This window comes from Spinacia oleracea, chromosome 4 (genome assembly GCF_020520425.1).
Source record: "Spinacia oleracea cultivar Varoflay chromosome 4, BTI_SOV_V1, whole genome shotgun sequence".
Lineage (NCBI taxonomy): Eukaryota > Viridiplantae > Streptophyta > Magnoliopsida > Caryophyllales > Amaranthaceae > Spinacia > Spinacia oleracea.
Genome location: NC_079490.1, coordinates 137,093,886 through 137,220,824, shown reverse-complemented (window position 1 = coordinate 137,220,824; position 126,939 = coordinate 137,093,886). Strand labels below are relative to the sequence as shown.

Below are 126,939 nucleotides of genomic sequence, written 5' to 3'. Positions count from 1 at the left end.
TTTAGGGCGAAAAATCGAAAATTCATTATTCAATTGATTTCCGATTAACATGGATTCAAGTCTAGGTCATAAAAATTTAAAATTTAACATAAATTTACAATTTTTATGGTGGTTTTTAATCATAGGTATCTAATTAAATTATAACTAATTATGAAAATCAAATTAATTCTAAATTATTCCAATTTTCAACAAATTAATCATAATTACAAATTAGATTGCATAATTAACAAGGCTAGGCATTCAAACTTGTTAAACATATACAGTAGGTCAATCAAAAATTCAAGATTTATCAACAAGAATCGCAAATATTTAATTTAACATCTTAAATTTACGAAATTTTGCATTCGAAAAACTAAAACCTTCGAAAAGTCATAGTTAGGCTTCGAATTTGAGAATTCTGGGTTCGGCAGAAAATTACTATTTTTTGTCAAAATTTTATAATGCCTTTTACATGCGGAATTGACACAAAAATCACTCGATTTGGATGAGTAACGAAGAAACTGCCGAAAAACTGCGTACGTATAATTAAATAAACGCAATTTGCAATTAATTAACAATTACGAAAATTAATCACCCCTTTTAATTCTTGCAAATTTGTAATATTTAACCATGTTCATGCAATTTAGATTATGAAAATAATAAGAGGCTCGTGATACCACTGTTAGGTTATGATACATATGACAATTCATAAATCATGCGGAAAAACCATAAAGCCAGGAAAACATATTATTTACACATAATCATTTAGCATACTTTAGATGCATACTCTTTGTTGCGTGCCTTCCCTAGTTGCGCCCGAACCGAACAAGAACAAGTCTTTAGGACTCCAAGTGTCGTCCCTCCGTAGATAGTCCACAGCACGTCCGGATCCGCCTTAAGATTGACCAACTAGAATCGCCCTTAAGGTACTATTATTTTCGGCACTTTTAGGCAATTGTGTGACTGAATTTTTCTCTCAAAAACTCACTTTGAATACTTGAAAACTCGTTGTAAATATGTGACCCTAGGCACCTATTTATAGAGTTATGGAAAAGGATTTGGAATCCTATTAGGATACTAATTTATTTAATTATAACCCTACTAGGACTCTAATTAAATAATCATTATCTAATAGTTTTAGGATTTAATCATATTTCGAATCCCGATTGCTTTAGGATTCCCGCACAAGCATTGCACGAGCACCGTACACCCGCGCAAGCCTTGCGGCCCACGCTAGGCGCACAGCGCTCGGCCCACTGCTGTTGTGCTCTCGCGTGCGCGCCCCAGGCCTTGGCTGGGCCTGGCCTTGCGCTGGGCCTGGTCGAGGCTTGGCATGCGATGGTGCGTGTTGGCTCGCTGGGCGATGGCCTGGCTTCATGCTGGGCCTTCGTCTAGCGGGCCTCGTCCGATGCTAATTCGTACGATACGCTTCCGATTAAATTCCCGATTCCGAAATTCATTTCCGATACGAACAATATTTAATATTTCCGATTCCGGAATTAATTTCCGTTTCGAACAAATATTTAATATTTCCGTTTTCGGAACTATTTTCCGATTCCGATAATATTTCTGATTCTGACAATATTTCCGTTTCCGGCAATATTTCCGATTCCGGCAATATTTCCATTTCCAATAATATTTTCCGATACGTACCATGTTTCCGTTTCCGGCAACATCTACGACTTGGATAATATTTATATTTCCGATACGATCCATATTTCCGTTTCCGGCAATATCATCGTTTCCGGAGTATTCATTTCTTGCCTGTGACGATCTCAGCTCCCACTGAAACCAAGATCCGTCGATTCCGAATATCCATAGATGGAGTATTTAATGCCATTAAATACTTGATCCGTTTACGTACTATTTGTGTGACCCTACGGGTTCAGTCAAGAGTAAGCTGTGGATTAATATCATTAATTCCACTTGAACTGAAGCGGCCTCTAGCTAGGCATTCAGCTCACTTGATCTCAATGAATTATTAACTTGTTAATTAATACTGAACCGCATTTATTAGACTTAACATAGAATGCATACTTGGACTAAGGGCATTATTTCCTTCATTTTGGTCTTTAGAATTGGTTGCACGATAGATTGGGTTCTAAATTTTCGAGTTCTGGTAAATAATTCAAATGCGAGGAAAAGTGAGTGTGCGCTGGAATATTCCAGCGCACGAAAGGGCAGCGATAGAATTTTCCAGCGCAGGCCTGGACAGCGTGGTATTTTGGTGCGATGGCCATTGTGATTACTTTTCTTTTCATCGTCGCGTGCGCTAGAATTTTCTTGCGCTCAGTTTCTGAGTGCTGGAAATTTCTAGCGCAGGTCAGGGTTGCGCTACTTTTTTCTGGCGCTGGGCACCTGACTGCGGAATTTCATTTCTGATTCGTAGCTTTAATATTATTTAATCTTTAGAGTATGTTTTAGGAATTTGATAAGCATTGTTGACCTTAAACTAAGCGTTTGGTTGATTAGTTTCACATAACACATAAAAATTTACATCAAATTAACAACGAGCATGATTTCAGGTATAATGCACACTTAGTTTATGCTAGTCTCTAAGGTTCAAAAAGGCTTGGGTGTTAAAGTGTACCAAACCTATCATCAAATCCCCAACAGGCCCTTGTCAGAGTAGCCAGGTTCATGACGAATTTTATCAAGGCCTCTCCGGTACGTGCTGGAATGGCATATACCGTGAATGGACCTAGGAGATAAGAGATTTAGTTTTGGTGGATGTGTTACATTGCGAATGCATCGAGTGGATAACATCCGAAGCGCGTGCACCCATGGGCTGATAGGTGTCCTTAGTCTGGATTTCCGAGATGTAACATGCCAAGGAAGCCGAGATTCGTTTATGCGGTTCTATCGCGGATCATTCGTCACATTGAATATTTAGTTCGTCCCAACTTAATATGGAAATAATTGTGGCATAGAGTTCGATTTCTTCTATACGGCTTCCTCACCGACGCACTACTTGCACAGATTATTTCAATATTGTCCCCAGTTGAGTCGCCACTGTGAGGGGGTTGAAATAACACAACGGGGCGCCTCTTAGGAAGAGTGTACGGCCCACACGACTTTTCCCCTCTAGATGTGGCAAGCATATTAAGTAAACAGGGACTAACTGTGGGCGTTAGCCTCTTTTTACTAGTCTTTTGGAGTCGCCATTCAGTTTAAGAAAACTAACAAAATCCGGTTGTCGTGATATGCCTGGAGTGCAAACATATGTGATTCACAATGGCCATAGATTCCCTTGTGATCCCTGGTGTGGAGATCCCTCAACGTACATCCAGCGGAGCAGAGATTGAGGATTCAGGGGACGTTTACTAATACGGGGAGCAGCATTAGCCCATGTTGCGCGGTCCTTACTAGTTCAATTGTTACGATGATGGGACATGCGTTATGCTACATTACTAATCTTGATTGATTTTAATGCACATATATTACTAAACAGATGTCAAAATTTTGATTTAGGTTGATTAAAGGAGCTTAATAATACCGATTTGTCCAAAATTTATCTGATTTAGGCGTGAGCAATATAACATATTAAAGTTAGCAAATTTATATGGTGGGGAAAGCAATAAAAATATAGATTCACGTTACAGAAAAGCGTAGGCTTTACTGCGGTTCTCGAGAACACCTACCACTTGACTTTGCTAGATTCCCGTTTGGTTTTAGAACTTTTCGATGACTGAATGACTATGGGACGGGATTCTTCTAGAGTTTTGAGTATTTTAGTCTTAAGGACTGTGTTTAGGTTTCAGCAGCACTTTGACAGTATTCAGTGAGCAGGCGGTCGTGCGGGCAGGGTCTGCTTAACAGTGTGTTAAAACGGAAGACGCACGAATACGAGACAGAGACAAGCTTCGGTCAATACTCAAGCTTAAGGGTTTAGGGTTGGAATTGTGTGTTATTTTCCGGCTTTCAGGGGCCCTATTTATAGTAAAATAGGCCAGAAAAAGATAAATTTTGAAATGGGAATTTTCCAACTGAAATCTGTCGAGCGCTAGAAAATTCCAACGCTTGAATCAGGAGCACTGGTTATTTCTAGCGCTTTTATATTTTGTGCGCCAGAAATTATTCTGGTGACACCTGGATCAATTCTATCTTTTGTGTGATTTTGTAAGACACAAATTATAGCGCTGGAATATAAAAGCGCACAAGGTTTGAGAGCGAGAAAATAGTAGCGCTTGTAATGCCAGTGCTGGAATTTTCCAGCGCTGGTGTTTTTAGTCTACTTTTCCAGTCTTTATCGGTTTTTGCCGAGTCTTATCACGTTTTCTATCCTTTAGGAACACGAGTTGGAATGCAACTCTTAGTCCTTACCTAATGATGAATCGTAAGGCAATTCAAACACTTAGATATTGTATCTTACATGGTTGTTATTCCGGGCAGCGTCCAAGCATAGTAGTTACTATAAATAGCAGTTTCTAAAAATGGAAATATGGCTTACGGGATTATCAGTCAGCCATGGATCGTTCGTCGCGTACTTAGGAAAGCTTAGTCAAGCGGTGTTTGGTTTCATTATCGAACACACCGTGTCGGGCCTAGGGACAAATGTAGGCGTCTACACTAACCTAAATTGTTATAATGTTGGAGTGTTTAGTTTCGAATTGGCACAAAAGTGTGATTCGTGGCTTGCATTAATTTGGCTTGCTTGTTCTTGAATTCCTCTTCAAGTGTTGATTGTAGCGAAAGCTAGATTAGGATTTGTTGAGTTGTGCTTGAAATCAAAAGGTATTCGAAGCCATATATTGGTCATTGCATTTATTCATTTAGTCGTTGCATGTCATGAGCATTTAGGATCTTTGGAACTCCCAATTCGAATTCGATTGCTAATTCTCGAAATCTCTAGAGTTTCTTTACTTGTGCATATTTACTATATTTTGATTTCAATAGCTTTATACATACATACATACATACATACATACATACATACATACATACATACATACATACGTTTTTCGTCTGTGCTAGCTTGTGAATACAATTAGCTTGAAAAGTCAAAAGTGTTCATTCCCTTGGCAAGATCCCTATGTTTGTTGCTATAGTCAATAGTTGTTTCGTTTAGGAGTTTATAAATTTTGTTTGATTTAGTGGTGTTCGTCAACGACGCGAAAATCGCTTGTCATCCACAAATAAAGGAGAGCCTAGCGTAATACCTATTCTGCTCAGAGAGTTAATACCCCAACAATCCAAAGGGAGATTTGGTAGTTGTACCCACAAGGAAACCACTTTTAAAATCTCCTCGTGAAAATTGAACTCTGAGCTCCAAGACTTAACAACAACATATCTTTTGGAGATAGTGTAAGGTCCTGAAGACAAAATTTCATTTTTTCCCCTCCATCTTACTGAATTTCAAAATGAAATACCCATCATTATGAAAAATGAATTTAAGGAGTCTCAAAACTACGATGCTTGTTACAATTACAATTATTAAACAAGTAAAATGCTTTTATGTAATTTATTTCATATAATTTACTACTAAACTCTGAAAAATATTCAGGTTAATTATTATTTTGTTTTATTATTCGTAAATAATTTATCTTTGAAATAGTTGTTTTCCTAAATAATTTATAACTTATTGGAGTACTAAAACCAACCCCAACATAATTATCATTTGTTTTACTATAATAGACATCAGTAATAATACATGTCAGTCTTATGTGTGACCATCCACACCATCAACTTGATGGTGTGGCGTACTCACATTTATAAATAATCCCATCGCATTTAAAGCCCAACGCTTGGTTAACGAAACCTAAAAGTAACACCAACATAGAAAATAAAGTAACACCAATCGATCCAAGGAACTTCTAACATGAAATTGAAGAAACTACAATAAAACAAGAAAAGTAACAATGAAAATAATGTATAAGTAACACCAGCATAGAAAGTCAAGTAACACCAGTCTATACAATGAACCTCTAACATGAAACTGCAATAAAGCAAAAAAAATAACAGGGTGAATACAATGTATAAGTAACACAACATAGAAAGTCAAGTAACACCAGTCAATAAACTTCTCCATAGTAGTTGCACGCGAGGAAGTTGCGCGCGCGTCACACCATCAAGTTTATGGTGTGGCCGATCACACAAGAGACGCTCAGTAACTTTTTTCCCTAAAAGTAACTCTACTTTAATTACTTTAATTTTCTATCTTTTAAAAAAGTTGTTTAACAAAACGATATTATACATATTATGTTATGGCTATAAAAGATACCACATAATCACAATTTGATAAAAAAAAAAATTGTAAAATTTAGTCAAACCGGTATATTAACAATGAAAAATATATTTACTCAATATTTTAGTCAAGTTAGATTATTTAACATTATCTAATATTTTGGTGTTGAACTATTAGAGTGCCACGTAGGATTACTAACGGTTTCGGCCAATGAAAAATAAGATTTCTAATTTATTTTTGAATTAAAAAAATCGAGTGTCACGTAGATAATTAATTAGGTTCCATGTAGATATTCTAATTAATTAATTACTACCTTTCAAAAAAAATTAATTACTAATATATACAACTCCATCCAAAATCAAACACTCTAATAATTAAAAAAATAAATCTAAAATAAAATTCAATCCAAAATCAAACCCTAATCTAAATAAAATTCAATCCAAAATTAAACATTAATCTAAAATAAAATTCAATCTAAAATAAAAAATAATCCAATATTAGAGTACCACGTAGGAAATCTAATGGTTTTGACGAATGAAAAATAAGATTTCAAAATTATTTATGAATTAAAAAAGTCGAGTGCCACGTAGATAAATAATTAGGTGACATGTAGATAATTAATTACGAATACTATGTATATACAACTCCATCCAAAATAAACCACTCTAACAATAAATAAATAAAATCTAAAATGAAATTCAATCCAACATCAAACACTTATCTAATCTAATATTTAAAATATAGTTGTTGATTTATATAACAATTTTATTTTAACTTAACAATTTAATAGAATCCGTGCATCGTACGGACTAAAATCTAGTCTAAAATAAAATTAAATCCAAAATCAAACATTAATTCAATATTAGAGTGCCACGTAAGAAATCTAATGGTTTCGACCAATGAAAAATAAGACTTCGAAATTATTTTTGAATTAAAAAAGTCGAGTGCCATGTAGATAAATAATCTGGTGCCACGTAGATATTTTTATTAAATAATTATTAATATTATGCATAAAAAATTTCATCCAAATCAAATACTCTAATAATTAAAAAATAAATCTAAAATGAAATTCAATCCAAAATAAAAAATAATCTAATCTAATATATAAACTATAGCACTTAGTATATATAAGAGTTTATTTTAATTTAAAAATTTATAGAATTCATGCATCGCACAGGCTAAAATCTAGTTTGATAAAAAAAATGATTTTTTGTAAAATTTAGTCAAACCGGTATATTAACAATGAAAAATATATTTAGTCAATATTTTAGTCAAGTTAGCGTATTTAACATATCTAATATTTTGGTGTAATTAACATACTCGGTCCCTCCATTTTCTTTTATGGTTACCCTAAATTTTTGTGGTCAAATTTAATAAACTTTCACCGTAAACTCTCGCTATATTAATACGTTTTTTTTTTTATTCATAAGAGAAGAAAAGCTTCAAGAAATACACGAAAAGAAAAACTGAAAGGACAAAACAAAATTAACCACTAAACTAGCTACGGAGGGGCAAGACGAGGTAAAGCTACGCCTTGGATGTCCTCTTCTATGATGCGATTAAGTTCTACAGGGGGGTTATCTAGAATGATGAAGTTATTGGCTTGTGAGACACCGGAGTTGGCTAGCCAATCGGCGGCTCGATTTCCTTCTCTATACACATGAATTAACTTGACAGTCCAATCTTCTTTTCCTATCATGGTACGACAATAGTTCAGCTCATGGATGCATTCCCCTTGGCTTGGGTGCTTGCTGCTGATCGCTTGAACACAGGTCAGACTATCAACTTGCACCTCAAGCTGAGTTATCATCAGATCACGAGCTAGTTCTAGGCCTTGTGTGAGTGCTAACACCTCTGCTCTGAATACCGAGCAATGCCCATAGAATGCCACTGCAGCAGACACAAACGTTCCCCCACTATCACGGATGATCATGCCCCCTCCTGCGGGGCCAGGCGCTCCTTTTGCCGCTCCATCACAATTGAGTACATACCATCCCTCACAGGGACCGATCCACTTTATAAACTTCTGAATTTTTTGCAGTTTGCTTCCATGATTCTCCTCCCCTAGTTCTTTGAGAGCACGCCTAGTTTCATTAACTCGAATTTGAATAAAAGCACCTATATCCATCGGGATGTCAGCTCCTCTACCAAACACAAAAGCGTTTATCCAACGCCATATCCACCATAGTGAGGTTCCAAAAAACGAAGCCCATAGCTCTTCATTGCAAGCACCCACACCCGCAAGATTTATTGTAATCCACTGTTTTAGAGTTTCATGAAAAAACCTTTCTTTGTGTGCAGGACCGCCTATTCTTCTCCACACAAGTTTAGCAGCTGGGCAGTCCCGAAGGATGTGGAGCGTGGACTCTTCTTCAGCATTGCAAATGTAGCACTTAGGGGTATCAGTCATGTGACGCCTATACCTGTTCAAATTTCCAAGAAGCCTGTCATGGCAAGAAAGCCACAGAAAGGCTCGAACCCTCTGTTGTATTGGAGCACTCCAAACAACATTCCAACACTCATCATCGGTAGAGTCTGTCTCATTCCGCATTATGCTAAGCGCGGATTTGATGGTAAACTTGCCTTTTGAATTGCCTTGCCAGTATACCAAATCTCCAATATCAGGGTCATCTTTTAACTGAAAACTTTGTATTTGTTTCAGCACGTCGGACGGCAAATATGGGGCAAAAATGTTCCACTTCCAACCATGGTGCTTTTCCCACATTTCCTCGACAGTGGCACCAAGGGTATCTCCAGGGATATTTTGAGTGGCTAATTCACTAAGTGGTTTACTCGTAGCCCACTTATGGTCCCAAAAAAGGGTATTGGTACCATTTCCTACGGCAGTCTTCATCCCTTCTCCCAGGAGTTTAGAGTTCTCGGTTATACCAGACCAAACGTTTGACATCCCTTTTTTTGGTTCGAACATGTCAACATCACAACGACCTCTACAGTACTTTGATCTTAATACTCTAGACCACAATGCGTTGGGTTCAGTGAGTACCCTCCAGCCAAGTTTAGTCAAGAATGCTGCGTTGGCTTGTCTTGCCGATCGAACTCCTAGCCCTCCATTTTCTAACGGTTTTTGCAGTACCTCCCAAGAAAGGAGGTGGACACCTCTTTTTTCATCATTGCCTCCCCATATGAATTTGCGAGTTTTTTTGTCAATGTCATCACAGATCGTACGGGGAATCTAAGCCGATTGCATAGAGTAGAAGGCCATTGAGGTCAAGGTTGATTTTGCTAATGTGATACGCCCTGCTAACGACAAATATTTCGTTTTCCAACCCGACAGCCTACGATCGATTTTCTCACATATATGGCTGAACGTATCCCTCGTAACTCGGCTTGTGAGGGTTGGCATACCCAAATACAAGCCCAAGTCCATCGTGCTTTCCATACCTAGTGCATTGCTTATCTCTACTTGTCTCTCAGTAGGAATGTTTCTTGAGTAATAAACTCTAGATTTTGGTAAACTGATCTTTTGACCCGAGGCTCTACAAAATCTATCCAAGCATTCATGGATAACATTGGCTTGTTTGATAGAAGCTTCGGCAAAGAGAATGATATCGTCCGCAAAAAACAAGTTAGATAACAAAGGTCCATCCCGACTTGCTCGGATCGGTTTCCATTTCTTCGTTACTATGGCCTCTTCTATGGTTTGGTATAGCCTTTCCATACACATGACAAACAGGTAGGGAGAGAGAGGGTCTCCCTGTCTAATCCCCCTAGTCGGTTTAAAGCTCTCAGACGGTTCCCCGTTCCATAAGACCTTGAGTGAGGCCGTTGTCACACATTCCATAATAACATTGATTAAGAGCAGTGGGATGTTCATCTGTAGGAGGGTGTCTCGGATGAACGACCAACGCAGCCTGTCGTACGCCTTTTCAAAGTCAATTTTAATGGCCATAAGGCCCTTCAAACCTTGTTTCCTTCGCATGGTGTGAATAACCTCTTGGACTATGACAATATTATCCGTTATTTGCCGGCCTGGAACAAAACTCGCCTGAGTGTTGGATATCAACTTGGGCAGTAAGGGTTTGATGCGATTAACAATAACCTTAGTGATAATTTTGTAGCCCACATTGCAAAGGCCAATGGGTCGAAACTGGGTAGCCGATTCCGGGTTTTCAACTTTTGGTATTAGTACAATATGTGTGTCGTTGAGGTTATCTGGAATTCCTCTGCCTTCTAGTACTCGAAGAACAAGTTCATATACATTGCTGGAAACTAATTCCCAATTCTTTTGGAAGAATAGAGCTTGGAAACCGTCAGGCCCAGGAGCTTTGAGGGCACCCATTTCCTTGATTACCACATCAATGTCCATTTTTGTGAATGGTAGAGATAGGAAGTTCCAGTCACACTGCAGTAATTCTGGGAATACATCTTGGGGTACAGCAAAGAGGTCTTCATTGCCCTCTTCTGTGAATAGCATAGTAAAGTAGTTGACCATTCTTTGCTTAACTAGCTCTTTATCAAATAACCATTCGCCATCTTCCCCCTTAATGGCAGAAATTTTGTTCCTCCATCGTCGAACTATGGTACTAAGGTGGAAGAATGTGGTGTTACGGTCTCCATTTTTAAGCCATTCAACACGTGATTTCTGGTACCAAAGAGTTTCCTCTCGATCAAGGATAGCATCTAGCTCATGTCTCAGCTTTGACTCAAGTTTGAGGAGGCCACGGTCTGTACGGTTTGATAACACCTTTTGTATCCCTGCTATTCTAGCTAATAACAAGCGTTTTTGTTGAAAGATGTTGCCAAAGACTTCTCTGTTCCAGAGTTGAAGCTCCTTAGATACCTTAGCCAGAGTAGGAACAAGGGGCTCATTCTTATTCCATTTTGCAGTGATGAACTCTTGAAAGTTCTCATGAGAAAGCCATGTAGCCTGGAACCGAAAGGGGCGGTTCACTACATGAATAGGAGCAAAACCGTTGGGTGAGATCAAGAGGGGGCAATGGTCCGAATGTGTAGCCGGGAGATGCTTGACCTTCGCCTGATCAAACCTTAGTCCCCATTCTCCATTACACAGAGCTCTATCCAATCTAGCACTTGAACGAGTTTCCGGGCTTAGCCCACGAGACCAAGTATGAGCAGCACCCATAAATTCGACTTCAATCAAGTCCATATCATCCACCCACTCATTGAACCTGGCTGAGCGTCTAGTAGTCTCTGGTGAGGAGCGGTTACGTTCATGAGAAAATCGTGTTTCATTAAAATCTCCAGCAATCAACCATGGTTGGTTGTGAGAGGCTGCAAAATCTTGTAATTCCTGCCAGAGTTCCTGTCTTTTGGTGGGGTCAGGACTCGCATAAACTGCAGTGAAGTACCACGGAATCGCTCCCACTTTAGTGATGTTCATCGTGATGTGTTGGCTGTGTTGAATAATTGGCTCGACTGAGACAATTTCTGGTCTCCAGTATACCCAAATACCCCCGCTAAAACCAACTGCGTCAACACGAGAGTGCCCTGTGTAACCTAAAGATGAGGCAATTTTTGTGGCCTGACTGCCTCCCATATGAGTTTCTACAAGAGCAATCACATTAGGTTGATGCGTTCGGACCATGTCCTTGAGAGCAGAGACAAAAGTTCGGCTGCCCGCGCCTTGCACATTCCATACCAAGCAAGAGATTGGTAGCGAGTCCGGAGCTAAGATTGGGGTTCTTTCTTCCATAGAAACAGGAGTGGAGGGGAGAGATGTCATATATGCTTGACTTATTAGTCTCAACATTCGTTGAATATCATTGGGGATCATCATGGTCATCACCAACTCCGGAGGCGTCGAGATTGGTGGTAGCCATGAGTCTATCCTTACTTCCATTATGTGGGTCAGGAGGTTCGAATTCACCAGATATGGCATGTCCATTGTGTGTCCCACAAATAAAGTTTTCTCCGGGGGTACTGTCAGTTTGATGACTTTGGATGGTTGGAGAGACATGAGAAATTGATTGTGAATGGCTTGGTTGTGCATCTTTCTGCTTGTCAGTGTCGTTGATGGGCAAATTGGTATCCTGTGTGGCTTGGAAAACAAGCAGTGAATTTTCTTTTCCCAATCCTGCAGCTGCAATACTCGTAACAATGTGTGGTTGACGAGTATTTTGATCGATGTCTGCTAGTACCGTGTTTAGGTCTTTAGTTTGGGATCTTTTTTTGGCTTGATATATTTTGGTAGTGTTTTTGGCAGCTTTTGGGATAGATTGATTTGGTGCTTTGTTTCCTATATTAAAGGATAGATTTTTGGCTGGATTTTCGGAATTTTCTCCTAAGTTAACTGTATTATAGGAGTTTGTCACACATACAATCTCTTGGGGATCATTATCTTTATTTCCTTGACCAATTCCCTCTAAATCCTCTATTTCCTTTTCCCCTTGATTCTCTAAGATTGCGAATCTTGAACCAGTCCCTTCTTTTGCGCCTACAGTTCCGTTAGAATTGGACTTTCCTAGATTGCTATTTCCATGGTTTTTTTCCGGTCCCTTAGCTCCGTTTACCAGTGTTTTTCCGGTGCTAACATTCGATGTCTCAACTCTAGGTGACCTTTTACGGACTGGCTTTTTAACTAACATCCATGAGCCGTAGACCTCCTGTTCTTCAGGTCGTGCTTTGGGGGGTTGTTCAATAATAGAGGTATTTCGTAGCTGATTGTTAATCATCATTAAATCATCCATTGGGTCAATGTTTCCTGTTGGACAGTGCTCACCATTGTGCCCCATTCTCCCACAATTGTAGCAGATCATACGTATCCCCTCATACTGTATCTTCCAAATGCGTCCTTTTAACCAAAACTTTGACAGAAGAGGTTTGGTTAAGTCAATCTCCACACTCAATCGGGTAAATTGGCTTCTGTCTGCTCTGGCTGTACTTCTGTCTACTCGTAGGACTTTTCCGATTTTTGATCCAATTTTATTCAAAAAGTTGGCATCAAAATACTCAACTGATAGGTTTGGTATTCTCACCCAAGCAGTGAGGACTTTAATCGGGGCTTCATCTGGCACAAAGTTAGGTATCCATTTACGGATAGTGAGATAGCAGTCATCAAGTAGCCATGGTCCTTGAGTGAGGACATAGTTGTAGTCTGCTTCATTAGTGAATCTTGCTATGAAGTATTTGCAACCGATATCCGTGAGCGCAAGGTCTCCACGAATACTCCATTTCTTTTTCAATCTGCGCATAAGTCCCATATAGCCTAGGTTGCCATCAAACATCTTGATGATTAGAGTGTTCTTCCATGGCTGTCTCATCCTCTTTTTTTCTTCTTTGGTTAGCAAGATAGCAGGGCATTGATCATTAATGGAATCGTCATCTGGAGCTGTGTCATCATCGGACACATCATCCTCATCCTCCTCACCAAATTGGACTATTTGAGTGTTAATTGGTGGATGGGATCCTCCTTTTAGCATATCACGAAAGGAAGGGGGCTGTACTCCCTGGTTTGGTTGTTCGTCCGCCTCTATTGGTGCAGCCTCATTCATCGTTGTGTCTTCTGGGTTGTTCCGATCAAAGATCAAATGGGTGATCTTTCGTTTTGGTTTTTTCTTTGATCTTGTCAATTGATCGTTCTCCTCAATTGATTTGGGTTTTTCTGTTAGGGTTTCCATAGAGAGAGATTTATAAAATTAATTACTCGTAGTAGGAGAGAGAAAATACAAAAAATTGTTCTTCCAATTGGTAATTGCGCTATATTAATACGTAATTGGATATATTAATGAAATTATTAAACATATGTATTGAAGACTGTGAAAAACAAAGTGTAATAAAAAAAATAGAGGGGTGTTAAACATATAAAATACTTCCTCTGTTCTTTTTAAATGACACAATTATTTAGGCACGTTTGCCAACGCACAATTTCAAACATTAATATCTCTAATTATGGATAAGAAAAAATTATAAAAAATTGATATTAAAAAATATGTATTGAGCCGAATCTGACAAGATCTCACACGACTATGTTTTTTCATAAGTATAAACCACAAAAGTAAGTCAAAATTGCTTGTATGAATAGTGTCCAAAATCCAATTGTGACATGTAAATAAGAACGGAGGAAGTATGTAATACGTAGTAGGACGGATATTGCATATTACTACGTAGATAATTAAATAAGTATGTCCGACGTTTATTAATTATACAATAGTTTTAGAGGAAGAAATATGTTAGTCAATATTTTATAACAAAATGGTCAAATAATAATTTTAGAATATTCATGCGTACACCGGACTTAATTTAATATTATGTGCTTGTCATCATCGTCGTAATGATATTAATTTGTATCTGCACTTATATTTCCTTGCAAATGGAACTAAAAATGAATGGAGACAGGGACAGGGACAGGGGAGGCTCCAACCCCTACAGTTCCTACCTCCTACATAAATATGAGTACTTAAGTCTATACAAAAGTATCCTTCAAAAAAAAAAAAAGTCTATACAAAAGTATTCCTTAAATAAATCTATACAAAAGTATTCCTTAAATAAATCTATACAAACATATACTACTGGGAGTAGAACTAGATTTCTTCTTAAAGAGTTTTTTTTTTTTCAATTCCCCTGTTGCACTTATATTTTGGTCTTATTATTGACTTTACAGAGAACTTAACTAGGAAGAGCTAGTTCCACAGATGATAGACTGTTTTTTTTTTACGCTAGTTCAAGTTTTGTTCTGAACTTGGGCTTGCCTATAGAGAATTCTGTGGAACGCAGCAGTAAACAGCAAGGTAAAACTTTAACTAGTACTCCCTCCGTTTTTTTTTGTTTGTTACGTATTCATTTTAAGGTGTTTCACATATTTGTTACGTGGGAGAATCTTTCTTTTATAAACTTATTATGCTATCATTTTTTGTGCCAACTTTTAATTTTAATTGGTCTAATTTTTTCAACTCATTAAATTTCTTTACAATTTCCCAAGTATGTTAAGTTAGCAATCTTTGTGTTTTTCCATTATTGTTTCATTTTGATAAATAAAATAATTTTATTGGTTGTTGTAGTGATTAGTGGATTGGGATTTTCCTTTGGTTTATTTTTTTAATAAAAAAGAAAAAGATTTTTTGTTATACGTTAATAAACGTACAAAAGTCCAAACGTAACAAACAAAAAGAAGCGGAGGGAGTAATATCTCCAGTTACATAGGGATTAGGGAGTACAAGTAAATTGTCACCTTATTCCTTTTTTTTTTTTTTTGATGCAGTTATTTTTTATAATTTTTTGCGCAAATGAGCCATAAGGGCGGGGATGAGAATCGATCGCAGGATCACATGGAACCGGGATGGGAGGTCTAACCAACTGAGCTATCCATCACTCTCAGATGCAGTTTTTCCTCTTCTATATAAATTTTAAATGTTCTACTTGTGTATGGGGTGAGGACTTAGATGTCCTTCCGTTATTATGCGCAAATTTTTTGTTGTACCACATCCAAAACGACGTCGTTTTGTGTTCTTTAAGATGAACATTGATGTACTGGTATGAAAATGAACATTTACTATTTTGGAAATGAACATTTATTTATTTATTTATTTGGAAATGAACATTTATTTATTTATTTGGAAATGAACATTTATTTATTTATTTGGAAATGAACATTTACTATTTTGGAAATGAACATTTATTTATTTATTTGGAAATGAACATTTATCTAGATTAATGTTTATCTAATTATTTGGAAATCCTCGTATATTCAACCAATTTAGAAATGAACACTTATCTACTGATTGTGACATGAGTATTTACTAATTTTAAAATAAAATAGTTATTGTACTTGAATTACAAGATACTTGTACAAATTATCCTCTTATTTTTCTATATCTTCAATTTTGAATCTTGTTTTCGATTTAGTCTCGAATTCAGGTGCTTTTGAATGTGCCTATGAAGTATGAAGTGTGATTTGAATATAATATTTGACCTTCACGATTTCAATTTCCTCATTGTTGTAGGCTGAAAATGAAAAATAGTAAATAATTTGATATGATGATCACAACTAATTTAAAAATGAACATTTACTGAGTGGAAAATGATGAACATGCAAAATGTTTAAATGATCATATACAAGAATAATAAATGTGAATTTAAAAAAATGTGGTTATAGTCGAACATTCAACCTTTTATAAATGTACATGATGAAAATGAATTTAACATGTTGAACTGTTATCAAATAAATCAAGCACTATTAATATAATATTCATTTTAAAAATTATTACACACAATTTATGTATTATTTTCCAAAGTCAATAGGAAATTTTGTTTTTTAAAATGAAGAGAGAACTTGTAAAAAATGAACTTAAATAGTTATACCTACTACACATTCACATTATGAACATCATACATTTACTTTTTCATAATTTGAACATAAAAATTTATGATAATGAACATTTTATTATCAGAAAATGGACATTTTATTATCAGGAAATGGATATTTGATTATCAGATTATGGACATTTTATTATCAGAAACCAAACATTTTATTATCAGAGAATGAACATTTTTAAGTTCCGCAACTTAATCAAGTTAACAATCATAAGTTTCATCTTTATAATAGGTAGATGTGAATATCATAATCGGGCATAGTGAACATCAAAGATTTCAAAATATACATAACCATAGATTGATATAAACCTTATAATTTAAAGATTTGAACAAAATAAAATTATAGATCTGAATATTTTGAAGAAATGTGGCAAGAAAAAAGAGAGAAAAAAAATTTAGTTTTCAATCATAAACTTTCTAAATCACCTCAAATTGAAAAAAGTATTTTTAAGACGAATGACAATATTATACAGAATAAAAAAGAATATTATATTCTCAGAAAATGAACGTTAATTAGTTTCAGACTTCAATCAACGAGTATGCATGTAATATTCATAATAAATATATATGAACATCATAATCTCACAAAAACAACATCATACTCCCTCCGTCCCAAATTAGTTGTTACACTTTCCTTTTCCGTCCGTCCCAGATTAGTTGTTACACTTCTAAATTAGGAATGACCCCACAATTATTATATTGTCTCTCTCTTCCCACTAACTTTTTTTTGTCCCCACACTCTCTCTCATTCAATTAAAAAAATACTCCAGTAACTCATATCACATCTACTTTTTTAATAAAATAACAATTGATAACCAAACAACCACTTATCACTTAAAACTTTGTGCAAATGTAAGTGTAACAACTAATTTGGGACGGAGGGAGTAGCTTTTTCTAATTAACATAATAATAGATTGACATGAACCTTTAAAAATTCTAGATCTAAACAAAAAAATAAATTAGATTTGACTTTTTTTCAGAAGAAATTTGATAAGAAAAGTGAGAGAAAATGGGCCTTCAACAGAAAACTCTAAATCACTAATGCATTAACAAAATTATTTTCAAGACGAGTGAAAATAATATAAGCACCAGAAATGAACATTTTATTATTTGAAAATGAACATTTTATTCTCAGAAAATGAACATTATTAAGATGCAACTTAGTCAACAAACAAAAATTTAATCTTAATAAATATATATATATATATATATATATATATATATATATATATATATATATATATATATATATATATATATATATATATATATATATAAAAACATTTGAACATCACAAAACAAGATCTGAACAATAAACAACATTATAGATCTTTTTTGGGAAAAAAAAGTTGGCAAGGAAATTGAGATGTCAACCAAATTTTATTTTAAATCACTTACATATTAACAAAATCAATGTTATGAAAAATAAAATATTATACACAACAAATATGAACATTTTATTTTCATAATATGAACATTATAAAGTTCCATAACTTAATAAACAATCATATATTTAATCTTCATAATAAAGTGACATGAACATCAAAATCTCACAAAATGAACATAACCATATATAAATATGAACCATTTTGAAAAATACGGTTCTGAACATACAAAATTTCTAGATCCGATTTTTGAAGAAATTTTGTAAGAAAATGGAGAGAGAAAATAGATAATCAACCAGAAAATTTCTAAATCACATAAAAATTGATGTGCGCACAAACGTAGAACATAAAAGGAAATCTACTGAGTCATCAAGACATTCTTCTAATCAACATATAAATTCAATCAAAAACCACGAAAAATAAGAAAATTAAAAGCAAAAAACTGAGAAAAGAGAAATGAAGTTTACAGCTAGTGGCAACGAATTCATTGCCGTGAAAGATAAGAGCGGCGCAAACGCAAGCGGATTCTCCGATTGACAGTGTTACTCGAGATTAGAAGATAAAAAAATCACATACAAATGAGGAGAGATAAACTTTTGGGGAGAGAGAAAACAAAAATGAGAGATTTCTGATATTTGAAACATTTGTATGCAATTTTTTTGTTAAAAAGAAAGCACGTGATATAGCTTCTTTATTTTTTTAAAATAAATCTCAATTGCGCATTGTTTTCTTGGGTGGAGGGTGGGGGCCGGGGTACAACTACTAATGGTTGTACCCGAGTATAGCAGTTAGGGCCTTATGGGTATGTTATTTATGAACCATCAAAATCCTAGACTTGACCTTGAATTGGGCCGAGCTTTTATTCTAAAAGCGGTGCATTTTAGAGCAAGGGCTGATCGGTCTGAATTGGGCCTTTGGACTACAAAGTACAAAGTGTGATGAACCAAAATAATTCACTGCATTTTCAACCCGGGTCCATCGTAGGTGAGTGTATTAGGTCTCCCGGGTCGGGTTAAAGATGATTGGCTCTTGGTTAAAATGGGCACACCGCACACATTTTATAATTTAAAACTGGGACTGGGTTCATTTGCTTTGATCCAATGAAGTTCGAGCAAAATATCACCGGGCCCTTTTTGCTATTTCCACACACCTTACAAACATCCATAAACTATTTTAAAGAGGTACTCAACGTAGGCCCCTTTTTACGAACGTTTACATTTGCATAGTATTCGAACCTGCAACCTTCAGTTTTAATATTAGAGTACTAGTATTTTATGCGCGCGATGCGTGCGGAATTTTATAAATATTAGGCAATAAAAATCATTCGCAAAGTTCATATTTTGCGATAGTGAGGTCATACGATACTCGTAGCCTTACATGACGAAAAACTTAAAATAGATGGGAGCGATACGTGCGAGATTATATAAAAAGTTTAAATTGTATTATCACCACTAAATATAAAATTAGGTAAAAATATGTTAAAAGTTCATATTAAAAAAAATAAGGTTATTAGATTGGAGGTATTGGAATTGTACTTGTAGGACGTGTTGAGACTGGTGTGTTGAAGCCTGGTATGCTTGCTACCTTCGGTCCTACTAGACTGACTACTTCTTTGTAGCAAGTTTCAGGAACTTTCTGGGTTTCTTCTGCATTAGTTACTTCTTCCTTATGCTGCACAGGCTTGAAGATAGTTCTTGGGGGTGACATGGCAACTTCTTTGTAGAAAATTGCCTTTGAAGCCATTGTTGCAGTAAGAGTTTTCTTCGATTGAACTTGAGTTCTTGATTTCTTGGGTGGAGAAGACTCCTTCAAGCTCATGGTAAGATTTCTTGAGTTCTTCCTTTTGCTGCCGCTGCTTCTATCCATTTGAAGTGATCCTCATTCAAGCTCAATAAAATGCATCATAAAAGAATCCTTGTCTAGTAAATTGGAAATGTTAGAAAGGGTACAGATAGACAAAGTCTTGGAGATGTATTAGGGTAAAATCATCATACATAACAAAGAAAATAAACAATATAGCGTTATGGAAATATACAGGTGATAAATTCGATTGTTTATGTGCAAAATAATATTGAAAGGGGGAGTAATATTCTAATTACACGGATATCGCATCGTGCATTTAAGAACTATGTGAAGTCAGTCTACAGACGCATAAGCAATTATAATGCACAAATCTAATCAGAAAGAGTAAGTTAAGTCATTCGATATAGTTATAACAATAGAATAGATACCTTTGAACGCCTATGTTTCTTATAAGAATCTCCGCCCTTAGGATCATGATCGTGACTAATAAAATCAAGGAGATCTGATAACTGTCAAATGGACCAGGTTTAAATTAGTCACTACCTTAATAACTTGTTTAATTGACAGACACAATGGTTTATAGATTATCATATCAAAGATGAATCTTATTCATCAGTTGCATCAATGTAAATCTATTGTTGGAGAAACAAAGTAGTCTCATCCTAAGTGCAGAGAAAAGTACATCAAATGTGCAAGTTGAAAATGTAAACATGAAAACTCATAATTCTAGTTTACAAACTTTTAATAAACTTCACCCGTATTACATTGGAGTTGTAAGCTCCTACAACAGTTGAAGCAATAGAAACTCATCGGAAGATACCTTAGAACATTCTTCATGATAGCCGTAGGTTGTTGAAGATACCTTAAAACATTCTTCATGATAGCCATAGTACAACCTATGCAACCTGCTCTCTGTTTCATCAGAATAAACAACATATGTTAGTGATTGAAAAGTAAATATTCTGAGTGTGTTATGCTTTTTTGTAAAAAGATTTGGAAATTCTGTTAAATGTAAAGAACTGCATTGCAGAAATAGAGTCTTAACAGCTGCAGTATTCTGGCGAGATCATCTTTCTATGAAGTACGCAGTCTAACATGGTAGCATACAGAAATTTCAGCAATGTGGTATAACACATGTATGATGCAAGAAAAGAATTATAAATTCAAAATCAGTGTTTCATTCATATAGTTATAGTTCTAGAATCTATATCAGATTTCTTGAAGAGTACCTGAGCTAAGACCCATCCAATAAGCCAATCCATCATCCAAAAATCAAATTACTGCAAATCCCAGATCAGATTACTCCATGTTCGACGAAAATAAGAACTCATAGTTATCCATTAAATTCCAAATTTTCATAAAACAACAAATTTGGATCATATTTTTAATCTTGTAAGTTTCCCAAATTCTCAGGCAAATTTGATCAAATTCTATCTCAATTAACAATCATAACACAAAACAAAATTTGACACTCATAAAAATACACATACACAAAAACCAAATTAATTTCTACAAATTGATCATGGTTATATCTGATCAGAACATTAAATCCTATAAAAAAAATTCCAGTTTTCAGCCAAAATATCAACTTCCATCTAAATTACCAACCAAAGCACAACATTTATTTTGCAGAAAAACATTACAAATAATTCAAACGCCAATTAGTTTCGAGATTAGTGTTCCTTACCGATCAATTGGGGTACCCAATTCAGAAGATAGGCGGCGATTTCAGCAGTAGCGCGGTCCATTTGCTCAAGTCGGGCCTTGATAGCTTTAGTCCTCTTAAGAACAGAGACAATGTTAGAATTGATTCTTGGTTCTCGAGTTGTTCTAGACAAAAATTTATCAAATGCATACTAATCGAAAAAGCCAGATGATTATTGTTTTTCTGACTGATGCATGTCACAGACATCATTTCAAAACAAATGGCATTAAGTTTATGCAATATGGCATCCCTTGACATCATCACACCAGAACTCACCTTATTTCCCGACAATACCGACATTCTTGGTTCTCTTGCCCTGTATGCATCAAAAACTCGACAGAACTTTAATGAGCATTATAAATCAATTCGACAAATTAATTCAACAACTAAATTAATTAAAAAATGTAGAGAATTAATTCAACAATTAAATTCATTCAAAAATTCAATACCTACAATACATAAATACAACAAATAGTTTCAATTAAATACAAACTCCATCAAAATCAAAAAAAATACCAAAGAGAAGAAGAACCCACAAAAACACCCATTAAATGAGTAATTCAAATACGACAAATAGTTTTCAGTATCATAATTTTAAAAAATAAAAACATAATAATTCAAATCACAGAGTAGAGAGAACAACCTGGAACTACGCTTTCCGGCAGTAGAAGGCGGAATTTTCCTATCTTTAGCAGTAGACCCTCCTTTTTCTCTTTTCACCTTCTTCATCATCACCACTCCAACACCCTCACTCTCTTTATTCTTCTGCACCCAAGTTGCCCCTGAAGTCATCTTCACCATGGCAACCCCCATTTCCCTCCGTCATCGCATCTTGCGCTGACATCGCCGCTTGACGTCGACGCCATACTAAGTAACCGACGGTGACAGAAACGTGGGTAATAGTGACGAAATGAAGGTAATCGAGGGATATGAAATTGCCGACGACTTTGGTGAATGGTGGGTTCTGATTATTGGAAAATAAAAACCTAAAAAACTAATTCAAACTCATGATTCTTCACCTAAAGACAGAGAGAGAGAGAGGGGGAGGGAAAAAAAGCGCAAAAAACTACCTTAACGCTGCTTTGGGACGCGATTTGTTGAGGGACGACGGCGAGGAAATGTAACCATAGAAACTCGACGATGGGAAGTGCACGACGCTGGGAAGCGATGGAAGGCCGGGTATGGGAAGCAATTGAGGGTGGAGGCGATTGGGACGCCGTCGTTTCTAGGGTTAGGGTTATACTTTTGGTGGGGGAAAAGTGAGGAGAGAGAAAAATGGGAGGGAAGAGAGGCTCAACAAGAAAGTACGGAGTAGCAATGATATACAACGAATGGAGGGTATTTTCGTCTTTTTGCTTATGGACATGAAAAGTGGTGTTACTGAATTTCCCCTCCCCTCTTGGCTTATATAATAGAGATTATCCGACCGAACTAACCCCTTTATATGTTATCTTTGCAAAATTAACATTAATATAATACAGAATAATTATCTTGTGAAAAAAAATTAACATAATTTTATAAAAGAATAAAATCTAATATATACATTTATAATTTAGAGCGCCGCCTAGGATTACTATGGGTTTCAGCCAATGAAAAATAAGATTTCTAATTTATTTTTGAATTAATTAGGTGTTACGTAGATATTTTAATTAATTAATTACTAATATATACAACTCCTTCCAAAATCAAACACTTTAATAATTAAAAAATAAATCTAAAATAAAATGCATCCAAAATCAAACACTAATCTAAATAAAATTCAATCCAAAAGCAAACACTAATCCAATAATAGAGCACCACGTATGAAATCTAATGGTTTCGGCTAATGAAAAATAAGATTTAGAAATTATTTTTGTATTGAAAAAATCGGGTGCCACGTAGATAAATAATTAGGTGCCACGTAAATATTTTAATTAATTAATTACTAATATTACGCATATACAACTTCATCCGAAAACAAACACTCTAATAATTAAAAAATAAATCTAAAATAAAATTCAATTCAAAATAAAAAAAACTAATATAATATAATATATAAAATATAGCAGTTGGTATATATATGAGTTTTATATTAACTAACAATTTAATAGAATTCGTGCATCGCACGGGCTAAAATCTAGTTAATTACTATTCTCATAATAAACCAGAGCATCGCCTGGGCCCAAATACTAGTTTATACTCAAATTAGGATGGGGAGGTGGGGTGGAACTAAAAACACAATACGAATTTCTTCGTCGGGGCCAGCCCAAACAGGCTATTAGAAGGATCTGTCATTGTTTACAAGCCCATATTCTTAACCTTGATCAAATATATCCGAATTCAAAAAATCTAGATCGGATAAGGCGGGTCGGCAGTGGCGGGTTTAGGGGGATACAAGGGGTATCGTTGCCCCCCCCCCCCATCCCCATTCCCTAGATCCGCGGAAAAATATATAATAGTAACAATTATTTTGTATATAGTTGAAATTCCCAATGTATCACATAAATGAGTTTGTCTCAATTGATTGAGTGTTTAGCCTCATTTTGTTGGAGCAAAGAGATGCAGGGTTTGAGTCCTGGTAACCTTTAATTTTCAACACCTTTTTTCCCATTTATTTAGCTTCCTTAAATGTTTTACTTTTTTTTCCCTTTTTTTCATCTCTTTAGTGATTCTAGCTATATCATTTGTGAGTTTCTTTTTCACTCGTTTAATTTCAATTACATAGATATATAATTTTTTGTGAATTTCACTTTTGTACCTAGCTAAAATTAGTTGCATGGGTTCTATAGTTTTTAAAAAATGAAATTTGTAAACACAATGCTAGATGTCATATACATAGTGAAGAATAATATTTTCAATTCTATTGACATTTAATATGATTTCAATTTCATTAATGGTTTTTATATACACAGCTCACTACTCTCTTTATTTTTTTAATTGTTCTATTGTTTATCGAATGTACTGAAATACTAGTAAATCGTTGATAATATAAATGAAGTGAACGGTGGGTTTAGATTTTAATTATTTGGACTAAAATATTACAACGAATGTAATTTTGACCCATTTTTTAATACCGAAAGTAGACCCTTGTTTTGGATTCTTTTTATAGCGAAATTGGACCTAGATATAAGAATTTTTATTTGTACCCCCATTTCTCAAATTCGGATCCGCCACTAGGGATCGGTCGAATTTTTTTAGTCCGAAGCAAGTTTTCTAAAGATGTAGCTCATGCATGCATCCGCATAAACCCAAACACCCAGACAAACATTACCTAAAGTCATTCTTCCCAAATTCCAGTATCCTACTATTCCCACCATTTTCCATCCTTTTTTATACGGAGTACTATTGTTCTTTTTATACCATTATTCTTACAAAATTTCTATATTATGCATTTTAACAATACATAACAGTTATGTAAATTTACTTACACGCAGATTATCATTCCGGAATATCCAGGTGTACTTAATATTTGTTTACACCCGTGCGGACCATACCCAACACATGACCAAAAACAACACAATCTGTTGATTTGTAAGGCATAAAGCCATAAACTATAAAGTAGACCTATCTACAATCCTACATAATCCTCTACGTCATTGTCATTGATGACAAACCCCTTTATATTAAAGCCTAAATTCTAACTGTAAGGGCCATATCGACACATAACGAAGGAATCCCTTCAATTCAGATTTTAGTCTTGATGCATCGAACTTCTTATCTTTATACGAAGTACATTAGATTATCTTATCATATTCTCCCTTCAATTAATTTCTACTCAATCCCATCCTATTTTTTCTCACATGGGAGAAGATCTAGCTACCAATAGAGGCTTGCCATGTAGGATTTGGTCATGTGGGGTTTTTGCCATGTCAGCAGACAGTTCTAGAACAATCATATGGGAAAAGTTAAATTTGGGTGCTGCTTATGCCATCTCAACAACAACCTCACCTTGTGGGCCTTACTTATTTTTTCTTCATTTTGGTCATTTGAATAGTGTTAAAAATAATAAAAAAATTAAAGTTTGGATAAATTCTTTTATAATAACATTGTCTTATCGAAAAGACCACTTTGATTGTTTAATTAATTGATTTCATTGCTTAACTAATTATTTATAGTGAACTAATTAGTTTCAGTGTTTAACTAATTGATCAATTGCTTATCTTATACGACACTAAAGCGGTCTTTTGTATAAAACCGCCTTATATAAAAGTTTATAATTCTTTTGATAGTTCGATTATTATCTAAATATATTACACCTAATTATTCTAGACAAAACATAATGATCATACAAGAAACACCCTACATCCTTCACGAGGGACTTTTTTTAGAAGAAAAAAAAAACACTATCACGAGTTCCGCTTTTATTTTTATTTTTATTTTTTCTACTACGAGTTCCGCTATTTGATTAATGTAATACGATTTTCTTTATTTTTTTACATAAGTTTAAATACAATCTATATCTATATAATATACTAAAAGAGAGGAAATCAATGTGGTGATGACAAATGTCACTCATTGATTGATCTCTCTTATAGATATAAAAGAATATAAAAATAAAATAAAATATTTGATTCTATAATTATTTTGTTAACATTTACCTCAAAAATATATTTGATTCTCTTTTCCTCAAAATAAAAAAAATAGCATTCTATACATAGGGAATGGTTTTTTAAAATTATAAATCTTTTCTATATTTGGTAACAAATATAACCAATATAAGACTATCTTTCTATAAAAAAATTATACATGCATTATACGGATTAGGAGTATAATTTTTATAAAAAATCAAGAGTACGTAGTCTAGTTATTTGTATTTCGTACTTACATAATTCGAACACATATAATTTAGAAAATCAATCAATGATGAATAAGAGTGTATAAAAAAAAATTGCAATAGTACTGTATAATATCATTCTATACATAGGGAACTTTATCATTTACTTATTTGTTTTAATTTGAATCTCCTAATAAAACATATACTTATAGAACATAAAAATTAATACGGAGTACTTGCTCGGTATAAATTTTTTTACCATGGATAATTGGATACGTCATATTTTGGTCAATGAGGATTAATACATTAATCTTATTAAAACTTTTGCTATAAATATGTACTTACGGATTACAGTTTACACTTAGTTTATATATACAGATAATCTTCTTTCTTTATAAAATCAAGCTAAAACAATTGTGCTCATAATTTTAGGTATATATTTATTTTTATTTCTACATACTTTCTTAATTTAACAAGTCATATATGACTCATAAATTTACAAAAACATGTGGATGTAAGTGTAAACTAGCTTAATTAATAGGTAAAGTCTTACGTGGATGCTAACCAAGACCCGAGATTTAAAAAAAATGTAAAGTTTCAAGAGGTAATAAACAAATCACTTAGATATAAACATCATAGTAGAAAATCAATTATATCATAAATCTTTTACCTTAGAAAGAAAAAAGAATCACCTATATTAAAAAAAAGGGCACCTAGCTTATACGGGAAATATGTAAGACTACCCTATATTTTAAGCTAGAAATAGATCATTCATATTATAAGACCTTAAACTAGCTATATGAGTATATGACACAAGACTATTTCATAATATTTTACAAACAAAATATCTAGGTGTTGATTTTATAAATGTAACACAACCATAAAGATATTGATCACCTGGACTATACGGTAAAAAATACTCACAAATAAAAAATTATTTAATTATATCATAAATCTTTCACCTTCGAAAGAAAAAAAATCATCAACATTATGAAAAGATCACCAAGGTTATACGAGAAATATGTAAGACTACACTATTTTTAAGCTAGAAATAGATCATATTATAAGACCTTAAACTAGCTATATGACACAAGACTATTTCATAACACAAACAAAGTATCTTGGTGGTGATTTTATAAATGAACACAACCATAAAGATATTGATCACCTAGACTATACGGTAAAAATAGTCACAAATAAAAAAAATATATGTTTAATTTGAAGGATTGGGACTACATTAAGAATTAATTATAGTTCCAAAGGAAACAAATTCACCTAGATTATACGGGAAATAAGTAGATTACACTACGGCGTACTATTTAAGTTAGAAATAGAACATTCATACTACAAACTGTATGACATAAGACTATTTCATAATAATGATTTGCAAACAATATATCTTGGGGTGGTTTTATAAATATACCGCCACCATAAACATAATGATCACCTAATACTCTAATACGCTAAAAAAACTCACTAATAGAATATTTTAATTTAATTTTAGGGATTTATGGATACACTAATTAATTAATTGAAGTGCCAAAATTTATTCACATAGACGAATAGGGATGGCAATGGGCCTGATTCGGATTGGATGGAGCTTCACACGCATCTACCAGTTTATCAATCTGCTACACCCGCATCCATCAGTCACCCGCTTAACCCATCACATGCGTCCACCCATCCATCATCTGCATATGAAATAGGTGGATCGGATAATAGCGAATGAATGATTTATTTTTTAATAAAAATACATTAACTCTAATATATAGTTGTTTTCATCAATAAAAATTATTTCATATAAAAAATAACAAAAAAATCTTTGAAAAAAATAATTAGCAACAAGAATTAAAAATATTTTCTTGAATACGGTTATTGCTTACATATTGTAATGTTTTTTTATTTACTCAATTACTCTAATCAACCAAACGAATTGCAAAGACTCTAGAATAGAGTTTTAAAATTCAAAAATCTCATATATATATTTTTTTTAAAAAGGAAAAAAAAAAAGAAAAGAAAAAATGAGTCTAGAGGTGGGTTTGAGGCTGGTGAAGATACATGGGAAGGGGGTGATGAAGAGGGGATGCATTCTATTTTGCACTTCTCAAGACAGGGATTAGGAGGGGTGGGTAATGTTCTTATCGTGGATGGAGGGGGTGAAGATGAGAATTGTTGGAGGTTACGGGTGTGCAACCCATGTCCGCCTTAAAGTCATCTCTAACTGACTAAAGTAAATGGTGTAGGTAAGTGTTAAGTGATCGGGTAATGATATTGATGAGGCGATTGTGCGAGTTTTAAGGGGGTATTACTACGAAGTATCAAAATGAAGGGTGGATGAGATAACTTTATGTTTGACACATGTGGTGAATGAGAATGAAAATTAATAATTTTGTTTATGTACCTTATTTGTTTTAATTGTTTTAATAAATAAGACACCGAATGAGCTATAACTAATCTTTCCTCATTAAATTTAAATTGGAGAATATCAATAAGCTCTATTTTGATGATAATTTTCTATCATATTTCATATAAATTTATATTTGGATTAGAAACCTTGCACCGCACGGGTACTATACTAGTTAAGTATGACTAAAACAAACTAAATTACAAGGGTTATTGGTAGGGGTGAGCGAGACCGGGTACCCAGTTGGATTTACAAGATCAGGTCCCGGACCCGGTCAACACCGGTTCCTAAACTTTGGAACCGGTACCGGACCCGCTTAATACCGGGTCCAAGTTTTGTGGAACCGGTTCCGGTTCCGGGTACCCGATCAAGTTATTTTTTTTTTTTACAGTGCTTGAAACAAAAACATAATACAAAGAAACAATAAATAAACCTAATATAATATATAATCACGAATTCATCCATCAACATAATTGAATTAACATATGTAATCTAAAATAATACACCATATGTTCAAATCAAACAAAAACTAGAGAAAGAGAGATATAAAAATGGAGGAAAAAAAATAAAGTTGAAGGCTTAGTTTGAAGCAAATCAAGCAATGATATAGAGTTGCAAATCTGACTGTTATAAATGAAGGAACTTTTAGGCTTGAATGTTGATTTGTATGACAATTTGATGTTTGAATAATGAGAAGACATAATTAAAGAAATTAAAAACACACACAAAGATTTAAGGTGGTTCACTCTTCAATGAGCTACATCCACCATGGGGGAGGGTTTGGAGCTTGTATTACTCTTCAATGGAGAAAGGATTACAAAGAGGAATTCTCAAACGTGAAGAAGAGAGAATTCTATGTTTGCTTAGATCTAGGGTTTCAACCTCACTTGTGTTTCTCTCTCTTAATTCTGAAAATCTCATTACATTTGGTATTTATAGTGTTAGACATAAAACCAATCTAAGGGACAAAAAAAGGCCACGTCGATTGATCCTTGCGGAGAAGAAAACAGTTTACCCGCAGAGTTCGGTCGAACCTTTAAAGGGTTCGGCCGAATCAAGGTCAGGTTCGGCCGAACTTACCCAAAGTTCGGGCGAACCTCCAAAATCAAAGCTACTGTCTTCAGGTTCGGCCGAACCACCTAAGAGTTCGGCCGAACTTCCAGCAGGTTCGGCCGAACTTACCCAAAGTTCGGGCGAACCTCCAAAATCAAAGCTACTGACTTCAGGTTCGGCCGAACCGCCTAAGAGTTCGGCCGAACTTCCCCTGGTGCATGACAGCTTCTCGTAAAACAGTCATAACTCCCTCATTTCTCATCCAAAATGAGCTTATGACCAGGCGTTGGAAAGCTATTGAGCCAAGCTTTCATCTCCAACTTGAATCAACTCAATCTAATGAGTAGATCATGAGCTATGTCCATTTGAAGTCAGACCTTCCACTATAACACCCTAACATCCTTCAAGGAAGATTCGAGGCACACATAACAATTCTCCACCTTGACTTGAATCCTCCACACTTCCTCATAATGTAATACCAAACTATACTCCAAACACACTCCCAACAAGCCCTTACGAGCTTACATCGACCATGGAGAAAGACCAACTAAGTCCACACACAAAGTGAACTTAGTTGTCGGCAAAGGCTTTGTCAACATGTCGGCGGGATTCTCCTCGGTACCAATCTTTTTCAAGAGCAATTCTTTCTTAGCTATCACATCTCGAACAAAGTTGTACTTGATGTCAATGTGCTTGGTTCTCTTGTAGAATGTGTTTTGATTCTTAGCCAAATGTATGGCACTTTGACTATCACAAAACACGGACACCAAGCTTGAACATGGACTAAACTCTTCCACAAGACCCTTGAGCCACTTTGCTTCTTTGAATGCTTCGGTAATGGCCATAAACTCGGCCTCGGTAGTTGAAAGAGCTACAACATCTTGTAGCGTTGATTTCCAACTCACGGCCGTACCACCCAAAGTAAAGACATAGCCGGAAGTAGATTTCCAGTCATCCAAATCACCTCCATAATCCGAATCACAAAAGCCTTCAAGTCCGTTTGCATTTCTACCAAACTCAAGGCAAACGTTTGAGGTACCCTTCAAGTACCTCAACAACCACTTCACGGCTTCCCAATGGACCTTTCCCGATCTTGACATATACCGACTAACCATACTCACCGCATGAGCTATATCCGATCTTGAACACACCATGGCATACATCACACTTCCAACCGCACTAGTGTATGGAATGTGAGTCATTGACTTTTCTTCTTCCTTGGATTGAGGACTAAGCTCCTTTGAGAGCTTAGAGTGAGAACTCAATGGAGTGGAAACGGGTTTTGCATGCACCATGGAGAAGCGCTCAAGCACATTCTCAATGTATCACTTTTGACTAAGATACAAAACACCCGCATTCCTATCACGAATAATCTCCATACCAAGAATCTTCTTGGCTTCACCAAGATCTTTCATATCAAACTCACTTGCCAACAAATTTTTCAAGTTTTCAATCTCAATCATATTCTTGCAAGCCACCAACATATCATCTACATATAAGAGCAAGTAGATGAAGGAACCACTCACAAGTTCTTTGTAATAGACACAACTATCATAAGAGCTCCTTGTGAAATCATGTGCCAACATGAACGAATCAAATCGTTTATACCATTGCCTTGGAGATTGCTTCAAGCCATACAAGGACTTTAAAAGATGACACACACGATTTTCCTTCCCTTTCTCCTCAAAGCCTTCCGGTTGCTTCATGTAGATTCCTCCTCCAAATCCCCATGGAGGAATGCGGTCTTCACATCAAGTTGGTGTAACTCCAAGTCTTCCATAGCTACCAAGGCAAGCAACACCCTTATGGATGAGTGTTTCACAACCGGAGAAAATACCTCATGAAAGTCAACGCCTTCAATTTGTGTGAAACCTCTTGCAACAACTCTTGCCTTGTAGACGGGACCGCCCGATTCCGGTGTACCTTCCTTCTTCTTGTACACCCACTTGCACCCAACAATTCTTTTGCCTTTCGGTGCAATGCATAAGCTCCAAGTATTGTTCTTGTGCAAAGACTCCATTTCTTGCTCCATGGTCATTAACCACTTGCCGGCATCATTTAGAGACATTGCTTCCTTGAATGAACAAGGATCATCATTATCGGTCTCCACTTGACATGCAACGGAGAGAGCATATTGGACATAATCACACTCCTCAATGTATCTACTCGGAGGCTTGATTGGTCTCTTTGCTCTTTCTTCAGCAATAGATTTCTTTTGAGTTTGTGGTGTCGCTTCACGAGGTCTCCTTGATGAGGGACCATCTTCATGTGAATGCTCATCTAGCTCCACCTCCTCCTCGGTATCATGGTGTGAACCTACATCATTGCAAATAGAAAGCACCTTTCCCGGAGTGATCATACAATTTTCATCAAAAACAATATCTCTAGAAGTTATGACTCTTCTAGATTGGTTACACCATACTCTATAACCTTTAACTCCTAAACCATAGCCAACAAAAATACATTTTTTAGCTCTAGGTTCAAGTTTACCATCACTAACATGAATATAAGCCGGACAACCAAATACTCTCAAACTAGAATAATCAACGGGTTTTCCGTAAAATACCTCAACAGGTGACTTGAAGTCAAGAGCCGAGTGAGGAGAGCGATTCACCAAGTAACAAGCCGTTGAAACGGCTTCCGCCGAAAAAGATTTCCCCAAATTTGCTTGTGAAATCATACATCTAGCCCTCTCTAAGAGAGTTCTATTCATTCGCTCCGCAACCCCATTTTGTTGAGGTCTACCCGCACAAGTTCGATGCCGCACAATGCCATGCTTGAGACAATACTTCAAGAACTTCTTCTCTACAAACTCTAGACCATTATCGGTCCTCAAGGTTTTGATCTTTTTCTCGGTCTTCTTTTCAATCATGGTCTTCCAATCATGGAACACATCAAAGACATCATCTTTATGCTTTATAAAGAACACCCAAACCTTCCTAGAGAAGTCATCAATTATAGTGAGCAAATAATTACAACCAACAATCGAAGGAACTCTAGAGGGACCCCACAAATCCGAATGGATGTATTCAAGTATCCCTTTGGTGTTGTGTATGGCGGGTTTGAAGCTAACCCTCTTGTGTTTACCAAACACACAATGCTCACAAAAGTCAAGGCTTCCAAGCTTCAAGCTTCCAAAACAACCTTGCTTGCTAAGCTCCGACATACCATGCTCCCCCATATGGCCAAGTCTCAAATTCCATAACTTGGTTTCACTATCACTCATAGTACCCGTGGAAACATTTTCCGAGCCTACCATGGTGGATCCTTGCAATGAGTATAAGCTACCCACTTTGACACCCTTCATCAACACAAGAGCACCTTTCACAACCTTCATTACTCCACCTTCCGCTATGCACTTACAACCGTTAGTGTCAAGAGTGCCAATAGAGATCAAATTCTTCTTTAGCTCCGGAACATGACGAACTTTAGTTAAGGTTCTCACAATACCATCAAACATTTTGATGGCCACCGTCCCAATTCCAATCACCTTGCACGTTGCATTGTTTCCCATGGTGACATTGCCTCCATTATACTCCTCATAGGAGCTAAAGAGATCCTTGTTGGGGGTCATATGAAACGAGCAACCCGAATCCAAAATCCATTCATCCTTACCCTTGATTCTTCCATGAGTGGCAACCAATGCACCACTATCACTATCGATATCTACATAGCTAGCCTCAGCGGTAGCATGAGGTTCTTTGCCCTTTCCGGACTTACCATCACCTCCCGATTGTTTCTTTTGCCACTTCCAACATTCCGACTTAATGTGGCCTTTACTGTGACAATAATTGTAAGACTTGTTACGGTTAGGATTCGGTTTCTTTGACTTGGACCGACCCCTATTCTTACCCCCATTACCACCACTACTAGTAGAAGTCTTCTCATGATTTCTACTCCTCACAAACAAGCCATCATTAGAGTTATCTGATGATTTAGAAATTAATTGATTATCAATTAAGTCCCTTTGGGTCAAAGCATCTCTAACATCATCAATACTCAAGTCATCTCTACCATACAAGATAGTTTCACGAAAATGTTTATAGGATGGTGGTAATGAACATAACAAGTAAATTGCAAGATCCTCATCATCTAAAACAACATCAATATTTTGAAGGTCCATAAAAATCGAAAAGAACTCATCTAAATGAGACTTAAGAGAATTACCTTCCTCAAGTCGAAGATCATAGAGCCTACTCTTGAGTAGTAGACGACTGGTGACACTTTTAGCCATATAAAGAGCCTCCAACTTCGACCATAGATAATCGGCGGTTTCCTCCTTAACAACTTCCCTCAATACTTCATTCGAGAGGCAAAGTTGTATAGCCGACAAAGCCTTCAAATCAATCTCCTCCCACTTCTCTTCCGACATGGTAGTGGGTTTCTTATCCTTCCCTTCAAGAGCCTTGTGCACACCATTTTGTATCAAAATAGCTTTCATTTTCAATTGCCAAAGGCCAAAGTTAATTGACCTATCAAACTTCTCAATATCCAACTTCATTGTCGACATGAGTATTCAATACTCCCCAAGAAATCAAACAAACAACCCAAACACAACCTTAGCTCTTGATACCAATTGTTATAAATGAAGGACCTTTTAGGCTTGAATGTTGATTTGTATGACAATTTGATGTTTGAATAATGAGAAGACATAATTAAAGAAATTAAAAACACACACAAAGATTTAAGGTGGTTCACTCTTCAATGAGCTACATCCACATGGGGGAGGGTTTGAAGCTTGTATTACTCTTCAATGGAGAAAGGATTACAAAGAGGAATTCCCAAAGGTGAAGAAGAGAGAATTCTATGTTTGCTTAGATCTAGGGTTTCAACCTCACTTGTGTTTCTCTCTCTTAATTCTGAAAATCTCATTACATTTGGTATTTATAGTGTTAGACATCAAACCAATCTAAGGGACAAAAAAAGGCCACGTCGATTGATCCTTGCGGAGAAGAAAACATTTTACCCGCAGAGTTCGGTCGAACCTTTAAAGGGTTCGGCCGAACCAAGGTCAGGTCCGGCCGAACTTACCCAAAGTTCGGGCGAACCTCCAAAATCAAAGCTACTGTCTTCAGGTTCGGCCGAACCACCTAAGAGTTCGGCCGAACTTCCAGCAGGTTCGGCCGAACTTACCCAAAGTTCGGGCGAACCTCCAAAATCAAAGCTACTGACTTCAGGTTCAGCCGAACCACCTAAGAGTTCAGCCGAACTTCCCCTGCTGCATGACAGCTTCTCGTAAAACAGTCATAACTCCCTCATTTCTCATCCAAAATGAGCTTATGACCAGGCGTTGGAAAGCTATTGAGCCAAGCTTTCATCTTTAACTTGAATGAACTTAATATAATGAGTAGATCATTAGATATGTCCATTTGAAGTCAGACCTTCCACTATAACACCCTAACATCCTTCAAGTAAGATTCGAGGCACACATAACACTGACATTTATACATTATTCGATCGATTTTATCATCAAAGTAATCACCAGGGGTTTGTCCCACTTCAATTCAAAGACACAAGGAGAGGAAGGAAAGAGAATAATAACTTGAAAAATTCAACAAACTAGAAATGGTGAAACTTTGAGAGTTGGTGCAATGATGGCTGATGTGAGTGATTGTTAGGGTTATAGTATAAGTGAGTAAGTATGTAAATATGAGTTCCGAGAAAGAAGAGAAGTAGGAGTGAGTTGGTAATAAAGTGGGTAGGAGTTCTAACTATAGGGCCTCCTGAGAGAGTGAGAGTAGTGGGCCGTTTATTTATCGTATACACACAACGAAGCAAGTAATAAAAAGCTAGGCAAATTGTTCTAACCGGGTACCCGTCGGGTACCCGCCGGATACCGTGTCTAGAAATTTAAGAACCGGAACCGGTTACAAACAGTTCCATATTTTTGGATCCAGAATCGGTACCGGTGGGGTTGGTTCCGGTTTTAGACCCGCCAGTTCTTTTGCAGTTCCGAGTCCGGTACCAGGTACCCAGTGAATCTGCTCACCCCTAGTTATTGGAACCACTTACACACCAAACTAGCAACGAATTACAAACACCTTTAGGTTCCACTTTCAACAATTTAATCACTGATATCATTAATCAGTACACACATGTATGAATAAAAAATAATAAAAAATGTGTTAATTGAGAAACAATTAAATAGGATAATTCAACCTGAATAAGCTAATTCAATGGTTTGAATCAAAATCGAAAAAAGTGTCAGTTAACCAAAATTAATATATGCTAAATCCATGAATCATTTTATTAATCAACAACGACTAGAAAATAAAAATCATCTTGTTCAAAGCATAGAAATTTGGGGAAAATCAAACCCTAAATCTTTGAATCTCATCAAACCCTAAATCTTTGAATCGTCTTGAGCATGGATAGAAATCTGGAGCCGGAACGATAAATGGTCGACGGCAACGGCAACGGCGAAGGTGACGATAAAGAAGCTGTGAGGCGGCGAAGAAGGTTGCGAAGGAAGGGGTAGTCGGGTAGACAATCAAGAGTAGTGAGGATTGATGGAGGTTGAGATGAGAGAAAAAAATCAAGTTGGAAGAAGTTTATCAATGGCGGTGGACGGAGAGGGAGGGGAGCAGAGGAGAGAGGAAGAGGAGAGACCTAGAGAGACAACAACTTGCATTTCAAATGACGGCATATGAGAGTGGATTTCAAACGCCAAAGATTGGAATTAATTTTTCTAGGGTTGTATTTGGGCCAAATCCAAATGCAAATCCTTGTAATTCCCAAACAAGGTATTTGAGCCAATTCCATCATTTCAAATGAAATGATAATATCCAAACAGACCATTAAGGATTTGTAATAAGAACTATTCAACATGTTCTATTTATTTGTTATTTTTATAAATTTTATTGTATAAGGTACACAAAAAAATTAATTTTTACTCAGTTTTTTTGTAACTTTACATGTTTTTATTATATTTTATACTATCGGAAAAAAATTAATGGATAAACATTTTAAAGGAAAAAATGATTATCTTTATTTACATTATATCGGGATAACTTTTAAGCATTTTGAGTTAACTTTTACCCCGATATACAATTTTATTGTACACCGCCTTTAACTAAGAATTTGGAAAAATGAACTTATAGTGTTGTGAAAAATAAATAATGGTGTAAATTTGGAAGATTATAAACAATATCTCTATTAATATTATGATATTATTGTTAAATTCCAGATAATAAACTCAACTAGTACTGATCTCGTACTATGCATGACTTTTGTTATGTTTTAAGAGTGAGTTTTAATTTTTCAATTCATAAGAAAAGAGTAAATGTATTTCGTTCCGTTTCCATTTACAAAACAGTGAAGATAGAAATATAAATTGGCATATTGCTTGAAATTAATAGAAAAAAATGAAAGATAAAGGGGTATGAAATTTTTTGGAGGTGAAAGGACATGAAATTTTTTTGGTGGTGAAGAGACATGAAATTGGAGAAGGAAAGAGCATGCAATTTATAAAAAATAAAATGGAAAGATGTTTTCACTGAGAGACACGTGTCACTCTAAATTTCTAAATTTCTTGTAAATTTGCATGTAATAAATATAGTATAGATTGGCGATAGTGGGAACAAGTACTGAAGCTTAAAGTTGGTATTTTCTCTCATTTTTCTCCAACTTAAGACAACTTATCACATGTGAATAACATTGGTTTCCAACAATAACTACATTCCACAAGATGCACTAGCAATTGGTGCACCGTGCACGCTATATAACTATACTAGTTTAGGCCCCACATGCATCACATAGTTATGACTACACTAAGCTAATTATAAATATTTCTATGATTATTATTTTTCTAAATTAAACATTAAGGAAAAAATATCATCAAAAAATGATTTTTTTTTTACAGATGTTTTATCGTCCTCCCTAATTAATAAGTAAATATAAAAAAAAATTAAAAATACAAAAAATAATAATTAATTCATTGATAAAAAGTCATACGACATCTACATAAAGATTCGATTTTTATTTGATTCGTCAACAAATTAATTCATTGATAAAAAGTCATACGACATCTACATAAAGATTTAAATCTAACAAATACATAACAATCGAATCAAATAAAAACTTTCTTTCACCATAGCTACGATCGTAGTATATCAAACATTCTGTATACCCTCTTTTATATCGTTGTGATTTACAGCCTTCATTGACGAGGGGGTCTATAGATCTGTTGTAGCCGTGACAAATATGATTACCACCTGATTCGTCTAATTGTAGTCGAAAGATTGACATCCTCTTCGATCCCGCATAAATCTTTACCGAAGAAACAACTTAAACTAAACTAAAGACACAAATTTAACTAAAAACAAATCCACCATAGGGGTACTTACTACACCGAAACAATTAAACCCACCATAGGGGTACTTACTACACTGAAACTATGTAGTTTTATTGAGATTTAACGCAAAAACACAACAGAATTGAAAGAGAAGGGGCGGAAATAACCAAATTTCCGAAGAAAATTGGCTATTTCCGCCCTAGAAAACCCTGATTTTTGTAAACCCTAAAAAGAGAGAGAAAAGAGGGAGAGAGGGGAGAAGCACGTTGTATAGTTGTATGTATCCCATAATTTCTTCAATTAGCTGAATATCAAAAAAGATAAAAAAACGAAATAGTTACAGAATTTATTTGCTCCGTACATAATATCCATCATTTTGGATTTGTGGTACTCCATAATAAAAATGTGGTTTAGGTCGAAAATTTCATGTTTTCGCCCTATTTTTTCTTTTTTGTGTTAGCATTCAGTTCACCCTTAGGGCTAATCCGGATTCGGGGCGAGTTATGGGTGGTTAGGTTCCAGTCCCCGCCCAATTATTGTTGCAGGGATCAAACACGGGTTCTCCCTATCAAGTTCAGCCTCAATCACCACTGAACCAACAAGCAATTAGTCATGTTTTCGCCCTATACATATACCTTATTTATGAAATTCATCAAGGTTGTTTCGATCATGGATGCTTTGTTCTTTTAATCCTTTTTTTTAAAGGACTGTTCTTTTAATCTTTTGCTCCATGACATTAATATAAATATATAATTCCTCCGTTTTTATTTACATGGCACAATTGGGTTTTAGACAATATTCACACAAGCACCTTTAACTTCCTTTTGTGATTTATACTTCAGAAAAACAAACATAGTCGTATGGGTCTTATTAGATTCGTCTCAATAAATATTTTTTAAATATCAACTGTTATAATTTTTTCTTATCCATAATGAAGATATTAATGTTTGAAATCGTGCATTGGAAAACGTACCTAAATAATTGTGTCATTTAAAAAAATAGAGAAAGTAGTTATATTGCTTATAAAAAAATAAAAAAATATAATAAGCCCAAATCTAACACTACATATAAAAGAGAATAGAAAGTTTGGAGCAAAAACCCAATTGTACAGTGCTGTCTTTTGGAATAATTCCTTCCATGTCCCTCACTTTCCATTCCTCCTTTATTTTAACTTTTTTTCCCCTCTCTTTTGCATAATTACGTATGTGAGTGTAAGTAGTACCCACTCCCTTCTGATTTTTGTTCCTCCTTTTCATACAATTTAGACACGTGTCATCATGTTTACATTGTTTATGGTTTGTTGTCATCTTTAGCTTAGGCTTGCAATTTCCATATAAAGAAAAGCATCAAGTTGCTCGCTATCTTCTGGATTAGGCTTATGTTTATATTTTGATTACTGCAATTTTGGACACTATTTAATGAATGAAATTAAATCGTAAGATTGTTTATGCTTATCATATACTATTAAATTGCTAATTCAGATAATTTTCTCAAATAAAGGTTAGAAAAATATTACACTTCCAAAAAAAAAAAAAGTGTGACCCTACTGGTTAGCAATTGATTTTACTACTAATTAATTTGATAAGTCTAGGTCAGCTTTTGGCTAGCGATTTTCTTAGGTGTCTAATTATTTTTCACTATCTTGCTATTTTTAGAGAGAAATTAGTAGACGGAATTTTACTACTCCATCTCTTATATACTGCGCCGTATGGAGTAGTTTGTCACTTAAGATTGAAAATAAGATATCGTTGTTTAGCACAGTATTATTTTCACTACTAGATTATGTCCTATATGCGCACGATTATTCTAAAACTATTACTAATCATACTTTTTATTAAATATTTTTCCCCTTAAACTCACGTATAATTAACAAATCTCGAACACACTCATTTAATCATCTAATATAAATTTTCTTTCTACTATGCATTACATATTTTACATGTTTAATATGCTAATTTGATCAAAATATTAGAAAATATCTTTTCCATTAATGATATACCAATTTGACTAAAATATTTCCAAAATAATTGTAAACAAATTATTATTATATAGTACGGAGTATCTATTATTGTCATATTCTACAATCCGAATATTTTTTTCTATACATATATAAACCGTTTATAAGAAATGCAAGAAAATAAATAAGATACTTCGTATTTTTTAGGATACATAATCCGTTTATAAGAAATGCATGAAAATAATTAAATAAATAAGAACCGTAATATATTTTAAGAATACGTTTTTGGCAGGAAAAAATTGCACCAGAAAATAACATGTGCAATTTCTGATAATTGTTTTAGTATATACTACGTACTAATAGAAGTTTGAGATTTTTTTTAAAATTTTGCTAATTCGAACTAGGAGTGAGCAAAAAAAAACGAAAAAATGGATATTCATATTTCCGATCCTCTATCCGGTTGAATTATCCGTTTTTTTGGATATCCGATCCGATAAAATTGGATTGGATAACGGATCCAAATTTTTGAGGAAAAAACCGGATTGGATACGGATCACGATTTTTAAGTTTTGGATATCCGGATCCGATCCGAATTTTACAATTTTGTAAAAAGAGAAGTATGGAGACTTAAATAACAAAATAGAAAGTTACTTCGTATTATATAAAAAAATTTAATCTATAATATACAATATACACTAATGAAAATTACCGAATATAGTTACTTTATTACACTAAAATACGTAGTACATGTTATATTATTTGTGATTAATAAATGTTGAAATACTAAAGAGAAAGAAATTCTAGGCAAGATAAACTCACGCATACAAGGTTATTATTTTACAATTATCGTATACATGATTTTTGTATGCTAAAAGTTCAATTACGGAGTAATTTATTACGAATTTATAACGATGATTAGGGAAATGAAGAATAGAAGAGCTTATTAGCAAGGTATTAGTTTTGCATAAATCGGATTCGGATTGTTATACCCTATATAAATAATTAAACTATACCACCAAGAGTATTGTTGAGCCCGTTACTCTGTTTTGACCAATTTCCACCACGACAATTCCATAATGAAAGTTCATCTTAAAAAAACCAGTCTATATTAAAAATTATCCAAAAATTATTTGCTTCATAAAAGAAATATTATCAATGATATGCTGATGTGGAGATCGGACCGTCTCCTTTTGCATTCTTAATTACTTCGTACGTACTAAATATTGTTAATTAAAAATATGAAATTTTAAATTCCCAAATTCTTGACAACAACATGAAATTTTATATGACAACGCATGCCACGTGAAAAACTCATGGTACAAAAAATGAATCAGAGTGCACCATAATAAGATAAATATTATAATCATACGTTATTTTTAGAGTTATCAAATAATATTGCATGTCACCACATGACACCAATATTGAAAACTCTTATTCTACTTTTAAACACGTGTAAGAAAAATATCAAGGCCAATATGAATCTTACACATTCAAATTTTCTGTACTAATTAATCCTTGCTACATCTCTTAAGCTACGCCTATAAATACAAAGATAAAAAGTACGACGCTACCATCCACGTACTATCGAAAGCACAAAATCACAAGAACATTAAATTATTACAACCTTTCTTCATATAGTCTTTCTGTCACAACTAATGACGGAACCACGCCGAGTAATAGAGGTAAATATCAAACTAATACTGCACGATGTTTTGATGCAATTAGGATTACCTCGAGCAGAATTTGAAATTCATGCAATCTCCGATGATGAGATGAAAGCATATATAGATCTACACGGAATTCCAAATACCATTGGATCTGTATGATTTATAGGAACATCAACAACACGACTTGGTCCTTCACAAGAAAATGCTGCAACACAAGCAATTAAGTATCTTCAACAAACATACAACATAGACGTTGGAGATTATAACTACTACCCACTGAAATTAGAAGAACATAACCATCAACAACTATTACAACAAATGTCAAACAAAATTTCAAAACTTAAGCTGTAGAACATCTTTTATATACACTACTACAAAAAAGGGCAAAGAGACCCTTCCAAAATGGCTTAAGAGATCTCCTTTCAAGGGGTCTCTATCTCACAGGTCTCTTTGATAAAGAGACCCCCTCATGAAGAGGGGGTCTGTTTGTTAAAAGTTAGAGACCTCCCACGTAAGAAAGAGGGTCTCTTATGTAAACGTTGGTGAAAATATTTTAGAAGGGAAAGAGACCTCTTATTAGAGATATGAGATCTGTTTGCTAAATGTTCAGACCCCATAACTGAGATAGGAGGTCTCTTTGAATATTTATATTTTTGTTTATTAAAGTAGTTAAGACCTCATATATAAGATAGGGGGTCTCTTTGTTATTTTTATTATTATTATTTTTTTCAAATTAAGATCTCATATCTTAGATATGGGGTCTCTTTGAATTTTTTATTATTATAACTAGAGTGCCTTTATTACACCTGACGGGTCTCTTTGAAACCTTTTTTTGAAAAAAAAAATTCGATAATAGCAGAATACATGTCAGCTGCGCCAATTCAGAATTAATATACATATATTACACCTGCCAGCAGGCATCAAACGCACAAAACCACACCTGCTATAATACATAATTTGTAATAATTAGAGAACAATTCCATAATCCATATATTAACAAAAAAAAAATATTTCCCACAAGTAATGCTCAAAACGCAAGCTTTACATAAATTGTAATTTGCATAAACGTCAAAGCTTTACATCGCAATTTCCAAAAAACGTAAAACAAAAATCAATTCAAAAATATAATCATTCACGCCAATTTACCAACAATTGGAACCGAAACTCATGGAGTTATTTTCATACCATCAACTTGGTTTTCTTCATCCGCTTCTTGCTTGAGCAAATACTCGACCCACATATCTCTAACCTCATCCACATTTCCCGATGAATAAGTTTCTTCAGAAAACTGTAATGAGTAGCATAATTAGTAGTTAAACAAAGGATAATTTAAAAAAACCGACTCATTTACCGATTTACGATAAGAAATATATAAACAGCTGAATGAAACTGTGAATACCAACCATCAATATATTACGGGAAATTTATTTCGTTGCCTAAACTAAAGGACATCAGCATTAAGACACCAAAGAAAACTCCAAAAAAAACAGCAGGTAGCCATCCAACAACACCAACCAACTGAAATTCTAACAGGACTGCAATCCCACTTATCCACAACAAAAAGAAACACCACCAGAGTATTGCAGCAGCAAACCCACATCATAGTATATACGAAATATATAGAATGCTTGTGATCGACAAAGAAATTATAAACAAGTTAATTTAAGGCCGGGATAACCACGAGCAATGCTTGTGATCCATGAATCTGTAAGTTAGACAAACATAGAGGAATTGAAAGAATCCAAAGTCAATAAATCATCAGAATATGAGTTCTGACAAAAAGTTGAAGGTATATTACTCACTTAACCACTAGGTAACTGCCTGTGACTTTTGACTTGTGTATATTGAGATGGATTAATAACTGAAACTTGATCCATAGTTGACTCCTTCATGGACACTTTGATAAACCTACAGGCTACAGCCTGTTTGTACATTTCAGAAAATGCTTGTTATTTCTCATCCAACCTTTTTCTTTGAAAAAATTTCACTGTATTCTTAAAACTTTTCAAATATTCAGATCTACCTAATAATTCTCAGATAACTAAAGTGAGACTAAATACAGTACAATTAGCCAACCAGGTAAGGAAATTAAAGCAATTTCACACAACAAGAAAAATCAACAAGATAATTCATTGGAGGGATAGACATTTTTCAAATAAAATGCAAATTGATAAGGTAATTAATACTCGAATACTTAGAGAAAAGGCTAAACCCATATCATATCAGAAAGGCAAAGTCATACGCCACATAACTCCATAAGCAAGCCCAATCCTACGCCTATAACACCTTAACGAAACTTTTGATACAAGATCAAGGAAGCTCCATCTTTATAACAATGCTTAAGTCCACCAGAAGATATGCTTTAAAAATCATGAATTCGTCATATTAGGTAGATTATCAAAGAGTTATACAGAATACAAACATTAGTTCCTACAGCTTGTTTCACGAAAGCTACAAAAAGAACAGTCAAATGTTATAGCCGTGTTGACTGATTCTCAAATATAAAAGCAGCGTTCCAGTGTAACCAGAAATGAATCATACATTCAGGTTCAGATGAAAGCTATGAAAAAATTCACATAAGGGGATTCAGGTGAAATGAATTAAGCATGAAACCCTTTCTTCTAACCCTCTTCCAAAAAATATGAGGGGGTTCCTGATTATTTACTTGGAGTCACTCAGGTAATTAAGCACTAAGTGATTATTTTTGAATAATCCATTGATTGATTGATATGGAGAAGATGTCCCACCTGCATATCTGGTGTCTGTGAAGTGAGTTTGGAGTTGGATAATCGAAGTATTATGCTATCTTTGTACGATTCTTCTTACTCTCCTTCTAGGGTGTCTAGCTCGGCAACACCATCATATTCCTGAATGAGGAAGTGAAAATCAAACTATGAGGCATAACCTTTTCAAATACATCATATAGTATAATAACATACACTTATGTAATATATAGTTTAGATGTTCCCTTACAGGGAAATAAACATCTAGAATATGATTTCAAACTTCATATACCTACTCAGTGATAATGTAGGCCCTGTCAAGAGTGTTCAAAATCTCATCCAATCCAAGTCTAAAAGGTTTAGTTGGAGCAACATTTGAAAACTTCCTGTAATTCAAACAAAGACATCACTTCCATCATAATTTCACATCACTAAAATATACTAGCACTGCATATATCAGAAATAAACAAGAAAACCCTTAAAAATATAGCTGAGCATTACACCAAAAATATCAGAACGAACATAAAGGAGAATTATGGGTCTTATTTGAGGAATCTCTTTGCCAACTTTTGTTGTAGTGGGGCCAGAACAGTACATAAAATGTGGACAAGGAAAACTTCTACCCAATCAGTTTTCGGTAACATGACTGAGACAAAAAACTAGGAAAGGAAACAATGTCTTACTTAAGTTATAAAGTTATCAGCTGTACTTTTAGCAAGCAGAGAAGTCATTCGACTACGATAAGCAACAGGTGACTTTACCTTGGTTGAATTAATTGGTCCTTTTCAACTTTTGATTACATTGTGTCTTCAACAACTCATAAACAATTCAAGAAAGGAAGGCAATGCAAGCAAAAATCTCTAAGAAGGTTTGTACAAAACTACTGCTAAGTGCTAACACCTCAAGCAAATAGGCCTGAACACTACCACCAGCAAAACCAGTTCCAAACACACAGACAAACACCCAACAAAAAAATTCAACAACATTCAAAATATGTTGGGATAAACATAAGGTAATAAGCTTATTTTACCTAGCTATTTTAACCAAAACTTCTGCTTGGTAATTTACAAGATCTCATTCAGGAACTGCTGCACCCAGGGAAAAAAAGGTTCCAAAGGCACATAAATCAGGAGCTGCAAACAGAGGAGTGCCTCTACCTTTACTAACCTCTTTGAATTCGTTACCTGCAGCTTTGTAGCTTCATCGTTTCCCTGTTCAGCCACACCACTACAAAATATAGGGGAAAAAACCTGTTAAAAAAGACAATTTTGATTCAAGTCATTAAATATGCAAATGATTCAAGTCATGGACTATGCAAATGCCCATTAACAGTGGCAGATTTCAGAAGATAGAAGACTCAAAAAAGTAAATGTTGGTTATACACCAGGATACTTTTAATAGGTCCTGAACTATTAAATGCGCAAGATGGAGCAGTTTCGTTACGTTCTCTATGAGTGGTGGATATCAACAAAATAAGGGAATTACCATGGGCACCTACTGCTAAAAAATTGCAGAAAATAGATACAAAACTTCCCCACCTTCTATAATTATATTCACAATACCTTCCGGGCAGTTAACCAACAACAAGATTAGTCGACGTATAAATGGAGGTCTGGAGTTTGAAACCAAGCAATCAGCAACATAAACCAACAATAATTATCCGAATAACCAAGAATCGCGTCTAATTGAACCAAATTAGCAAAATTGCACCTTTCCTGTTGTTTATTCCATTTCATACACTTATATCACAATTTCATAAATCAAGCCGTTTCAATTTCAATTGAATACACATTAAACCTAAATCTATCACTGACAAATATAACATCAAATACCTGCAATTTTCACAATTTTACTAGAGATGCTGAAAAAGAACAAATTGTTGCCCTAATTGAAAAACCTACACCTTAGGCAAGTATCACCATCCAATTTTAACGATTGAACCTTTAATTACGATAGAACTTCAAAACAAATAGCAAACATTGCAGAGAAAAGGGAAATACCAGTGAAATCCGCTCTCGATCATTTGCTTCTTTTGATAGCAGATCTGCTCCAAAGATCTTCTTCGCCGTCGCCTTCTTTAGGTTTTCACTAAGACTCCTTTTTTTTGTGAAGAGTGAACATTGTCGAAGGTTGTAGAGGAGAGAGAAATTAAAGTTTAACTTTTGTTTGCTCGCTGTAGAGGAAGACAAGAAGAGAGATAAAAAAAGGAGGGGTGTGGAGAAGAGACCCGTGTTTTTGGATATCAGGCTTCTTCATTTTCATCAATTGGGGCCCACGGGAGATAACAGACCCGTGTTTTGTGAAATTGGCTCTTTTCTTTTTCATTTAACAGGGCCACGCGTTATAAGAGATCCGCTTTTTGTTATACGGGGTCTCTTCCACTAAAGAGACCTGCTTTTTACCTAATGGGTCTTATTTAATAGATCTCTTTGCCAATTTTTGTAGTAGTGATATATGTACTATCTTTTTAAATACTATGTGTAAATGTTTGTACTTAAAATAAAATAACCACAACATTGTACATATTTTTTGTATCTATAATTTCTAATATTAGTCCAACTTAGTAATTTATCTATTATCGAAAAAGTAGTTTATCTTAATTGCAGATAAATCGGAAAAGTAGTGTATCTTAATTGCAGGTAAATGAACAGATAACCAGGTTTGACTATTATCATCATTATTTGTGAGTAAACAAATATTAATCATTGTTTTCATTAATTTGAGAGTAAATAAATATTAATCATTATTTTTCATTAAATTAAATGACGATTAAAGGACAAGTTAGTAAACATCTTGATAGACATTTTAACTAAAGTCATCTTTAACATTACCTTTTGATCGGATAACTCATTGAGGTTAGTTTTTTATTGCTATTTTTCTTGAGATATAGAAATATATGGATAGCTAGAGCAATAACAACCATTGATTAGAGAAGCAGCTGCAACCATTGATTAACCAAGTTGGCTGCGCACGCGGAGGCCCAACTAGTCTTAAGAAAAACTAAATAAAACCAAATTAGATTGATTAAATATTTAAAAAAAAAAAAAAAAACAAGACCAATTCAGTGATTTGTGTCTCAAAGTCAAAATAGTCATTTTAGTGAATAAATTTTGTTAGTTTGGGAATTAGAATTTAAATCAAAGTATCCAGGTTGGTAAAAGATCTCACTTTCCATTTTCAACCTTCCACCACCACATAATTTCGGTAGCCATCACTCCAGCGACCACCACTCCAGCAGCTACCACTGTATTTAGAAATCCAGTGACCACCACACCGAGCCAGTATAATTGTTAAAATCAACCTCACAGTTGATATTTAACCTTGATTGTCTATTGACAATCTGCACAATGACAGAAAGAAAAAGAGAGAAAGAGAAAAGTGTTTGATGAAATCATAAACTGATCTTCTTGATTGAATGATAATTACAGAGTGATGAGTTTATATACACTGAATGCTACGTGGTCTAACCAATGAGATGCCAGCAATCCTACACATCAGCATTAATACAACTCTAACTGATTATTACAGTGCTAACAATAAGCTAACAGAATTCCTAGAATTTAGGGGAGTTTGTTGAGCTGATTCCTTCTAGAAGCTTCGTGCAGTAGGGGTGGTTGCTTGCTGGCTTGTATGCTGTTGCTTGCTGGCTTGTATGCTGCATGATGCAGTTGTAGTAGAAGCTGCAGTAGGAGTATATACACCAACACCCCCCCTCAAACTTGGGATGAGAGAAACATTTGTCATTCCAAGTTTGGAGGAGAGAAGTCTGTGTTGAGGACTAGGAAGTATCTTAGTAAAGATGTCAGCCAATTGATGTTGAGTTGGAAGATAACTCAGTTGCAGTAAACCCTCAAGAACTTTATCCCTTGTAAAGTGACAATCCACCTCTATGTGTTTAGTTCTTTCATGGAAAATGGGGTTCTTTGCAATGTGAAGGGCTGATTGATTGTCACAATTGAGTTGAACAGGTTGTAGGTTAGAAACACCAAGCTCCTCCAATAACCTAACAATCCAAGAAACTTCACTAGCAGCTTGAGACATGGCTCTATATTCAGCTTCAGAAGAACTTTTAGAGATGGTGGACTGTTTCTTGGACTTCCAGCTAATAGGAGAATTGCCCAAGAGTAAGATGTAACCAGTGACTGACTTCCTTGTTGTAGGACAAGCAGCCCAATCAGAGTCAGAAAAAGCTTGTAATGTAAGCTTGTCAGTGGCTTTAAGAAGAATACCTTGACCAGCAGTGTGATTGACAAATCTCAGTGTATGAATAAGGGCATCAACATGAGGAACTCTGGGGGAGTGCATGGACTGACTGAGGGATTGAACAGCAAAAGCTAGATCAGGTCTAGTATGTGTTAAGAAATTAAGCTTGCCCACATAGCATCTATACAGTTCAGGATTGGGATAAATGTCACCATCAGGAGTGAGTTTCAGATTCAAAGGGAAAGGTGTAACAGCTGGTTTTGAAATGTTTAAAACACAATCCTGTAACATCTCCTTGGTATATTTCCTCTGAGTAAGAACATATCCCTCTGATGTGTGACAAACTTCAATACCAAGGAAGAAATTTAAGAGACCTAAATCTTTGATGCTGAAAGTGTGATGAAGATGACTTTTGAGAGCACAAATGGTAGCTGGATTGGACCCTGTGATGATAATATCATCCACATATACTGCCACTATAGTGATGTCACCAGTGTCATGTTTAATGAAGAGAGAATAATCATTCTTGGATTGTTTAAAACCTTGAGAGGTGAGTTCATGAAGCAATCTAGCAAACCATTGTCTAGAAGCTTGTTTTAAACCATAAAGTGATTTGGTCAGTTTGCAAACATGACCATGAGGGGCAGTAACACCTTCTGGGACCTTCATGTACACCTCCTCATCAAGATTTCCATGTAAAAAGGCATTATTGATGTCTAGTTGGAACAATTTCCAACCCTTACTGGCAGCCAATGAGATTAAACACCTGACTGTGGACATTTTGACTACAGGAGAGAATGTCTCATGATAATCTATACCAAACTTCTGGGTGAAGCCCTTGGCAACCAACCTAGCCTTATATCTTTCAATTGTTCCATCAGCATTCTTTTTAATTCTGAAAACCCACTTACATCCAATTGCCTTTTTACCCTTGGGAAGAACAACAAAATCCCAAGTATGATTTTTATCCAAAGCTGTGATTTCCTTTTCCATAGCTGCTATCCAGTTGCTGTCTGTTGCTGCTTCTGAATAAGAAGTAGGCTCAATTAATTCCAACTGTGCAGCAATGAGTGCCTTTTGTTTGTCAGGTAGACAATCATAGGCCACAAGATTACACCAATGTCTTTTTGGTGGAGGACAGACAAAATCTTTGAGATGAGAAGGTGGTTGAGTTTGTCTAGTAGACCTTCTGGAAGGTAGAATAGGGAATTCAAGAGAATTAAAATGTGGAATTGTAGCTGTAGGAGGTGAGTTTGGAAGGTTAGAAGAAGGAGTGGTGGAGATAGGAATTGAAGAATGAGAAGAATGTGAAGTAGGAGAATTTGTGTTGTTGGTGTCAGAAGTTAAATTAGAAGGTTGATCAGATGAGTTTTGATCAAAGATGGGATAATGTGAGGAATCTGTAAAATCTGTATGGATGGGAAGAAAAAATTTATTTTTGTAGGTTTGTGTTGGTGCAGAAGAGAAGTGAAAAGGAAAATGTTTCTCATGAAAAACAACATCTCTAGAAGTTGTAATTTTGTGTGTAGCTAGATTAAGGACTTTGTAAGCCTTTTGATCTGATGGATATCCTAGAAAAACACAAGGGTCTGCTCTAGGTTTAAACTTGGACCTGTTAAGTTTTGGAGTTGTGATGTAGCACAGACAACCAAACACTTTCAAATGAGAAAGATCAGGTTTCTTATGAAAGATTTTTTCATATGGTGTACAAAATTGTATGCTCTTTAAAGGCATCCTGTTAATAAGATATGTAGCTGTAAGTATGCACTCACTCCAGTACTTATCAGGTAAGTGAGATTGAAAGAACAAAGCCCTAGCTGTCTCAAGTAAGTGTTTATGCTTCCTTTCTACAACACCATTTTGCTGTGGTGTGTAACTACAACTCTTCTGTTGTAAAATACCTTTGGATAGAAATAGTTCTTTCATTCCTCCTTCAATCAAATCAGGAGCATTGTCTGATCTAATATACTGAACTTTAAAACCAAACTGTGTTTCAACATAAGAGAGGAATTGAGTCATAATCTGCAATGAATCAGTTTTATTTCTCATAAGGTGAGTCCAAGTCATTCTTGTATGATCATCTACAATAGTGAGAAATTGATTGCACCTAGCTGTATCAACGATAGAGTATGGTCCCCATACATCAATATGTAACAACTCAAATGGTCTAGTAGTTTTGATACAACTGGTTGGAAAGGGAGACCTAGACTGTTTAGCTAATGGACATATTTGACAAAATGACTCTGCTAAACATCCTGGTACATCAACTCCATCTAGATTCTTTATTTTTCCAAATGACATATGTCCCAACCTAAGATGCCAAAGTTTGGCTTCCTGTACAGCTGCTGATCCAGTGGTTGAGAGTCCATAGTTATTGTGAGAGAAGTGAGTGTCTGAAATCATCAAATCTTCATTGAATCTGTACAATCCCTTATGTAACCTACCAAGCAGAATATGCTTGCTCTTGGAAAGGTCCTGAAGAACACAGTCATTATTTGTAAAAGAAACAGAACAACCAGCATCACAACACAATTTAGATACTGAGATCAGGTTGAATTGAAACTCTGGAACATGCAGCACATCCTTGAGAATGATATTTGGACCTAAGTGAACAACTCCTTTATGTTTGACTTGTAATTCAGTGCCATCAGGAATAGTGATTGTGTGCTGATCTTTACTCACAGTTTCAAAAGAATCAAATAAAGATAGGTTTGAACACATATGATCACTTGCACCACTATCTAAAATCCAATTTCTCTTAAAATTAGCAGATAGACAGAAAATACCTTTGTGTTGTGAGGTAGCAGCTAAACCAAGTGAGTGAGATCCAGAATTCTCAGGTTGATTAGCAACTTGATTGTTGTTCAGATACTGCATTAACTGGCTGTATTGTTCTTCAGTGAAGGTAGCATGAACTGCTCCTGGTTCTCTTTCAGTTTGTGTTTCCTTGAGAGAGTAATCATCTAGTGAAGCTGCAGCTGCAACTCTCTTTCCTTTGTTCTTGAAGTCTTTAGGATAACCATGTAGTTTCCAGCATCTATCAATAGTATGATTCTTCATTTTGCAATGATCACAAAACAGGTTGTTTCTAGTTGTATTCCTGAATTGATTTGCACTACCTCCATTCTGAAATCCAGCACCAGAATTTGAAACATACTGAGGTTTGTATGGTTTGTCAAACCTTCTAGCATTGAAAGCTGTAGATTCTTGATTAGGCTGATATTTGACATCATGCATCTCTTTCTGTTGCTCTTCTTGAAGCAAAAGGCCATATGCTTTAGAAATTGTAGGCAGAGGATTCATCATTAATATTGTGCTCTTTGGATGCTCATACTTCTGATTCAGTTTCATTAAAAAATGAATTAGTCTTTGATTTTGTTGAGTCTTGAGAAGCTGCTGTGTCAATGTGCAGCTACAACCAGTACACACACATGTAGGCAAAGGTTCCAAACCGTCTAACTGATCCCAAAACAGCTTGATCTTGGTAAAAAAACTAGCAATTCCTTCATCCTCTCCTTGAACCAACTCACTTAACTGTTGTTGTACTGCATACAACTGAGGACCAGACTCTCTGCAATATCTGTCAGCCAATTCCAGCCATATCTCTCTTGCAGTTTTGAGGTATAAGACACTTCTTGCTATCTTAGGCTCTAGAGATGCTAACATCCAAGATATCACCAAGTCATTACATCTGCACCACAACCTGTAATTGGTGGAGTTTGCTGCTGGTTGATTCAAGGATCCATCAATGAAGCACAATTTGTTTCTTGCTGACAACGCAATCATCATAGACCTTTTCCAATCATTAAAGTATTGTCCCTCAAATTCAATGCTCACCAGTTTTGTGGCATTCAGATCACTATTGCTTAGATAATAAGCAGAGTTAGGATTTAGTGATTGATCTGTTTGCTGATCTGCAGGCATTTTGCAATTGAATTTTCTAGAAGAAAACTAAGAAAAGAATGATTGAAAAGCTTCAATTGATTCAACCAATTGAACGAAAAACAGCAGGATCAGTTGATCAACTGCTCTGATACCATGTTAAAATCAACCTCACAGTTGATATTTAACCTTGATTGTCTATTGACAATCTGCACAATGACAGAAAGAAAAAGAGAGAAAGAGAAAAGTGTTTGATGAAATCATAAACTGATCTTCTTGATTGAATGATAATTACAGAGTGATGAGTTTATATACACTGAATGCTACGTGGTCTAACCAATGAGATGCCAGCAATCCTACACATCAGCATTAATACAACTCTAACTGATTATTACAGTGCTAACAATAAGCTAACAGAATTCCTAGAATTTAGGGGAGTTTGTTGAGCTGATTCCTTCTAGAAGCTTCGTGCAGTAGGGGTGGTTGCTTGCTGGCTTGTATGCTGTTGCTTGCTGGCTTGTATGCTGCATGATGCAGTTGTAGTAGAAGCTGCAGTAGGAGTATATACACCAACAATAATATCTTCCACCATAAAAAATGTGTTGTAAAGTATATATGTCGAAGTCATCCCACATAACCTCGATCAACAAGTACTTTTTTACCTATTTGTTTGTTAGGTATAAACAATAACATAGACTTATGCCGGTTGAACTCCTACCATGGATAAGGTGTCTATTGCTTGCATGACCTTTTATCATGGCAGAAGTTCAAATGACAAAAGTCTCGGCCATAGTCGAAACTTACTATATATGAGAAAGGCTTAGCAAAACTCTAGTCTTAATTTATTTGTTGTTGAATTTGAAAAGGTGAAAATTGGATAAGCTTATGTCACTGAGCTCGATATTATCGTGGTATAGGCTTTCAGGTAGGGGTGTCAATTCTCAATCCGACTCAGTGAATCCGATGGGTTTGTCTGACCGTTTAGAATTCGAACCGTTTAAAACCCGTGAGCTAAGATCCGGAATCCGATCTGGTCCGATTATATTCAACCCGAATCCGACTCAATCCGTTAATATAGATCCGATTAAGATCCGAATCCGATAACAGACCGATCCGTGACAATCCGAATCCGTTTAATCCGAACCGAAGCGATCCGAAACCCGTTTATGATCCGATCCATTTGAACCCGAATCCGTTCCAACCCGAGGAAAATTCGTTTAATCCGAACCGTTTCAACCATGACCCGTTTAATCCAAACCAATTTCGATCCGAACCCGTTTAACCCAAATCGTTCGCGACCCATAAGAGAACATTAGTTATGTTGCACTACCAATTAAGCGTATGACTATTAGTTATATGATGTACTTGTACTTCATTCTCCCTTTATATATTCTGCTCAAATGAAACTTGTAATTGATGTAAATTTAAGGCGTAAAGAACTTTCAGGAACAAATGTAGTATTAAACTAAGTTTTATACTATATACTCAATAACTTATATTACTGATCTTAAATTCTTATTACTTTTAAAAGTTAGTTATCGTTTTCGTCTCCTAATTAAGTCAGTGATATTATAGTTATATAATTTGGAACCAAATGGACCCGGCCCGGCTAAATTCGTTTCAATCCGATCCGTGTTAGTTCGTTACCCGATTAATCCGATCCGATATGAGTCCAACCCGTTATAGTCCGGCTAAACCCGTTAACAATCCGTCATGTTCCGATCCGATCCGATCCGACCCAACCCGAATACAATCCGACCTGTTTACAATCCGATCCGATATGAACCCGTGCATAAAAAATCCGACCCGATCCGATCCGTTAAGTTTTCAATCCGATCCGATCCGACCCGTTAGCCAATTTAATCCGTTCCAATCCGATCCGTTACAACCCGAATCCGATGAGTCCGACCCAAATTCGATCCGTTAATCCGATTTGACACCCCTACTTCCAGGTATATAATTATTATTTCGATTGAAATTAGATAGACTTCAGAAATTTGTTATTTAGTATATAATTTATTTAAATATTTTAATGGTCAAATATGTATAATGAAAAACTCATAACATGCAAATGATTAATAATGTTTGAAAAATATGGTCTAGTAGTGCCTCCAAATCTCCAACCATTTCAGCCATTAAACATTGAAAAATATCATCCATTCAAAATAAAGAAAACTGTACGAGTAACATAATAACCTCACAAATTGACAATTCAAGTATACAACAATGAAATAAACAGTAAGCTAATCCTCCTTTATTCTTTGAAATAAACAATGTAACAGAAGAACAGTGACCAGTCATAAAATAAATATGCTAAACAGGAAACACCTCACGAAAGTATAGCAAACTTGATTTGGAAGCCAAATAATAATTGTATTTGTGCGGTGCAAAAATGTTGTGAGGGCCCCACCTATGAGCACACCAAGGATCTTTATCGAGCCCATACTCAAGCCACGAGGTTTCTCTACCTATATGTGGACACCAAGAATTACAGGCAAGCACACCAAATCCGATTGGGACCCATGTCTATTTTCTTCGGTGTTTTCGTGCTAATAATAAATCCGTTTCGCAATAAATGCATCATTTTTATTTTCACGTATCCCAACTAGTTTCTTTGAACATTAATATCTCTAATTGCGTATAAGTAAAAATTATAAAAAATTGATATTTGAAATCCTCACATTGATACGAATTTAACAAGATCTCACTTGACTATATTTGTTTTTACATAATATGAAAGAATAATTGTCAAAGTTAATTAATGAATAGTGTCTAAAAGAGAAACGATGCATCTATTACGGAACGGAGGAAATAAATCGTATGTACAATATTTAAACTAAGTACAGTAAAAATACATATTAAGTATATTTTTTGCCATTAGACTAAAATCTTATTAATCCCTGTCAAAAATTAAGGGATCAGACACGAAATCTGCACTAGATAATAAGCTAGCCAATTTAGATGGGTTGAGTTGGGTGGAGGTAGTAGTCATTAAAAGTCAACTTACATTCACTTCTGCGGAGTAATCGTTTGCACCTTAGATTTTAATTAACACTTAAATGTGCACTTAAATCATGACGAAGGACTAGGGGTGTTCATCGGTCCAAATTCGGATCGGATCGGACCGATCCGGATCGGATCGAAGATCGAAATTCTGATCATTCAAGATCCGAAGACCGGACCGGTTTACTTGGACCGAATCCGGACGGGACCGAAAAATTCGATCCAAAATCCAGACCGGACCGATTTGGACCGGTAATAGACCTATTTCTATGTATTATTTCTTTTTTATAAAAATTATGATAAAAAAGAAAAATATAAAAAAAAACTATTTGTTAGAGGCCTTTCTTGGAAGCTAAAATAAAATATATCACAATATAATAATATTTACAACATATTAAAGGAGAGAATTAAATTTTTAAATAGGTTATATTATATTTTATTAAGGAAAATTCGGTCCGGTCCAAAATCGGGTTTTTGCACACACCTACGAAGGAGAACAATACAATCCCTTAAAAAAAAAACAATACAACGATTGCATAATTTGCATTAGAGCTACGACGTGTTACAAAACACTATCTTAGAATCCTTCGGCGCGCATCGAAATGCTTCCTTCTAGTCCACTTCAAACATTATAAAGCTTACTACTTTATTTAAACTAAAAAAAACTTCATTTGTTCCTCAATGTGGAACAACCACATTAACTTTAAATAATAAGCTTCAAAGTCATCATTTTACATTTCTATCAATGTGGAACAAATCCATTTTCACAAAAAAGTAGAGCTTAAAAACTAACTCTTTACCTTATATCCAACACTAAAAGTTGCAAAAATTATCTACAACTTTGAAAGTGGCTATAATTAGAAGGTGTGGTCCAAGGAATGCTCACTGCTTTGTCAGCTAATTAGAATAGCACTACCCATGTTTTGACATCACGTACGTTTACTTACCAATTTAGCATCATTACTGTTTGTAATTTTCTACTAACTACGGCGTAATGATTTATTATTATGATTATTATTTCCTAACAAGTTGCAAAGTAAATATTTGCATTTTCTTGTTAAAATTTTATTCGTTTAGAGTCAAGATATCTATCTTCGACAATCAACGTATGATTTTATCATATATTTTTACACTAAAATTAAACATAAATATCGTACTAAGCGTTTATGGACAACACCGCGGAATTGGTATGTACATGTTGTCCTTATTTCTCGCGTCACTACTAATAAAAAAAATTATATTTAATCAGCACAACACTTACTTTGTGAGGCTTTTTTAAGTCTTATCTCCAAGCACTTAAACGATACTCCCTCCGTCCCGGAATACTCGACCCGGTTTGACCGGCACAGAGTTTAAAGGACTTGAATTGACTTATTTAATTTAATAGGTAGTAGTTGATAGTGGGGTATTATTTTAATGTAGTTAGTGGGAAATGTGTAAATGGGTGGGGTTGGGGAGAGTAGGGGTTGAATTTTTAATTATTTTTTGTATGGAGTAGGGGTAGGTGGGTTAATAGGGGTGGAGTGAGAAATAATATAATATTTTAGAATATTTCCATTTTTAGAAACAGGTCAAGTATTAAGGGACGACCCGATAAGGAAAACAGGTCAAGTATTCCGGGACGGAGGGAGTAACACAATATCAACAATGTTATCAGGTAATGCCAATTAAGCCGATAAAGACTGTACTCATAATAACACATACTTCTTCCGTTCCACAATAGATGCATCATTTCTCATTTGTGCACTTTTCATCAATCGACTTTGACAACCTTTCTTTCACTGTTGTGTAAGAAAAAACATAGTTAAGTGAGATCTTGTTAAATTCGTATTAATGTAAGGATTCTAAATATCAACTTTTTATACTCCTCCGTCCCAGAATAGTTATTACACTCTCATGGGAATACAGTTTAATGCGATAAGTAGTAGTGTGGTTATCAATTGTTATTTTATTGAAAAAGTAGATGTGATAGGAGTTAGTGGGTATTTTTTTAATTGAATGAGAGAGGGTGTGGGGACAAAAAAAGATTTAGTGGGAAGAGAGAGACAATATAATAATTATGGGGTCATTTCTAATTTAGAAGTGTAACAACTAATTTGGGACGGACGAAAAAGGAAAGTGTAACAACTAATCTGGAACGGAGGGAGTAATTTTACTTATACGCATTTAGAGATATTAATGTTCAAATAAGTACATTGACATACGTGCAATTGCATCTATTGTGAAACGGAGGAAGTACTGTAGATCAACAACGTTACAATATATCCACACAAACTAAGGCTATATATACACGTCGTACACCTCTATAGGCCTATACCCAGATTAAAAAAACTCCACGTGTTGAATGATAAAAATCAAGTGTATCAGACTCCACATAATTTTCCTCCTCCAATTGGTTAAAGTCCTTGAAGATTAGTGATCAACCGCAAATACAACCTACTTGCGCACACAACCTTCTAGCTCAATATATTATATATATATAACTTGTACCCAATAAACCCAATAAACTCTTACCATCTTGAATTATCAACATCAACCCTTAACTTTTATTTTCTCAAAAACCAAAAGAAAAAAAATGAAGAACGAACTTGGTTGCGAGCTATGCAGTGCTCCGGCGACGACGTATTGCGAATCGGATCAAGCACGGTTGTGTTGGCACTGCGATAGCAAGGTTCACAAGGCCAATTTTTTGGTGGGTAAACACAATAGAACCCTTCTTTGTCATCTTTGTCAAGATCCTACCCCTTGGACCGCATCCGGTCCTATACTACCTCCTTCCTTATCCGTCTGCGTCTCTTGTGCGTCCACTACTTCTTCTCAACAAGTTCAGTCTCCGGTGGTTAACTCCCACCATGATGAAAATGATGGCGTCTATGATAGCTACGACGAAGAAGAGGACGAAGACGAAGACGAAGACGAAGACGAAGACGAAGGATATGAGAGTGATTCGGGAAATGATGTGGAAGAGGAAGAAGACGATATTCAAGTAGTACCATTGACATCATCTGTACCACCGTCAAGTATAGCAGATGATGAAAATGAAGACGAAGACGAAGACGAAGACGGAGCCGGAGATAATATAAATTGTAATAATAACGGTGATGGCCGGATTTCATCAATGTTACCATCATCTATGAAACGTAAGCGGCAATTTTATTTGCTCTCTTGATTAAATATTACATCGTAATAATAACAGATCTACTGATTATTAATTAATTAATTAATTTATTTATTGTTGTATTTCTGGATTAGTAATTATTTTTGCCTCTCACACCAACATATATAAGTATTAAGTAGTAAATTTGTTCTTAATTTGTACAATTACTTTCTAGTCTTATATAGATGATGATCTTTGTTTAATTTGTTTTGTTGTATAAAGACAAGTTTATGTAGTTTCATGATAAAATTTTGAACGTAGAACGTAATTATTAGCTCTATATGCCTAAATTAGTATGATTTTTAAAGCAAGGTTATTATTTTGGACTCCAATTTTAAAAAAATCCACTATCATCACTTCTGTTATTTTATCTTTTTTGGGATAAGGAATCAGATATTTTCATATTTTAGAGTACGTGATTAGACAAAATTTGATAAAAAAAAACCTTTATTGTGATTAGACGAGAATTAATCTCAAATTTAAGTTCCATCTGAGACTTAACCTTATGATTTTCACAAATTCTTATTTACAATGGGTGTACAATAAATTTTGTACACCAGAGTAAAAGTTAACTCAAAATGCTTAAAAGTTAAGCTTATATATGTAAAAGTTATCTATTTTTAAGTGATAAATTTTTTCATTTTAATATAACTTATTTCTTCAAAATCACTAATAATGTATAAAATTAATCATTTCACTCTTTAAAATATTTATCCATCAATTTTATTTTATTAAAATAAAAGTTAATCAAAACTAGGTTAAAGTTACAAAAAAGGGTTAAAGTTATCTTGGTGTACAATAAATATATTGTACACCTTGTGCGCGCAAGACCTTTTGTATTTTTTTACAAGGATTTACGTATCAAGGTACGTAGTTTAATTTGAATCACTTTTGTTTGGTGAGACTTGCAATTTCGGATGAAATATTTGTTGCAAGATTTGTACTTGCTGTAAATACGATCTAGAAGTTATGGGATCAAGTTCCGCTGTTAGTTCACATACGGATATATTTTCCTTTCCGGAACCTTTAGAGGTGCCATAGTTCAGGTTGAGAACAATATTCACATTATCTAACAAAAATAAATCAACAATTTATTTTGAAATTTAATTTTAAGCTTAGATGTGCTAATCGTGTTAGGATTAATTTTTAAGGAATATTCTCCGAAATCAAATTAAAAATAATAATTGGTGGTTTAGAATGCAAAAATAAAATGATAAAAAAAATTTAAAGTTATTACTGCCTCGTAAACTCGTGGATGGACGGCACTTGGGCACCCCATCAACCCCAAGTCCCAACCCAACCGACATTTTTGGATTGCAATTTTTGGCAGCCATGCATTGAATTCCAAGGTTTTTTATTTTTCCTTTCACATTACATGCCAAAGGGAGAGACCAAATGAGTTAAGTGCCTTAATTTTCGACCGAATCCATTAATTTTATCCAATGTCAATAAATTTTTTTGATATAACTCAATTTCTGATTTAAAAAAATATCGCCAACATTGTTTTAATCTTTTTCATTTTTCTTAAAGTTCAATTGTATTTTTTTTTTTAATAAGTTTTTAATAAACGGAGTCTTTGTATTTGATCACAATTTAATCTACTGTATTTTTTTTTAAGGAAGAAGTTGAACTCCATCCGTATTTTATTAAAAGGTATATTTATAATTGACCATATTTATTATAATAACTTTTTTCTATTTTTGGAATGTTAGGGTCCCCACTTCAATTATATTAATTTTTCATTCTCTTGTAATTCTCACACTTACTCCGATACTCTTTTTACTACTCCAACCGTCCCTTAATACTCGTCATGTTTTCCTTATAAAGTCGTCCCTTAATACTCGTCACGTTTCTATAAATGACATATTTTACTAACATTTTATCATTTCTCTCACTTACATTGGACCCATATATATTCCTCTTTCCTTAAAAAACATTAAAAAATCTAACCCACTTCCACCCCTTTATTTGTCACATTTTCCACTAACTATATTTAAAAAAAAAAAAAAAAAAAAAAAAAAACATTATCAACTACTCCCTCCGTTCCACAATGATGTTCCAATTGAGGTTTTTGACACTATTCACAATAGAAGAGAATCTTCTATATTATTTAAAATATATAAGAAAAACATATTCATGTGAGATCTTGTTTAATTCGTCTCCGTGAACACTATAAGAATATCAAAAAAAAATATTTTTAATATTGTGTAACTATAGATAAATACGATACAAAATGTGCATTGGCAAACGTGATAAAAGAAATTGGAACATCATTGTGGAACAGAGGGAGTACCACCTAATAAATTAATAAGTCAATTAAATTGCCTAAATCTTTGTGCTGGTCAAACCGGGACGAGTATTAATATGCTCTCTCCATATTTTAAAAAGAGATACAATTTTCTTAAACGATTGTATTTTAAAAATATATACACTTTCGTTTCTTTATATGTTTTGGTCACCACTTTCAATTATATTAATATTTATCTATTTCTTGTGATCCCCACACTTCATACTCACATCATCTTTTTACTCTAATAAATAATTCAACCACTATCCCACTTTCATCTTATTTTAATAAATTCAACTCACTCTTTTAAATTTCGTGCCGGTCAAAGCGTATCTCTTTTTAAAATACGAAGGGAGTAACTCAATACCCACTTTCATCTTATTTTAATAAATTCAACTCAACCTTCTAAAACTATGTCCCGGCCAAACTATATATTTTAATTAAATACGGAAGAGTACTTCATTTGTACTGTATTGTTTTGATAACTTGATGATTTGTATCCCCTTATCCAAAGAATATGCTAAAATCGTAATCTTAATCTAATATCATTTTAGGAAAGATTCCTAAAGTTATTAGTAGCAACCGAAACTATTAATGGAATCCATTATTTCCACTTATTTCATGAAAAATAATCTCAAATAATTTTAGTTATTCACATAAGTTAAGATAATTCAGATAAGATAACTCAGCCGCTATTACGTCTATTTTTGGTAGAAAATTGAAAGTATAAGTATAAGGTGTGCCCTATTTACATGATTAACTTAGACGTTATATATTCGACTTATTTTGACTATTTTATACTTTAAAATATATTCAAATGTTATAATACAAAATAAGTTTTTTAGATAAATTCATATATTATAATAAGTCCAAATAAAATGAGTTCAGATAAAATATAGAGTAATTTTTTTATACAATTTCATCACACAAAGCAAAGCTTATTTCAAAAAAATATAAGTCGATAAATTAAGTTCAGATAATATAAGTGAAGATAAATTTTATAAGTTTCAACAAGATAAAATATGTTAGTAAGATAAGATTAAATTCACGTAAATTCGGATAAGATAAGATATGTTAAGTTTGGTTAAGATTAGATAAAATATATTCAAATAAGATAGGAAAAATTGACAAAGACAGTTCCAACTATGGACGTTCATCTTTAAAAGGGTCCAACTACAAATTATTACTGGCAGGTCCTAACTAAATGGGGTGATAACTTTGCGTGGGCCTTTTAACCGGATACTGGTTAAATAAGTTAAAGTGTTTGATTTTTGATTTTATATTTAATTTACCTTTTTTTCTAAATAATTTGAGGGAAGAAATAGGCTGGCACGTGTTTTTATTCTCCATCATCCATTTAGTCCTCCAACTCTTTCTTCTTCCTATTCCACTCACTCCTCTGTAAGAAAATACCCTCACCACCAGTCCACCACCACTCCCACCAGTATCTCGATCTCCTCCTCCTCCCTCTTCTCCTTTCTGTTTTCTCTCTCCTCCTCCTTCCTCCTTTTAATACCATCCTTCATCGGTCCTCTTCGCTCTTCATCAGCTGCCTTTTTTTCTCTCTTTAATTAGTTGATTTCAGTGGTTTATTGGGGTAAAATTGTGTGTCAATTGGAGCAAAATTGATTACTTTTTGCGGGTTAGTGTTTTCAATTTTTGGGATTTTCAACCCAATTCATAGTTTCGGATAGAGGTGGATGTTTGGGTGACAGGGTGGTTCGGTGATCATTTTGCAAGCCGGAGCAACAAGTTTACCCTGACATCGGTGAACTGTCAGGCTTGTTCTTTCCGGTGAACTCGCTAAGCACGCCGTTTCTATTTTACTATCTCTTAAATAAGGTTTTAGTGTTCTTTTCCGTTGAATTTGGGGGTTTTATGGTAGGAATTAGGGTCTGGGTTGTGAAAATTTGAGAGATGTGGGATTGAATCAAGGTGGTATTTTGTTCTGTTATTGAATAGGTTTGGTAATGATGTATCTAATCTTACAGTTTAATGGAAATGATTTTGTGAAATTCATTGTGTTATTTTATTTTCTTGATCACAATTTTCTTTTGAATTTTGTTTCTTAAATTGCCAATGTTTCTTTTGCAGTAATGAAATGATCAGATTAGTTAATTTACAATAATCCTATGTATGTCTCGACTTACATTGTTTCTGATTATTATTTTTATTTTGTCTCGGCTAATTTTGTTAGAAAATGGTTAGCATTAATCATGGTAAGCACAATCCACTGTTTTTCTTTCTTAATTTTTATATTGTACAATAGAATCAAAAATAAAAATTGTAAATGAAAGTATATCATGATTTTCTGCAAATTATTTTATAAATGAGTGAATAGGTGAAAAAAAATATAAAGACGAAAAAAAGAAGAAGGAATGAACAGAGCATTACCAGCAGCAACAGTTGATTTTGTCGAAGAAGATGAAGAATAAAGAAGTTGGGGGTCTGGGTTTTCATTTAAAGGGGAAGTGGGTATTTTAAACGGGTGGGTTTTTATTAAATGGGTGGGCATTTTTTAAGTGGCACGTTTTTTTTTAAACAACCTGACACGTCATCAAGCTTTACTTACGTAACCGGTCATTTCTGAAAAAGGCCCACGCAAAGTTATCACCCCCTTTAGTTTGGACCTACCAGTAATAATCCGTATTTGGGACCTTTTAAAGAAGAATGTCCATAGTTTGGACTGTCTTTATCAATTTTTCCAATAAGATAAGTTGAGATAAAAAAGTTAAAAATAAATTCAGATAAAATAAGTTTTTCAGACAATTTCACAAACATATTTTATCTTTTTTTTTCACAAACAGAGAATTTTTTTTCCAGATAGTTAAAACAAGTCCAGTGAATATAATTTAGACGAATAAATTCTTTGTTCAACGTATCAAAATCTAGATGAACTTCTTTTGAACACATTAGAACCTTTTTTATGGTTACTAAAAATGTTGAAAATGAAGCTATTTGTACTACTCCGTATTCCATTACACACAATACACGAATACACTATTCAATTTTTATGCTTTGCCCATCCCACACACTGACACACCTACGCCACTATTGTCTACGCTAAGACTAATGGAGCATAACTTTATACACTATTCAATTTAAATGCATAATCATGATGTTAATTTCTAAAGTTGTTCAGTTAGTAACAGACAAAGTAATTTATCATAAAAAATTATACTCCGTACTTAGTAAGGCTAGACAGACAGACATACAAATATCTTCACGTTGTGAAAACTACTACTCCGTAGTATAATTTTTGAGAAAGTTGTACTGTATTGAGCCATTATTTAATGAAGCAACAATTCAAACAACACATCTAACTTATGCTTCTCGGGAAGTCCTACTTGTCATGTTTTCTTAATATTAATAGTCCATTGAACTTAAGTTGAACTTCAACACTAAAAAAAAAGGGGGGTCCGTAAGGCGTAAGCAAGGGGTTATGAATGTTGAACAAATATTAGTTAAATAAGGTGTATTCAGACTGGTCGTATTTGGGAGGGACAGCGGGAAGGATGTAAAGAAATTGTCAAAAGAAGAAGAAGAAAAGAGAAGATAATTTTATAAACATTGATAATATTATTGAGTAATTGAGTACCACCAAACTTGGCACATTTAAGAATTAAGATGCCAATCCATCGTCGGTACGGTAGGGTTAGAATGTTTTCTTAATGAGGTTGTGTGGTTCTCGTGAGTTTCCAATTCTTTAAACCCAAACTTAACACTAAAAACTATTGTCAAGAGAAACAGGTCTTTACTAGGGGCCTTCCATCACAATCACAATCTCCTCATAAATAATCTAACCAAACCCCAGAATATTCCTTATAAATAATCTAACCAAACCCGGATAATCCCACACCTCAAACCACATATACGCACTTGCCTGTGCCAATTACTGCCAACCCAGCCCTGGTCTTATATCTCTGCCTGTGCCTACAATACTAATACTGAAGAAGAATACAGTTTTGTGTACAGATAACACTCTACACTTAATTATTTCTCTACATTTCTATTATGTAGTACCTACATAATGTATCTAAGACTTTCCTCTAATTATCTTTTATTCATCTCACTATTTTCACATACCAACTTCTCATTCAAACTTATTTTTATACCATTGCTGCAAACCCCGTCATTCAAATACCCAACCTATGCTTCATGAAAGATCATTCCTATTACTGCCTTTCCCTACACTACTAGTACCATACCAACACAACAGTTCAAATCTTACTTACACCCAAACATGCACAGCGACCACTAATCATCCTGCTCAACACACATGACCCAAACCATCTCTCTATTTATCCAACCGATTGTTTCTCTATTTGTCCAACCAATCGGTAAGACTTATCCCAACAGTCTAACCCCCTTCTAACGCCCTTGTAATGTAAGACCAGACCAGGGTCCACGGCTATAATGAGGAGAATCATGTGTTATAACGATGCCACTCCTGATGATGATGATGATGATGATGATGATGATGATGATATAAGCACTTCATCCACTCCCAAAAATTTACTGCCTCATCTAACCATCTACCGGTAAAAACAAAAACAAAATGCCCCCATACCCCCCCCCATATGAGTATATAAAAGACAAAAGGTCCTCTACAGAGCCAAACAAACTTCAGATCTCAAATATAACCTATTTTATATCAGCATTAAGGCAGCAGCAAACTGTTTTACAAAGACCAGGAGATATTCTGAAACTAAACCAGAAATTCACAGGCAAAGCTAATTAATTAATACACATAAAAAAAAAAAAAAAACCCAATTCAGACAAACATAAAATCCAGGGGAGTAGCAGAGAATAGCACCAAGACTCCATTTATAAGCCAGCCAAGCTCCAGCTCATGTTGATAGATCTCCCTATACCAGCTAAGCCTTTTCTACATAGCAAAACACCAGAGTAAACAATGAATTCCCTTATTCTTCTACACAACAAACTGTCACATTATTAACGGTAACAGCATGTAAGAAACACAGAGCAACAAGCATATTCTAATAAAATAAACCACATGTTTTCTTCTTCCTCTAGTTGGGATTCGCAGGTATAGCAACATGCAATCATCATTTTAACTCTTTGGAGTCAGAAATGTGTACCTGCTACTCAATAATCACACCCGTATCCCAGGCATCAGATCAGGCTGTCGCTGCACAAATAACAGTAACGTTAGCACACAAGGGAATCTATTACTATATACTAAAAGAGACACCAGGAATGACACGTGTCATTTCCTGGTGCAATTTTTTCTTAAAAAGTGTATCTGTTTTATTTTCTTTTATTTTCATTCTTTTTTATCAACCATTTATGTATGGAAACAAAATTTAGTTTATAAACTATGACAAAAATAGATATGACGTAATCTATTACTATATACTAAAAGAGACACCAGGAATGACACGTGTCATTTCCTGGTGTGATTTTTTCTAAAAAAGTGTATCTGTTTTATTTTCTTTTATTTTCATTCTTTTTTATCAACCATTTATGTATGGAAACAAAATTTAGTTTATAAACTATGACAATAATAGATACGACGTAATAATAATAATTCTAAATTGGTAATATTTTAGTCAAATCGCTATATTAATAATGAAAAATATACTAGCACTCAATATTTTGGTCAAATTACCATATTAGCATTTTAAACGAGTATGCACATTTCCTGGGCAAATTACCATATTAGCATTTTAAATTGGTAATATGCACATTAGATGAATAAATTTAAACGAGTATGTTAAAAATGTTATAACTATGCAGTAGTTTGGAAGATAATCCGTTAAATAATTTGTGAAAGAAATTATCAAAATCCGTGCGTACACGGGATCTAATCTAGTAAATGGTAATTCTATGTCAGTAAATCAGTAATGGCATGAACACTGAAATATAAGGTTGAAATTGTTGCCCAGGAAATGCAAGCAACATGATTTCCCTGATGATTAGGTTGAAGATCAGCTAATAGGTCTTATATAACTCTGCCAAACTAGGCAGGCTGATATGGCTCACAATTTCCCATTACAATTTACAAACCTAGGCAACGTCAGACGACTCTAGCAAAGCTTCAATCAAACTTTTTTTGCAAAGTCAGGATTTTCAAAACCCTAAAACAGGATAACTTAGGAAACCTACCTAGGACTATTAAAATTTAATGTCCCTAAATTTCAACATCATATAAATTTAAAAGCTGTGATACAACGTTACACAATATAAGAATACAATTCTTAAGAACAAACAATTCTATCCTCTTTGCGAAACTTGAAAATCATAAGAGGTGACGCTTCTCAAGAGCCAATCCACGTTTTCTGATAGACAAAGCATTGCAGGCAATTTATAAACACGTATTTGTACAACTTCAAGCTCCTCAAAATATTACACCAAAGCAAAAAAGAACAAAAAACAAAAAAAAAACTAAAGAACTTCTATACCTCCTCGAAGTGATGACCTAGGATTCTGGATAGTCTACTCTATCACATCTCACAACATACTGTAAGAAGCTAATGTGTAAGATTCAACAGTCTAAATCTAAGGGCACAATACAAATTAAAAACCAACAATGAAGCTTCGAACCACACAACTTCATAATCCCAAAGAAATAAATTCCAACCGCAGTCCTTAAATTTGACAAGCCAACCCACGAAAATCCAACCTATGACTCAAATTATGGCATTGAATCGTATTAAAAATGTATGTTATACAAAGTTAGAAAGGTCTACTGTGGGTGCATATCAGCATATCCCACGGTTGGACATGGCTACTTAGGAGTTTCTCATCATCTGTTTCGAGTGTCAAACGACTCAAACCTCAATCCCCGATCTCCATAGGGTTACAGAATTCTAGAGAATATGATCAAGATCCAGGTAACAAACAAATTCATAAGGCAATGACCCTCATTTACCCAATACTTTAAGGGGCTGTTTGGTTCACTGAATTGGAATGGATTGGTACAGAATCTCATACCAGGGGAGTATGGATTCAAAATCTCATACCAATCAAAAGTTGTTTGGTTGAATCGTGGAATGGATTTCAAATCAAATTCACAATGTTTGGTTCACACTTGGAATGGATAATCAAACCTCCAAAGTTAAAAAATTTAAATGATTTGTACAATAAGTCCAAAAATGATAAATTTCAAAAATATCAAGTGAAAAAAATTAAAATCGAGTGCCACTGTATCCACCAGACATGCGAAACAACAACTAAAAACAGAATTAAAAAATAATAAACGGAAAATGGTATCTCAATTCCAGCAATGACTTGCAACAATTCCAAAAAAAAAAAAATCAAAAATCAAGTGCATACTCCATTGACTATCCGGAAGAAACAAAATGGAAAACAACCTCATCTCATCTCCATAATCCACGATCAAATAATTCAACAGTAATCAAAAACCCAAACTCATCAACGATGACGGTGGCCGGCAAAGAGGAAATTTCTGACTGGTGGCCGGCGAAGAGATGACAGTGGCCGGTGAAGAGTAAATGTCTTCAGTTGTTGTTCCTCTCTCATGTAAGTTAAAATTTGTAACAAAGGTGGAATGGATTGTGAATCTTAGGGGGAGAGGTGGGTATAAGATTCCAGGGGATAGGGGTGAGATTAGAACCCCCTTGGTATGAGGTTCCATACCAAAAGCGTCCAACCAAAAATAAAATGGATGGAATGGCCAATCCATTCCACAGCCCTAAATTCTTGAAAAGGCCAATGGCCTTGTGATACCTCCAAAGTTTCAACCAACAAAACAGCAGTATGATTATGACTACTGGAGATGATTGGGCCGGCCCAGTGATACCTAATTCTCTAATCACCCCACGAACCGCGAACCAAATAAACGAATCATAACATGAAAATGGTACAATGTTGGTCTAATTAGCAAATTAGGTAGCGAATTGCGTACCCGTATCCAGTCTCATACTAGCGAATCAGGTAACAGTGGGCCGGCCCAAACACCAATTTAGTACTATAACCGCAAAAGTTAACTAAAATGTTGGTATTTGCAGTTTACCAAATACTCGTTCCTATTAGTAGAACATTAGGTCATATTTCCCTTGAGATTATTGGGGTAAGGTAGTCAACAAGTATACGTCTGTCCCAGTCATCCCACTCACCCACTCCCCACCAAAAAGCCATTCAACTAAAACGAAAGAAAATAGAGGACTCCATAAAAAACACCAAAACAATGATATAGTAAACTATGAGGGTGCACACTTCATCTTGCCATGACTAAATAGTTGAATCAATCTGCAGATAAAATTGATTTATTTCAGTACAGGTGAAAGGCAAATAACATAACAGTTATCAGATGCTTATTGTCCAAATCAGATGTCCTCTTGGGCCTCTTGGCAATACTATAGAACTTTGTTTCCTTCAAGGTCCTTACAGAGAATTGAAGAAGATTATTCATGAAGATATAGTTGGCATGGCTTTGCCATGCATAAGTCGTACGTTATTTGTTTTGTTTAGGAGTAAAGCTTTCCCCTTATTTGCACCCAAACATAAAATAGCTTAGTTTTCTAACACCGGAAGGAGAACACCACCATTTCAATGCATGGTTTTGACTTGAAAAGTTAACCAGGCATTTTGTTCAAGTCACTCTGGCTTTTGAACAAAATAGGCTATGGACTGTACATAAAATTGATAAAACCATCAGCCCCTTGCAATAAATCACGGCAGTTGACATAGTAAATATAAAAAGCGTACAAACTTTTGACTGCACAAACACACAAAAATAGCATAAAATCCAATGCTAAATCCAATTCAACCACAGGGACAATTCGACATTAAATGGATTGGAAATCAAAAGACCACCAAATTATTAAAGTCCATACGATATTTCTTACCTTTGCGTTCATCTGAAGCATCATGGTACTCTTCCTCTTCATCAGCTACCACATTTTCATCTGCCTCGGCCACATCAACCATTGCATCATCTCCATCATTTCCATCCTTCTCATCAGGATAACGGACAACCACTACAGGACAGACACAGTGGCGAACACAATAATCACTGACACTCCCAAGCCTACCATTGCTTCCTCTCTTAGATGCACCAAATCCACGGCTTCCCATAATTACAGCATTAAAACCCAGCCTCTCCACCTCCAAACACAATCTTTCCTTCATGTCATGGTCTTTAACAATATGAATTTTATATGGCACCTAGAACAGTAAAGGATATTAACAACATCAGCCCTAATTTCACTGCTTGATAAAATCTTAAAACTAGAAACGATAATACCAATAATATAAAAGAATTTGATTCAATATCGAACAGAAAACATATTAATCTTATCTCAGATTCCACATAAAAATCTCAAAGTCAATGCAGAAACATAGAATTTTAAGTCAACGGCTTCCTAACTTGGAATTGATCTTTTCCCCTCTTAGATGCCCAGAGTAATTGCTTATGACATGGGGCATAAACTATTACCAGACAGAAACGGACAACAATTCAAACATTGCCTAGGTGCATACCGTAGCTGTTTCTACGAATAAAACAAATGCAAGACACAAATAAACCTGCAAGAATAACTGACCCTTACAACGAAAACAAATTCCTAATCAGTTGACAACCAAGAATAAGTCAACATTAAATACCAATACATGTTTATGTAAAGAAAGATACATCAAAATATCTGATCCAACAAGGCAAAATCATCAACAGAGAAGACATCTTCACCACAGTGACACCACCTCCCAACAATTTATTACTGCTTTTTTGGAAGTACAACACACATTCACACCCCCCACCCCCCACGTAAATCTCACTTATACTTCGGTATAATCTGAATTCTGCAAGCTTATGCTTCCTAATTTGTGCCTTCAAACCGTCCAGCAAACTCACCACATCAGGCTCATAATTTGCAAATTTAAAATCCAAATAATTACCCACCACGCTTGTCTCTCACAGATAGAGATAAAGTCCACAAAGAAAATACTAGACAAAGATTACAATTTGATCATCACAGTTTAACAAGACCGAAACTTATGTTATTCACCAAAATGATATTAACCAGCACTTCTCTACAGAACATCAACATTAAGCGGTTTAGAGAAGTGAATCAGGCAGTAATGTACATCTCTACCAAACCATGTCACTAGTCCCCTAAAATTCAACATAGCAGAAATCACAACTGCAAAAGTACGGTTTCAAATTTCGCAGAACCTGTAACTCATGAATTTAAACCCAAACTAAATTTACACATACCCATACAACAATTACAAAATCAGAAGCTTCGAAGAAATTAGGCAGATATAAAAACACCTAAAATCACACATTTAACAGAAACCCAAGTAAAGAAGGCATCCTAAAATCCTCCTCACATAAATCACCCACCAGTTAATCAGAACTCCAATATTAGGGTTTTCAGCTAAATGAAATAGGTTTTCTCACAATCACGAACTCCAACCAAACCCAAAACCCCAAACCAGTGAGATTTTTTTTTACAAAACTCCACAATTATATAGGCCATTTCAAAATAAAATAGGGATTTTACACATTCTAATCAATCGAACAAAGAATTTTTCAAAAATAATAACTTTACCTGTACATTTCTACAAAAACCCACATGGTTTATCCTCTAAAAATAAAACTTAAAGAGTTAGGAACAATTGGAACAGCAGAATTATGGCTCGCGAGTTTACAGAGCCTCGAACTCATAAAATTTTACCCCACCAAAATTTACACATGCCCATACAACAATACGACAACAGGAAACAAGAAACTTTGGAGAAATGGGTCTCCAAAAATCAAACAATTTATAAAACCCTAAGCGATAAAACCCCCCTAAAATCCAAAATTAGGGCATTTTCCGACAAAAATTAAATTGGGTTTTTACGCCATCACAAAACCCAAAACTTCCTAATAAATCAAAGAATGAAGAATCCAAATTAGGGCATAATCTTACTAATCAAGAATCCAAAAAACCGAACACAAACCTGAGCTTGAATAAGGGGTTGAGCAAGATCAGCAGCCTTAGAAGTAGTAAAAGCGTCGAAATCATCTTCCAGTTTCTGATGCGACACCTCATTATTATCAGTAGCGCCAGCAGCAGCAGAGAAATCGACGCAACCCCAATCAGCGCCGTAAAGCACAGAAGTAGGACGAACATGAAGAAGAACAACTGCATCACCAGGACGAATGTAGTGGTCGACAGCCCATTTAACCGCGAACGCACTTTCGTCGCTCAGATCCACCGCTATCGCTATCTTCCTCGCCGCTCCTGCCGTAGGTGTCTCGGCGGCTGCGCCTGTTGCGGTGGCAGTTGGGGTTGAAACGGTCACTCTTGGCGATGATGTGCTGCTTGTGGGTGCTGCCTTAACACGGATTGGTGGCATTTCTGGGTATGATTGGCTTTCTGGGTTTTGGTTTTGTTGATTCGTTGCCATCTTTTCTCGATTGTCTGGGTTTTTTTTCTTGGAATTTTCTTGATTTTTGCTTGTTTATAATTCTTCTTTGTCAAATGGAATCAAATGGGAGGTTAAGTCGATATGTTACGGCAAATTGGCAATATTTAAATTTCTTTATGTTGCCAAAATTTTTGTGATGATTTATGGGCAAAATTTAGGGGGAATTTTCAACTTTGGGCTGTTAATATTGATTCGGTTAATGTGAGTTGGAAGGGATATCGCTTAGTTGGGCTAAAATCTAATTTAGTCAACGATTTGTCATTGACCTCCTGGTGAATGCTCATCCTAAGAGCATCAATCATAAGGTAACTCTTATTTGCCACCTCTTAGTTCCTTCTCTCATCCACATCACCACCATCTCTTAATAAGAGATATCCATCAAAAACTTAAGAAATAGACTATCTCTTATTTACTACTCCGTATCTCTTAACTACCTTTTTACATATTTTTCCTTTTTAAAAAGAAACATAAAATCACAAAGTAAACACAAACCTCCACCTCAACCCCACTCTTATTTAGAGGATGTCTCAATCAACCTCTAAATAATAAGAGGGGGTTAAGAGTTACCACATTTTATCTAAGAGCTAGCTAACTCTTAAAGAAAGAGAAAAGTTAAGAGGGGCGAAGAGATAGCTAGTATTGATGCTCTAATCTTTATTATATAGAAGTCAACTAGCATAATACCCGTGCGATGCACGATATATATATATATATATATATATATATATATATATATATATATATATATATATATATATATATATATATATATATATATAATATATTTTCATTAAATCTAAATTATATAAGCCGCTATTTCAGATAGCGGTTTACCTCTTTAAACCGCTATTTCAGATAGCGATTTATTGTAGATTTTATAAAAAAAAATTAGACCGACTTTCTTGCTGACGTGGACGGTAGAGTTGGAAACAAGTGAAAAAGTAGCGTATTTTGGGAATTTACGAATCATCAAACAATATTGAAGGAAATCGCTCACATATAGATAATGTTTAATTTTTCTCTAGAAGAACTTTGCGAAATAATTTTTTCCCTTACATATTGATTGATGTTATAAGATGCATGTAGTATCGCAATTTTATTTTCCATTTACGTTCGCACGCATTGCGTGCATATAAGACTAGTCTTGAATATTCTGAGATGATATTTGATATTTCATCTTATTTCTACTTATTAAGAAATGATAACTGGCATTTCATCTTATTTCTACTTATTTAGAAATAATAACTGGTATAGTCGTGCAATGACGATTTATAATATGATCGAATATTAAATTTGTATATCTAAATTATAGCTATTGACAATTATCATCGAAATAGAGTTTATAGATAATCTTTTTATTAGAACTAATGATCGATAGATCTGTTACTGCCTCTATTATGTGTCTTATTTATTTAACAAATTGAAAGAAAAAAAATAAGGGTACATTGATAAATTTATGTTCTTCCCCTTTCATAACCCATGTATAAAATAAATTTATTAGCATATGCTCTTTACTTTGATAGTCATACCCATTTAATACTCCCATATCATCGACTACATCATTACCGATCATTTAATAACTATCCCCCACCTTATACTTTATTCAGCTAAATAAACTTTGAAGCGGGATGAGGCTGGTCCCTCAACACCTGTCACCTGTACCTGCCTAAAATTCTCATCCCCATGCCTGTCACCACGATAGGTACGATACTAATCCCGTCCTAAACCCCGCCTCGCAGGAGGAAAATAAAATTAGCCCCTTTCAACACCAGTCCGTGTACCCACACCTGCCTCAAACCAAGCCATATAGACGAATGGACCCGACATTATTTTTTGATAAGAGAGTCTTGAATTTTAAAACTCTAAGAGTGTTTGACAATTTGGTTATCTTATTATACGGATTTTTCATGAAATACCCTTGAGTTTTGGTGTACTTCACCAAACGCCCATCAAGTTTCGATAATACATAAAACACCCCTATTCTAAAACTTAACAAGTATCCTTATGACGTCAACCCTAATTAACCTAATTAATCCACCTATTAACCCATTTTCCCCAATTAATCTACTAAACTCCTAATTTACCCATTTTTTTTCTATTTCTTTTTTCTTCTCTCCTCCCCCCCCCCCCCCCCCCCTTCCTTCTACCAGTTTCTTCATGGCTGCCAATTTCCTTAACCCCTCAACTTCTCTGAAACTCCATTTTTGTGTTTGAGAAGATTGAAATTGAAGAGAACAAGAGGAGAGAGAAAAAACCGATTACAATTTTTTGTTCTCCATCTTTTTATGTTTCCTGACAACAAATGAACAATATTCATATTCTCTCTCTTCGAGCTTCCATGGCAACACCCAACACTTACCACTCTTCTTTCTCATAGCCTCTACTACCAGCCTACCAATAACACCATAAGAGAATTTGTTTTAATAAATTATGAAGAAGCTTAAAAATAGCAGTACAAATCATAAGAACATCAATTAAGGACAATACATTACCAACAGCAAGACGCTCAACCAATAAGATGCCACTCTCAGCCCATCCTCCTTAATTCAAACACTTCAATCCAAAAAACTCAAATTCAAAATCAGATAACTCCTAAAAAATAATTTAATAAAAAAATTACAAAAAAAATTGCCGCCATCTTCGTCTTCAACTAGTCGAGGTATTTCCGATTCCGGCTTTCAAAACTTCGTTATTGTTGTTGTGTTTCTATAAAATTCGCCTAAATTGGTGTTGCAATAACCTCACTCTTGTTGCTGATGATGTCGATACCCATCATCACCTCCAAATTGAATTATTTCCCTTCCTTGATTCGTCGATCAATTGAGTTTTTTTTGTCTTTCAATGGGGTTCACAATGAAGGAAGGGGGAGGGGAGGAAGGTGACATTGGGAGCTGAGCCATGGTTAATGGGATAGGGGTGATGGTTGGTGGTGATGGATTCAGCAAAGAGAGAGAAAATAAGGGGTCGAATAATAGTTGTGATGGTTGGCTGGTTGATGAGTTCTTTCTGGTAAGTTAATGGAAGAAGGAAGGGGAGATAGAGAAGAAAAAGAAATGGGTGGGGTAGTGGGTTAATGAATGGGTTAATTAGGTTTTTTAATGGGTGGGTTGATTAGGGGTGTTAATTAGATATTAGATTGGTTAATTAGACGCTAATTGGTTTATTATGGGATTGATGACGTCATTAAAGGCATTTGGTGTATTTAGTATTGAAATGGGGCTATTTCGTGTATTCAATTTTGGAATAGGGGTATTTTATGTATTATCGAAACTTGATGGCCGTTTGGTGAATTAAGCCAAAACTCGGGGGTAATTCATGAAAAATCCGCTGATTATATTATTCTTAGAACACATATATCTCATAGATATTTTCCTAATTAAAATTAATGATGGACAAATTTATTATTTCCCCATTCGGTGTCATATTTATTTTTAAAAAGAAAACAAATAAGGGTACATAGACAAAACTATTCATCCCCACTCATCACGAGTGCCAAACCTAACCCTAGACGCCTGGACCATACATTATTTTTTGGTAAGAGAGTTTTGAATTTTAAAATTCTATTCAAGAGCAATTGACAATTTAGTTGTCTAATTACATTATACTTTAGACACATATATTATAGATATTCTCCTCATTAAAATTAATGATGGATCTTTTTTTTTCCTCATTTGGTGTCTTATTTATTTATTTTTTTAAAAAACAAATAAGGGTACACAAACAAAATTATTTTTATCTCCATTCATCACTTGTGTCAATCACAGTGTTATTCTCATCTACCCTTGACTTATATAGTCATACCTACTTAAGCATTTTATATGCACATGATTACTCGAGCACTTAACATCTACTCCACTATTTACTTTATTCAGCTAGTCATGACTTTGGGGCCCGATCGGGGTCTCCACACTCGTACTCGTCTAAAATTCTCATCCCTATTCCCTTCACCACGATAGGAAATTAAGGTACTCACCCTCCCAATCTTCTTCTTAACAGGTAAAAAATAAAATGCACGCCCGTGTAGGGGAATACAGTTAAATATAATAACATGTGCGGAACAATCCCCAAAGCCAGGAAACATGTATAAAGCACAGATTAAGCAAACTTACATTCGAAGCGTGTTTTCCACAATAATCTGTCAACGAACACGAACAAAGAACTCCACTTTTCGTTCCTCTACTTGGTTCACCGACACGTCAGATCCGTCTTGATAATCGTAGCTTAGACAATTGATCAACATACTTTGCTTTTGGGAAGAACTCACTTTGGAGGCACAGAGAGAATTAGGGTTCTCTGTGTCTCTAGGGTTTGAGCAATATGAATTGTGTGTGTTGGAAACAAGGATGTAAGGTTATATTATTAACCTTACTAACCGACCAAGCTAAGAAGCAAGGCCGGCTAGCAAGCCGTGCGAGCCAAGCAACACGGACCGCACGCCCGCGCCCAGCGACACACTGCAGGCCGAAGCCCACAGCGCGCGCGCCGAGCAGCTGGGCCGTGGGCCTTGCTCGCTCGTCGCTGCTGTGCGCTATTTCTTGCTGTTGTGTGCTCGCGCCCAAATGGGTTGGCCTTGCTCGCCCTTGCTCGCGAGCTTGCTGGCTCGTTGGGCCTTGCACGCTTACGTACTTGGCTCGACGGGACGGCAACTCCGATGCCCTTCGTATTCGCGATTTAATATATTTCCGATATATTATTTATCGTTTCGTATACGACGAATCACCGTCGTACGATACGATTTATTCGTGTCGCCTAGCTTACAAATATTCGCGATACGATATACGATTCCGACAAAGGTCGTATCGTATAATACGTTTCCAACTAATTCCCGAAAAGCTATTAAATGAATTTCCGATTCATTTAATCCGGTGATCTGTTACGTGTCATTGGTGTGACCTTGTAGGTTCAGTCAAGAGTAAGTTGTGAGTTCAATATCCATTAGAACTCACTGATCGGAAGCATTGCTCCAGCTAGCTGTTTCGATCACTTGATCTCACTGAATTAATTGTTCGCAATTAATCTGAACCTTGGTATTAAACTTAATGCACCTTGGGTGACGGACATATTTCCTTCAATCTCCCACTTGTCATTCAGACTAGTGTGCATCCACATTCCTTTGTCACTTAGTGTTACTTACTGAACATAAGGTAAGATCCAAGCCATCCTTATTAGGTCCAGAAGTGTTTCTCGGATTACAGAGTTCAACTGTCAAACTTTTGCAGAAGGTTAAGCCTAACCATTCTGAGCACGACCATGCATTTTGCAGTATCTAACTCTCCGAGAGGCCTTGTTACACAACAATACCATATCCTATCAAAGATAGGAGGACAATCCATTCTTGCAATCTATGAACACTCACTTTGATTCATAGTACGCCCAATAACTTCTTTTATAGCCTCCTTTTACGGTGCGACGTTTAGCTAGCATCAAAGCGAACTAATTCTCAAACGAGCAGACATAATCTCTCATGTTCTGAGGAACGGTTTCTAATCACCATTAATGAGAACTACCTATGACATGACTTTAATCTCTTAAAGTGTTCTCATGGTCAATCCGATACAAGATCCAAAAAGTATCTATGCAAAAGATTCTGACGTCCAGTCACTCTAGTTCAAGAAACAGAACTAAGTAATCTACTTGCAATCTAATCTTCATTAGTCATTGGTCGTCCACCTTTCAATGACCTGGATTAGGGATCCTTTGTGACTTCAATATTCAAGTTCACTTATGGGTGTTTCTTTGTCAAAGAATCCATCTTGACATCCCATTTGAATGATTTGAATCACATGGACTTATCATTTAATTCTAAACCACAATTAAATGAATATGAAATAAATAAATTTCATAAATATGAAATGGTTAAACCAATTGTTTTAAACATAGATATAACAGATGTTCTAAAACAATACTTAGAAAATCAAAGCCATTCTCCAACATGCTTGATTCCCATGGTTGCTACATGTGCGTTGTGTTTCACTTGTGGCAACGGTTTAGTCAATGGATCCGCGACGTTGTCGTCAGTTCCAACCTTGCAAATCTCGATTTCCTTTCTTTCAACGATCTCTCGAAGTATATGAAATCGCCACAGTACGTGCTTGGACTTTTGGTGGCTCCTAGGCTCCTTTGCCTGGGCAATGGCTCCGCTATTGTCGCAATACAAAGCCACTGGTCCTTTAATGGAGGGGACAACACCAAGTTCTTCGATGAACTTCCGAATCCAAACAGCTTCCTTTGATGCTTCTGAGGCAGCAATGTACTCGGCTTCAGTTGTAGAATCCGCAATAGTGATTTGCTTAGCACTTTTCCAGCTTACTGCTCCGCCGTTGAGGCAGAACACAAACCCAGACTGTGATCTGAAATCATCTCTGTCGGGTTGAAAGCTTGCGTCCGTATAGCCCTTAACAATCAACTCATTTGTACCACCATAAACCAGAAACTGATCCTTAGTCCCTTTCAGGTACTTTAGGATGTTCTTGGCAGCAGTCCAATGCACCTCACCTGGTTCTGACTGGTACCTGCTCGTTGCACAAAGTGCGAACGAAACATCCGGCCTTGTACAAATCATAGCATACATGATGGATCCAATAGCCGAAGCATATGGAATTCCACTCATCTTTCTACGCTCATCAGATGTTTTGGGACACTGATTCTTGCTTAGATATACGCCATGTGACATGGGTAGATGGCCTCTCTTGGCTTCCATCATATTGAACCTAGCTAGCACTTTGTCAATGTAAGTGCTTTGGCTTAGTCCAATCATCCTCTTAGATCTATCCCTATAGATCTTGATGCCCAATATGTACTGTTCCTCTCCTAAGTCCTTCATTGAGAAACACTTCCCTAGCCAAGTCTTTACAGACTCCAACATAGGAATGTCGTTTCCAATAAGTAGTATGTCGTCAACATACAAGACTAGGAATGAAATTTTACTCCCACTGACCTTCTTGTATACACAAGATTCGTCCTGATTCTTGATGAAGCCAAACTTATTGACTGCTTCATCAAATCGTTTATTCCAACTCCTTGATGCCTGCTTTAGCCCGTAGATGGACTTCTTAAGCTTGCATACCTTTCCTTGGTTCTTTTGATCGACAAAACCCTCCGGCTGTGTCATGAACACAATCTCTTCAAGAACACCGTTCAAGAAGGAAGTTTTGACATCCATTTTCCATATTTCATAGTCATGAAAAGCGGCAATCGCAAGGATTATCCGAATAGACTTAAGCATCGCGACTGGAGAAAAGGTTTCATCATAGTCAATGCCGTGAACTTGCCTGTAACCTTTTGCTACCAATTTAGCCTTGTATATGTATACAATTCCATCTTTGTCTTTCTTCAACTTGAAGACCCATTTGCATCCGATAGGTGTGAACCCATCCGGCAAATCAACCAAGTCCCAGACTTGATTTTCAGACATGGAGTCTATTTCAGATTGCATGGCCTCTAACCATTTAATGGAGCTTGGGCTCGTCATAGCTTGCTTGTAAGTCAAAGGTTCATCACTATCCATTATGAGAACGTCTAAGTTTTCAGTCAAGAGGACGCCTGTCCATCTGTCCGGCTGAAAAATAGTTTTGAGGTACTACTCCCACTGGCTCTTCTAAAGACCTTGGAGGTTCATCAACTTGAACTTCTTCTAAAGATTTCTGAGTTCGTTTTTCGTCTCGAATCTCTTCGAGGTCTATTATTCTCCCACTTGTCAATTTGGAAATATGATTTCTTTCCAAAAAGACACCGTCACGAGCAACGAATACCTTGTTGTCTGACTTGTTGTAGAAATAATACCCCATAGTTTCTTTTGGATACCCAACGAAGAAACATTTGTCAGGTTTAGGTTGTAGCTTGTCCGAAATTAATCGCTTGACATATGCTTCGCAATCCCAAATCTTCAGAAAAGACAACTTTGGAAGTTTCCCAGTCCATAATTCGTATGGAGTCTTTTCAACAGCTTTTGACGGAGCACGATTCAGTGTGAGTGCTGCAGTTTGCAACGCATGTCCCCAGAACTGTAAAGGAAGTTTGGCCTGACCCATCATTGACCTGACCATATCGAGTAAGGTCCTGTTTCTCCGTTCCAACACTCCATTCCATTGAGGTGTCCCCGGATCAGTCAATTCAGAAAGAATACCGCATTCTTTTAGATGGTCATCAAACTCGTGGCTAAGATATTCACCTCCTCGATCCGATCTTAGAGATTTGATTTTCTTGCCATGTTGATTCTCTACTTCATTTTGAAATTCTCGAAATTTCTCAAACGATTCAGACTTGTGCTTCATTAAGTAAATATAGCCATATCTACTAAAGTCGTCCGTAAACGTTATGAAATAGCTGAACTCACCTCTAGCTTTCGTACTCATAGGCCCACATACGTCCGTATGTATTAGCCTAGTAGTTCGCTTGCTCTTTCTCCCACCTTTGAGAAAGGTTGCTTTGTCATTTTGCCAAGTAAACAAGATTCGCATTGATCAACTTCTCTAAGTCGAATTATTCTAGAATTCCTTTCCGTTGAAGTAATTCCATGCGCTTTATGTTTATATGGCCTAATCGACAATGCCACAGAAATGTGAGATCCGAATCACCAGTTTTAGCCTTTTTGGTATTTATGTTATAAATGTGTTTGCTCGTATCTAGCACATAAAGACCGTTTTCTTGTTGTGCTGAACCATAAAACATTCCATTCAAAGAAAAAGAACAACTATTGTCTTTAAATTGAAAACTAAAACCTTTAGAATCCAAACTTGAAACGGAAATGATGTTATTGGTAATACTAGGAACGTAGTAACAGTTTTCTAGTTCCAAAACAAACCCACTAGGCAAAGAAATAAAATAAGATCCTACGGCTAATGCAGCAATCCGTGCTCCATTTCCCACGCGTAGATCCATCTCGCCTTTATCAAGCTTTCTACTTCTCCTTAGTCCCTGTGAATTGGAACATAAGTGTGAGCCACAACCAGTATCTAATACCCAAGAAGTAGAATTAACAAGATTACAATGTATAACATACATACCTGAAGTATAAGCAACGTTCCCGTTCTTCTCATCTTCCTTCTTCTTCAAGCAATCCCTCTTCCAATGCCCCTTCTTCTTGCAGTAGAAGCATTCAGAGTCGGCAGGAGAACGAGTCGCCCTTTTCTGTTTACCAGAACTGGCGCCGTTGGACTTGGATGAGGGCAAAGCCTTGCCCTTACCCTTCTTTCCCTTATTCTTGCCGGATTTCTTGAAGTTCTTGCCCTTATGCACCATAAGCATATCGTGCTTGTTCTCTTGCTTGAGCGTCTTTTCAGCGGTTTTCAGCATACCGTGAAGCTCAGTAAGAGATTTCTCCATGCTGTTCATGTTGTAATTCAACTTGAACTGATCATAGCCATTATGAAGCGAATGGAGAATGATGTCAATAGACATTTCATTTGAGACGTCAGAATCTAGAGCTCTCATGTTCTCAAAGAGTCCAATCATTTTAAGAACATGTGGGCTCACTGGTTCTCCTTTCTTGAGCTTAGTCTCAAGGATCAACCTCTGAGTCTCGAATCTTTCGATTCTGGCTTGGTCCTGAAACATGTTCTTCAACTCCGAGATGATTTGGTAAGCATCCGAGTTAATGAACGTTTTCTGAAGTTCAGGACTCATGGATGCAAGCATCACACATTTGACATCCCTGTTGGCCTGAATCCAACGATTAAGGGCAGCTTGAGTTACCTCCGGCCCAGCCTCTTGCGGTAACTCTTCCTCAAGGACATATTCTTTTTCCTCATGCATAAGAACTATTTGTAAGTTCCTTTGCCAGTCGAGGAAATTGTTGCCATTCAACTTCTCTTTGTCGAGAATTGAACGCAAGTTGAAAGTGTTATTGTTTGCGGCCATTTTTGATTACTACAATCGAAAAGAATTTGCAATAAATAACCATTCATACAATTCAATAACTTTGAAATAAAAGCAAAAACATGCAATCATTAAAGCTATTAAAAACATCTCATTCATGCAAAAAGCAAAAACATGGTCCAAAATGAATGAAACGATTCCAAGACCCCAAAAGTCCTAAATCCTTAAGCAGCTTTAGCATGTCTTAAGTAGTTTAAGATTTTAGGTAAGCAAAGCCTATTGCTAGTAATCTCCAAATTACTCTTGGTTAATAAATTAATGCCATAATTTATCCCATTGCCACAACTTAATGCCATTGTTGTTTGAGTTGCAACCACAATCAACGTGCTCCTTTAGGACGCCTTACCACCTAAGTCAACTAAAATAGCACCTCGCTTTAGCGTAAACCTACTATCTTAGATCCCTAGATTTTTGTAAGTGTTGATTTGGAAGGCAATTTTTTAAACTCAATATTACATGGACCTAGTTGTTTCTATGTTGGTTCGATTATTTAGTGAACTTAAAACTAATCGATTCATAGGAAACAACCTGTTCATGCAAAGCATACATACATTCATACATTCACGCATAATATATATATAGAAGTGCATAAATAAATGGTGATCTAGTATGGCCCAAAACATCTTGTCTTGAAGCATCCAATCTTCATCACCTCCTTGTTAGCTTGGCATCGTCTTGAATCTTCGTTCAAATGCTAACTTAAAGTTCTAAACTTAGAAATACTTGAAAATAATAAAATTACATCAAAATTTCCATGGTACGCAGACCATATTTAAAACTTTACATTCAAAGATAGAACGGTACGCAGACCGTATTTTGAAGGAAATAATGCCCTTGGTCCAAGTATGCATTCTATGTTAAGTCTAATAAATGAGGTTCAGTATTAATTAACAAGTTAATAATTCAGTAAGATCAAGTGAGCTGAATGCCTAGCTAGAGGCCGCTTCAGTTCAAGTGGAATTAATGATATTAATCCACAGCTTACTCTTGACTGAACCCGTAGGGTCACACAAATAGTACGTAAACGGATCAAGTATTTAATGGCATTAAATACTCTATCTATGGATATTCGGAATCGACGGATCTTGGTTTCAGTGGGAGCTGAGATCGTCACAAGCAAGAAATGAATACTCCGGAAACGATGATATTGCCGGAAACGGAAATATGGATCGTATCGGAAATATAAATATTATCCAAATCGTAGATGTTGCCGGAAACGGAAACATGGTACGTATCGGAAAATATTATCGGAAATGGAAATATTGCCGGAATCGGAAATATTGCCGGAAACGGAAATATTGTCAGAATCGGAAATATTATCGGAATCGGAAAATAATTCCGGAAACGGAAATATTAAATATTTGTTCGAAACGGAAATTAATTCCGGAATCGGAAATATTAAATATTGTTCGTATCGGAAATGAATTCCGGAACCGGGTATTTAATCGGAAGCGTATCGTACGAATAAGCATCGGACGAGGCCTGCCGGACGAGGGCCCAGCACGAAGCCAGGCCATCGCCCAGCAAGCCAAACGCGCCACACGAACAGCCAAGGCCACGCCAGGCCCAGCGCAAGGCCAGGCCCAGCAGGCCATGGCAGCGCGCGCAGCAATGGGCTGCGAGCTGTGCTGCTGCTCGCGTGGGCTTGCGGCTCGCGTGGGCCGAGCAGCCGTGTGGGCTGTGCGCGGGCATGGCCTGCACGCTCGTTGGTCATGCTCGTGTAGAGTTTGTGTTCACATACGAAACCTAAATTGTATAGGATTTGTTTGATGATTAAAATTCCTAAACCTAAAAGGATAAAATTAATTAGTAAGAGTCCTACTAGGATTCTAGTTTAACTAATTAGTATCCTAATAGGATTCCAGTTCCTTTTCCATACCTCTATAAATAAGGGCCTAGGGTCATTATTTGCAGATACGATTGAAGTATTCAAAGGGTAAGTTTTTGAAATAAAATCAGCCATACACTTGCAATAATAACCGAAATTCCTAAGCACCTTAAGGGCGACTCTAGTTGGTCTAACTTGAGGCGGATCCGGACGTACTGTGGACTATCTACGGAGGGACGACACTTGGAGTCCTAAAGACTTGTTCTTGTTCGGTTCGGGCGCAGCTAGGGAAGGCATGCTACAACATGTATGCATCTATTCTATGCTAAATGATTATGTGTAAATAATATGCTTTCCTGGCTTTATGGTTTTTTCCGCATGATTTATGAATTGTCATATGTATCATAACCTAACATATTTAACTATCCTAAATTGGCCATACTAGTCACTTGGAGTACCTACATTGCATAAAATATATATTCTATGCATTCACCCATTCGTATGCTAAAACGAATGGCCCATGTTAATATGCAAGTATTTACGTGAATTAATTAAAATTCACGTTCACATAAACGCGTCCTAAAAGATTAATCAATTTCCGAATTATTAATCCTTAGACTTTATTCTAATTAAAGTGAATTTAATTAAAATAATGCGACCTACGAAATAATTTAAATAATTATTTCATTTTAATTTCATTTAGTGGCTCCCACGCAAACAAATAATTATTCCGGATAATTAATTATGAAATATTAAATTAAAACTCGCGGCCCGGCCCAAGCAAATAAAATATTAAATTAAATACCCCGTTAGCCCAAATTAATGCAAATATACGAAGCCCAACCAATTAAACGATTTTAAAAAAAAAAATCCAATTGCTAAATCGGGCTAGGCTTGCGCCCAGCCCCGCCTTGCGTGAGGCCCAAGAGCACACGAGCAGAGCTCGCGCACCCCCAGCCCCATCGCGCGCGCTCGCGCACCGCGTCCCCGCAGCCATGCTTCCCCTGCGCTGCGTGTTGTGCATCGTGTGTGCTAGACGTCGCAAGGCTTGCGCCTCGCTTCGTCGCAGCCCTGCAAGCTCCCTCGCCTGCCCCTTCCTCGCCTAGCGCGCACGAGGCACGCAGCATAGCTGCTGCTGCCCGTGTCGCATGGCTCGGTCGAGCACAATGGCCTCGTATGGCTCGACGAGCCATACTTCCACCATGCTCATGTTCGTGCCTTTGGTTCGTAATACGGACCAACTTAATTAAAATTAAATTTAATTCACGAACTTGCATTAATTTTATTTTTCAAAAAAAAGTTACGATTTTTATTTTCGAAAAACAACGATTTTTAACGATTTAATAAACTTTAACGACAATCCAATTTCGTAAAATTAATAAATCAAGGGCTAACAATATTCAAACTTTTAAGAACGAACAAATCAACATTAAAGTTTGAACTTTTAATTAATAAAATCCGAAGCTTTAAATCGTTCATAAACAATTAAATTACAGATTATTAATAATTTGGTTTAAGTGCGATTAAATTTAACGAAACCATTCAAAATTTTAATCCAATAATTTTTAAAATTAGCCACTGACCCATGAAATTATACCCCCTTCCCCAAATAACCGAATTATTAAACCAAAATTAATTAAAATTCAATTAGGGTTGCAAATTTTAGGAATTGGGGAAATGCAAAATTAGGTTTTATACTTATCGGAAAAATCTGAAATTTTTATCATAGATCAAGAATGTACCCAGAAACATTGTGTCAAAATTTCAAGCAATTCCGAGTAGTTTAAGTCGACCTTTTAATTGAATTACTGTCCGACACTTTTAATTTTTAATGAAAAATTAACACAAACGCCCAAAAAACGATACTTCGAGGCCTGTTTTCGCAATTCTATTCTCATGAGTTGATCTTAGAAAATCGTTTTCCATCAGATTAGGGTTTTAAAAATCGAAAAAGCGATTATTTTTTATTTCGGACCTGATTATACGCAATTCATCCAATAATTCGTAAAAAAAATTCCGAAAAATCAACAAAAAATCCAAAATTTTGACAGATGCATAAACAATAATAATCATGCTAATTCATGCTTTGAATACATAAGGCTCATGATACCACTGTAGGGGAATACAGTTAAACATAATAACATGTGCGGAACAATCCCCAAAGCCAGGAAACATGTATAAAGCACAGATTAAGCAAACTTACATTCGAAGCGTGTTTTCCACAATAATCTGTCAACGAACACGAACAAAGAACTCCACTTGTCGTTCCTCTACTTGGTTCACCGACACGTCAGATCCGTCTTGATAATCGTAGCTTAGACAATTGATCAAGATACTTTGCTTTTGGGAAGAACTCACTTTGGAGGCACAGAGAGAATTAGGGTTCTCTGTGTCTCTAGGGTTTGAGCAATATGAATTGTGTGTGTTGGAAACAAGGTTGTAAGGTTATATTATTAACCTTACTAACCGGCCACACTAGTAGAAAAAACCCTTGTTGCAGCGGGCTTTTAGACCCTTGTTGCAGCGTACATCGTATGCTGCAACTGGGGGGCCTGCAACAAGTCTGAACTTGTTGCAGCGTACACTGTTCGCTGCAAAAAGTGATTTGTTGCAGCGGGCTTTTAGACGTACGCTGCAACAAGTGTCTATATTTAGGGAAAAATCAAGACATGTTGCAGCGTACAAATTGATGTACGCTGCAACAGACCTACCCTATTGCAGCGAACAACAATTTGTACGCTGCAACAAGTCTTCATTTTAGCATACTTGTTGCAACGAACAAGTATATGCCCCCTGCAACAAAGTCGTCATTTTTGCGGGAAAATTTTAGTTTTATTTATTTATACCTAAAGTGTCTTACACCAAATATAGGAACCTGTCAACAACAATAATAGAATATCGCAACCTGTAGAACAAATATAAAAACAATAACTGATATTTTGCATATATATATATCCCAAAACCAAAGTGCACGTACTACATTTAAATATATGTTCCAATTTCAACGTACGCATACATTTTAATATAAAAATTGTTCTATAACAACTAAACAGCCTCGATCAAGCGCCCAGGCCAATAATAAATACTTGCTGACAAAGGAACCCAATCCGAGACTTTTCAAATGATAAGTACCTACAAAGTTAATCAATATTACACTATTAGGATCAATAAAGAAAAAAACTTTAAAGAAAAAATAGTTAACAAAAAAAACATTTACAATATGTATCAATGTCATTTTAACCTAAATATAACCTATAACGACCCAATGAGCCTTAAATGTGCATATATAGATTGGAATGAGTTTTAGAAAGTTAAAACTATGCATATTAAACATGTAATAAGTATAAAATGAGTCCTTAGGTTCTTTATTTCAAAGTTGGGAGCGAAAATGCTTCATTTTAGCCTTAATATGACCTATAACGACCCAATGATCCTTAAATGTGCGTAAATAGATTGAAATTAGTATTGGAAACTTTAAACTAAGCACATTAATCATGTAATAAGTTTGAAATGAGTCATTAGGCTCTTTAGTTCAAAGTTGGCAACGAATATGTCATTTTAGCCTAAATATGGCCTATAACAACCCAATAAGACTTAAATGTGCATAAATAGATTGGAATGACTCTTGGAAACTTAAAACAAAGCATATTAATCATGTAATAAATTTGGAATGAGTCCTTAGGTTTTTTAGTTCAAAGTTAGTTACGAAAATGTCATTTTAGCTTAAATATGACCTATAACGACCAAATTAAATGTGCATAAATAGATTGGAATGAGTTTTAGAAAGTTAAAACTACGCATATTAATCATGTAAAAGGTTTAAAATGAGTCCTTAGGTTATTTAGTTCAAAGTTAGGAGCGAAAATGTCATTTTAGCCTAAATATGGCCTATAACAACCCAATAAGCCTTAAATGTGCATAAATAGATTGGAATGACTCTTGGAAACTTAAAACAAAGCATATTAATCATGTAATAAATTTGGAATGAGTCCTTAGGTTTTTTAGTTCAAAGTTAGGAACGAAAATGTCATTTTAGCTTAAATATGACCTATAACGACCAAATTAAATGTGCATAAATAGATTGGAATGAGTCTTAGAAAGTTAAAACTATGCATATTAATCATATAAAAGATTTAAAATGAGTCCTTAGGTTCTTTAGTCCAAAGCTAGGAGCGAAAATGTCATTTTAGCCTAAATATGGCTTATAACGACCCAATGAGCCTTAAATGTGCATAAATAGATTAGAATGAGTCGTAGAAAGTTAAAACTATACATATTAAACGTGTAATAAGTATAAAACGAGTCCTTAGGTTCTTTAGCTCAAAGTTGGGAACGAAAATGTCATTTTAGCCTAAATATGACCTATCACGACCCAATGAGCCTTAAATGTGCATTCATTGATTGGAATGAGTCTTGGAAACTTAAAAATAAGCATATTAATCATGTAAAAGGTTTAAAATGAGTCCCTGGGTTCTTTAGTTCAAAGTTGGGAGCGAAAATGTCATTTTAGCCTAAATATGACCTATAACGATCCAATGAGCCTTAAATGTGCGTAAATAGATTGAAATTAGTATTGGAAACTTAAAACTAAGCACATTAATCATGTAATAAGTTTGAAATGAGTCATTAGGCTCTTTAGTTCAAAGTTGGCAACGAATATGTCATTTTGGCCTACATATGGCCTATAAACGACCCAATGAGTCTTAAATGTGCATGAATAGATTGGAATTAGTCTTAGAAGGTTAAAACTATGCATATTAAACATATAATAAGTATAAAATGAGTCCTTAGGTTCTTAAGGTCAATGTTGGGAGCGCAAATATCATTTTAGCTTAAATATAACCTATAACGACCGAATGAGCCTTAAATGTGCATAAATAGATTAGAATGAGTCGTAGAAAGTTAAAACTATACATATTAAACGTGTAATAAGTATAAAACGAGTCCTTAGGTTCTTTAGCTCAAAGTTGGGAACAAAATTGTCATTTTAGCCTAAATATGACCTATAACGACCCAATGAGCCTTAAATGTGCATTCATAGATTGGAATGAGTCTTGGAAACTTAAAACTAAGCATATTAATCATATAATAAGTTTAAAATGAGTCCTTAGGTTCTTAAGTTCAAAGTTGGGAGCGAAAATGTCATTTTAGCCTAAATATGACCTACAACAACCCAATGAGCTGAGCCTTAAAGGTGCATAAATAGATTGTAACGAGTCTTATAAAGTTTAAATTATGCCTATTAAACATGATGGTAACTTTGGTCAAATATGAGCTGCTTAGTGACTCTTCATCCTAACGTAATAAAAATTCAAGACATATACAATTCACATTAATTGTCTCTTAGGAAACCTCTGATAAAATTGAAAAAAAAAAAATACACGTTACTTCATAGCATAATTGTATTGGTGTAACGAGTGACAACCCACTATGAGGAAATAGATCTCAACCAGTTACTACGTAATTGACAACATATATCGAAGCCGCGTCACAAAACAAACAAAAAGGGAAAAAGAAAAAGAACAATCAATTTGTAAATCTAGGCAGTTGAAAGGGGAGAAGAAATCATGTGAGTTCAAATTTCAAAAGATGATCACACATTACAAAACCAAGTTGACAAGCTAATGTTGACTGCTAATGCAAATGCATGATACAGGCAGTAATCAACTATCCAACCAAGAAATTAAAAGTTGATAAAAGATTAATACTCCAGAGATTACTTCCACTTTCAAATTAAAAAGAAAAAGTACATAAATGCTGATCACATATAATACACGCAGAAATCAACTACCCTACAAAAAAATAAAAAGCAGCTTCTCCCAAGAAAAAGTACATAATTTCACTTATCTAATTAAACCAGTCTTAACCACCACACAACTTTGCTACATCAATTCGTGAGCACCTAACAGCACCAAGCCCGCCTCATCACAAATTTCTAACTTGAATGTCCCTAAATGAACACCTAGCTTGACTTGTAGAATCAATTTGATAATCAGTTTAGCTTAGTTGTCGAAATAAAGAACCAAAATTCAAGTGTTTGAACCAAATTCAGAAAGATCCCACAGATAAACTCCAGTGGATAGACTATGTTAGCCTCACAAAAGATTCAGAGTAATACAGATTCAGAATGGAGTTCCTGGTCATACTACTTCTACGGCATACATAAAGCTAATACACCATACAATATACAGAAATGATTCACATAACATGAGTTCATAGTAGGATGCAGCCATTATGATTCTGAGGCTTACCTAAAAATCAGCAGCTAATTCACCAGTGCGAGCATGAACATTCAAGAACACTTTTGCAACAGCATCGGACTTCCCATAATCAAGGGCAACAGCACCAAATATAGCACAAAAAGCACCACAGACTACGGCCAGATTATCTACATGAAAGCAGCTGCAATAAAAGTTGAAAGAGGAAATTTCAAACAAAATTCAAGTATCAATCAGAATGCATTTCAATTTATACCCTATTATTACCCTTCTACACAAAAATCCTTGAACTAAAAAATCAGGTGATTCTTATTCTTCTCCATATTCATGTAATGACTAGCATGGCTTCAGAAAAAAAAAAAGTAATGACTAGCAGACTGTGAGCATGCTTATAAGAAAAATTCACGTGGACTTTTTTAATCAGTTCTTTTACAACTGTGAGCATACTTGAACAAGGATAGCTTGATCTCAACATCCTTGCACTGTTGCACATTGGAAAAGAAAAGTTGATTAAACAAAACAAAAAACAAATTCATAACTGTTGCACATTGGTCTCCTTGAGACAAAGGTGCCTCATACAAAAATGGGGGCCTTATATGTTAATATGTTCAATGGTTGGTGTTTCACTACCAACAGTAGCAGCTGTAAGGGAGGGAGAATTGTGTTAGCATGGAATCCAAATGCTTTCACTCTTAGTGTTCTGAAAGTTACCAGTCAATTGATTCATTGTTTGGTTTATCCAAAAAGTGGGAGTGTGGATTTTTGCTGTACTTTTGTCTATGCTTTTAATCAGAGCAAGGAAAGAGAGGATCTATGGAGGGATCTGTGTGGCTTGGGTATTGGTGTGCACAAGCCTTGGATAGTTCTGGGTGATTTTAATTGTGTTCTAAATATAGATGAAAGGGTGGGAGCTCCTGTGAGGCATCAATCAATGGTTGCCTTTAGGAATTGTGTAGATATATGTGGCCTAGAAGATGTCAAAGCTGCTGGACACTTCTACACTTGGAGTAATAAACAAGCAGGGGAGGCTAGGGTGTTTTCTAAAATTGATAGGGTTCTGGCTAATGACTTGTGGTTTCAGAATTATCCTAATGCTGAAGCTGGTTTTTTGTCTGAAGGAGAATATGATCATTGTCCTATTGTGCTTGCTGTGTACCCCTGTGATAACATTGCAAAGAAGCCTTTTAGGTACTTTGCCATGTGGAAGTATGCTGAAGGCTATACTGATCTGGTCAAGGTGAATTGGTCAAAGGGTGTGGTTGGTACTCTGATGTATCAGGTGGTTCAGAAGCTAAAAAGAATGAAAGGGGTTTTTAAAGAGCTGAATAGAACAGGTTTCAATGATATCCATGCTGCTGACATAAAAGCTAAGCAAGATTTGGATTTGTGTCAGAAGAATCTTCACCTAGCACCTGGTGATAGTGAGCTTGCTGATAGAGAAGTTGAAGCTGCTAAGAGGTATAAATTGATGCATGCTGCTTATATTTCTTTCCTGAAACAGAAAGCAAAAGAAGCCTGGGCAAAGGATGGAGATGAGAACAGCTCTCTCTTCCATAAAAGCATTAGAGCTCGAATTATTCATAACACAGTGCATGATATCCATGATATGCATGGTAAGTGGGTGTGTGATCCAACATCTGTGTCTGCTGCTTTTCTGGAGTATTACCAGAATCTCTTGGGCACTAAAGCTTCTAGTAGAAGTCATGTTATGATTGATATTGTGCATGCTGGTCCAACACTTGAACAGCTGCAGAAAGACCAATTATTAGCCCCTGTCACTAATGAGGAAGTCAAGTATGCTATGTTCTCTATTAATGGTGACAAAGCCCCTGGCCCAGATGGGTTTGGGAGCCATTTTTTCAGAGAAAACTGGAACATAGTTGGGGAGGATGTAACAAAGGCTGTTCTGGACTTTTTCCACACTGGAAAACTCCTAAAAGAGATTAATTCCACTACTATCACTCTGATTCCCAAGACAAAATGTCCAAAAAATGTTACTGAATTCAGGCCCATATCCTGTTGCAATGTAATTTATAAATGCATCACAAAAATCCTCTGTGAGAGAATGAAATGTGTACTACCTATGTTGATAGCTGAGAATCAAGGGGCCTTTGTGCATGGTAGATTTATCATGCATAACATAATGATGTGTCAAGAAATTATCAGACAATATGGAAGGAAGAATGCATCACCTGGTTGCTTGATCAAATTAGATATGCAGAAAGCTTATGACACAATTGAGTGGGATTTCTTGGAAGAGATGATGCTTGCTTTGGGATTTCCAGCTCAGTTTGTTAATTGGATCATGGTTTGTGTTACAACTCCCAAATTCTCAATCATGCTAAATGGTTCAGCTCAAGGATATTTTGCTTCCAGCAGGGGGTTAAGACAAGGGGATCCCTTGTCTCCTTTATTGTTTGTAGTATGTATGGAATATCTGTCTAGAACTCTATACAAGGTGGGTGAGGATAGCTGCTTTAAATTTCATCCAAGGTGTAGGTCTACAAAGTTGACTCACCTCTGCTTCGCAGATGATCTCATCTTATGCTACAAAGGTGAGTTTCACTCTATTCAGCTGCTTCTCCAAGGTTTCAAACTCTTTTCTGATACTTCTGGTCTGAAGGCTAACATTCAAAAGTCAGCTGTGTATTGTGCTGGTATGAAAACAGAGGTAGTTCAGCAGGTAGTGGACTTTTCTGGATTTGCCTTGGGTTCTTTTCCCTTTAGGTATTTAGGGGTTCCTATTTACTTTAAAAGAATCACTAATGCTGATTGTGAAGGATTAGTTGATAAAATGATGGCAAGAATCAAGACTTGGAGTTCTAGGAACTTGTCTTTTGCAGGAAGGATAACTCTTATCAATTCAGTCCTCTTAAGCATCCACTCTTACTGGGCTCAAGTGTTTATCCTTCCCAAACATGTGCTTAAAAATGTTGAAGCTATCTGTAGAGCCTTTTTATGGCAAGGCACTTACTTCTGTTCTAAACCAGGTTATGTTGCCTGGGATAGAGTTTGCAGACCTAAAAAGGAAGGGGGATTAGGAATAAGGCAAGTTCAGGCATGGAATATTGCAGCTTTAGGGAAATATGTTTGGGCTATAGCTAGAAAACAGGACACAATGTGGGTTAGATGGGTCAATGCAATCTACATTAAGACTGCAGGTTGGTGGAATTATCAGCCAAAAGCTGATAGTGGTTGGTACTGGAGAAAGATTTGTAGTGTGAAGGAGAAACTAAAGAGTTTGTTTAGTGAGGCTGAGTTGGATCAAATGCCTAAATACTCTATCCAGAAGGTATACCAGAAGTTGGTTCAACAGCATGAGAAGGTCCCTTGGGGATCTGCAGTGTGGAATAGAGCCTCTATTCCCAAGACTAGAGTGATTTGCTGGCTGATGGTCCAAGGGAGACTGCAAACAAGAGAAAGGCTACATAAGATTGGGGTCTGTAACACTACTACATGCTTGCTTTGTGAGGCAAAAGATGAAACTCACCCACACCTTTTCTTTGACTGTGAATACAGTAGAAGATGTCTACAGGGGGTTGAGGAATGGCTAGATATTCCTACTAGCAAAGTACATTATATGGGCCTGCTGAGGTGGGTTAAATGGAAGAGCCAGTGCAGCAAATTTCAAAAGACAGCAATACACACTGCTGTCAATGCTACTGTGTATAATCTATGGAGAGCAAGAAATGATGCTCTCTGGAATCAGAAGGTTCCTACTCCCTCAACTACTATCAGATGCATTCAGAGGAGTGTGATTGACAGATTAGCTCATATAGGTGCTAAGCAATCTAGCACAAATGACCAGATTTGGTGGAAGAGCAAATGCACTGTTTAGGCTTTGTTTCTTCTCTTTTCTTCCCTATGACTGTTGTCATGTTGTTTGTTCCTTAGTCTCTCTGGCCTAGGACTTTGTTTGTAATCTGGTTTTTTCAAGCAATGAAATCTACTCTGACTTATCAAAAAAAAAAAAAAAACTTTTAAGCTTTGTAGTATTAAAAATTACATACGAAGTATTAAAAATTTGAGTCTCAGAATATTTAGTATCCGTTAAAGGTAAAGAAAAGATGATCTGAGTGGTCTGCAGCCCTTTTTCTAGAAGTACTGAAGATAGTACCAAAACTACCAATGAGAACAGCAAAATGTTTTGGACCTCTTGCAAGAGACTGGCTACATTACAGTGTTTTGAAAGATGGATGTGTAAACAAACTCAACTGCTGTATCTGACAGCTGACAGATAAAAGGTGACTTGGTATTCAGCTTTTAGATTAAAGCTATCAATAAATTAATCTAATAAGAAATTGAAGGAAAAAATTGTCGAAAGCAAAGGTTTTGGAACTCTGTTAGAAAAATTTGAAGGTGTATTATTTTCCACATATTGAATAAGGCAAGAAATAGACAGTAGATGATTGTATTCTTTTAGTAGCAGTAAGTACCTTACCAAAATTGAGTTGCTCATTTTCCCAGAAATTCATTTTCCTCTTCAAAACTGAGTTTCTTGAAACATATAAAGAGTATAAATATCCATCAGGTGATTCTCAAAGTAATGCTTATGAACATTGTGATTTGTGTCATTAAGTGATACTTTTACATGACAAAATCAATTCTCCTCTGCCAGAATAGAGTCATCTGGACTCACCCCTGCTCCCCACACATACTTAGATACACACGCTATATCTCGTTCAGATCATCCATAAAGAACACATCATCAATATCGAGCTGGATATTCCTAACTTGGAGGGTGATAAGTTATTTAGAGAGGTAAAAGACACTGAGAAACTATCTCTGATGGAGAAAATGTGACCAACTACATGTCTTAATCAAAAGAAAATCAATATAAAAATAAAAGCCCCTATTGAGAATAATCAACTAACCTATCAAAGAGAAATAAAAGGACAAGTTATCCAGTTTTTGGTATTATGACAGGATATGAATACTGTGTCATTTGTGTATGCTGATCAGCCATACTCCATAAACTAACAACATGACGACAAGTGGTGAGAAGTTGAGGAAGGGATATTACGAGTAAATTTAAGATACCAACACATTTCAAGAAAACACAAAAAACTACCAAAGGGGACCAACTCTATTCCAAGAGGTTGACAACACTTCAAAAAACTACCAAAGTTCTGGTTCATCTTTACCAATCAATTACCCTCATTTCTGGTTCATCTTTAACAATTTCTTCAATGACTACACTAACTTAAGTCTACACAGTTGGGCATAAGTAACAGTAAAATATCAACACAAAATTAGGAAGAAATAGATGAAAGAAAGTACTCAATCTGCTTCTGGAGGGTTTCAAATGCAATAGAGAACGGAGAATTCGTTGTGATTATTTGGGTCTTCTTGAATTCATCTCGTGCGCCAATCTGTAGTTAAATAAAATTCAAAGAAAGGGTTTAAGTTCAAAAATTAACAAAACGAGTTTTCGGCAATTTCGGGGGTTTCGAGAAGAACTAAAGGGTTTTAGAGAAGAATTGAACCTGAATTGCAGAAGAAGTAGCCATTGCCAGAGTGATAATTGCATAACAAACAGCAGTATGACGGTCCATTTTTTCCTGATCGGAGTGGAGAATCCAATTCCAGAGCGTCTTCAGTTTTCTGTAGAGTGCAACTAACAAATGGAGTGAGACATAAATTGACTCTAACAATGCACCTAACAAATGGAGTGCTAAACATATCGTTAAGACCCTAATAATACCCCTAAGCTCAGCCTTTCCACTCTATTTTGAGTCTTTCAACAATGCAGTATCATCACCGCCCCGACAAAACCTCCAATCCGTCATTACAAATTTACAACTACCGGGGAATCAACCCCAAGCCCTTCACATTAACTGATTAACAACAATATTAAAATGTAAACTATGGAAATTAAACCACCCCATTAATCCTAATTCCTAAACATTGGATGATGGATGGTAGGAGCAATTAATCTCCCGACAGTAAATAATCATGATAATAAATCCAACAAAATTAGAAATTAAATTGCACAAAATTAAGGCACGTAAACCCTAAATAATCAACAACAAAAACAACAATTACCGATTTCTCATAGCGATCTCTCTCGGTGGCAGTACCGATCTCAGAAGTACACGTCAATCGGTGCTCATACTTCCAGTAAATATCTAGAAATCAAAATAGAAAACTGAATTCGACATCGCAAACGAGAAAAGAAATGGGGAAGGGGAGAGAGAAAGAGGTGATACCGAGAAGCTGAAAAGCGGCGAAAGGGACGATGAACATTAACGGCTGAAGGATAAGAGATATTAACGAAACCAGACGAGTTTTGAGAACCTTTGGTGAAGGAAGTGAGATCAGAAGAAAAATGGCGGCCTCTGCTGCAACTGCGTAGGTGAGGATCATCCATTGGTCTTGAGGTTTGAGGTTTGAATGTTTGGTATGAATTAATTGAGTTGCACCGAAAAAGAATTATAATATGTTGTTGCAGGGGGCTTTTACCATGTACGCTGCAAAATAAAAGGGCTATTGAAGGGGGCTTTTATTATGTACGCTGCAAAAAACTCTTTTGAAGGGGGCAATTAATTTGTACGCTGCAACAACTCTTTAAAGGGTTTGACCCGCGTTGACCTACTAGTTGTTGAAGCGTATTCATACATGTACGCTGCAATAAGGGGCCTGCAACAGGGGTTTTTTCTACTAGTGCCAAGCTAAGAAGCAAGGCCGGCTAGCAAGCCATGCGAGCCAAGCAACACGGACCGCACGCCCGCGCCCAGCGACACACTGCAGGCCGAAGCCCACAGCGCGCGCGCCGAGCAGCTGGGCCGTGGGCCTTGCTCGCTCGTCGCTGCTATGCGCTATTGCTTGCTGTTGCGTGCTCGCGCCCAAATGGGCTGGCCTTGCTCGCCCTTGCTCGCGAGCTTGCTGGCTCGTTGGGCCTTGCACGCTTACGTCCTTGGCTCGACGGGACGGCAACTCCGTTGTCCTTCGTATTCGCGATTTAATATATTTCCGATATATTATTTATCGTTTCGTATACGACGAATCACCGTCGTACGATACGATTTATTCGTGTCGCCCAGCTTACGAATATTCGCGATACGATATACGATTCCGACAAAGGTCGTATCGTATAATACTTTCCAACTAATTCCCGAAAAGCTATTAAATAAATTTCCGATTCATTTAATCCGGTGATCTGTTACGTGTCATTGGTGTGACCTTGTAGGTTCAGTCAAGAGTAAGTTGTGAGTTCAATATCCATTAGAACTCACTAATCGGAAGCATTGCTCCAGCTAGCTGTTCCGATCACTGGATCTCACTGAATTAATTGTTCGCAATTAATCTGAAACTTGGTATTAGACTTAATGCACCTTGGGTGAAGGACATATTTCCTTCAGCCCGGTCTATAACCCACTCGTGTATCCGCAGTTCCACACTCGCCTCAAACCCACCCCTTTACTCAACATTTTAATCGTTTGAATAGTCTTTTCACAGAGTTTTGGGCGATAAGTTATTATAAGATTATATATTATGATTTCATAGAAACATAGGTATTGTGGGAGATATATAGTGAGAATTTGTTTTTATAGAATCAAGTATAAGAGAGGAAAATCAGAGAGTGGGGCATAGCTCCACATCAATTTCCGTTATCCGAAATTACGCACAAAGTTTTATTAGATTACAATGTAAAATAAAGGCGAATATATTACCATTAAATGATCAAAGACAAAGAAACTAATAATATAAAGTGAAACTAACAACTCTTAAAATTAATTTTCATTTATAGATTAAGGAATTATTAAATAAAAGGATAAGTAGAAATTATAAATTCGAAAAAGAAAAGATACAAAATTATTTAATATATTTTTTTTCAATAAGCATGTTTTACATAACTTTGATAAATAATACTTTGAATATTAAAGCAAAAATAAATGTTCGTTATACATATCCGCATCAATATAAGACGCATATTTTAAATAAAATTGACAATACATACAATTAGTCATTAGTAAATTTAAGTTAAATATTTTAATACATGCTAAGAGATGTACGTTAAAATATTTTAAATTGAAAATTTTGGGGATGACGGTGGTGGACCGGGTGCCCGAGATATGGCCCGAGTCCCGACTTGAAAAAGATGTTTTAGACAACCTTGTTAAAATATTTTTATTTTTATTTTAAAAGATTATTGTGATATTGTAAATATTGTGATATTGCATGAAATAAATTCTTAGATAAATTTTTTAGTCAATGATCTTGATGTATACACATTATATTTCAACATGTTATTTTAGTAGTATATTTAAATTAAGAAATTTATTGCCATAAGTTAATAAGTATTTCTTAGTGTAATTGATTTATTACCACAAGTAGTTAGAAGTTGTCTGTTAAAAATATATGAAGTATATTAATTATTTTATTTTAAGTTTAATTATTTATATTAAAAGAGATACAAATCAGAGAGTGACATTTATCAGCTCCGTATTGATTTCCTCTCTTTTAGTGTATTATATAGATAGATAGATAGATAGATAGATAGATAGATAGATTTGGCCTGACCCGAAAATGACCCTAAAAGTTTGGTACTTTTAGGCCTAGAGTGTTTATTATCAACAAAATCTTTAAAATTTATAGTGGCAAACAATAATATTTTTCTAGTGCATATTTTTACTTAAATAAGATAGCTTAAATTTAGATTATTAATTTTAATTACTTTTTTAATTTAAAAGAGAGGCGAATCATGGATGAAATTTTTCATCACCACATTGATTTCCTCTCTTTTAGTATATATATATATATATATATATATATATATATATATATATATATATATATATATATATATATATATATATATATATATATATATTAAGAAATTTATTGCCATAAGTAAATTGTTTTTTTTTTACAACAACGCCATAAGTAAATATTATTTTGTAGTATAATAGATTATTATCATAAATAATTAGAAGGTTTAGGTAAAAAGAAAATATAAGATATATATTAATTATTTTATATATGTCAATTATCTACATTTTAAGAGAGGCAAATCATGGAGTGATATTTGTCATCACCACATTGATTTCATCTCTTTTAGTATAGTACATAGATATAGATAGATATGAAGATATATAGATTTAGATATCCTAGTTTTTGAGTAACATATAACATCATCAATCAAGTATTATGAGAATCGACAAAAGATATATAATTGAACTGAAATAAACAAAGTGAACGAAGAACCCGTTTATTGCTACAAAGTGGTAAAATTTGTAAGCAAAATTCAATACATATACTTTATAAAAGTAGTTGATTTGACTATAATTTTATAAACCATCTATAATAGTATATTGTAAGTTGATCGATGATGTTATATACGTAGTATTATACTTTAGTAAACTTATGGTTTTATTATATATACTATACCAGGTCTTATGCGAAGTAGTAAATTAAGGAATTAAATATTTTTCAAACATAAATATAACCCTTTATGGTATACGAAGTATATCATAATTAATATGATTATGTTTATTTTTTTATATCACAAAGATTTTATTTATATGGTGCACAAATTAATAATAGATTTAACAGATATATTAAATCAAAACTATTGTTTTAGTTATTATTTATATTATAAGAGAGGCGAATCACAGAGTGACATTTGTCATCACCACATTGATTTCCTCTCTTTTAGTATATTATATAGATAGATAGACACTTCTTATTTTGTATTTCCTCCGTTTAGAAATAGTTGCACCGGCCACTTTGACTTTCACGTTTGCCAACACACATTTTAGACCGTTAATGTCTCTAATTAACTATTACTAAAACTTTTTTTTTTAGTTTGAAAAGTAGACATTAAAACTAATCCAACCATTTTTTATACGATAATACTTTTTTTATATATATATGTGTAAAAAGAGAGTCAAAGTAAATATATGAAGAGTGCATAGTGAAAGTTGTGCAACTAATTCTAAAAGGAGGAACTTTTAAATAATTTATACTCTGTATAAGTGTAGGGAAAAGGGAGTTACGTTCTAAAATAAGTTCAACTAATTAACATAAAATACCTGATAATTCCAAATAAATTTAGATAAGATAAATTTAGGAAAAATAAATGAAATCCAGGTGAATATAAGTACTTATGTTCAATTTACAACAAAAATTGTTAAACTCACACACACACAAATATGAGGAGAAAAGTATATCCTTCGGATAAATGAAAATCAAATCAATAAAATCATTTTTTGGAAGTTTGGTTATATAGCACAATGATTAAACCAATAAAAGTTGATAATAGGAGTGGCACAATGCAAAAAGAATACTCTCTCCTTTTCATGATGTTCTTTTCGTTTAAACTTTGACCATATTGGATTCTCTTTAATTTGAATTTTCATAATTTCTATAAGAATTTAGGCAAATTTGCCAAAAAGAACCTTTTATAACTCAAATTTTGCGAGAAAGGACCTTATATAATTTTTTTTGTGAAAACACACCTTAAAGTAATATTTTTTGCGAGAAAGGACCTAAGGGAAGTTTCCGGCATTAACTGAGCTTTTCCGGCCATTAACTTGCACGTGAGCAGCACATGTGGCTTACGTTGGCTAAAGACACTGATTTTCCCGACTCTTGAATTTTCAAACTTGATTTTATTTTGGTTTTTTTTTTCAACTTTAGGTTTTAAAGCTTAGAATTTTGGAGGAAAATTGGGTGTGATTAGCAAAATAAAGCCACACGTGCTTCTCATGTGCAAGTTAATGGCCGGAAAAGCTCAGTCAATGCCAGAAATTTCCTTTTGGTTGTCTTTCGCAAAAAAAAATTACATTAATGTGTGATTTCACAAAAAAAAATTATATAAGGTCCTTTCTCGCAAAAAAAATTATATTAAGGTGTTATTTCACAAAAAAATTATATAAGGTCCTTTCTCGCAAAATTTGGGTTATAAAAGGTCCTTTTTAACAAATTTGCCAAGAATTTAAGATGTTAAAATTCAAAATGCTTATTGGTCCATTGGAGATTGCGTAAAATACAAATTGGGAAAATTTGCATTTAACAAAATGGAGCATGGAATATGCAAGGTTAGTGTCAAGTGAGTTAGAATTAGATGTATGATAATCGGGTTAGGTTAAATTAAGAAGTTTTAGCTTGTTTGATTAATGACATCGTGTTATTTGTCCACTAGTGTTGTATCGTATTTAATGGAACATGTCTCGCTTAATGTTAACCACGATACAACTTATTCATCAACTTTGATTAAAGAACTTAAATGGGCAGAAAACATTCAAGCTCATATTATACTCTGTAAGTGTCAATTTTAACACCTAGACTAGTTAGCATTCCACCAGCAAATACTTGTCAATAACTAGGGCCCAGGGAAGAATGGTCGTGTTTACCAGGCCCAACGAAGCTTCTTGCTTGCTGCATCATCAAGTTATCAAATTCTGATCTCCCTTCTTCTTTTCTTCTCCCTTTTCCTTTGATCGTGTTAATAATTAATCTATGGAAGAATGGTCATACTAATCAAATTGTTTTTTTTTTTTTTTTGGTATTCTATAGAGATTAGAAACTATAGATTTTGAGCTAGTAAAAGTTCACTTGACAAATATTTAACTTTTTATAAAACATAGCAACTTTTCCTACAGAGAAAACTTTTTAAATACTCTCTCCATCCCACATTACTCGGAGTAAATAGGTTTGGAGGTCCCTAAACTTTGCCAAAAGGAGCAGTTAGGTCCCTCAAGTTTCAAAATGAGCATTTAGGTCCCTCAAAATGGATGGAAACAGCTACTTTTGTTAACACCGTTTCATTTTCTGTTAAGTTCAATAAAATAATAATAAAACCGCTTTAAAGAAAAAGAAAATTAATTTACACGTGTATAAATAAATGAAAACAGCTGATTTTAATTATGACTTAGCTTTTTCAACTTACTTAGCTTTTTCATATGACTTTTTCTCCATTTACACGTTTCACCCTTTATATTCCCCTTTTCTAGGTTTTTCCACAACTCTTCCTAATCAAATCGAATTTAGTGAGTAACCCAAGCAAATTTACTCTAAATTTTCAGCAATTATTGCCATAAACTTCAGCTAATTGTTGTTCTTCCACAACTCTAAAGTTTCAAATTCTCTTCTCCCAGATGTCTGCTACTACCACTAGTTCTTCTTCTACCTTTTTCTCTCTCTTTCTCTCTCCTCTTTTATTATGGATTCTCTTCAATCTGCTTTTCTTTCTTAATTCCTGGATATCTCCAACAATTCCATTGTAATTTCACATTTTCACTGATTTTCCCCTTTTTTTGTTCCCCTGTTTTTTTATTTATTTTGGGTTGGTTTCGATTTTTTTTCTTATTTATTCTGGGTTGGTTTCAATTGAAGAAATTCTGGGTGGGTTTCGTTACCACATCGTGACCCACACCCCTGCTCCCCCATTTTCTCTCTCCTCCCTTTCTGAAAAAAATTGATCTCCGATCTCATTTGGGGAAACCACTTTCTTCTTCATAATCCCATTCAATAATTCTGAGAAAAATAGTTACTTCGATATTTCAAAAATTACTCCGTATTTCAAAAGATTGTTACCAAGAAAAATAGAACGATGATGATTGATGGTGATCATGATGAGGATCAACGATGATTGATGGTGATCATGATGAGGATCTCAAGCTCAAGTTGATAGATGATTATTGTGATCTTTGAAGGTGCACGATTATTGTGATCTCAAGCTCAAGTTGATAGATGATTGATGGTGATCATGATGAGGATTACAATGGAATTTTACACTTAGACCCCGCATTGTTGTTTGATCCACAAAGTTATGTTAGCTAGCTAGGCTGTTGATAAGAATATATTTGAAAGAGTATGGTTGAGCAGAGTACTAGTAGTCGTAGGCTCGTTAGATTTCATGTATGAGTTGCTGACTTGCTGATTAAACATGAGATTGAAGACGATGATGATGATGATGCATGGAGTTTATGGGTTTGAGCTCGGATGAATTTTACCGGAATTGTAAGTTACTTGGGTGTGCACACAAGGTGTTTGATAAATTGTCTCTAAGAAATGTTGTTGATTAACCTATGCTTGTTGGGTGTGTTAATTTGGGGGATTTGATTAGTAGGAAGCTTTGATCCTTTTTTTTATTATTTATTTTATTAAGTGTTGAATAATTTTGGTACAAATGGCCTTGTTAAATACTTTGAACTGCTAGTTTTTTGTAAAAAGCTAACTTAAAAGGGTTTACCTTTATTTAATTATTATTAATATGTAAAAGTAACTGTTATTTTGTCCTTTTCTGCCTTTTATATTAATTTGCCTTTATTTTTAATTCATTTAACAGACGTTAGTAACAGAAGTCAAAAAGCAGCGGTTTCCATCCATTTTGAGGGACCTAAATGCTCATTTTGAAACTTGAGGGACCTAACTGCTCCTTTTGGCAAAGTTTAGGGACCTCCAGACCTATTTACTCCACATTACTCGTTACACTTATCTTTGTACCAAATTTTAGGTGATAAGTGATTGTTTGATTATCAATTGTTATTTTATTGATAAAATAGATGTGATAGGAGTTAGTGGGTATTTTTTTAATTGAATGAGAGAGAGTGTGGGGACAAAAAAAAAATTTAGTTGGAAGAGAGAGACAATATAATAAATTATGGGGTCATTTCTAATTTAGAAGTGTAACAAATAACATGGGACGGACGTAAAAGGAAAGTGTAACAAGTAATTTGGGACGGAATGAGTAATTTATACTACGTATGGAGTAGTATATATCCTTCAAAAAAAAACCCTTCAAATAAGAATAAATAGTAGTACGAAGTATTTATATGGAGTATTTGTGTGTTTAAGGAAAAATAAGTCCAATCCAAAACTAATTTTTTAAGGGTTTCAAAACGGATTGAACGGAAGACAGAAAATTGTATTTTCCACCGGAAGACCGGATCGGTTGTTTTCAGTCCAGTTCGAGGTTGATCTGGTTCGATCATGTCCATTTTTCCGATCGGTAGTTGTTTTCTTCGATTTCTTTTTCATTTCAAATTTTTTAAGGTTGTGTTTGGAAACACGTAATTCATTTCAAACAATGGAATTCAATTTATGGAATTGAAATCTTGGAATTCAATTTCTAATTTTACGTTTGAAAAACATGAGAATTTCAATTCCACCATTTCAATTTTTAGTATGTTGTTTGGTAATTAGAGGAATTTAAATTGACCTCTAGTATTTAGTTCTGCAACTATGCTTACACTAATTATTTCATGCCATTATAACATCCAAAAAATAATTATTTCATAATATTATAACAAAGTTCAGGTGAAGAATACAGTGGTAAATTATTTTGCCAATTTATACGCTGATGACCCAGAACCAAAGATACCAATTGGTGTATGTACTGAACTCTCTGCCACTGCTTTGAACAGTTTAAGCAGACCATTCTCCAAATGTGATATTGATTACGTGATTAAGAAGATGAGATTTCTTAAAGCTCCTGGACCATACGGTTTTTAAGCTTTGTTTTATTAAAAAAAAAAAAAAACTGGAATATGGTAGCTCCAAATGTGTACTCAATGGTCATGGCAGATTGGCAGTGCTCGAGAGAAAGGGATTACTGGCCTCACTCAATGACACATTCCTAGTTCTAATTCCCAATACTGACAAGCTGAGTTACCTTCTCAATTTCGGCCCATTGGACTTTGTAATGTTTCTTATAAAATCATTACAAAGGCCATTGTAAAGCGAATTAAACCTCTGCTTTCAGAACTTACCTCTCACACTCGGACGAGCTTTATCCCGGCCGGGGTGTCAAATAACGGACAATATAGTCATAGTGCAGAAAGTTATTCATACTATAAAACGTAATAAAAGTGGTAAGGGGTACATGCAATCAAGATTGATTTTGAGAAGACGTACGAACGAGCTTAAATGGTCCTTCTTTCTTTCGTGATACTCTCAATGAAATGATGGAATATGTATCATCCCCATCAATTCAAGTCTTGTGGAATGGAAAAAACCGAGCCTTTCTTACCTACACAAGGCATATGGCAGGGTGATCCACTGTCACCCTACCTATTCGTCCTTTGTATGGAGCGATTGAATCAAGTTGTAGAAGAGGTAGTGACTAGTGAGTAGAAGAAGCTGGAAATCGTTGTATGCTAGTCGTGGTGGCCCCTTATTATCTAATCTCTTCTTTACAGACGACATCATGTTATTTGCGGAGACTTCTCTTGAGCAATCCATGATAATTAATGACTTCCTATCTCAATTTTGCAAAACTTATGGTAAAAAAGTCTTGTGTCCACTTCTAAAAAAATGTGACTGCACAACAAGGTATTGCCATCAGTGATGCACTGGGAATGATCTTGGACTCTACTTGGGCATGCCAACGATCACTAGTTGAGTCACGAGAGACACTTATGTGAAAATATTGACAGAAGACAACGGATTACACTAGATAATCGATCATGAATACCTTAGCCAACTACTCAATGCAAACGACTAAGTTTCCCCGAATTGAATGGTGTGTGATGATATTGACATGAAGGTAAAGATATTTATTTAGGGTGGAGATGAGGAAACGAAAAAGGTTCATCTACTATCTTGGGATACCTTGCAGCTTCCAGAAGACAAGGGTGGTTTAAGAATTCGCTCGGCTTGCCAACCTAACTCTGCCTTCCTCACAAAATTAGGATAAAGAGTCTTCTCTGAAACAAAATCTCTTTGGTCTAGAGTGCTTAGGCATAATATTGATATAGATATTGATATGTTCACACCTACTACTAATGTGTCTAATGTTTGGCGCGAGATTATAGATAGCGTTAAATGGTTAAAAAAAACGCTATGCAGTTATAATTGGTAATGACCAGAGTACTTTTTTTTGGGATAATTGTTGGGCTACAGATGTCCCTCTTCGCGACCTTGCGACTCAGCCTATCCCAACTTCTATTGATGGTGCAATTATAGAAAAGATGTGGGTGGTCTGATATCGGATGAAAGTGGAAATGTTTTGCTAATTTACTTCCTGCCAACACCCTAAAAATCATTGTGGTGCGTCAACTGGTGGACAACCCTGAACAGGGACGCCGCTAGGGCGGTGCCACAGGGACGACCGCACAGGGCCCCACAAATACAGAGCCCCCAAATTAATATATGTAGTTTAAGCTATCCTAATTGGATAAAGAAAATCTGGTAGCGTGATGGTTTTTTTACCCAAACGGTCCGAGTTCGAATCACCGAAGCCTTTAGTTTTTTTATTTTTCTACAAATAGATGTTGTTGTTGTTAAACAGCTTTACAGTTGTACAACTTCTTTTATCTCTCCTCTTGCAAGATCTATTTCCCCTCTTTCAATTAACAAATAGTCTATATTCTTTAATTATTTCTCAACTTTCAATTTTTAATTTCTCAAATTCAATATTTCAAATCATTTCACCGGTCAATATAAAAAAGAGACTCAATTTTGTTTATGTTTGATTTTTTTTATTTATTAATGATGTACTTTTTTTTGAGAGAATATTAATGATATACTTATGTTTTATGGTTGATTGTAATTTGACACTTTAAATATATTCAAGTATTACGTTCATAACAAAAAAAGGGCCCAAATTTTGAAATCGCACAGGGTCCCCATTCACTTTGCCACGCCCTGACCCTGAATCCGGTGATCTTAGATATTGAAAGGGTACCACAACAAGAGGCTTTACTATCAAGTATGCACTGCAAATTATGAAGGATGATAATTTAATCACATCTGATCATAAGTGGATCTTGTCTGGGCTACCCCAGCCCAACAACGAGTAAGGACAATTCTTTGGATTGTCATGCATAATAGATTACTATGTAATGCTAACAGGATGCATTGCCACCTCACCAATGACCCTAGTTGTAAAATATGTAGTATAGATACGTACATATTAGACTCTCTTGCATTTTCTTCAAGACTGCCCTACAACAAGGAGTATTTGGGCAAGTGTGGGAGGTGCAGCCAACAATTAACTACTCGTCATTTTAATTTTTACACGGGTGACTTGCTTGCAGCACGTGTGCGTAATCTAAAGGAAGAGGGATCAAATTACTCGGTCAATTGGGCCACCAGATTTGCACTGACCCTGTGGTGGAACTGGAAGTACAGTGGAGAAACAATATATTTCTATTTTAACCGACATAACAAAATACCGATTGATACAGGCAGATTCCTTCACTTACATATTGCAGGCGCACTAGATGCACTTCATGGCAGCACTTGAGCTACTGGAAATGGCAAACATACTCTAAGGCATGAGATCTAATCAGATGGTTGGCTCCAAGTGTTGGTTGGACTACTTTGACTACAGATGGGGCATCTAAAGGCTGACCGAGCCCAGCAAGCTAGGCATTGTTCGAGATTGGAGTGGGGTTTTCCTTTGAGGATTTACGACCAAGTTTGGTGTTTGTACAACCTATAGGGATGAACCGATGGAAGCTCTCTTGGGCCTAGAAATGCGAGGAATATGGGTGTACACAAGCTAGTACTACAAATGGAAAATCAAGCCTGCATTGAAGTTTTACAAAATGAAGATCACCAAGGCATTCTCAACAAATGTCGTAGCTTAATCAACTCTTCGGGTTGGGAAATTCGGTTATCTCATTGTTATCGTGAAGACTGAAGGAGACAGGGTAGCAGATGGTCTAGCTAATATAGGTGTAATCCAAGAGGAACGAGAAGTGTACTTTGATGTCCCACCACGTCAAATCAGTACCTGCTCCATGAGGATATCATAGGTGTGGCGTTGCCACGTCTAGTTGCTTAATTTAATTATTGTTAGGGTTATCCTCCCCCTCTTTTGCATTAAAAAAAGTATCATCCAAAAAATAAGTTACTCTTTAAATCTTAATGATAATATCCTATCATCTTAATCCAATAAGGTAATTTGCACTTCGCGTATTACTTGCCCGTATTAGCTTGTGTTCTATCTTTTTCTTTTTTCTTTTTTCTTTTTTATCATTTTAATCACTCCAATGGTACACATGATTTGAACTAAAATTAAATTATTTTGTTAATTCAACAATAATTAATTAAGCTCCTTCATCAAATTATTTTATTAACCAACCATAGGACTACAAAATTCTAAATCATCTTTATATCAAGATTCAAATTGGGGGAAAAACAAATCCTAACTCGTTGCACTCATCGTCATCTCTCATTACGGTGTCCCGTTAATCATCTTGAGGTGGACAAAAGTGTCAAGTCGGCAAAAGCGATGGAAGCGACAACACATATAAGTTGTGAGGCGGTAAAGTAAAGGTTGAAGAAGGAAAGAGAACTAAAGACGAAGAAGCTAGAGAGATAATCAAAGGAAGTTCAGAGGAAGAGAGAGGTTAGTAGTTAGAAGATGACGACAAGGAGAGAGGAAATGAACCATCAACGTGAAGCAGAGTAGAGAGAAAGGGGAGAGAAATAAGGATTTGAAATGACGTCTTTCATTCTGTAATTTTAATTTCTTTACTTTGGTCTATTTTTTAAAGGCTTGGAATTGGGTCAACTACAAATAGGGATGTCAACAAGCTGAGCCGAGCGGAGCATTTGGTTGTTCCAGCTAGGCTTGATAAAAAAATTCCCGAGTTCAAGCTCGAACTGAGCTTAACTGAGTCTTCATTCCCCTGTTCGAGCTTGGCTCATTTAAGTTTTTCATTGTTCGAGCTTTGTTCACGAGTAGCTCGTTTAAATTCAAGCTCGAGTCGAGCCGAACTATATCAATATAAACGATTTTTTAACAAACGAGCAACACTGAATTTAAACAAACATATTAATAAACGTAATATTGTTTTTGATTTTTCAAAAATAACCAATTCAAATAATTTTTTTGCATAGTAGACTTACTAATACTATTTAAATATCCTAAAAAATATATTTTAAATGATACAAATCTAACAAAATAATTGCAGCTTGGTTCTAATTTAAAATTCGAGCTTAATTAAACGAGCATATATACAAACACGAACTAGCTTATAAACGAACATGAACGAGCTTTGGCCGAGCTTGTTCACGAGCTGTTCGCGGACGTATCGGCTCATTGACATCCCTAATTGCAAATCTAAATTCCCAGACAAGACAAACAAGTCATTAGCCCAATTATACTCCAAATTTTCAAATGAAATCAATTATTCCAAACAAGCCATAAATGCGTATTACATAACTCCCTCCGTTCTTAAATATTAGTCCTGTTTTGACTTTTCAACTCGTTTCAACTCAATATTAAACGTAAATATCTCCAAATACGTATGTTAGAAAAATATAAAATTTGATATTGTTAAACTACACATTAAGACGAACAAAATAAGATCTCACATTAATATATTTTGAAGTACGTATTGGAAAGAAATTAGAAGATTCTCTCTAATTGTGAATAGTGTTAAAATTTCAAAAAGGACTAATATTCGAGAACGTAATGAGTACAAGATATTGACCTTTCCATCTATAACCTTTTAAAAAGTGGGAATGAAAATTACTGTAGCTTATCTACAGTAAACTAAACGCATCGTTTCCTTTTCTCACGTTATTTGCACTTCTCTGGTATCATGAGTCTTAACTCTCTTCCCTTGAATATCTACTTGTTTTTTCCGCCATGGCTGGGGAGTGGTGACAGCAACAGCCAGCAAGCACTCATCTTGAAATTCTCTCTCCTCCCCAACGATGAATTTGTAAAATCTTTCTTCTGGTACATTTTTCTCTCCCTGGTTACACTCAATTGTTAATTTCTAGGTTTTCGTTTTTTATTCGGTACTTTTCATATTGTTCTTCCTTTTCTGGTTAAATTGCAGTTTTTTGTTGTGACTATTTTTTATTCTGATCAAGGGTTTGTATGATTGTTTTGTTTGATTTGAGTAATTATTGAAATTTTTATTTTATTTTTGCAAATGGTGCGATGAGCAAAAAAAAAAAAAAAAACTATGATTAAGATCAGATTTTTATGTCTTCGGGGATGATGAACTTTGTTGGAGACAATTGCACTCAACTCATAAGCTGCTAATTGATTCCTCCTTCTTACTAATTTCAATTCCAGTTGATCCAACAAGAAACCTTTGCCTTAAAATCTGCAAAGTAATTCAAAACCCTACTTAAACAGTCCCTCTCCGACAAAACCCTCGTACCCAAATCAAAATCAACCACCAGTACCACCGTTGAATCTGCTATAAAAGAGGAGCAAAACCCAGAAATAGAATCTGAATTAGAACAAGAGGTTTCAATTTGGGGGATAACCCTTACTGAAAGATGAAAGAACATATGTAATTTTGCTGAAATTTTTAAGGACGAGAGATTTTAAAGTCAATGATGCATTCTCAATGCTTAAAAATACCCTTAATTGGAGGGTTGAATTTGGGATTGACAAATTGGTGGATGAAGATTTAGGGGATGATTTAGTGAAAGTGGTGTTTATGCATGGACATGATAGGGAAGGACACCCAGTTTGTTATAATGTTTATGGGGAGTTTCAGAATAAGGATTTGTATGTGGATACCTTTTCGAGTGAAAAGAAGAGAGAGAGGTTTTTGAGGTGGAGGATTCAGTTTTTAGAGAGGAGTATTATAAGGAAGCTTGATTTGATGCTGCTGGCGTTAACACTATTTTTCAGGTTAATGATTTGAAGAGTGCTCCTGGTCCAGGTAAAAGAGATCTTAGGTTGGCTACTAGACAAGCTCTTTATTTGCTTCAGGATAATTATCCTGAGTTTGTTGCCAAGCAGGTATAAACATCTTTGTATCGATGTCGGATTTTGTTGTTGCCATTGTATCATGTTGATTTAGCGTGACTTGATCAATATTGGTTGGTTAGTTGTTCTACAATATGTATGTTGATGCTGTTTATGTTTATTGTTTGGATGAAGATTGCTTAGAATTCATATCATAATTCGAGTTAATTTGCTTAATAATTCAATATCATCTCTTTATTAAATTAGATACAATAAGAACCTATCCCAGAGAAAATTTAATTACTACTTTATAACTATGCAATTCGTATACTCCCTCCGTATAACAGTAAACCTCCTCCAAATGAAATACATTCTTAAACTCGGATTTATAATATATATGAATTAAGCTCACTCTATCAATTAGCTGGGTGCAGTTACTTACATACTCAAAGAGGTTGTATTCTTCATTAACACCATGGAATTGGCTATTCCTCTTCCCACTGATGATTTGTAGCAGCAGCACTCAAAAGCTATAAACATCATGTTTTCTGGAGTATACTCCTTGTTTCACGTACTCCGGAGGAACATATCCACTGCCAGAATATGATTAATATGTTTGAGTATAACCTGAATAATTAGTGTATAACAAGAATGCAAGCAAAACTATATACTCATTAAGTTCCCATAATTCTGCTTGTGTTTGCTTCATATCCATCCTTTTGGAATATTCTTGCCATGCCAAAGTCTGATATCTTAGGATTTAAATCTTTGTCAAGTAAAATATTATTGGCTTTTAGATCTCGGTGAATGATGGTTAGCCTTGAGTATTCTTGCAGGTATAAGAGGCCTTGAATTATTCTTTTTGATGATGTGAGCATGCTTTCCCCAATTGAGCTGCAAACGTTCCACAAGATCTGCTAAGAGACGGGGAAAGGAATCTATCAGCTGCCAGAATGTTATGTGCTCATGTCTTTGTTCCTGAGCTAGATTTTATATCATCATAGAACATAGTCAAGCAAAAGTTATACCAAAAAGGTAAAAATCCAAGCTGCTAATTGCAAGGTATTCATAAATGAGCATTTTTTCCTCTCTTTCCACGCAAAATCCCAGCACCTTAACCAAGTTTACATGCTGAAGTTTTGCAGTGAGCATAACTTCATTCTTGAACTGCTCAAATCCTTACCTTGAAGCTTTTGAAAGTCTCTTTACTGCTATTTGTCTTTAACTTACCCCGGAGAAACAGATATATGTATTTTTTAAGTGGTGAGGGAAATGTACTTGGTATTGGTTTTGAAGGATACCTTATAAACCGGTCCATACCCACCCTCTCCAAGCTTCTTGTAAAATGAAAAATTATTTGTGGCTGCTGTAATTTCTTTGAAACTGAATACCTTCATGTTAGGTGAATCATAACTGAAATTTTGTGTGTCCGTCGTTGCATATCCTATGAACACATCACCCCGGACAGAAATTAGAAAGTCTATAAATGATGATAATCTCAATACTATGAGATCATTCTTGCTGAACAAGCATATGTTGACTTTTGTACTTACTGGCGTAGTTAAGCAGCCATGCTCCAAGATAATAGAAGATTTAAGCCGAGACAACAGATACAGGCCACAGGAACCAACACCTTTACTAAAAGTAGCCTTTCATTGAGCTGATTATCACTTGATATTTCAGCTGATAAATACATTCCTTGTTATTAGTGTCAAATTTGAAATTCCCAGCTACACCACGTGCGTTCAAGCAATAAAACACATTAGTGTTAAATTGAAATTCCCAGCTACACCGCGCGCGGCCAGCGACTAGTTTCTTATAAAATTTCATAAGGAATATTTGGTATATCATATTCCATATACATGTAAGTAGTCAATAATTTTGAAACGAATTGCACCAGTATTATGTGTAATTTGAATTATACAACTAACGTTTTTCTTTTTGAAATTAATTTTATTACGTATAACACCCCTAGCATGTTGAAATTAGTTACAGGCCTAGTATATATAAGTTAAACATCTAACATAACTGATAGGTTGTAAGATCAAATTTTTCCTCACCATTTAAAATTTGTATCATAGTATCATCTTTTTGATTCATTTGCGTAAAAAAAACAAACAAAATTACCGCTACATATATATAATTTTTTTATATATATATTTATACTAGCATGTTGAAATTAGTTACAGGCCTAGTATATATAAGTTAAACATCTAACATAACTGATAGGTCGTAAGATCAAATCTTTTCTCGCCATTTAAAATTTGTATCATAGTATCATCTTTTTGATTCATTTGCGTAAAAAAAATAAACAAAATTACCGCTACATATATATAATTTTTTTATATATATATTTATACTAGCATGTTGAAATTAGTTACAGGCTTAGCATATATAAGTTAAACATCTAACATAACTGATAGGTCGTAAGATCAAATCTTTCCTCACCATTTAAAATTTGTATCATAGTATCATCTTTTTGATTCATTTGCGTTAAAAAAACAAACAAAATTACCGCTACATATATATATTTTTTATACGAAGTATATATATTTATAATGCGGGGTAAAGCCTCTAAAAACAGCTACTTCTATGTTTGTTACTCCGTACCATGCATGATTGTGATATTACCAAAGTCAAAGTCATCAAAATTGAATCATTTTTATTTTATTGGAAAAAAGCAATACGTTTTTATATTATAGCCATACATATATGTAAAATAACCAAACTGAACATCTCAAGTGGACGTGCCGGAGTGGTTATCGGGCATGACTAGAAATCATGTGGGCTTTGCCCGCGCAGGTTCGAATCCTGCCGTCCACGTTTTAAATTCCCTTTTACATGTAATTGTCTTGACTTTATTTTGATTGGTGATAATTGTCTTGACTTTTATAACGCAGCAGGAGCATGCGACCTTGTTAAGTCAATACTGTATCATTGATATTACTAGGTTAGACTAATTTTTTTTTTCCTGTTCTGAATAATTTATTTAAACAAAGTTTTTAATAAAATAAAATCAATTTTTATCAACAGGTAATGGGAAAATCAGAGAAAATTATTATTAATTTGGATTCTAAAGTGATTAGTGCTATTTTAGGAGTTTAACGTTTGGAAAAAAAAATACTTAAGTTGGGAAAATATAAGACAAAAACTTATCAAACAATTATAAGATATCATTTTCTTTTGGAATTGAATAATATCCGTAACCGTAACACCCGTACCTTCGATCCATCCAAAATTTTAGACATGGTACTGATTTGATAACCATATCAGTTATAATACCCTATTTTTTAGATTGGATATATAACATGCTTTCATGTTTATATGTAATTATGTTGGACCCACTTTTCAACACTTGTTTTACATAAAATATAAAATAAAATTTGTTTTTTGTTTGAGTATGGTCGTATAATAACTCATTTCAGTGTAATTTGTTTATTTATTTATTAACTATTGTAGGTTAAGAGTATAATGCATTTTTTTTGAAAATTTTATATGAAAATCAAAAAAAATATTTTGCTATTTTGCTTTTACGGAGTTTCCGTAATAGCTTACTACGTATATTATAGAAATAATATGAAAAAAACTGTGATTTTTTTCCATTCTTAACATATATGTTGTTCAAATCAGTAATAATATATATTTTTTGTATCCTCGTCGTAATACATGAAATCATAATTTATTTTTTCATATATATTTCTATTATATTAAATTGAAGGAAAGAATAAGAAAAAAAATATCAGGAAATCAGATATTTTAAAAGATTCTTAAATTAACTTTTATTTAAAAATGGAAAAAAAAAACTAAGGACTCACCAGGACGTGACACATATCTTGTTTGATTTTTCTTTTAGTATATAGTAATAGATAGATAGATTTAAGGTTTATAAGTAATTTTGTTGGACCCACTTTTTAACACTTTTTTTACATAAAATAAAATAATAAAAAAATTATTGTTTGGGTATGGTCGTATAATAACAAATGTCAGAGCAACAGGTTAAGAGTATGATGCATTTTTTTGAAAATTTTATATGAAAATCAAACAAATATTTTTGTTGTTTTGTTTTTACGGAGTATCCGTAATTGATTTCTATGTATATATTATAGAAACAGTAATATAAAAAAACTGTGACTTTTTCCCATTCCTAACATATATGTTCTTCAAATCAGTAATATATATATATATATATATATATATATATATGAAGGAAAGAATGAGAAGAAAAAAAAAATCAGGAAATCAGATATTTTAAAAGATTCTTAAATTAAAAAAAAAATTGAAAAAAGAAAAAAATACTAAGGACTCACCAGGACGTGACACTTGTCATTCTTGGTGTGTCTTTTAGTATATAGTAATAGATAGATAGATTCAAAGCAGTAATAATATATATTTTTTTATTCTTGTCGTATAATTTATTTTTTCATATATATACTTCTATTATATTAAATAGAAGGAAAGAATACGAAATTAAAAAATCAGGAAATCAGGTATTTTAAAAGATTATTAAATTAAAAAAAATTGAAAAAAAAATACTAAGGATTCACGAGTATGTGACACATGTCATTCTTGGTGTGTCTTTTAGTATATAATAATATATTATTATTAATTATTATCATTATTAAAATATGAGCAGCAGCACGAGCCCCAGTGTCCTACGTCCTAGAAAACTTCTGAATCAGCTTCAGCAACGCAACATTATCCTTATCCAGCTACCCCAAAGAAGAGAAAGAGAACGGAAGAAAGCCATAACCAATGACCTTCATGTAGATATATACAACTACAGATAAATACATAACAATAAGTTAATACGGAGTAACACGAGTTGCACGCATGTACTACACAATTGCTTGTTCATTAGATAATATAATCATCAAAATAAGGCCTTGTTCTCTTCAACTTATAGGTCCTATAAGTTCAGGTAAGTTTAAATAACTTTAAACAAGGTCCTAAGTTCTTATAAGGTCCTATAAGTTTCAATAAGGTCCTATAAGTTCCAATAAGGTCGTATAAGTTTCTATAAGTTCTTAAATAAAATATGTACTCCCTCCGTCCCTTAATACTCGCACCGCTTTCCTTTTCGGGCCGTCCCTTAATACTTGCACCGCTTCTATAAATGAAAAATTCATATCAATATTATATTATTTCTCTCACTTACCTACTACCCCACCTACACCCTCACTCCCTACAAAAAATCATTTAAAAATTCACACCCCCCACTCACCACTCCCAACTCCTTACACATTTTCCACTAACTATATTAAAAAAAATACTCCACTATCAACTAACACATATTAAATTAATAAGTCAATTCAAGTATCTTAAACTCCACACCGGTCAAACCGGTGCGAGTATTAAGGGACGGAGGGAGTAATATGTTGTTATACTATACACATCATATTTATGTTATTATATTAAAATTCTTTGTGATCACTAAATGAAGTTAATAATTATCGACTATTTTTAAGTATTAATTAATACTTCCTCTGATTTTTAATACTCGCAACGTTTGTGTATTTTACACTATTCACATATTTTATTTTGATTATTGTTGGTGATTTATATGTAAGATAAAACATAATCATGTAGGATATTGTTAGATTTGCCTCAATTTGTATTTTCAAAATATTAACTTTTTATAATTTTTGCTCAAAGGGAATTAAAGATATTAATGATCAAAATTGTGCATAGGCATGCGTGAACGTGACCAACGTTGCAAATATTAAAAACCGGAGGAAGTATATTATTATTAATTATATATTATCAATATAATTATAAGGGAAAAACTTATTTTTAAATATTACATGTACATCATAAATCAATTGACGATCTTTTTGGTGAGACATATAACAAATAAAATGTACGTAGCAGTAATCACAACGTTTTGCAACACCGCCTGTAAATATTTAGGGGTAACATATTTAGTTTCTTAATAATAATGATACTTATATATCTTATCAATTGATTGCTTCAATAATCATAGTATAAATTATGGATGATTATTTTCAATATTCTAATGGTTAAAAGTTTAGTAATAATCTAATAAACTTTAAATAAAGTCCAATAAGGTTTAATAAGATCTTATAATTAAGGTCCTATAAGATCTTATAAGGTCCAAATGTCCAATAAGGTCATATAAGTTTCAATAAGGTCCTATAAGTTTCAACAAGGTCGTATAAGTTCCAATAAGCTCCTACAAGCTCCAATAAGTTAAATAAGGTCCGGCCTATAGTTTCAGATAATTTCATATAAGTTCAGGTCTTATACGTTGAAGAGAACACACCCTAAGTTTGCAAACGTGACAATGATCTTAATTTAAATTCTCAACCATTATAAGTTGAGGTGTATTTTTGGCTTCAAGAAAATCTCATTTAAATTATATTACTCCGATCCACACTAATATACAACCTAGTCGACCAGCAAAATGATGTAGTCGTAAAGGTTTGTGGCCTTTGCAACCTTGCAGGTTTGGAGATTCCCCTTGCCCTCTCGATTGTTTGGAATAATTTATGGGATAAAGAATTAGGGCCGTGATAATCACTGTCCTTAAAGTAAAATTAGTCTCCATTGTTTCTTGTTATGGGTTACCGGCTAAGAAACTTCCAAGATTTCCCTAAACTGAGATCAATTCACTACTAGAAAAAAGGTTATAGAAACGCCCTTTTATGCAACGGTTTTACTGGCGTTGCTATATCATGGCTTTTACAACTGTTAAATAATTATACATTTGAGTAGATTTTGACTTTAAAAAAGTGTTGCCATAGAAAAACTATGGTGACGGTTGTATATTTTGATTATTCTATTGCAACAGTTTTTAGGTTTTTTATTTTTTGATAAGTTATGGCAACAATTTTGGTGAAGTATATGAAATATCTTAAAAATAAAATTAATTAAGTAATTAAGGTACTAAGATTTTCAATAGACCACATATTTTTTTGGCTTCCTCCCTCTCACGTTTTCACTATCCTGTTTTGCTCCCCAAACTCTTAAACCCTTTCTACAGTTCTACCTCTCTTCGTTTGGTGTCTTCCTCTTCGTCGTTCTCCTTCATCCTTTTCATCATCGTTCTTTGGAGATTTGCGTTTTTGAATTGTTGATTGGGTCTTTGAATTGGGAATAAGAGAAATTGGCGAATCGTGTTTCAGAATTGGCGAGAAGAACAAGGTTATTTGTATATTTCTCTTCGATTTTCCTCATAAATTCATCGATTAAAATTGGAATTGTTTTGTGTTGTCTTAAGGCTTAATTAGGGTTTCTTAGTTAGGGAAATTCGTAGGATTTTTCTCTCTGGTTATTTTTTTTGGATGTGTGTATGATTTAATTACAGAATTCTTTGTTGATTTCACAATATCAATCAATTTTGGGGATCGATGGTTTTTTTTGGATGAATTTAGTTTTGAATTTTGGTAGAATTGTGTGAAAGATTATATAAACTGATTGATATTGATTATTATCAGTTCTGAAAGTTGACAGTGCTTGAAGTCGATGAAGTTATCCCAAATGTATTCATCTCAACTCTCATACTAATTAAAAAAAAACGGGTATAGGGTGGGTTTGTGGTGGATTTGGATAAACAAGTGGGTGACGGAGCGAAAATGAATTTTGTTTTGTGGATGAGTAGCATATATGTCGTGAGTGGCGGGGTGATATGACTTTTGTAGGTGGTTACGAGAGTGGAGGGACAATCCCGATCATGATTTACTACATTCAAGGGGAAAGGTCTTTCCCTGTAGGGTCGGTTGTGGGCAATGAGGGATTCGAACCTCCGACACGCGTAGCCACATGCTCTAATCCTGTGAGCTATATGCTCAACCCCGCCTCCACTAGATCTGTTCCCGAAAGTATCCTTAAAAAGAAGAACATTTTCACTCCCTGGCCATTTCGGGTTAGGATGTTATAAAAGAGCGTAGGAATCATCTATAAGTGAATAAAGTACATGATGTGTGCAAGTGTTAAATGATTGAGCAACGTGGTAAATGGTGTGGTGAGTGCTACGTGGGTATGACTATCGAATAAAGGGTATACGAGAATAACTTTATGTTTGACACGGGTGATGGCGAGAATGAAAATAATTTTATCTACGTACCCTTATTTTTCACTAAAATAAGATATGGAATGGGGCAATAACGATCTATTCAACACTAATTTAAATTTGAAGAATAGCAACAAGCTCTATTTTGGTAAATTGTCTATAAATATAGTTTAGATTTAATGAAAATTTAATACATACATATACATATATATATATATATATATATATATATATATATATATATATATATATATATATATATATATATATATATATATATATGTAAATCGTGCATCGCACGAGTATTATGCTAGTTGCAAAACTAAATAGGAGGACCTTGTGTTTTGAAAAAAATGAATTAAATTTTTTTCCCGCCAGGTAAAAACGAATGTAATAAAATAAAATTTTAGTTTATTATTTCGTTTTTAGTTTCGGATATTTAAAAAAGTGTTGCCAAAAATTTAAATTTTAATAATTACTGAATTTCTTATTAAAATAATTAATATAATTGAAAAAAAATAAAATTGTTAGAATTTTTTGTTTAAAAAATGTATTTGTTTATATATTAATTTCGATTAAAATAAGAGTTTACAAATGTGAAGGGGAAGGGTGACGGGGGAGGGGGTAATTTTCTTTAAAAGGGTAAAATTGTCTTTCACCATAAATACGAGGACGTTTTTAGCAATCGAGGACGTCGAATAGCGATACACTATTTGTAACCAAATATAGAAAATATATACTTCGTATAATTTAAAATATATACTTCGTATAATTTAAAATATATATAGAATGATTTTTTTTTTTTTTTGAGGAAAAGAGAATCAAATATATTTTAAAGGTGTTAACAAAATAATTATAGAATCAAGTATTTTATTTTTTTAATACTCCGTAATTTTTTTATATCTAAAAGAGAGGCGAATCAATGAGTGACACTTGTCATCACCACATTGATTTCCTCTCTTTTAGTATATTATACTAGTCTTATATGCACGAGATGCGTGCAGGATTATAAAAAAATAAAAAAATGTGTTGTTCCAGCTAATCACCACAAATAATAGGCAAGCAAAATTATTGTTTCAAAGTTGATCTAATGAGAATTTAGACATCATTTCTACTTTAAAAAAAAAAATATCTAAATATTCAAACAATATAATACTCATTCCCGTACACTTTGAAAAAGCTTAATTGTAATACCGAAATAAATAAATTAATTAAAACATACATAGAATAAAATAGTGTGTTTCATTTTTTGTTCTCACATTGTACTTGCCTAACACTCCTCCGCCCAATCAATTTGCATCACATAACTACCATTAATTATAAGAATGTCCTAGATTAAAATCTTCAATTAGTGGAGGTAGCCCACGAAAAAGTTTTGAAGTTTGAGAATACTTTTTCCATGACTCGACCTATTATGTCCATTAAGCTGCATAAACGTTAATCATAGTCATAGTAGATTGAACTCTAATGAAATAACAATTTTATTTTAGTAGCTAAGCAGTCTAAAATGTATTGTGTAAGGTAAGTATTATTACTTTTCAAATTATCACTTTTACCATATAGGATAAGTCAGAAATTATAATTAATCTATTATCAGATAAAACTTATCCTTCAAAAAATCAAATATTAATCTATGATAAAGTTATCATGTGTTCAAGAATAAAGAACTTTTCTAGATAAGTTTATTTTTTTTCTCAAAAAAAAAAAGAATAAAGAACTTTTCTTTTAAAGAATTATATACTCCGTACTCCACTTACTCCAAATTGGTGGTGGTGGTGTTCTCACCAAATTACTCCAACCAAACTTTTCTTAATAAAAACAATAAACCCTACTCCAAACATATATCTTTCTCTCGCCTCTTTTCATCAAAACATCATATCAGGAAATTATCAATTCATCTAATCTCTTCCTCTCGCCTGTTTTTATCAGAAAATCATCAATTTGTCTGATCTTTCTTCGTCGCTCTCTCTTCTTTGGTGACAACACCAGCAGCATCAACATTAATAAAGAAGGAGATCTGCCCAATTGCCCAAAGACGCCGACAATATTCCTCACCAACCGCTTCTCATTTTTCTTATTTAGGCTAACTATTATTGGGGTTTCCGGTATCGCTCCGCCGCAATGGTGGTGGTGATGTCTAATTTGATTTATCTGTTAAATTTGAGAATTGTATTTCATCACGATCTTCTTTTGATTTGTAATGCTGGAAATTTATAAAGAAATAGTTGTTTCCGGGAAGAAAATGAGAGAGAATGCCGGCGTGATTTACAACATTAATTGAGTGATTAATGTGTTATTTACTTTGTAATTTGCCTTCTTGTAGTTGTATTCATTAATTGTTGTTGACTTATTTGCTACGGAGTATAAATTTTGACAATTCTATACGTTAGAATTTCGTGATTGAGGATTAGTATTAAACAGTCAGTTTTATAAATTAATTCAATTTGATTAAAAAAATCAGTTAGCTATATGGATTAATTTTTGTTGACTTCTTTGCAATAAATTTTCCCAATTGATTGATTATGTACGTTAAAATTTTGTGATTGATGATTAACAGTAAGTAGTTTTCTAAATTAATTTAATTTGGCTAAAAAAATCAGTTATTAATCTGTATCTTGGACACAAAAATTTGGGTTGTGGGTAACTGGTTATTGGTTAACGGGGGAGGGTATAATTGAGTTTTGGCAAGTGGACACGAAAAGTTAATTCACTACAATACCCTCAGGAGCTGGCTTATAGAATAGAGATATATTCCCTTTTCTTCCTCTAAAACACAAGTTGAGTACTTGATCATAATCAACTTCCTGTATTTAGTTTGTTGTGATTGTTTGTATAGGTTCCTGCCTGTGTTGCTTTTTGTTCTAGATGTTAGTTTCTGGTCCTTCCTAGAAGGTTTGGAAACACAACCTGAGCTTAGGTTGTAGAAACGGAGTTTGGGTATTGAATACATTTGCTACAGCTTAATTACCCAAAAAAAAGTTCATGTGTTTGGCATGAAACACTAGTTTCTTGTATCTGATTGAATACACAAAATTGTGAGTAACTCTAGTTTGTAGTATCTTATTGAATGCACAAAATTGTTAAAGGGTTTTTGTATTGATGCAAAATCAGGTTTTTGCATATACATAGATCCGTTGCTTGTCTTGTCATTTTGCCTACCATCTCTCCCGTTAACCATGAACAAAAAAACTTACATGAATGTTTTTTTTACTATTAACTTGTTCTTGCATTGACTACTATATCTATTGCTGAATTTTGTCACATTTGATGTCTATATTTCTATTGGTCATACTATAATACATGCTAACTGCAGTTACAGTCTTATATTGCTGAACGTTATTAGAAAATTTTGACTCATCGTTTTCTAGAGTTCTCTTTTAAGTCTTCGTGACAAAGAGCATGAAAGCTGGTCTTTTGGATTGAAAAGCCTTTTTCCTGATATTTTGGTTATGTAAAAATAGGCTTTGACTGGAGTTCTCGATTGTCTCTTAGGGACTCTAACAAGATGGTTTTTTATCGTTTCCAGAAAGAATTTGAAGTCGTATTATCATCTCAAACTCAAGGTACGTAGTTGGTTCATAATTTTCTGATGGAAACGGATATCACATTTGTTTATCACAGTTACTAAATTGGTTGTTGCATACGCATAGATAAGTTTCATTAGTTCGTAAATGAGATAGTCACTAAATGTTGGATCATCTAACAAGTATTAATTGATCTAAATCATGTTTCTCCTTAGCAAGTTTAACAATTTTCTGTACTTTGGCATGGTTGTAATTCTATATGTAACTTTCCACTTCTAAAATCCCGTTTTACCGCATAAGAGGTCAATGTTGCTATATATTAATTTCACAGGCTAACTTCTAACATATCGAAGTATGATATAGTTATGTTGATATTGTTAAAACCTGATATTCTATGAGATTTTGTTGTAAACTTGTAATTGTCAACCTTCAGAATTCCTTGATTAAGGTTTTATGGGTGTCAAAATTGTAATTGGAGAAATATTTTAAATGGATTGTATGCCACCTAGACCTAACAGAACAAAATTGATCTCTTTGCCCCTGTTTTTTCTTTGAAACTTTGTTGCACTTTTATTTTGAGGAAGTGTTGCTTATGGAATTAAAGTGGTCTTCTTTTTCTTTTTTTTAGCCCTCCTTCATCCTTCATTCCTTCTACATTGTATAGGACATACGGGTGATACAACAATTTAAGTTTATACTCCGTAAGGAGTAAGAAAAACGAAGTATTGGTGAAGATTTTGTTGCTCCATTATTTCTTTATTTTTATTACACCGGTAAAATTATAGGAAAATAAATAAATTGTTATAAATATATTGTATTGTGGATGCCCATTATACCCTCGACATCCTTATCCTATATAATGTACGTATGTGTACATATGATGTGAACGGAGAATAAGAATATAACCGCCTGTTTCCTCTTTCTCTCTCTCCCTTTCTCCCTAATTTCATAACACGTTATCAGCACCATTGCAAACGAAAATTTCAAGAGACTTTTCTACAACGATGTAACTATGTAAGTTTACTTTCATTCTTTGATTATTAATCAAATTATCAAATTAGAATATGTGATGGTTGGATTTATCATGTTGCTTTACTTTTGTACCAAAAGGCAAAAGCCACTGTAAGTTTGTCTTAATTATGCCTCCATCTTGCTATTTAGATTCATGTTTGTTTGATTTCCTTTCGTATTGGCATTATATTGCGGTGGTTTAGTGGATGACAAATCTGGATATTACGGAGTTTTGATGATGCCTGTAGCATAGTTGCATACGTTGGATATTATTGATGATAATGCTTATATGCATAGTTGCATAAGTTGATGATAATACAAGCGGTTATTGTCAACATTTATGATTTTGTTCATGTATTATCATTATTTTATTTTTATTTTCTTTTTCTTTCATTTGCTTTAATTTGTTGTCATCATAGTCATATGCTTTAATTGTGATAACACGTTTGATATGTTTATTACGGTTACTCATGCATGGTACTCGCATAGTCTCATTAGGATGGTACATGCATATAAAATTCGAAAGTAATCGTAGGTTTTATGCGACTATGTGAAGACAAGGTAGTTATCCTTTTGGAGATGACAACGGTATTTATTTTAGATTTATGATTTATAGTGATTTTAATTATGAAAAATTCTTGTTTATGTTTTTGGAGAAATTGATTTTAGACAAAGATTTAAATATGGTTGATTTCTTGATCATCACTCCCGAAGAAAATAGTTGATTATTGAAGTCTAAGGATGCCCCTCATACATCAATGAGAATAGATTATGAAGTGATGTATTTAGTGGGTAGAAAAAATTTTCTCTTACAATAGTTAAGATGGAATATATACATAAATCAGGGGGAGATAGCTTTTAATTTTACAAAATAGTGGTATATGGATTAAAATGATAAATAGATGTTAAATGTGGTACAAGTTTTTGTTTATAAATCATTGACTCTCTTTATGAACATACGTATGAGTTTATGATATTGATATCATCCTGAAGATGAAGAAAGATGAATGTGTTTATTGAAATTGATATGTACCACATTTACAATGTATACTCCAGAAGAGTACACGCTATCTTTCCACAAGTTTTGTTAAATTGTCTTGCTATTAGAAATGAGACACCAGTTTGTGTCGTTATATCACATCACAACATGTCCAAATTATAGTATTTTATAATTAAAGTAAGTGATCACTTAGGAAAGATAACCAGCAGTTATGGAACGAAATATTTTATATGATATTATATATGTATGATTTGATAATTCAGGCCATCCGGGTTTAAGAACACCCGTCATGAGAATTTGAAAATTCTTGTCAAATAAAATTTATGTGCTGACATTCCCTCATATGTTGTATATATATTCAAAGGCAAGACATAATGATGAGGTTGAGTTGTATTTCAATCAAATATTTATAATGAAGATTGAGAAAATAAATACAAGAGATATTAATTGCTTTGAAAACTTGTATAATGATATGATAGGTGATTTGAAGTTCACCATGATAGTAGGTGACCAGAAGTTCACCATAATGAGTGAAGGTGACTTGAAGATCACTAAGAAGTTTACAAGTATTTTGTAATTGATTTAAATATCATAAATCTCTTGATTGGGGTAATCATACGTCAGCACGAAATGAGAAAATATGAAAAATATAACTGCACAGTGTATCTACTCCCCATGATTAATGTTTATCTCCAGAAGAGAACGGAAGTATTAAACATTTATTAAAATACACGCTGAAAAGTGTATTATTAGTTGGTGAAAGATTTTATGCCCCATAAATATATTGAAAATAATTTCCCAACTTAGGGGGAGACGAGCTAGAATAAGTTGGCAAAATTGAAAGATAATATATTGATCCCCATATGAGTAAGTGTAAATGCCAACTATATGTCCTCAAAGTATGTTTGGACATAAATATCTATGACTTGATTATGTTAAAATGTTACATGTTCAGATGCATAAATGTGTATAATGGTCATAGTGCTCGATGTTACTATAATGATCTTGCCAATATTTATTTAAATCTTTGCACCTGAAGTGTAGATTATATATACGGTTCCAACACAATGATGAGATATAGATTTATTTATATGAAAAGGGCAAGATAATGCAGTTGATGATATTATTGAAAAGAAAGAAAACACTATTATATAGTGTATGAAATACCCTTGAAGTAGTATAGATATCTGAACTATAATAGATGGCCCGTGAGAAAAGATGAATGGTATCTATTGAATAAGTATTCAGATATCATTGATAAAAAGCATGCAAAATATATGTTGAATAATTTTGATGATACCGGTAGATGATGGAACCGAAATATAATGCATATGCGAAAAATAATGGATTTTGAATAGGAGATCGCAAATCTATGTATGTTTCGACGTAGACATAACTATGATGATCAAATGAGCTCATGGACCTGAAGTCAAACAAGTTATGGATTTGAAATATCCACATTGTACAATGTTTTGCATCTGAGTCTTGCATTCATATACATGTGTAGTTAATAGGTAAATGCATCATTCATCATACATTTAGTTTGTTTTATATTTTATCATGGTATGATGTAGAATTATCCAGTTATAATTTCATATTACATGTTTCAAAACTATTATGATGTCGTATATGAATATGCAACCCAAGAATGGTATGACAGATTTGCAACTTTATGAATATTATAAGAGGAGTTTCTTACTCCAATGAGCGAATAGTTGCGAAAGAAGTATATATATAATGTTGATTTAATAGCATTTTATGAATCATGCAAATAAGAAGAGTTCCTGAAGAACTTATACATAATGTTCTTAACATCTAGCCCTTTAAGTTTTGCATATCAATATCACAAAATTGATGAGATATTATCAAACTCTTAAAGAGTTTTTCGATCGAACTGTCATCTCAACCAGTAGTTTGAGTACTTGAGAATTATGAAATATACATATTAGTTTGTTCAAGGAAGAATCCTTGTACACATATGAGTTGATTCATAATATAAGACAAGAATATGTAATGTCCTTACATTGAGTTTTATTTTATGGTCCAGAAGAACCATAAATTACATTATTAGTTATATACCCTAAGTTGGACAGTGACATTATTATTTTTCATGTATTGCCATGAAAGTATGACTAGAGAAATTATATTGATGATTACTACTATTTCTAACCTCCAGAAGAAGGTTATATATGTCCAATGTGAAAGGATACATTTTGTAATATTATGTACAAGAAAGTATATTATTATTTCAGGTATTATTTTCAAAAGTTATGTGATATAAATATTCACCTAGTGCATACAAGTGAAGATTTGAAAATTCAAGTCAAATGGTGGAGAATCAAATTTCAAGGAGCTACATGTTGATACATTTGAAAAGTTATCAACAATATTATATTCATTGAACTTGGAGATCTCAAGTGATGTATTCATCAGGGGGAGAAAATATGCGTTGCACTTTTTTTCCCTTAACCATGGTTTTGTCCCATTGGGTTTTCCTGGTAAGGTTTTTAACGAGGCAACATCCCAAGCGTATTATGATGAGTGTTGTACTCTTTTTTCCTTCACTAAGTTTTTATCCCACAGGGTTTTCTTAGAAAGGTTTTTAATGAGGCATCATCTCATGTACATTCACTACAAGAAAAACCTGTTTTTGCGACTGATTTTTGCGACTACCAAAACTTATAGTCGCAAAAATAAATTTTGCG

The 126,939-nt window shown here is 34.7% G+C and overlaps 2 protein-coding genes, 3 long non-coding RNA genes and 1 other non-coding gene across 10 annotated transcripts; 3 read left to right on the top strand and 3 right to left on the bottom strand.

Annotated features, from left to right (window-relative positions):
* Window positions 1-42,494: 42,494 nt before the first annotated feature.
* On the bottom strand, window positions 42,495-47,478 carry LOC130459990 (uncharacterized). Of its 3 annotated transcripts, XR_008919787.1 has the most exons (7): window positions 46,197-47,478; window positions 45,381-45,446; window positions 45,227-45,284; window positions 44,489-44,582; window positions 44,221-44,340; window positions 43,276-43,395; window positions 42,495-42,761 (listed from the first exon to the last, which is right to left on the bottom strand). It is a non-coding gene; the product is annotated as an uncharacterized lncRNA (long non-coding RNA). The 3 variants fall into 3 exon arrangements; XR_008919786.1 differs by lacking the exon at window positions 43,276-43,395; XR_008919788.1 differs by lacking the exon at window positions 43,276-43,395 and having other exon boundaries at window positions 45,227-45,423.
* Window positions 47,479-57,602: 10,124 nt separating this feature from the next.
* On the top strand, window positions 57,603-58,524 carry LOC110775475 (uncharacterized). Its single transcript, XM_021980080.2, has one exon. The coding sequence runs from the start codon at window positions 57,860-57,862 to the stop codon at window positions 58,451-58,453; it is 594 nt and encodes a 197-aa protein (XP_021835772.2). The 5' UTR covers window positions 57,603-57,859; the 3' UTR covers window positions 58,454-58,524.
* A 6,829-nt stretch (window positions 58,525-65,353) lies between these two features.
* Window positions 65,354-72,323, bottom strand: LOC110775473 (universal stress protein PHOS32). 2 transcript variants are annotated; one of them, XM_021980079.2, is made up of 4 exons: window positions 71,661-72,323; window positions 69,563-69,881; window positions 65,831-65,880; window positions 65,354-65,611 (listed from the first exon to the last, which is right to left on the bottom strand). In XM_021980079.2, exons 1-3 carry the CDS (start codon window positions 72,108-72,110, stop codon window positions 65,870-65,872), a joined length of 780 nt encoding a protein of 259 aa, XP_021835771.1. In that variant the 5' UTR covers window positions 72,111-72,323; the 3' UTR covers window positions 65,354-65,611; window positions 65,831-65,869. The 2 variants fall into 2 exon arrangements, with proteins under 2 accessions (XP_021835771.1, XP_021835770.1); XM_021980078.2 differs by having other exon boundaries at window positions 65,354-65,616; window positions 71,661-72,322.
* Window positions 72,324-86,771: 14,448 nt separating this feature from the next.
* On the bottom strand, window positions 86,772-90,948 carry LOC130460004 (uncharacterized). 2 transcript variants are annotated; one of them, XR_008919801.1, is made up of 3 exons: window positions 90,501-90,948; window positions 90,087-90,237; window positions 86,772-86,967 (listed from the first exon to the last, which is right to left on the bottom strand). It is a non-coding gene; the product is annotated as an uncharacterized lncRNA (long non-coding RNA). The 2 variants fall into 2 exon arrangements; XR_008919800.1 differs by lacking the exon at window positions 90,501-90,948 and adding an exon at window positions 90,321-90,474.
* Window positions 90,949-109,480: 18,532 nt separating this feature from the next.
* On the top strand, window positions 109,481-112,100 carry LOC110775474 (uncharacterized). Its single transcript, XR_002529766.2, has 2 exons — window positions 109,481-109,698; window positions 111,507-112,100. It is a non-coding gene; the product is annotated as an uncharacterized lncRNA (long non-coding RNA).
* Window positions 112,101-113,411: 1,311 nt separating this feature from the next.
* TRNAS-AGA (transfer RNA serine (anticodon AGA)) lies at window positions 113,412-113,493 on the top strand. The gene has a single exon. It is a non-coding gene; the product is annotated as a tRNA-Ser (tRNA).
* The last annotated feature ends 13,446 nt before the right edge of the window (window positions 113,494-126,939 follow it).

What these genes read in the sequence shown, in the direction of transcription:
- LOC110775475 (XM_021980080.2), top strand. Translation starts at nt 57,860, where the DNA reads ATGAAGAACGAACTTGGTTGCGAGCTATGCAGTGCTCCGGCGACGACG.
- LOC110775473 (XM_021980079.2), bottom strand. Translation starts at nt 72,110, where the DNA reads ATGGCAACGAATCAACAAAACCAAAACCCAGAAAGCCAATCATACCCA. An exon ending in AACCCCTTATTCAAGCTCAG is followed by an intron (nt 69,882 to 71,660) that starts GTTTGTGTTCGG and finishes TTACTGTTCTAG; the next exon opens with GTGCCATATAAAATTCATAT.